This window comes from Vitis vinifera, chromosome 13 (genome assembly GCF_030704535.1).
Source record: "Vitis vinifera cultivar Pinot Noir 40024 chromosome 13, ASM3070453v1".
In the NCBI taxonomy this organism is placed as follows: Eukaryota; Viridiplantae; Streptophyta; class Magnoliopsida; order Vitales; family Vitaceae; genus Vitis; species Vitis vinifera.
Genome location: NC_081817.1, coordinates 28,831,141 through 28,975,319, shown reverse-complemented (window position 1 = coordinate 28,975,319; position 144,179 = coordinate 28,831,141). Strand labels below are relative to the sequence as shown.

The window sequence follows — 144,179 nt, the reverse complement described above, 5'->3', positions numbered from 1 at the left end:
TTTATTTAATAAAAAAAGGAGAATTAGCTTTATTGTTATTATTATTATTATTATTATTATTTATTTAATTTATTTATTTATGGAAAAATCATTTTTTTATTGGAGAGATTTTAAATAAAAAAATCAGGATATTTTTTAAACGGAGGAGTTGACACTTGAATGTTTTTTTTTTTTGGAAAATAAAAGATTAGTTTTTAGATTGGAAAATCAGAATTTTTTTTTTAATAAAAAAGGAGATTTTTATTTTTTTAATAAAATTAATTTTTTAATAAAAGATTGAAAAATTGATGCCAAAATATTTTATTGTTTTAATAAAAAATGGAGAATTAGCTTTATTGTTATTATTATTATTTAATTATTTAATTATTTATTGAAAAATCATTTTTTTTATTGGAGAGATTAAGTTTTAAATCGAAAAATCAGGATATTTTTTAAAAGCATGAGTTGACACTTGAATGTTTTTTTTTGAAAATAAAAGATTAAGTTTTTAGATTGGAAATAAGATGTATTTTTTTTTTTTTATAAAAAAAAGAGATTTTTTTTTTAATAAAATCAAATTTTTAATAAAAGATTGAAAAATTAATGCCCAAATATATATATATTTTTTGATAAAAAAAGGATAATTAGCTTTATTGTTATTATTATTATTATTATTATTATTATTATTATTATATAATTTTTTTTTATTTAGGTGAAAATTATTATTTTTTTAAATGGAGATATTAAGTTTTTAAATGACGTAATTTTCCATCAAATTCTCTTTCTTGGGCATGCCATATGAGGTCTTTTGCAACTGTTGAGGACCGAAACAATCTTCTAAATCTTGGAATAGGAGGAAAATACCACATTACTTTTGCAGGGACTCCCTTCCTCTTTTTAGTTTTTGTTCTATCTAACTTCCATCGTGAAGTTCCACAAGTTGGACATGAAGATGTATCCTTCAAATCATTCATATACAATATGCAATCATTCAGACAAGCATGTATTTTCTCATATTCCATTCCCAATGCATTCAATGTATTTTTTGCTTCATACATAGACAAGGGTAACTCATTGTTTAGAGGTAACATATCTCTAACAATTCCTAAAAGCTCTAAAAAGCTTTTATCAGACCATCCATACCGTGCTTTTAGGTTGTATAATTTCACCAATGCAGACAACTTTGTAAAGTTTCTACAACCATGATATAAAGGTTTTTGGGCATTTTCAAGCAATGTTTCATAAAATTCTGGGTCATTCTTACAATCATCATGTGCAGCTTGAACCATTTCTACTATACTATCCACATCAGTAAATTGAACTGTATGATGACATTCTACCCAACTAGTTGGTGGTCCACTTGGAGCAGCATCTCCATGCCAATACCATGTATGATAACTCTGATCAATTCCATAGAAAAATAAATGCTCTCTAATTTTTAGAGAAGTATGGAATATCATATTACCACATTGAAGGCATGGGCATTTAATGGAGTTTTTATATGCAGAATGTTTTAATGCGAATGCGATAAAGCTTTCTACCCCATCCGCATAATCCTTTGATCTTCTATCCTTTGACATCCAAGAGCGATCCATTTGATGTACAAGAGAGAAACAAAGCTCCTAGATACCACCAACCACTAAAGTTATTAATAACTATCCTATTAGTAGCCTCAAAATATATGATCCACCAATTTCAAATTTCAAACATTGTCAGAAATACTTTTACCAATCCAAAAAACAACAATGTGTAAGTCATCTAACTATAAGCAATATGACAACAAATATAATTAGCATATTAGGTTATTAAAAAATTAGACTAAAAAATGGATCTGAATTCCATCATTATGTTTGGTTTGTGCATGAATAGGAATCAAAAGTTAGATGTAACTCTCAATCTTGTGTTCTATTCTCAAGTACACCCAGTTTGAAATTTTAAATCGTTTGAAAAATACAAAAACTCATAATTTCTGTAATGCCACAAGATGAGCAAGACATATGGATGGAAATATCTTTTTAATTATGGGTTGAAAATCATTCTTTTAAATCTAAGTATCTTCTTAACATCATCTTGATTGTTGAATAGTATCAAACATAGACATATGAAAGAGTAATAATTGAGATAATACCAACTAATACAAAAATATCACTATGGAAAACAACAAAAGTTTCCAAATGTTTCAATTAATAGGAAAAAATGGGCTTACTCCATCAAAATTTGATAGAGTACTTAAAATGAGACTTAAAAGTTCACTTATTTGATGAAGCAAAAAATAAGAAAGGTAAGTAAAAGGATGATACTCAATGATAAAGCTTTCATCAATTTCATTGAATTTGCTCCTAGAGGAGACAATGATAACATGAACTAAAAAAGTGAACTAATATGGTTAAGCTTTCGATGAGTACAAGCAAGTGATTTATGCATGATTTAGGCATTCTAACATCTCCAACATCCTTAATTAGGTAGTGGTTCCTATCCCATATAGGAATACATAATCCCTATGTATCAATTACCTTGTATTGAATTTAATTTTAAAGAAATTTTGGTAGCATTTTCCTATAGTTCTCCAAGTACACAAAATGGACAAGGCACAATATGTAACCTTGTCGAAATATCCACCCAGAGAACAAGAGGAAAGACTACCAAACTTTCTAAAAATTGAATTAAGAACAAACAATTAACTTCATAGATATTATGTTTTCCTATACTATCCAATTGCACAATTCAAGCATCATTTGTAGAGAAAAGAACTTTATCACAAGCTAAACAAATTTAAAAGCTGTCAACTTGAAAATGGCCTAGATAGACCATTTTCACCATTTGACAACTTAAATGTCTTTATTATGTAATAAGAGAACCTTTTGTCTTCCAATGATACTTGAATGGGAACTCTAAGGTTTCATGCATGCATGTTGGATTAAAATTAAAGTATTATAATGATTTATTGAATTATTATAACATAGCAACATAACTCTCATTCTATCATGTTTATCTCAAATATATAACATTTAAGATGGATCCATAAGAACCTTTTCACAACTTAGACCAACATCTTCTACAAAAAGGGTTCATAGTAAATATAATCAAATTAATATGATTTGACAATTTTAAATGCACAATAAGTAATTATCTTACAAAACAAATAATAAGAGAACTAAAAGAAATCCATGGTGACATGATCATGCAAATGAATTGCACCTAGAAAACTAGTAATATGAATGCCACTACTTATAATAGAATATAAGGTTCAGGAGGAGGTGGATAAGTATGCAAAGGAAAAGTCATGACTGATAACCCATTTTTTGGTTTTAGTAGCCCATTTGGACACTCTTAGACCCTTTTAGGCACATTTGGCCCATCTAGATTCACTTAGGCCCTCTTAGACACACTAAGCCCATTTGGACACCCCTAGGCCCTTTAGGCACATTTGGTCCATCTAGGTTCAGTTAGGTTCATCTAGCCACACTTCGGATCACCTAAACCCACCTTAAGCATACTTAGGTCACCATTTAGGCATTCTTTACGTAACTTGCATGGTTGCATGTCTTGCATGACCCTCAATTTATTTATTTATTTTTATTTTTATTACTATCAATCTCTTATTTTTATTTATTTGTTATTTTTATTTATTTGTTTATTATCTTGTCTTTTCTTTATTATTATTATTATTATTATTATTATTATTTTATCATTCTCTAAAATTTTTATTCACTTATTTGATTTAGTAAATATGATGCTTTTGCAAGGAAACTTACCAATAAAGAAAAATTGATGCTGGAATATTTTATTTTTTTAATAAAAAAGAGGAGATTTAGATTTATTGTTATTGTTATTATTATTATTATTATTATTATTTAATTTATTTATTGGAAAATCATTTTTTAAAATGGAGAGATTAAGTTTTAAATAAAAAAATCAGGATATTTTTTAAACGGAAGAGTTGACACTTGAATGTTTTTTTTTTAAAATAAAAGATTTGTTATAAAATATGAGATTCTGTACCACTATGGTAACTTGTGAATGATCATCCATAAATATCTTGTGTAACTCCCTATAAAAGGGAGATGCCCCTAATGAAATTTGATATAGAGTTTTCCCGTGCATTCTATTCTCTTCCTACATTCTAATTTCTCTTTCTTATTTTCTTCTCCTTCCACTTTATAATTTTACAACACATTATCAGCACGAATAGTCTCTACAAAAGAAATAAGAAAGACGTTCTTCTCTTTAGAGAAATAGAAAGATGTTTTTCCCTTTAGAGAAATAGAAAGACTTTCTCTTTTTTTTTTTCTCACAAAAATGTATGTGATAAACGTATATCATGATTTTCTATTTTATTACCTTTTGATCTCTATTTTCATATATTTTATTTGAATACATAAATATGTATAATCCCTATAACCAGAAGTTATGGGGTAAATTATAAATTATAGGGTACATTCATAACCAGAAGTTATGAAAAATATGTACAATCCCTATAATCATAAATTATAAATTATAGGGCAAATTCATAACTAGAAGTTATGAAAAATATGTACAATCCCTATAATCATAAATTATAAATTATAGGGTAAATTCATAACCAGAAGTTATGAAAAATATGTGCAATCCCTATAACCAAAAGTTATATGAAAAATTATAAAATTACATATACATGACCAGAAGTTATGTATATGATCCTTAATTATTTATTTTTAATTATATGGTATAACTAGAAGTAATACCAAACAATATTATAGCCAGAAGCTATAAAATAAATAAATGTTCATAGCCTGAAGTTATGTACAAATCTACATAATGAAAGTTCATAGCCCGAAGCTATGCACAAATCTACCCAATGAATAGTTCATAGCCTAAAGCTATATACAAATTTATATAAAAAAAACAGTTCATAGCCTAAAGCTATGTACAAATTTAAATATTTTCTTATTCTAACAAAATAATCATGGCCTGAAGCTATGAAAGATATTAACTTTTAATTTCTTTAATTTATTTTAATTATATTGTGTAACTAGAAGTTATACATAAATAGTTCATAGCCTGAAGCTATGTACAAATTTGAATATTTTCTTATTTTGACAAAATAATCATAACTCAAAGTTATGAAAAATATTGGATTTAATTTTTATTTCGTACTCATTTATTTTTCACAATAGGAATTATGGAAAACAATTTTTATTAACAATTGTTTCATAGCTAGAAGTTATGCATACAATTTCTAATTCTCTTGTATAACCAGAAGTTATTCGAAACAAAATTATCAATGAATCTTGGAGCTATGATCAAAGAAGGAAATCAAACATCCCTGCAGGATCGCGCAAAAACACTAATTTTCCTTCGTCATCGTCTCCATGAAGGTTTAACAAAAATGAGCTTTTGATGAGAAATCACCAGTCTCGTCCAACTAGATTTGAATCATTCCCTAAAGTGAATGCAATATTGTCCTAAACTCGTGGACGGTGACGAGGACGTGGTCGTTAAAGAAATCCCAGATACCATAGTTCTTATAGTAATAATTCACCAAATTCTCAAAAAAGGAAAGTCTCATTATACCACCAGAAGTGGAATAATACTGAGGTAAAACAAGAAAATGGGAAGTGTTTACAAGATAAACCTCCTAAGAACCATGAGAATAAGTTTTATAGATGTGGTATGAAGGGGCATTGGTCGCGTACCTATCGTATGCCCAAACATTTGGTCGACCTTTACCAAACATCAATAAAATGAAAGGAAGTTGAAATGAACTTCATTGATAGTGATGGCCAAGTGAATCTAACCCATTTAGATGTTTCGGATTTCTTTGAGAATCTTAATGGGAAAATTGACCATTTAATTGGTGATGAAAATGTTTGTTATGATTAAACGTTATGTTTTTTATTTAATTCTTTGCAAATAGGTTTATTTTGTTATCATATTTGAACACATTGTTTATTGTTCATCTTTTATAGTTTATTTCAAATTCTTTTCTTTATTTATACTTGAAGATACATGGATCTCTCTCATACCTTGATCCATCACTACAATTAGTCTGATTATTGAAATACTTCCTAGTTATTTCATGTATAAATTGCTCCACACTTATAAAATCAAATGTGTGAGATACTTACAAAATATATAACTTTAAATTATCTTTTCATATTTGTCTTATTGTGTTATATATGCTCTCATTGCTTTTACACAACTTATTAAGTTAAGTTATCATCGATGACTAATATTTTTCCAGTGATCTTAACTTTTTCTCTATGATAATATTTATTCAACTCTATAAAGATGAAGTCTTTATGACAATGTCTTATGACTTATTACTTTGATGAAACTCTTGTCTCATTAATTACACAACATTGATGACAAATAATGTTAATACTATATAAGGTGATAGAAACCTAATTAAAGGCTCCAGAAGAGCTTATACCATGTCACTAGTAGTATTTGATTCCATGTGAATGACACTTTATACGATGATAGATCCAGAAGAATCTTGTAAGACCAACTTGGTTCCCCGGGGTAAAAGGTCATGTGGATGTACATTATAAAACCAGAAGTTTTTATTTAGTGACTAGTCTACCTATATACTTAAAAGGTAGAATGACATGTTGTGCAAATTATCATTTTAATGAGACAATTTTCCCACAGTTAGAGGGAGAAGAGCCAGTTCCAGAAGAACGCCGTGAAATTATTTGGAATGCATTGACTTTGACTCATCTTGATCCTCATACAAATCAATGTGAACTAGAAGTTCAAAGGATCATTCATTTACAAAATCTTGCAAATCAATTACAAAATGCATTAATTGATACAAAGAAAGTGACAAAGTCATATATCCCAGCTACAAATACTCCAACGCAGATTGATATCCCTGTAGGACAGTTAACAAATTAATCTAAGATACGTCTGAAGCGTGGTAGACTTGTCGGCTCAAAGGATGTAACTCCTCGGAAGAGGAGAACCCAAGAAAAACTTGGCACTCTAGAAGAGACCATAAAAAATAACTGATCAGTTTAAAATTGATAAATCTATAGCCCTAGAAGAGGCACAAATAATACAAGAAGCCTTTGAAGAGGCACATGTACCTGAAAATTGTGAGATCTCAGTAAGTTATGTATACACGGGAGAAAAATGGGATCAAAATAATATTATTTTCACTTTCCAAGTGGGCTCTATAAGAAATGATGAAGATCTTGAACCACGAAATGTGGAAGAATGTCGACATAGAAATGATTAACCAAAATGAAAAGAAGCTATACAGGCAAAGTTAAACTCATTAACAAAATGAGAAGTTTTTGGACCTATAGTCCAAACACCTAAAGATGTAAAGCCTGTTGGGTACAAATGAGTATTTGTACAAAAACGTAATGAGAATAATGAGATCATAAGATATAAAGTGTGATTAGTAGCACAATGTTTCTTGCAAAAACCTGGTATTGACTATGAGGAAACATTCTCTCCCGTCATGGACGCAATCACATATCATTTCTTAATTAGTTTGGTAATCTCATGCGTCTCATGAATGTTATTACAGTATATTTATATGGATCCATGGATAATGATATATACATGAAAATCCCTGAAGGATTTAAATTGCCTGAAGCAAATTGTACAAAGCCTCGTAGCATGTACTCAATCAAGTTACAACAATCCTTGTATGGATTAAAACAATCTGGACGCATGTGGTACAATCGCCTTAGCAAATACTTGCTAAAAGAAGGGTATGTGAATAACCCTATATGCCCATGCATCTTCATTAAGAAATCAGAAACCAGATTTGCAATTATTGTAGTGTATGTTGATGATTTGAATCTTGTTGGAACTCCTGAAGAACTCACAAGAATAACAAATTACTTGAAAAATGAATTTTAGAGGAAAGATCTTGGAAAAACAAAATTCTGTCTCGATTTGTAGATCAAGAATTTTCCAAATGGAGTTTTAGTACATCAATCAACATACATTAAGAGAGTTTTGAAGCGTTTTTATATGGATAAAGCGCATCCTTTAAGTTCTCCAATGGTTGTTTGATCACTTGATGTGAAAAATGACCCATTTCGTACTTGCGAAAAATGATAAATAATTACTTGGTCCTGAAGGACCATATCTTAGTGCTATTGGTGCACTTATATATCTTGCAAATTGTATACGTCCAAACATTGCTTTTTTGTCAATTTATTAGCAAAATATAGTTTCACTCCAACTTGAAGACATTGGAATGGTATCAAACATATATTGCGTTATCTTTGCGGAACTACTAGTATGGGTCTGTTTTACTCAAGAGAATCAAAGCAACAATTGCTTGGATATGTAGATGCATAATATCTTTCAGATCCATATAAAGGTAAGTCACAAACATGGTATGTGTTTAATTACAATGGTACTACTATCTCATGGAGATCTGTCAAACAAACAATGGTGGCCACATCATCAAATCATTCATAAATACTAGCAACTCATGAAGCAAGTCATGAATGTATATGGCTAAGGTCAATGATCCAACATATTCAAGAAACATGTGGACTACCTTCTATCAGAGGCAATGCAACCAAGTTACATGAAGATAATACTGTTTGTATTGCACAAATTAAAGGAGGATTCATAAAAGGTGATATAACTAAGCATATCTTCCTAAATTTTTCTATACTCATGAGCTCCAAAAGAAATGTGAGATCGATGTTCAACAGATTCAGTCATGCAATAATCTAGCTCAGCACGACGCCTTTCCTCATAGGCAGCACCGTGTTCGCGCTCAAATCCACGCCAGAAAACAAACCGTCGCCGTCGTCCGAGATCATTGAAAGCCCCGGCTTCCACTCTTCTCGGGCCCGACACACCTCTGTCTCCGGCTCGTGCTGCCGAGCTCCAGCGCCGGAGCCGATCTAGTTGAACTGCTCCACTTAGAAACCGGACCGATCTGAGTTTCTTCGCCCACCTTGGTCGCCACGACTCACGACTTTCAGGGTGAGAAAGAAAGGGAGTCAAGGGTTTGACGCAAGCTTTTGACCCTTTGACGCTTTTGACACCTTGTAAGAGAGGTACTTGTCTCTTTCTTCTTGCAGTGGTAAATTGCAATTTCTGGTCTGGCTGATTACTTTGAAGATTAAATTTTATTGTCATGGAAGAGAGTAAGAATTTTGTTGCTGATATAGTGCCTATTGTGTCAAAAATAACTGAACACAAATTAAATGGGTCTAATTATATTGAATGGAGCAAGACTATCAAAATTTATTTGAGAAGTGTTGCTAAAGATGACCACTTGACTGAGGAACCTCCTAATGATCACACTAGAAAACTTTGGATGCAAGATGATGCACGGTTATTTCTGCAGATGAAAAACTCTATTAATAGTGATATCGTTGGTCTGCTGAGTCATTGGGAATTTGTTAAAGAGCTAATGGATTATCTTGATTTTCTATACTCTGGAAAAGGAAATGTATCTCAGATGTATGATGCATGGAATGCCTTTCATTGTCCTGAGAAGGGAGCTAAATCCCTCACTGCATATTTTATGGACTTCAAGAAGGTATATGAGGAATTGAATGCACTTATGCCTTTCAGTCCGGATGTTAGAGTACAACAGGCTCAACGGGAACAGATGGTTGTTATGAGTTTCTTATCCGGTCTCCCATCTGAGTTTGAGACTGCAAAATCTCAGATTCTTTCTGGTTCTGACATTGGTTCCCTTCAGGAAGTTTTCAGTAGAGTTCTACGAACTGAGAATGTCTCATCTTCTCAGCACACCAATGTTCTTGTTGCAAAAGGAGAAAATGCAGAAAATGCAAGAAGGGTGAATAACAGGGGCGGAAACAGGGCATTTGAAAATCATGGCAATGATTCAAGTACAATTGTGTGTTTTTACTGCCATGAGGCTGGCCATACCAAGAAGAACTGCAGGAAATTGCAAAATCGAAATCGGAGAATTCAAACTGCCAATGTTGCTACATCTGATACTGCTATATTTTTAGACTCCTCAAACAAGATCGTCACAATGACAGCAGAAGAGTTTTCTAAATATTCACAGTATCAAGACGCACTGAAAGCATCTACTCCTGTTAATGCTCTGGCAGAGTCAGGTAAAACATGTCTTGTCTCCTCCTCAAACAAATGGATAATTGATTCAGGTGCCACAGATCATATGACAGGTAATCATAAAACCTTCTCTACCTTCAGAACACATTCTGCTCCTCCTGTTACTGTTGCTGATGGTTCTACCTATGAGATTAAAGGGTCTGGGACTGTGAAACCAACATCTTCTATTACGTTATCTTCTGTGTTAAACTTACCCAATTTGGCCTTTAATCTAATCTCTGTCAGTAAACTTACCAAAAATCTGAATTGTAGTGTCTCATTTTTCCCTGATCATTGTGTGTTTCAGGATCTTATGACGAAACGGACATTTGGTAAAGGACATGTATCTGATGGGCTCTATATTCTTGACGAGTGGGTACCTCAACCAGTTGCGTGTGTCAGTACTGCCTCTCCTGTTGAAGCTCATTGTCGGTTAGGACATCCTTCTCTACCGGTGTTGAAGAAATTATGTCCTCAGTTTGATACTTTACTTTCATTAGATTGTGAGTCGTGTCATTTTGCGAAGCATCATCGTAGTTCTTTAGGCCCAAGGCTTAATAAACGGGCTGAGTCTTTGTTTGAGCTAGTACATTCTGATGTTTGGGGTCCGTGACCTGTTACTTCTCAAACTGGGTTTCGATATTTTGTTACCTTTGTGGATGATTTTTCTCGAATGACTTGGATTTATTTTATGAAGAATCGTTCAGAAGTATTTTCTCATTTTTGTGCCTTCTCTGCTAAGATTAAAACCCAATATGATGTGTCTGTGAAAATATTAAGAAGCGATAATGGAAAAGAATATGTGTCTAACTCATTTCAGAATTACATGAGTCACAATGGGATTCTTCATCAAACATCTTGTGTTGATACTCCTTCTCAAAATGGGGTTGCTGAAAGAAAGAACAGGCATTTACTTGAGACAGCTCGTGCCCTCATGTTCCAGATGAAGGTTCCGAAACAGTTTTGGGCTGATGCAGTTTCCACAGCTTGCTTTCTGATCAACCGTATGCCCACTGTAGTGCTTAAAGGTGATATTCCGTACAAAGTAATACATCCATAGATATCACTTTTTCCACTGGCACCAAGAATTTTTGGATGTACATGCTATGTTAGAGATACAAGGCCTTTTGTTACTAAACTTGATCCTAAGGTGTTACAGTGTGTTTTCTTGGGGTACTCAAGACTGCAAAAGGGCTATAGATGTTTCTCGCCTGATCTTAATAAGTATCTAGTATCAACGGATGTTGTGTTTTCAGAAGACACATCATTTTTCTCTTCACCCACAAGTTCTGCAAGTGAGGAGGATGAAGAATGGCTTGTGTATCAAGTGGTTAATTCAAGACCAACTGTTGGGCAATCAAGTGTGGTCGATTCTGATGCATCTCTTGCTCATTCGGGCCCTGTTGTTAATATTTCTCCTGCTCCAGCCAAACCACCAATTGTTCAGGTGTACTCTCGGCGCCCAGTGACAACCGATACATATCCTGCACCAGCTCCTTCGTCATCTGATCCTTCCAGTGATCTCGACTTTCCTATTAGCCTTCGGAAAGGTAAACGACACTGCAAATCTATCTATTCCATTGCTAACTTTGTGTCTTATGATCACCTGTCATCTTCCTCAAGTGTCCTTGTAGCCTCTATAGATTCTATTTCAGTACTTAAAACTGTTACAGAGGCCCTGAATCATCCTGGTTGGAAGAATGCAATGCTTGAAGAAATCTGTGCATTGGAGGATAATCATACATGGAAACTTGTCGATTTGCCTCAAGGAAAGAAAGTTGTTGGCTGCAAGTGGGTCTTTGCGGTAAAAGTTAATCCTGATGGCTCTGTGGCACGATTGAAAGCCAGGCTTGTAGCTAGAGGATATGCTCAGACATATGGAGTAGACTATTCTGATACTTTCTCTCCAATTGCCAAACTCAATTCAGTTCGACTATTTATTTCTATTACTGCTTCCCAATAGTGGATGATACATCAGTTAGACATCAAGAATGCTTTTCTTCATGGTGATCTAGAGGAAGAGGTCTATCTGGAGCAACCTCCTGGGTTTGTTGCTCAGGGGGAGTATGTGAAGGTTTGTCGTCTGAAAAAAGCTCTCTATGGATTGAAGCAGAGTCCCCGTGCTTGGTTTGGAAAATTCAGTAAGGAGATTCAAGCATTTGGCATGAACAAAAGCGAGAAAGATCACTCCGTTTTCTACAAGAAATCAGCTGCTGGTATCATACTTCTTGTGGTCTATGTCGATGATATAGTTATTACAGGAAATGATCATGCAGGAATCTCTGATCTTAAGACATTCATGCATTCCAAGTTTCATACAAAGGACTTGGGTGAACTGAAGTATTTCCTGGGAATAGAAGTATCAAGGAGCAAGAAAGGGATGTTCTTATCACAAAGGAAGTATGTGCTTGATCTGCTTAAAGAGACCGGTAAGATAGAAGCAAAGCCATGTACTACCCCAATGGTTCCTAATGTACAACTTATGCCAGATGATGGAGATCCCTTCTACAACCCTGAAAGGTATCGGAGAGTGGTTGGGAAGCTGAATTATCTCATCGTGACGCGACCAGATATTGCATATGCAGTAAGTGTTGTTAGTCAGTTCACATCTGCGCCTACAATAAAGCATTGGGCGGCTTTAGAGCAGATTTTGTGCTATCTAAAGAAGGCTCTTGGTCTAGGCATACTATATAGTAGTCAGGGACACACTCGCATTGAGTGTTTTTCTGATGCGGATTGGGCAGGTTCTAAGTTTGATAGAAGATCCACTACAGGTTATTGTGTGTTCTTTGGCGGGAATCTAGTGGCTTGGAAAAGTAAGAAGCAGAGTGTTGTATCCCATTCGAGTGCAGAATCTGAGTACAGGGCCATGGCATAGGCTACTTGTGAAATCATATGGATACATCAACTCTTATGTGAAGTAGGGATGAAGTGCACAATGCCAGCAAAGCTTTGGTGTGACAATCAAGCCGCTCTTCATATTGCTGCGAACCCAGTCTATCATGAAAGAACCAAACACATTGAGGTCGATTGTCGCTTCATTCGTGAAAAGATTGAGGAAAATCTAGTCTCTACTGGCTATGTGAAGACTGGAGAGCAACTTGGGGATATTTTTACAAAAGCTCTAAATGGAACTCGAGTTGAGTACTTTTGTAACAAGCTGGGCATGATCAACATCTATGCTCCAGCTTGAGGAGGAGTGTTAGCTGTATATATCTGTACATACCATAATTTGGTTGTTTCCTTAGGGATAATACCTTCCTAATTCAGGACTCTCAATTGTATATATAAACAAGTATTATTCATCTAATAAAATACAAGGAATTGAGAAATACCTTGATTCAGTTACAATTTTAAAATCAAATGTTTTTCTCAAAAGATAACTTTGAAAATTTTATGTTAAAAAAAAATCATTTAGAGTCCTCAGGATCAAAATCTCATTTTTTAAAGTAATATGCAACCATACCTCAATCGCTTCACATCCTTCTTGGTTTTCAATAAAAATTTTGATTTTGAACAAAACACGTATCAAAGTTTGTGGTCCCAAATAAATGGGATAATTCTAGGCTAAATTCGTGTATATCAATGGGGAATTGGTGAAACCCCCACATAAGAAAATCTTTTCAAAATTTATTTTTGCTACCACATTTGCTACTTGTTGTAATCATATTTATATCTATTTTTTTTTAAGAATTGAATACAAGGTGTGTGTGATAATTGATTATTTCATATATTTTGATCATTTTTGTTATGCTAAATTAAATAACAAGCATGTTAGGATTTCTGCACTTTATTATTTATTATCTAACCCCCCATGTCCTGAGGAAGTTTATTATGAGTTATCTATGCTATCCAGGTATGCTCCCTAATACCCACTTTCTGAATTCTGTAAATATGATTGTCATTATGAATTATACCTATATTTGATAGTGTTTGGGTGTCTTGACATTCGTTACATTGTTCGATTATTTATGATGAAGTGCATGTTGGGTGATATACCATCTAAACTAACCTTTGATGTTTTGTGATAGAGCTTAAGAAGTGGTTCAGGTACGCACCCTAACTCTCCTTTATTGTGATTTGATCTTGTTTGACATGCTATTTTTTGAAATCACCTAGCCTACTTAGGTATCTATAATTAACCAATTAATTGTCACGTTTCCTTCAACTTAGTCAGTAGAGACCTTTATAGGGCTTAGAGGAGTGCTACCTTTCAAAGGTACATTCCCAATAGGTAACCTGATCCCAAAACCTAGACTAAGGTTTTTTAAAGACATGCTTTTTCCAAAACTATGGAGTCATTTTTTTAGGGTTTTATTTCTTATTTTATTTTTCCTTTAAAATAAAATAAAATAAGTGGCGACTCCAACTTTTCTAAAATTAATTTTTCACAAATAAAAAGCGAGTCTCGTTGATAATGCGGGTCCACAGCATGATTTAGTTAATAGAAAACTCTTATGAGTAAGAAAAGATCTCTTCTTTTAGATTTTTGTGCTCAATCTCTAAAGTGTATATACTATATATGCAGAGGTTTCATTCAAGCCATCATCTTAACAAAAGATTCTCCTTTTGTCTTTCAAGTTTTCTTCCCCCCCTTTTTTTTTCTTTTTTCCTAAAAGAGATCTAGCCAATGTTGTGTTTGTCAAATGCTCCAAATCGTTTTTTAACAAGATTCAGTAAACAAGTAACTCTTTATTTTGGATAAGAGTTACATGGCATGCGATTCAATCTATCGAATAAACAATTTGAAGAAAGTTTTTTGAAGAATAAAGATTTTGTTGTATAGGTTTTTGCTTTTCTTTACACTATCTTCAAGACATTTGCATTATTTTCAAACTAGCTAGCATTGTGATGATGGTTGCAGTTAATGACTGGTTGGTAAGATGGGAAATAGACCATTGGTTATGAATAACAATTATGCACATATCTACTAATCATGAAGAATGTTAGTTACGAAGTATTTCTACAATAAATGATTGTATCTAATTCATGTTTGGACAGTAATATATATTTCTACAAATCTTCTTAAGGATATCTTTGATTAATATATAAATTAATGTTTAATACAAAAGGAAATGTGGATGGGATTGTTCTTGACCAACAATGGAAAGACTTGATTAGAGAGGATAATGGGAGATCCTTTATTTCAAAAGTAGGTACGTAGATGATGGAGGGATGGAAGTGTAGTGTCCTATAAAACAATTTAATAGACGTGTTTAACGTGGGAGGAAAAAAAGTTAAATATCTCATCACATCAATTGATTACCAATGTTGGTTGGGTCTTATCTATAGAGCTACCCCTACCTCCCATATATCTCATCACATCAATTGATTACCAATGTTGGTTGGTCTTATCTATAGAGCTACCCCTACCTCCCATTAGTTTCAGTTTTTGGGATGTATCTGGTCCAACACTAACACAACTAGAGTGTATGACAATGTCTGGAGGTTAATCGTACAAGTTGTAAATCTTGATCTTTAGAAAATTCCAAATGTGGGCTTAATGAACATAAGATCTATGGACAGGGCTTGCAAACGACCATCGATTCTTTGCACAATTGTCATATTTTAATCCCTTTAATCTATAAGGAATTTGGAGAATAGCTAGCAACAATCTTTTGATTAGAAAATGTCTTGCAAGGTCTAAAATTAACACATATCCAGAATTGTTCATGGGTTACTTGCTAATTATCTGAAACCCTATTATATAGAAAGGTTAAAGGAGGGACTGGAAGTTATTCAACCATGGCTGTTTATATATCCTGCTATGAAAAGAAACTCATAGATTTCTTATCTGCATGATTGAAGTTTTTGGCAGTATCTACAACATGTCTAATAAATTTATTGTACTAATTAATGCTGAGCAACCGGACAGAAGCATCTTAGCTTGAATGAAAACTCAAGGTACCTTATTGCTAATAAACCAAGAAGACTGGTCGAGCCATCTACTTTACAAATTGGGTAAATAAAGATTAAAGAATGAGATCAAGGATAAAAATTTCTGGTAGAACTATTCCATGTCGGCTTTAAGAAGATCCAAGGGATTATGTGATATCATATACTTATACGCTAATTAATGACTCATTCAAATTAATACTTACTTGTGTCTAGATCTTGAAAACTTGGTCATTGTTAATTAGTGCTTGTGGCATGCGACTTATAAAATAATGGACCAGGATTCATCAGCAAAATCCTATAAATATACAGCCTGTGATCTGTATGATCAAGAGTTACGGACCAAAAACTATGGTATATATGATGATTGTACTAGGTCCCTTATCAATATCGATATCCATGAAAATATCTTATCCTTTGCTTCTAGCTTTCTCTATATATAGAGAGTTCCAAAAGCAAACTTATGTGTAGCAAACTCCGCAATGGCCACTCAAGGTCCTCTTCTCTTCTGTGCCCTTGTCCTAGTCCTCTCCTTTGCCCATTGCCATGGCTCGGCTATGTTCAGCAGGCATAGCTTTCCACCCGGTTTTACATTTGGAGCAGCCTCAGCAGCCTACCAGGTACAACCCCAACATTTTCTATTGATTTTGGGCTACGAGGTTTTTTCAATATATGCATGAACATTTATACTATTATCTCAGTATGAAGGAGCAGCACATCTTAGAGGCAAGAGTATCTGGGATACCTTCACTGCAAAACATCCAGGTCCTCTCTTTCTCTCTGAACCCTGGTCCATCATCAGTTTGGCCTAATCTTGGTAAAGAACGTACAAGCATTATGATAAATGATAATTTTAGCAATACAGAAATATAATACTTAAGGCTACCACAGGGTATGTCCTTCTAAGCCATGTTCGTCCAAATCCAGATTGTGTGCATTTTCCAAGTTTGTAAGTCACCAACCTACTTAAAAGCTTTAAGTTACTAGAACATATATATTTGGACTCATGTTTTTGGTTAAATATATCTAATTCCTCTAGATTTGAAATTTGATCATGCATCTTTTTATTTTGAATGAAAAGGGAAGTGTGTGAAAATAAAAAATAAAAAGAATAAAATAAGTATTTAATGAAATTTCAAACCTATAAAAATTAGATGTATTTAATTAAAAATTTAGGAGAGATAAATGAAATTAACTCGAAATACAATTTTGTCTTTTTTTTTTCTGTTTTTTTTTTACTTGGTTAAATCAAAGAAAAAAAATCTCAAATTCAACAAACCTCATTTGGATCAATATCACTTGTTAAGACTAATTGATGGATAATCCCAACTTTCTACTTGTTAAATGATCAATGATTTGTGTTCTTGAGCTATGCCTATTTTGTTATTTCCATACAAATCTCCCTAGTATTAATTTCTGAAAAGAGGATTGGTGCTGTGACAGAAAAGATCTCGGACCAGTCAACAGGAGATGTAGCCATTGATTTTTATCATAAATATAAGGTAAACCCTAATGCAAATGATCTTTTGTCACTTGTTTCTTGATCCTTGGAATAGCCATCATCCTTATGGTGACTAAATCCTTGGCTTTACAGAATTTATTTTCACTCCTCAAAAATAACTTTAGAATTTATGTTACAGGAGGACATTCAACTGCTGAAGTTCTTGGGTATGGATGCCTTTAGATTCTCCATCTCCTGGACTAGAGTACTACCAAGTAAGAAATTGGGTTATGCCCATGAAGGATATGTATATTTGATTGAATGATTGGCATTAATTGATCCATTAGCTAGGGTAACATATATGAAATTTTGTTTCAGCTGGAAGAGTTAGTGGGGGAGTGAGCACGGACGGCGTCCAATTTTACAACAACATCATTAATGAGCTTGTTGCGAATGGTCATTATCAATCTCCCTTAAAACATTCTTTGTTTTCCAAAATACTTTTTTAAAGAGATTCTTGACAATGATTAAAATTTAATTAATTTAGAAATTATTTTAGAGAAATAGTTTGAAGGACTTATAGTGCATACTTGTATATATCTTGATATCATATGTAGGGTTGAAGCCCTTTGTGACTCTATTCCATTGGGATCTTCCACAAGCCCTTGAAGATGAGTATGGTGGATTCTTAAGCCCTAAAATAGTGTAAGTCGGAACATATGATCATACCTTCATCTACACATTTTATGAAAAATGATCCTATTTAATTAAAGGAAAAGTGTCGATTTGATATAGGGACGATTATCGTAACTATGTTGATTTTTGCTTTAAACAATTTGGGGACCAAGTGAAGCATTGGATCACTTTGAATGAGCCATTCTCCTATGCCTACTATGGCTACTCAACTGGGACTATTGCACCAGGTCGATGTTCGAACTATTCAGGCACTTGTGCCTCTGAGAACTCCGCTACTGAACCTTATAAGGTGGCACACCACCTACTTCTTTCTCATGCTGCTGGTGTGAAATTGTACAAGGAGAAGTATCAGGTTTTTGCTTATTACTTATTACATGCATTTCATTTTGATTAACTAAAGATCAATTTCAAGTCAGACATTGATAGTTTTGAATGATTATATTTGAATGTTTGCAGAAATCTCAAAAGGGAACTATCGGAGTAACCCTACTAACACATTGGTTACAATACAAGTATGCAACCGTTGCAGGTGTCAAGGCCTCCCGTAGAGCCCTTGATTTCATGTTAGGATGGTGAGTCTTGTTAAGCCACTATTTTGATTCAAGACTCGGCAGGTGTTTGGTCAAACTTAATTCTTATAATTTAACAACTTAAGTTGACTTTAAATTAAATTATTCTTAACTTATTGACTTAAAATTCATTTGAAATTATCAAATTAACATATTTACATTCATTAACTAATATTTTTATATTTTCATTGATCTTAAAATATAAATTTATTGGTTAAATATTTATATTTAATATGTTGTACATGTCTAAAATAACTACAAAAAATATTTACTGAAAGATTGTTGTGAATGTCGAGTCAATTGTAAAATATACATTTATTAAATATGGGTAAATGAAATAAAAAATATATATGAAATTCAGAATAAGTTAATTATTTTGACTTAATATTTAAAGTTATTTTTAAGTTAAAGTTATGATATTAGATTATTTTTTAAAACATGTGTAATCAACTTAATGACTTAATTTTAAGTCATTAAATTAAGTCACTAAGTTAATTTACTAAATGTCCTTTTTTTTATTGTAAATATTTAGTTTAGAATATTTCCTCATTGCTTAACTTTTATATGAATTTTTTATTCTTGTGTTTTTAGGTTTTTACATCCAATCACATATGGCGAGTACCCAATGACCATGCAATCCCTTGTGGGGCGTCGACTGCCCAAATTCTCGTCAGCAGAATCCAAAATGCTTAAAGGATCATTTGATTTCGTAGGAATTAATTACTACACTTCAAATTATGCCACTACCTATGCATCAGCAGTAAACAACTTAGAGCTAAGCTGGGAAGTAGATGGCCGATTCAACCTAACCAGTAAGCTTGAAAAACTCAATCTTATGAGCTCAACTATGATTCTTGTTCTCCTTCATGCTTTGCCTTTAGGTGACTAAACCCTTTTTATTTTCTTTGTGGCTACAGCGGAGAAAGGTGGGGTTAACATTGGCCAACCGGTAATGTCTCTATCCTTAGACATCTAAGATTACGTTTGGTTCTTGAAAAAATTGAAAGAAGATGCAAAAAAAAGAAAATATAAAGGAAAAATAGAAGAAAAATAAAAAATGAATTTAAAATTAATAAATTATTTTTATATATTACTTTAAGTTCATTTAATTTATTTTAACTCTTCAGTATAAATATTAAAAATTTTGAAAATATATAAGTGTTCTAATTAATTTTAATTATATTTAATTTTCTTTGATATTTTTTAAAGCATAATCAAACATGAAAAAAAAATTATTTTTTTCTTTGTTTAATGCTTTTTGGGAACCAGACATAACCTATACGAATTCATGAATTCATTACTAAGTGATCTATGGTGTGTGATTTTGTAGACCCAATTGAGTTGGCTTTACATTTGTCCATGGGGAATCAGAAAACTTATGCTTTACATCAAGGAACATTACAACAATCCAACTATTTACATTACCGAGAATGGTAGGCTCAGTGAATTAATTATCAACTTATATTGTTTTTAAGTCATAGAATGATATTTTGGTTTCATTTTAATGTTATTCAAACTATTGTGTAATGGTCTTGTGCAGGAATGGCAACAACAAATAATGCTTCAGTGCCTATGAAAGAAGATCTCAATGATACCTTGAGGATGACATTCCACCGTGGACATTTGTACTATCTCTCAAAAGCTATCAAGTGAGTAATTAAATTTTGCTCACATATTCAATATTCATGAGTATGTGAGTGTTAGGGGTTTAGCCTAAGTACGTAGGCACAATATACAAAATTTGTGCCATTTAAGCTCACGTATGACAAGTTAAGCTTTTAGGTTAAATCCATAATCTAATAATAAGAATATGAAATATTTAACTAAGATGTTGCATTGCATTAGGTCTAGTCTTGAATTTTTTAGGGTATCTTACTATATAGTTGAAATCAAATCTTGCCTTCATCAAGGCTAGAATGTACGACATTGAGGCTTAAGTTGTAATAATACATATATTAGGTCATCTTAAGTTTGAGATATATTTTAAAATACTAGAGTATTATTACTAATATAGTACATGTATGTATGCAATTTTGACAGGGAGGGTGTCAACGTGAAGGGATACTTTGTATGGTCTTTTCTTGACGACTTCGAATGGAATGCAGGTTTCACCGTTCGCTTTGGTCTCAATTATGTGGATTATAAAAATGGTTTAAAGCGATACCCCAAACATTCTGCTTATTGGTTTAAGAAGTTCCTCCAAAAATAAAAAATGTAATCCCAACTATTAAGTGACTTTTGTCATCGTCTAGAATTCAGTATCGTTAATTAGTATTAGTGTGCTAAAAGAGGATCTTCAAGATCTTCACAATGAAAACAATACCTATGAGTATTGTAATATGAGACTTGCTTAACTTAGTATTAATAAGAAGAAAGCCTAGTGTCTTTCTCATTTCATGAAGAATCTTCTATAACCTCAATCTATAACTCTCAATGAGTACAATTTCCTATTGGCATGATTTTTTTAATGACTCAACCAACCATAATCCCCCTTTTTCATGGCTATATGCTAAAAACATAAAACATTAATGAATTTCGAGGTGTTTATTATATATGTAGAAAACAATATTTATTATGACATAAAAAGAAACAAAATTTGAAATGTTTGCAATTGTTTTTTGATGAACATGACGAGCAACAAATAAAAATGTAAATAATATTTCAAAAACTTTTACATTATACATAAGTTTTTAAACATAATTTTTTTTATATAAAAACAATCGAAACCCATTTTAATAACAATTATAAAAAATTGTTTTTTGATAAATGTTTTTGAACTGAAAAGACCCTTAAACATTTTCAAATTGCTTAATCTTTATATATAAAAGAAAAAAAAATAGTAAAATGATTTAAAAAAAGCATGTAAAAATAATCTACTAACTTCAAATTTATTTATCATTTTTTTCTTTTTTTTCTTTTTTATTTTCTTTTCCTTATCTTTTGTTTAAAAATTTTCATGAATGAAGCATAGGTTAATCCATACTAGTTATGTACATAAGATTGATTCATCTCGTAAAGAGTTTTCAAAATAAGTATATAAATGCAGTACTCTATGATTAAATTGCTCGAGTAGAACTGTGTATTTGATAGGAGAATCCAATCCATCAAGATGAAACTTTCCACACTGCCAGCTGCACCTTGTGGTTCACAAAGCTTCACATGCCCTAAAACTGTGTCTGATCTGTTGCTGTAAGCAATTGCGCAGACAAAGATATTAAAACTTGAGATTTCAATGGTCCCATTAGGGTTTATCCAAGATCCGATAAGATGTCAGTAGGCCACACAAGTGTTGACTTTCTGCATGATTTTGAAATTATTACTCAAACTTGCAAGATTTTTTTTTTTCTCCTTTTTCAACATAGATACTTTTACTATAATTATTTGAGTGGATATATCTGAAGTAAGATTTCATCCATGAAAATTTTTGGCCATTAAACAAAAGAAATTCTTCAAATTTCATCCTTTTAATAAGTTAGTTCTTCGAGGACAATTATTTTTCATACATATATCTTTTGTCCGTTTCAATAATTGAAAACCAACAACAGTGGTGAGGTACAAGCCCATTCAGCCATTCTCCATTATTAATGTCTGGTCTGCACTCTGCAGGGCCAGAAGAGCATAAATTTATTTGGATCTTTTTATCTACCACCTTTTCCTAATTCATTTCTAGATTTGTTCAGTTGCTTTTCGATTATTTCCACTTTCTTTTGGCCTTTTTCTGGATTCAAAAGATTTTGAACACGTGAAAACTGTCAAGTACTCCATTTCTTGGCGGGAGATTTTGAGAAAAATATAGTAACTTTAAACAAATACAATTGAAAGTTATCTTTCGAGCAGACAACTTCAATTAAATCTCGAAGTTTTCTTTAAAAAATGCAATTTAAAGACAATTATCAATTGATGTCATAAAAAATGGTTATTTTAAAAACCCACAACCACATCAAAATTTATATGGCAACATTTTCTATCATCAATGCTATCTACCCTAGTTAGATATTAGGTTCTTCGGTGTATCTTTTTTTAAGTATCAAACATGTACCAATAACTAGATGATATATACATTTTTAAGTCTCATTATTTATATTTTAGTCTCGTTTATTTGTATATTTATATCTTTATATCATTTATTTGTATTTTTATTTAACGGTCTTGATCTCCCCATACACATTTAATAGTTCAGATTTAAAGTTTTATAGGTAGCATTATGGTATCTTAACATTTTCTTAAGCATTATTGGTAGGCATTATTCAAAGATTGGTAGTTGATCAGTAATGTATGTGTATGGAGAGATCAAAGATTGGCTCTTTAATTTTATTCAAACTATAAAGATGTTACGTATGTTTTAAGTAACACCCATGTTTCAACCACTAATTAACTAATGATAGAAATTGATCAAGAAGTTGTAGTCTGAATAAATTAAATGCGAGTCCAAAACTTTCCAAATACAATTAATTAAATAGGACTTTCAATGATGTGACTTGCTGGGCATTATCCAAAGCAAACTAGAAATGGACATGGCATATACATAGTTATGGAAAGCTAGAATTGGGTCATTAACATCAACTTGGAGGACAAGATGTCTTGTTTCTAGTGGAACTTTAGGATCCGGCATAGTGGTGTGCCCCACTCAAGGACAATCCTTGAAAAGCTAAGCATTAACTTACACTTTGATCTTGATATTAACATCATAGTATTAGGGTTACTTTTCTTGGTCATGGTCATATGTATTGACATCATATGTATTTACTTTTCTTGGTCAAAGGATCATCAAAAAGCAAGCCAAAAGGTTAATTAGGACCCTTTCTCAAATGGGACCCCACCATTAACAGGAGTACTAAGATAAAAGCTATGAGTTTAGTGGTGTAAACCCTATATTATCCTTCTAGTTATGGTCTACGTAATTGAAGAAAAATCTGATGTGGAAAATAAAGTCTTGTTTGACATGAAAATAGTTTTAGAAAAACATGAAAATAAGTTTGATTAAAAAAAAAAATCAGAAAACTATTTTCTATTATTAAAAATAGATAAAAAGTGTTAGAAAATATATAGTTCTTCAGTTATTTTTATTTATTTTATGAGAGTTGTTTTAAAAAATAATTATATAGATATGAAAAATCATTAAAAATAAAAAATTGCCTTTAAAATATAGTTAAAAATCTATATAAAAAAAAAAGGTTAAAAGACATTTCACATTCTCAAATATACTTTTATTTTACAAAACCTAATAAAATAGTTTTCAAAAATTGTTTTCAATAATTGCTTTCGAGAATATTTATCAAACAAAGCATGACATTTCCAAATGAACAACATATTAAGATGACAATTTCATGTTATTTTGGAATTATCACAAATGTATGGTCAAATAATTATGTATAATAAATAAACGAGAAGGTAAGTAAATATTGAATCTTACAGATGGTTGATCGAGGCTAGAGTTTGGCTCTATGTCCTTAAGACAAATTTGTCTCGCACTCGTGCTTACGATTTGTTGACAATCGTCTCCCAGGATACAACCATTACTTTCTTGTGATAGTAACACTCCAAATCACAAGAAACAACAAATCACTTGATGACTTGAACTCTTTTGAATACCAAGCACTTGGAAGAAATGAGAAGAAGTGGAGAGAATTAATGATGGAATGAATGAGAAATGCCATGGGGAGGGGGGGCGCTATTTATAGATTTTCTGGTGACTCTTAGAAGAGATGTGTCTTAAATACTTGACACAAGTTGTGTCCATTAGGAAGAGTTGTGTCTAATTGAAACGGTATGTCTTGATTTCCATTCACCTATAAATATCCCAACAATCCCCCACATGAATGGAAATTGACTTTAAAAAGGCAAATGGAAAACTAAATAATCAAGAGAGTACAAAATTGGAAAGTGATTGCATCAGGATAGGTAGTTTGTGGCTTTGAACCTTCCTTAATGAAATACTATCGGATTTACTAGCTAATTAGTGAATGTGATGTCTTGAACTGTCAACTAGTAAATCCAATAGTATTTCACTATGGAAGGTTCAAAGCCACAAACTACCTATCCTAATGCAACCACTTTCCAATTTTGTACTCTCTTGATTGTTTAGTTTTCCGTTTGCCTTTTTTAAGTCAATTTCCATTCATGTGGGGGATTGTTGGGATATTTATAGGTGAATGGAAATTAAGACATACCATTTCAATTAGACACAACTCTTCCTAATGGACACAACTTGTGTCAAAGGATATGTCAAGTATTTAAGACACGTCTCTTTTAAGAGTCACCAAAAAACCTATAAATAGCCTCCCCCTATGGCATTTCTTCTTTGAATGAAATGGTGGCTTAGCCATCTTGGCTTCCACACACACTTCACATTTATGTTTAAAATCAATGCTAAAAGAAGGCAACAAATTCATGTTAATCAACCTTTTTTAAAGTTTTATTGTTAACATGTCCTAACCTATCATGCCACAAAGTAAAAGACTCAATCAAGTAAACAAAAGTACTTCCTTTATTATTATTGAAATCACGCTTAACAGTCATTACATTCATCTTAAATAGGCCATTGGTCATATACCCCTTGCCCACATACATCCCATTTTTCATGAATACAAATTTGTCAGACTTGAAAACTAACTTGAACCCATTTTTGCTAAGCATAGAACCAAAAACAAGATTCTTGAAAATATCAGGCACATGTAGCACATCTATGAGAATAAGTTCTTTTCCAGAAGTCATCTTTAGCACCACTTTTCCAATTCCCACAACCCTAGAAGTCATCTTTAGTTTATTAACTGCGTAGGCTATGTATGGACGCGTGCAATTCATGACACACATTAAACTATCTATGATACGAGAATATTCCAATTGGTCAATTGTTGGACCATTATTTTTAGCTAAATGTAGATTTAAATCTACTGGTGTCTTAATTGGATTATCATCATATTGGTTAAACCGTTTAAGAATTTTCTCAATGTAATGACATTGAGATAATATTAGTCCACTAGATGTCTTGGCTATTTTTATAACTAAGATCACATCTGTGACACCCATGTCTTTCATATCAAAATAACTGGTCAACATTTTCTTGGTAGCTTTAATGACATCATTATTGTTACCAATAATTAACATATCATCCACATATAGGCACACAATGACATACTCACTTTGTGTATTCTTTGTATATACACATTTATCACATTCATTAATTTTAAAATCATTTGACAACATTACTTTGTCAAATTTCTCATGCCATTGTTTTGGTGCTTGTTTTAACCCATATAGGGACTTTATCAGCTTACACACCTTCTTTTCTTGTCCAGGAGCAACAAACCCTTCAGGTTGTTCCATATATATTTCTTCTTCTAACTCGCCATTTAAAAAGGTTGTCTTAACATCCATTTGATGAATTTCCAAATTATGCAATGTTGCAATAGCAATTAACACTCTAATAGATGTTATTCTCGTAACTGGTGAATATGTTTCAAAGAAATCAAGGCCTTCCAGTTGCTTAAATCCTTTATCTACCAATCTAGCCTTGTACTTATCTATTGTTCCATCAGGCTTCCTCTTTTTCTTGAAGATCCATTTGCAACCCAAAGGTCTATTTCTTGGTGGTAAATCCACCAATTTCCATGTGTGGTTATGCATGATGGATTCAATTTCACTATTGATAACCTCTTTCCAAAATGGGGCTTCTGGTGTTGACATTGCTTCTTTGAATGTCTTAGGTTCATTATCTAACATGTAAGTTAGATAATCCGGGCCAAAAAAACTGTCTTCTTGGCTCTCTTACTGCGTCTTGGTTCTTCCTCATTTTGATGATTACCATTTGCAGTATCATAAGTTCTCTTATTTGAATTTACTTCTTGCTTTTCTTTACAAGGAAAAATATTCTCAAAAGATGGCGCATTCCTAGACTCAATAATTGTATCTTCATGTATATCAGGAATGCCAGACTTATGTACAAGAAAACGATATGCACTACTATTGTTTGCATATCCAATAAATATACAATCAATAGTTTTAGGCCCAATCTTAACTTGTTTAGGTTTTGGCACTCCTACTTTAGCCAAACACCCCCACACTTTCAAACATTTGTAAGAGGGTTTGTGACCCTTTCATAACTCATATGAAGTTACATCCTCATTCTTGTGTGGTATCTTGTTAAGAATGTAGTTTTCAGAAAGAATTGTTTCCCCCCATAAGTTTTGGGGTAGACTCGAACTTATCAACATAGCATTCTTAATTTCCTTTAATGTACGGTTCTTGCACTCAGCAACACCGTTCAATTAAGGTGAATAAGGAGCAATAGTTTGGTGGATTATTCCATGTTCTGAACAAAATTCTCTAAAAGGAGCTTCATACTCTCCACCTCTATCACTTCTTATTGCCTTAATCTTTCCACTAAGTTGATTTTCAACCCCATTCTTGTAATGTTGAAACACATCTAAGGCCTCCTCTTTGCTTCTTAGCAAATCCACATAATAGTATCTTGTACTGATAGAAACCATGATTTACGCAGCGGAAACAAATCATGATGAAACAAGCATGGAGGCAAGCCAAAACCAAATGTAAAAGACTGACCTTTTTCTCTACTGAAAACGCCCACAATCTCCTACAATCTTCTGTTGTTTACCTTATCAATTTCCGGACTATGATTTCTGAGTGGGCAAAAAAAAAAACAATCGCTAAGGTTTTGTCACTCTCTTTTCTGTTTCTAATATACCTCTCTTCGATGGGAAGAAGATCGCTTTCTTAGAAACTCTTAAGCGTATAATTTGCTTCCAGAAAAACCGATATAAGCGTGACTCTCTTTCCCTTAAAATGCTCATTTTAAATAAATTAGATTATCTATTTTTAATTAAATAAAATTTAATTAAAAACTAATCTATCATTTATTTAAAACACATAATTCATGTATAGTCCAAATAATTAAGGCACAACAGGGACCGCAGGAATAAAATTAACAAGGCTACTAATTATAATAAGAATTCATACAGGACCAGTATATTCTCATTATAATTAATCACAAATTATACCACTAAAAATTCATGATTGAACTCCTTATTAATCTTACAATTCCATTACATAATAATTTATGTTTCCCACGTTAAGATTACAGATGCTATTTACATCAAACAAATTACTGACAATTTATTTGAGTAACAATAGATCTTCAAGATTGTCGCTTAACTTAATTCATGTGTCGGATAAAAATCCACCTGCAGGGTTTACACTATGAAACCTTATAAGCTTACTTAAAGTGCATCATCAATCTCTATACTGAGACGTGGATTCAATCATTATTTAATACATCGCAAACATAAAGCGTCTTTGTCCAACTCATCGAGTCCTATCGCTCCAATAAATGAAACTCACTCTTTAATGAATCAAAACACAAGACATTTTATATTTGCTCATATTAATTAAATCATGATTAAAAACATAAATCTTATTTCTAATGTCCTAGAGAATATGTTTTAACAGTCAGTACAAAACATTCATTCTCTACTTGGTCCAGTTAGTTATATATAAAATATACTAACACAATTATTATTAAATTATGCCGAAAGATTAATTTATCTAATGCAAATCTCCAATTAAATACAAAGAAATAATTGTTTATAGAATGACATCATAATAACATACTATTAAATTCACGCTTATGCATGGTTAATAGTATATCTCTATCAATCTCCCACTTAGACTTATAACCATGCATCTGCTACTTTAACCCCCATTCCTTCTACATGTCTTTCAAAAGTCGTGGACGATAAGCTCTTTGTAAAAGGATCTGCTAGGTTGTTTTCCGATGCAATCTTCATCACCACCACATCACCCCTTTGAACTATGTCTCGTATCAAGTGATACTTACGCTCTATGTGTTTTGCCCTTTTATGGCTCCGTGGCTCTTTCGAGTTTGCAACCGCCCCGCTATTATCACAATAAAGTGTAATAGGCGATTGAACCGAAGGAACCACACCTAGATCCAAAAGGAAGTTTCTAAGCCACACAACTTCCTTGGCTGCCTCAGAGGCTGCCACATATTTAGCTTCCATGGTGGAGTCAGCAACACAAGTTTGCTTGATACTCCTCCAACTAATGGCTCCACTTCCTAAGACAAAAACATTTCCCGAGGTAGATTTCCGAGAGTCCTGATCAGATTGAAAATCTGAATCTGTATACCCTATGGGCACAAGATTTTCTGACTGGAAAACTAACATATAATCTCTGGTTCTTTTTAAGTACTTGATTATATGTTTAACTGCAGTCCAATGTTCTCTTCCCGGGTTAAACTGAAATCTGCTTACCATGCCAACAGCAAAACAGATATCGGGTCTAGTACACAACATCGCATACATGAGACTTCCTACTGCAGAAGCATAAGGAACTGCCTTCATGCTTTCTATCTCTTCAGGAGTCTTAGGAGACTGATCCTTAGATAGAACGATTCCATGTCTAAAAGGAAGAAAACCCTTATTTGAACCCTGCATGTTGAAACGATTGAGAATAGTATCAATATAAAGTGCCTGGGATAAGCCTATCATCATTTTCTTGCGATTTCACATAAGCTTGATCCCAAGAATATGAGCAGCTTCTCCCAAGTCCTTCATATCAAAACGCTGAGACAACCAGTCCTTGACCGAAGTCAACATACCTATACAATTTCCTATAAGTAGAATATCATCCATGTATAGTACCAAAAACACCACCTTCTTACCATTCCACTTCTTATACACGCAAGACTCATCATGACATTGATCAAAACCAAAAGTCTTGATCGTCTGGTCAAAACAAGTATTCCAAGATCTAGATGTCTGTTTAAGGCCATAAATGGACCTATTCAATTTGCATAGCAAATGTTCTTGCCCATTTGTTATGAAACCTTCTGGTTGCTTCATATAGATGCATTCATCAAGACTTCCATTTAAGAAAGCTATCTTGACATCCATTTGCCAAATTTCATAATCGAAATAAGCTGTAATGGATAAGAGAATTCTAATAGACTTAAGCATGGCTACTGGCGAAAAAGTTTCCTCATAATCGATCCCTTCTTTCTGAGTATACCATTTCGCAACAAGCCTAGCTTTATAAGTTTGCACTTTTCCGTCTATACCTCTCTTTTTCTTATAGATCTACTTACATCCAATGGGTTTCACCCCTTTAGGTGGTTCTACAAGTTCCCAGACTTGATTAGAGTACATAGACTCCATCTCAGATTTCATAGCTACAAGCCACTTATCAGCATCTTTATCTTGTAGTGCATCGTCGTAACATACTGGTTCGGTATTCACTTCTTCAGGGATTCTATCAAATGCTTCTCCCAAGAGTGTATATTGAACCGGTGGTCGTCTTGTTCTCCCACTACGACGAAGTACTACAGGTTGTTCAGCCACACCTTCATCTTGCTGTGGCTGTAAGGCCGGCAAGTTTATGACTGGTGGGACCACATCCTGTACTTCATCAATATATTCTTCAAACGGCACATGTACTGGTGCTTCAACATTTTCTTCATCACCAACAGGCAATGAAATGTCAGAAGTTTCAAATTTCGGTCCACTAACATTTCTCCCACTACGTTGAGGTAACGGAATGTCAGCTCCGACCATGAATGGTTCAGGTTCATGTTCTGATGGAAAAATTCTAGCTGGTATGGTGTCTCCTCTCAACTCATTTAAGGCTAATTGGCTTTTGGGAATATGGTTTCTAATATAGTTTTCCTCAAGATAATGTGCATTGGTGCTAACAATGATCTTTTTATATTTAGGACTATAAAATAAACCACCTTTCGTTCATCTAGGATATCCAATAAAGAAACATAATTCTGTTTTTGTTTCCAACTTATCTGTTTTCCCTTTCAACACATGTGTTGGACAACCCCACATCCGAACATGTTTCAGGTTGGGCTTACGTCCAGTCCACAATTCTGTAGGAGTCTTAGGTACTGACTTAGAAGGAACTAAATTCAGAATGTATGCTGCTGTCTCAATTGCATGTCCCCATAATGAAATTGGCAAATCTGAATAACTCATCATTGATCTAACCATTTCCATAAGTGTCCTATTTCTTCTTTCTGCTACACCATTCTGTTGTGGCATACCAGGTGCAGATAACTGTGAAGTAATCCCTTGTTCTGATAAAAAGGTAATGAATTCCCTAGAGATGTATTCTCCACCATGGTCAGACCGTAATGTCTTGATATATTTTCCATGTCGCTGCTCCATTTCTGCCTTGAATGCTTTGAATTTCTCAAAACACTCAGACTTACGGCACAATAAGTAAATATATCCATACCTTGAGTAATCATCTGTGAATGTCACAAAATACTCAAAACCACCCCTAGCTTGGACACTCATTGGACCACACAAATCAGAATGGATTAATTCAAGAACATCGTTGGCTCTATTACCCTTTAAGGGAAAAGGTCTCTTAGTCATTTTTCCTTCTAGACAGGATTCACACGTTGGTAGTGCCTCCACTTTCAATGAACTCAAAGGTCCATCTTTAACCAACAAAGAAATTCTATCTAAATTAATATGACCAAGTCTCAAATGCCAAAGATAAGTATAGCTCAATTCAATAGGACGCTTTCTTTTCAATGGTGCGACAATATCAAAGTTATTTACTTCAGAATTAGTAAGTTGCAGTTCAGGTGTAACTTTAAGAATATATAAACTATCAATTAAAGAGCCAGAACATATCATTTGTTCTCTAAATTTAATAACGACAGAATCATCATAAAATTCATTAAAACAAACAGAATATCCGTTCTTACTCAAACTAGAAATTGGAATCAAATTCCTTCTAATCGAAGGAACATACAAGACATTCTTTAAAAACAATGTTCTATTATTCTTAAAATTCAAAGCAATGTTTCCTACAGCTAAAACTGCAACTTCAGAGCCATTTCCCAGAAAAATGTTCACTTCCCCTTTACTTAGCTGGCGTGTTTCCTGAAACCCCTGCAATGAATTGCAGACATGATTAGTGGCTCCTAAGTCTACACACCATTGGTGTGTAGTCAACACCGCTAAACAAGTTTCAACAACCAGTAAATGAAAAGGAGATGTACCTTGTTTTTTCTTGGCTAGCCATGTCGGACATTGTAGCTTCCAGTGACTAGGTTGCTTGCAGTGAAAACACTTACCTTTCGGCTTTTTCACAACACCATTTACACCATTAGCAGCACCATTGTTGTTTGGCTTAACATTTTTCTTTTTCTTACCCTTTTTCTGGACAGATGAAAAAACTCGCTCAATGTTAAGCACAACAGGTGCAGCTCCTTGCTTAATAATAGTCTGAGCAGCTACCAGCTCATTCAGCAGTTTAGACAAAGTAAAATCCATTTTATTCATGTTATAGTTCAAACGAAACTGCTGAAAACTGGGAGGCAGAGTGTTCAAGACCATCTCAATCTGAGTAGCCTTGTCAACTTCAGCACCTAGAACCTCCATGTCATTCAGAAGACTCATCATCTTCAAAACATGAGTTCTTACTTGAGTTCCTTCCTCCATTTTAGAAGTCAGGATCTCCCTTAGTGTGTTCTGCCTTGCTGCACTAGTTTGGTCTCCAAACATCTCCTTGAGATTTTCTAAGATGTCATAAGCTGTATCCATTTTCTGATGCTGATGTTGCAAAACATTTGACATAGATGCCAAAATGTAACATCGCGCCATCTCATCAGCTTTAACCCATTTCTGGTGAGCCTTAATTTGATCTTGAGTGGCACCTTCACCGGGTTTTTCAAGACACACTTCACTGAGCACAAACTTATATTCTTCTGCAGTAAGCAAAATGTCCAAATTTCTTTTCCAATCAACATAGTTAGGACCCTCAAGCTTCTTTTGGGTTAGGATATTGGCTAAGGGATTGAAAGATGTCATTCTGTCACAAGATTATGCATAAAATAAAATTACAGCAATTCAATAATAATCAAAAACTGAATTTAAACCAAGATTGCATAATAACAATAATGACAGCAAAATTCATATATGCATCATAACATCCATGGACAGTAATCTCGATGGGAGAACTAAACTAAACATATGTTATGCATATAAAAGCAACATAAGATCAACATGTACCACTCGATGGGAGAAAACATGCCTCTTAAATATAAATGTGAAATTATTACTTCTAGTCTATGTCCCTAATTAATTTACTCAGATAGAGAGATAAATAAATATAGACAATACTAGAAGAGTTACAGTGATTACATCAAAACATATCATCTGCCGATGAGGAAGAAAATGTAAGTAATCACAACTAGCAACTCTTGAAATACTCACAAATTAATGGAAATAAATGAGCTGCTGGTTTACTAAAACATTCATGTTATCAAAACCAAAATTGCAGCAAGCATGTTCTGATTTGCGATAGAAAAATAACCTTACAAAAATCAGCAATAAACACCAATGTTCAGCCATGTAGCATTCTAATTATTGTCTTTTGCGCAGTCTACAATAGTACAATCTTATTGTAGAAACTCGCATGGCAAATCACCAAAATCACAAATGAAATTATGCATGACATTCGGATGAACAGCAGTGAACTTATGCACTTATATTTAAAAAATTGCAACCATTATCACTCTTGATTTGCGGTAATTAGAAGCATTCAACAATACAATATTATAATTGAAGCATTTGATGAAAACGGCAGCCATTAACATCCTTATATGCAATATAATATTATAATATAAAACACCCATCATCATGCCAATCTTTGTTGAATTCAAAAAGAACAAACCAAGAGCAATATAATATTAATAATTGTGGTAATGTTAACAAAACCCAATCTGCGTGTTAACATCAATGAACATATGCATATTCATATAACAACTGCAGCCATTATCTCTTGCATTTTCAAAATTGAGTCTCTTTAATCCAACGCATATAACTCTTTTTCCATAACAAATCAAAAACGACAGTACGAATAATACCTCCAAACGAGTTTCAGACCTGGCTCTGATACCAATTGATAGAAACCATGATTTACGCAGCGGAAACAAATCATGATGAAACAAGCATGGAGGCAAGCCAAAACCATATGTAAAAGACTAACCTTTTTCTCTACTGAAAACGCCCACAATCTCCTACAATCTTCTGTTGTTTACCTTATCAATTTCCGGACTATGATTTCTGAGTGGGCAAAAAAAAAACAATCGCTAGGGTTTTGTCACTCTCTTTTCTGTTTCTAATATACCTCTCTTCGATGGGAAGAAGACCGCTTTCTTAGAAACTCTTAAGCGTATAATTTGCTTCCAGAAAAACCGATATAAGCGTGACTCTCTTTCCCTTAAAATGCTCATTTTAAATAAATTAGATTATCTATTTTTAATTAAATAAAATTTAATTAAAAACTAATCTATCATTTATTTAAAACACATAATTCATGTATAGTCCAAACAATTAAGGCACAGCAGGGACCATAGGAATAAAATTAACAAGGCTACTAATTATAATAAGAATTCATACAAGACCAGTATATTCTCATTATAATTAATCACAAATTATACCACTAAAAATTCATGATTGAACTCCTTATTAATCTTACAATTCCATTACATAATAATTTATGTTTCCCACGTTAAGATTACAGATGCTATTTACATCAAACAAATTACTGACAATTTATTTGAGTAACAATAGATCTTCAAGATTGTCGCTTAACTTAATTCATGTGTCGGATAAAAATCCACCTGCAGGGTTTACACTATGAAACCTTATAAGCTTACTTAAAGTGCATCATCAATCTTTATACCGAGATGTGGATTCAATCATTATTTAATACATCGCAAACATAAAGCGTCTTTGTCCAACTCATCGAGTCTTATCGCTCCAATAAATGAAACTCACTCTTTAATGAATCAAAACACAAGACATTTTATATTTGCTCATATTAATTAAATCATGATTAAAAACATAAATCTTATTTCTAATGTCCTAGAGAATATGTTTTAACAGTCAGTACAAAACATCCATTCTCTACTTGGTCCAGTTAGTTATATATAAAATATACTAACACAATTATTATTAAATTATGCCGAAAGATTAATTTATCTAATGCAAATCTCCAATTAAATACAAAGAAATAATTGTTTATAGAATGACATCATAATAACATACTATTAAATTCACGCTTATGCATGGTTAATAGTATATCTCTATCAGTACAATCATCTATAAAGGCAATAAAATACATTTTTCCTCCTCTTGTTTGTACAAACTTTAAATCATAGATGTCACTATGAATTAAATCCAAAGGTTATGTGTTCCTTTCAATTGAATGAAACAGTGGCTTAACCATCTTGGCTTCCACACACACTTCACATTTATGTTTAAAATCAATACTAAAAGAAGGCAACAAATTCATGTTAATCAACCTTTTTAAAGTTTTATTGTTAACATGTCCTAACCTATCATGCCACAAAGTAAAAGACTCAATCAAGTAAACGAAAGTACTTGCTTTATTATTATTGAAATCACGCTTAACAGTCATTACATTCATCTTAAACAGGTCATTGGTCATATACCCATTTCCCACATACATCCCATTTTTCATGAATACAAATTTGTTAGACTCGAAAACTAACTTGAACCCATTTTTGCTAAGCATAGAACCAGAAACAAGATTCTTGCCAATATCAGGCACATGTAGCACATCTGTGAGAACAAGTTCTTTTCCAAAAGTCATCTTCAACACCACTTTTTCCAATTCCTACAACCCTAGATGTGGTAGAATTTCCCATGATCAAATTTCTACCATTGATTGGTACATATGTAAAGAACATGTTTCTTTCTCCACAAACATGACGGGTGGCACTTGTGTCAACCCACCATTCATTTGGATAATCTACCATGTTGGCTTCAAACAGTACCAATGCTGAAAGCATGTTTGCCAACTCCTATTCCTCAATCACATGTGATTTATTTTCCTTACTTTGTTCTTTCAAGTGACAATCCTTGGCACTATGGCCTTGCACTTGCTTATTGCAAATGTAACACTTCCTAGCAAACTTCTTGTATTTGTTCTTCCCTTGACTTGGACCTTCACCAAAGTGCTTTCTCTTTTTATTAGCCTTTGGTTCCACCAAGTTTGCCTTGGACTCCATGGGATGTTTTCCCACTTTCTTCTCAAAGACATGATTATCTTCCTCAATTTTCAGTCTCACAATCAAGTCCTCAAGCCCCATTTCCTTGTGCTTGTGTTTCAGATAATTCTTGAAGTCCTTCCAAGATGGTGGTAACTTTTCAACAATTGCTGCAACTTGAAAGGACTCACTTAATTCCATCTTCTCAGCATGTAATTCATGCAAAATTATTTGAAGCTCTTGGACTTGGCTTGTCACTGTCTTAGAGTCAACCATTTTGTAATCTAGAAATTTGCCAACTATGAATTTTTTCATGCCAACATCTTCAGCCTTGTATTTCTTCTCCAAAGACTCCCACAGCTTCTTAGTTGTCTTCACTTGACTATACACATTATACATCGTGTTGTCAAGTCCATTGAGGATGTAATTTTTGCATAGAAAATCTGAATGTTTCCATGCTTCAACTGCTGCCACAATTTGCTTGTCAGTCTCTCCCTCCTTTAAGGTAGGTGCATCTTCATGCAACACTTTGGCCAAGTTAAGTGTTGTGAGATAAAACAACATCTTTTGTTGCCACCACTTGAAGTCCAACCTAGTGAATTTCTCTAGTTTCTCACCATGGGTAGTAGCAGGTGTAACAACAGGGGTATTAATAATATTTGTAAAGTCATGTTATTAACTATATTAAAAACACAGATATACTCAAAAGATTAAAAACAAATTCGTCTTAAGGACATAGAGTCAAACTCTAGCCTCGATTAACCGTTTGTAAGATTCAATATTTACTTACCTTCTCGTTTATTTATTATACATAATTATTTGACCATATATTTGTGATAATTCCAGAATAATAATCTTAAGACGACATTCTTTTCAATCTTTTGCTTATATTTGTGTTTTTAATACAGTTAATAACATGGCCTTTACTAATATTATTGATACCCCAGTTGTTACACCTACTACTAACCATGGTGAGAAAATATTAAAAAGAATATCGTCTTAAGATTGTTATTCTAGAATGATCACAAATGTATGGTCAAATAATTATGTATAATAAATAAATGAGAAGGTAAATAAATATTGAATCTTATAAACGGTTGATTGAGGCTAGAGTTTAGCTCTATGTCCTTAAGACGAATTTGCCCCACACTGGTGCTTATGGTGTGTTGACAATCGTCTCTCCGATCACTTTCTTGTGATAGTAGCACTCCAAATCATAAGAAATAGCGAATCACTTGATGACTTGAGCTCTCTTGAATACCAAGCACTTGGAAGAAAGGAAAAGAAGTGGAGAGAATTGATGATGGAATGAATGAGAAATGCCATAGGGGAAGAGGGGGGGAGGGGGCTATTTATAGATTTTTCTAGTAACTCTTAGAAGAGATGTGTCTTAAATACTTGACATATCCTTTGACACAAGTTGTGTCCATTAGAAAGAGTTGTGTCTAATTGAAACGGTATGTCTTAATTTCCATTCACCTATAAATATCCCAATACTTCATGCCCTTCATCCTAAAATAATCCTAAACAAATTTAAGTACATGGAATATACATACTTAAGAGTGGAACTTTAGGATCCGGCATAGTGGTGTGCCCCACTCAAGGACAATCCTTGAAAAGCTAAGCATTAACTTACACTTTGATCTTGATATTAACATCATAGTATTAGGGTTACTTTTCTTGGTCATGGTCATATGTATTGACATCATATGTATTTACTTTTCTTGGTCAAAGGATCATCAAAAAGCAAGCCAAAAGGTTAATTAGGACCCTTTCTCAAATGGGACCCCACCATTAACATGAGTACCAAGATAAAAACTATGAGTTTAGTGTTGTAAACCCTATATTATCCTTCTAGTTATGGTCTACGTAATTGAAGAAAAATCTGATGTGGAAAATAAAGTCTTGTTTGACATGAAAATAGTTTTAGAAAAACATGAAAATAAGTTTGATAAAAAAGAGAGAGTAGAAAACAGTTTTCTATTCTTAAAAATAGATAAAAAAAAAGTGTTTTTATAAAATATATAGTTCTTTAGTTATTTTTATTTATTTTATGAGAGTTGTTTTAAAAAATAATTATATAGATATGAAAAATCATTAAAAATAAAGTATTAAAAATAAAAATTGCTTTTAAAATATAGTTAAAAATCTATAAAAAAAAAAAAAAAAGGTTAAAAGACATTTCACATTCTCGAATATACTTTTATTTTACAAAACGTAATAAAACAATTTTCAAAAATTATTTTCAATAACTGTTTTCGAGAATATTTATCAAACAAAGCGTAATATTTCCAAATGGACAACATATTAAGATAACAACTTCATGCCCTCCATCGTAAAATAATCCTAAACAAATTTTAAGTACATGGTTGATGAAAATCCTTCAAAAATTGAGCAAATAATGAAAAGATATTTCTCTCTTTTAGATGTATCTCAATACATAAGCAAAAGATCAATATTTCTGTCTTCTTTTGCAAAATTTGTCTATATATATATATATATATGGCTGAGACCTTCAATATGTGGATTAAATTATAATCTTCAAGATCATATTAATTCAAAAATCAAGAAATGTAATTGAGACCTTAGATAATTGCCTCGTTTTTGTCTAATTCATATAGACATAATCATTTTCTGATCATAACAGTAGCTAGATTTTGAATGAAAATTTCATTAAAAAAAAAAATCTCTTTTCACATTGAAGCTTTAACATTTTAAAATCTAATTAATTAAATAAAATTTTGGATCAAATAAAAGAATAAATTGATTATTCAAATTAATATAAGTGTCTCCATCTATTAAGATTACATAGATATGAATGTCATCATCTATTATCACGTATAGATATTTTTTACTTTTTAACTCATTGGTCCTAGTTTTTTGGCTATTAAAAGTCATGATATTTTGTCATTACTAGAATAATTAACTCTCATATAAATATAAATACCGTGATTCCTAGTGTATATTATGTCATATTATGACAATATTCAATTTGAGTTTATCAGTTCTCATAACTTTAAAATTCATCTATATTATGCCATAGTAATTAGTTCTCAATGCAATTTCTTTTATCTAGGGATCTCAAGGGGTCATGTGACATAAATATTTATATATGTTCTTTTTTCTTTTAAATATTTGTAGAATATGGGCGATTAAAAGATTTTATGTTTATTTCAAGTAACGCTAAGTTTTAATAAAAGTCTTTAAATTATCTAATATGCAATAAGACTAGGTTGATTATTAACATTTTTATAAGATCTTACTCTCAATTTAATATAATAAAATTAAATTAAAAAGATTTTATGCATTGAATTTTATCAAAGAAATACTATAACTAGTTCAACAATATTACTTTTGTTTCACAATTATAAATTGATCTCTTAATTTCCAACTAATGTGTAAGGTTATTTTATTTTCTTTCAAAAAACTAGAAACTTTTGTAACTCAAGTGCAAAAGTGGGAGAATAAATAAAGAAGGGATCAACTTCTATAACAACCTCATCAATGAGCTCCAATCAAAAGGTCATTATTCTCTCCTTTCTCTACAATATGATGATGAACTTTATTTGGTCACACTTTATTAATTAGTACCCAAAAGTCCCAAGCTTAGGGATGTAATGCTAGTGGTTGGGTAGGGTTGGATTGGGTTTGGATGTGATGGGCCAAGCATCATTTTGGACTCAACTTGGGCTACTAGCCTAAAATGCAATATGATGTTTAGTGTATTTAGTCTCTCCATCTTTAGCATTCTAAATGTATTATAACCTAAAGTTTGATAATTTTAAGTCATCGACTTAGTGGGTATTTAGTAAACAACTTAATAACTTAAAGTGACTTGATAACTTAATTTAAGTTATTAAGTTAATTAAGTATATTTGATAAAATAACTTAATGGTATGACTTAAAGTAAAAAATAATTTGAGTAATAAGTAAAAATAGTTAACTTATTTTTAAGTCCACATCTTAATTTCACTTTTTTGCTCTCATTTATCCTGGTTACATCCATGATCTCTTTTGTTACTTTATGACCTTCATTGTTTCTTGACCTCTTTTACCTTAATTATAATTTATGAAAATAAATATGTTAATTTGATAATTTAGAATAAATTTTAAGTTAATCTTATCAAATAACCTTAATACTTAAAGTAATAATTAAGTAATAAGTTTTAAGTTAACAATTTAAGTATAATTTAACTTAAAGTCAACTTAAATCCTTAAGTAACAAGTATTAAGTTTTTCCAAGAGTATTGCATGTAGAAAAACCAGGAGTATTGTATGCATGGTTACACTTATTTGCCAAATGATATTCACATTTTGATAGATCTTTAGTAACAATGAAAAACCATTGTTGATATTGGCACGATTAGAAAATAACAATATATGTAATGAATCAATAAATTAATATTATGATCATTGATAGGGTAAATTATTTAACTAGCGAAAGTTATATTTATGAATTAATTGTGTAGGCAACTCAAAGGAGGGATATTGAGATGACATTGGGGAGCCATTGGATGGTGCCTACTCCAACCAAAAATTTGATAAAAGGGCAGCTACAAGAGCCCTTGATTTCATGTTTGGATGGTCATACGTACATATTTCAACAAAAACTGCACCCCTAAACCTTGCCAAACCATAATTAATTAAGTTGTTATCAATTACAATGGGTACTAATTAATTATTCTATATATGCACATTAACAGGTTCATGAATCCATTAACTTATGGCGACTATCCCTACAACATGCATGCTTTTGTTGGACTGTCTGCCAAAGTTCACTTCTAAATAATCTATAAAGCTGAAAAGGTCTTATGATTTCCTTGGATTGAATTACTACATTGCAGCTCTAAATTTGCTCCACTTATGGTAGGTCTACAACCCTATGTGACACTATTTCACTGGAATCTTCTACAAGCACTAGAAGATGAGTATGGTGGATTTTTAAGCCCACACATTGTATAAGTAAATCAAATTCTACCTTCTTTACCATCTATACTCCTCAATGATATATATGAAAAATATAAACATTTATAGAACAGAGATGATCTTCAAGACTTTTCAGAGCTCTGCTTCAAAGAGTTTGGTGACCGGATAAAGCATTGGATCACCCTCAATGAACCATGGACCTTTAGGATGGGTGGTAATGACAAAGGAGCCATAGCACCAGGGCGGTGTTCTATGTGGGTTAATGAAGCCTGGGAAGCCAGAAACTCTGCCACCGAGCCTTATATTGTAAGCCACCATATGCTTCTGGCTCATGCAGCTGCAGTGAAAGTATACAAGGATAAATACCAGGTAAGCGAATAACTAGCTAGAGTTTCAAGCATGATCCATTGGTTTGTCAGTCTTTATTTAGTAATGTATGAGTTATGAACTAGGGTTTGATAATATTAAGTTAACGGCCAACCAAAATGCTTAAGTGGTTAGAGGACTACAAGCGAATAATATGTATAGAGTTAATTTACTAACATGTAGTCTAATACATAACAAGTAACAAAATTTAAAGTAGGAGTGCATGGAATCAATTAAGTGTTATGATTGTTTATTATTTTTTGAAAAAATTTATACAAGTCTTTAACAATGGAAGAATATTATTAATCTTATAACACTTAATTAGAAAGGTTGTGTTGATAAAATGAACAGTCATCTCAACAAGGGAAGATTAGGATAACATTGATATGCCATTGGATTGTGCCCTACTCCAACCAGACAGCTGATAAGAAGGCAGCCAAAAGAGCCATAGATTTCATGTTTGGATGGTTATTATATAAATGCATCACAAAAAAACCAGTCTTTTAGTTATAAATTGCAACACATACTAATATCATTTCATGTCTATTCATAGGTTTATGGACCCATTAAACTATGGCAACTATCCACATAGCATGCACTTACTTTTTGGAAATCGACTACCTAATTTCACCTTTGAGCAATCTATGCTAATGAAAGGATCTCTTGACTTTCTTGGATTGAATTATTACACAGCCAATTATGCAGCTGATATTCCTGTAGCTAATATCCTTAATGTGAGCTATGCTACAAATCCTCAACGTTTGATTTGTATAATGATTTCAATAAATCATCTTGATTATTTTTTACCCATATATGTATGTAATTCATTTTTATTTTTTCCCTTTGGTTTGATAGAACAACGCAAAGGAGTCCCCATCGGTCCAATGGTATGTAATCAATAAATTGATGTTTTATAGCATTTCATACTTATTTTTAAAGATTGAGAATCATTAATAACTTCATCTTCATAATCTAAACGTTGAGAAAGAATTTGCAGGTTGTTCAACTTGGCTTAGTGTCTATCCAAGAGGAATCCACAACATTTTACTCTATATTAAAAGAAAGTACAATAATCCACTTATTTACATCACTAAAAATGGTAGGGTTAATGATCTTTTAATAATTTCTTCACCCATTACACATTATTTCATAAATGTATAATTCAAAACAAATTTCTTGTTCTATTTTTAATTGATTAACTTGAAATTTTCAAACAATTTTAGGGTTTAGTGAAGTCAACAATAGTGCCTTACAAATCAAGGAGGCACTAAAGGGCCCCATGAGGATAGATTACCACTACCGGCATCTTTTGTTCCTTCAATTAGCCATCAAGTGAGTTTAATTCCCTAGACATATGAAAAAAATTTCTATTATCTAGGCCTTTTGCAATTACTACATTTTGGATGATTTCAACATGACGGTAGGTAATATATTTGCATGTATTTTATAAAGATTTGATTATGCAAATGAGAAAATAATACTAATAATAGGGTATCAAAATTTTTGGTTGTAGGGATGGTGTTAATGTTAAGGGTTACTTTACATGGTCATTGTTAGACAACTACGAATGAAATTCTGGTTACACTCAAAGATTTGGCATCATCTTCATCGATTACGATAATGGCTTGAAAAGGTACCCTAAAGATTCAGTTATGTGGTTCAAGAAATTCCTTAAAATATAAAGGGACTTCACGACATTATCTTTTTAATGTATTTATTCAATAAGATGGAGATGATCATCTCTTTTGTATCCACATTTCATAGAGAATAAAACTTTGGTTTTCTTGTAGAATTGTTTTATTTAAATCCACAATGAATCTTTCCATCTATCCCTTGTTTCATTTGTTGTCTTTTCTTTCAAAGTGAGATCATGCTAGGAGTTTAAACAACCAAAATGATAGACATATTTTCCAAATTCTTTCTTTACATTGCTTTGTTTTTTAACAAGTATTAACAAATGGCATCCAACATACTGTAGACTTGCCAACTCTGATATATTCACTAATATTCAATTTCAATACTATGTCAATATGTGAAAATAAGCTAATCAATTCTATTGTTGGGTGTCAGTCTTTTGCAACAGTATTTTTTAATAAATTTATAAGTAAGAATAATTGTATAAATTGCAATTAAACAAAAGAGAAAGAGAGCAAGAGAGATGCAATTTTCATTAATAATTGTTGAAGACAACTTGCCTATATATGTCTTATTTTCTCTAACTTCAATCATAAGCTTAAGGTTATTCCACTATTAGTAAGGCTTTCAAGCCAAAGTTTTCAAACTTTTACACTTGGAGTAGACCTCATTTAACCTTTACAAAGAAACTAGGATTAAAGATACATTAAGTATGAATAAGTAAAAGTAATTAATTATATGCTCAAAACACTTTTTAAAACTCAAATAAATGATTTAACAATAATTTCTCAAGATTCATCTCGTTCATAAATGTGGCTAAAGAGTTTTAAATAGAAGTTTCAACGTGGAAATAATAGTTAGGCACATTTTTTACTATACCAATTGATCGAGCAATCGACAACTCAGCTAGCCATTGGAAGTACAAAGTATAAAAGGTGACTTTTGAGAAAGAGATAACTTGACTGGTTGACTAGTTGCTTAATCTATAGCCATTGCCTTGTCTCTTTACCAAAACCTCCTTAATTGATGGATTGGGTAATTGACCATTTCCCATGTGCTTCTTAATTTCTAAAAACCTTCATTTTTTTAGCTATAGAAAAATACTAGAGAAAGTTGGTTAAAAAATATTAGAGAAAGTTGGCAAAAAAAAATTCCTTATGATGTTGAAAACCTTTTAAATATGAATTAACAAATTTTAATATGGTTTTATTTGCAAAGATACTTCACCCATTTTTTGAAAAGATACAAAACAATTTGATTTAACTTGGACGAGTTTTGGTGCCTTAAAATGATCACATGTATTCCTAATTTAGCACAATCCAATTTTATATGAAATTAACCCCAAAAAGAATCTTCGATCATGATGAGTTAATCTTCATCATGCAAACATTCATCTTTCTTAGCTATATCATTTAGTATTTTTGCAAATAAGATTGTGTATATTTATATATATATATATATATATATATATATATATATTCCAAAAATAATTCGATCAAACTTTTATACTGAGCTCTTGGAACTTCCTTAAAATCATAAAGAGCCCTTTTTGAAAAAAAAAAAAAAAAAGTAAAACATGACTGGAAAAATTATTATTATTATTATATATAGATAGATAGATACATTCAAAATGTACTTCAACATTCATTTGGTATAAACTAACATTTTAAAATATGCAAAGACATGTACCATTCTATTTTATTCAAGGTTAATTTAGAAGCAAGGGTTTCTTATAGATCATATCTTCTTCCATTTTCAAACCTTCAACTACTATTTCAAACAAATAAATTAGTTTTATCCACATTGGTTTAAAAATCTAACTAGTTCTTACCTCTGATCGATCATTAAGTTTAGGCACTAATTCCATTATATTGTTTCCATCAAATGATTTAACATTTTCTCCTGGCATAAATCCAAAATTCTCCATCCTAACCTCATGAAAATTTTAAATTCAAGAAGACAAAAGTATATAAATGTGTGTAAGTCAATAATGAATTCTTACTCCTCTTCTTGTATCAATAATTTGGCTTTTTTAAGAGATTTTGCTTTGTTTGCTCACTTTTTTTATGGAGTTTCTTCAACTTCATTTGGTTTTGCATTTTCTTCCACTTCATTTGGGCTATAATAGAGAAACTTTGGAGTTTTGGTCCAATTATCAAATTAAAAGATGGAAGAACTTCCTATTACCAATTAATAAATTATTAACTAAATTTTATGTGAAAATGATTATTTTGAAAAATCAATTTTGGATGCATAAAACATAGGGTTAATTTCATTCACCTCCCCTAAGGTTTTGGCTAAATATATTTAGTCCTCATAATTTTGAAATTTTATCAAATATATCCCTTATCCTTTTCGTTTTCATTTTCTATTTTGAATTTTCACTCACCTTCTCTCTCACTCAAAATAAGAAAGGTGCATGATGATAAATATTGATAAATTGTACAAGATAATCTCTAGTAGAGAAACTAAAGTTTTGTCCAAGGTTGAAGTTTAAAATCTAGAGTATAAGAAAAAAAAAACAAAAAAACAAAAACAAAAGTACTATAATTACATTATTCATCTTTAAAAATTCTGTTATAATTTTTGTGAGTGTTTAGCTAGGTTGGCAATTCTGGACAAAATTCCTAAGTGTCCCCTAACTCGGCTTTCCTATTCCTATTCGGACTACTTGACTTTGAAGACTAAGACTTTGCTAAGAGGCCAAGGTATGTAGTCGAGTGTGGAGTGATTGGGTGTGAATCAACCCGGTTTTTAATCTTTAAATGTGTTAGAAAGTTGGGAAAAATGGTTTTTGGTGCAAGGCTTTTATTACTCTGTTTCTGGATCGATCCAGGTGTAGGGGTGGATCTATCCAACTAATGTTTTTTTGATCAAATCTCAGCCATTAGATTAAGGGTTTCTTTTTACACTTTAAAACCCAATCTTCTCTCATTTTCTGAGAAGAGAGACTGCTGAAAACGTGGGGAGAGCAGCCACACTCCCAAGTGTTCTTCATTTCTCATTTTTGCTTTCCTAAGTTGGATTTTTTTATTGCAAAGAAAATCCACTTCTCTTAATGTTTTCAAAACTAGTTTTCAATGGATTTTCTTGAGCAATAAATGGGTTGACTCATTCTTTCATTCACATCTAAATCTCTCATTCTATTTGGGTTGTGCAAAAACCCATTTTCTTCTTGTGTGGATTCAAGAAGAGGCCGAGATTGAGCTTGGTGCGGACTCCAAGTGTGCTCCAAAAAGAGAAGCTGAAAATAAAGGTACTAGTCAAGTATTCCGGGAAGGATTGGTTGGCTTGAGCTAGGTAAAACCTTATACTCAGTTTTTTATTCTTCATAGTGGAGTTTTCAATCGGTGATAGGCCAGTGGTTTTTTATCTCTTCGGAGGTTTTCCACGTTAAAAATCTGGTGTTCATTGTCTCTTTCTCTCACTCTATGTTTTGTTTTATTTTTGAGGAGTGTTGAAGCATTTGCATGTGTTTTGCATTTATAAATTGTTGGGGGAGTGTTGATGCATACATTATTGCTTGTGGATGTTTTGCTTTGTTGAAAAGTTATTAGAAGAAAAAAAAATTCTTGACATTAAGATAGTCTAAGGTTAGTTAATCTTTGTTGGAAGGATTTTTTAAATTGTTCTACAACACCTATTCACCCCCCTCTAGGTGTAGTTCATTATTGAGATTCACATTTTCAATTTTGATCACATAGAAGGAAAAGGATTCTCTACCACCAATTTCTCGGGAAACTGCCATGATCTCCTAGAATAGCAGTATATGGTTCCTCTGAAAATGGTCACTAATTAGATATAGTTCCTGACCAATTCAAATAAAATTTATAACAAAATGTATGCAAATCATTTTATGATCTGAAATTCTAAGGGAAAGAATGGCTAAACAGTAACAATTATGCATAAAGACACATGCCTGAACTGAAGACATTAATTGACCCAAAATACTCATTCTTAATTATGAGAAGCACACACAACAAATTAAAATAAAGAAGAATTGTTTCTTTTTTTTTTCTTTTTTTAAAAAATAAGTTCTTATTCTTTGATGATGAGCTCATCCACTTTACAATCATTAATATATGTAAAATCAATTACAAACTACCAAGCAATTTGGTAGTACGTTGGCTCATAAATTAACAACCAATTTTCTTAATTAATTAGTGCTTCATCCTGCCCATCCATTTAAAATTTCAATCACATCATCATACTTTGAATAAAAAGAAAATCCAGCATACCTACATAGTGACCAATAAGATCAAAACTCTAGTGAGTTCTATAAAAGGGTCCCATTCAACTCCACCCACAGGTATAAATGCGTACAAATCTCTAAGATTCAACTCTCAATTGCAAACCACCCATTGCTTGATTTCTCATAGAAATTAATACCGGACCCATCTCAAATTATGGTAACATGGCCTCTTCATTTTGGCCTTTTCAACCTAGGTTTTACAGTCAACTTAAGTTTACAAGTTCTTGCGATGATGTATAGTCGCTCGCATCTCTCCCATCTTGTACCAATTTTTTATATAGTGGATTTTTCTTTTCTACTCGTGATTTTTTCCATTTAGGGTTTTTCATGTAAATATATGTATTCTTATTCTATTTTGTTTCTTATTATCTATTCTCATTATTCCGTAACAAAAATAATTTACAATGACATATAGTCTTTTATGTTAAGGAATCATGCGTCAAAATAAGCTTTTTTCTTGTAGTTAAAATTAGACAATATAATATCTTATTAATTACGTATCAAATTAGTATTTAATTAAGTTTCATTCATTCCTCTACTTTCATGGATCAAGGATCAAATAACATTATGTACTTTACCATTTAATTTAAGGAAGTTTAATTTCATGAGGATAGATTAGTGTTTCCATTATCTTATCTCAGTTCAAAGTAGCATGGATTTTAATTATTTTTTTAAAACAAATTAATTTGTTTGCTATTAGGGTTTTGCTCTCAATTTTTATTTTTCACTAAAAGGTTTAACATTTTGCTATTGGTATTCAAGTTTTTCATAATTGCAAAAAAATAGATAATATTCATTACAATTCTCTTATGGGACTTTAAACTTCAACTTCAATGTCCTCCTAACTAAATGATGTTTGCCTAATTATCATTATGGAAAAAAAATATATCCATAATATATATATATGTAACATATCAAAAATCATGGAGATGTATAAGATGTTTCTAAATATATAATTGTCTCATTTTGACTAGTCCTCTTAACAGTTCTAGCCATACTTTGATAGCAATATATAATATGCCTATGGATGAAATTTTCACAACAAAAATGTCACATAATTAATGGATTGATTTCCTCTAATTTGGATCTATACAAAGAGAGTGAAGATGAAACTTGAAACAACAACTACTCATGGCAACTTATCAGTACTGCTCATTACTCCTAGGCCTACTAATCCTGGTTAGCTCATTGGCTTGGACTGAGCCAGTGGTAGCTGACTCCTTCAATTGGAGTAGTTAGCAAAAATGTCACATTAATTGATTGATTTCCTCTAATTTGGATCTATATAAAGGGAGTGAAGATGAACCTTGAAACCACAGCTACTCATGGCAACTCATCAGTGCTCATTACCACTAGGTCTACTAATCCTGGTTAGCTCATTGGCTTGGACTGAGCCAGTGGTAGCTGCCTCCTTCAATCGAAGTAGTTTTCCGGCCGGATTCATTTTTGGAACAGGTTCGGCTTCTTATCAGGTAAGGATGTATTTTTACGGATTCATAGATTAATTTTAATTTATTATAACTTTTTTTGTTTTTTTTTTAGTATGTTCATAATAGAGATCTGACATTTTCATGGTATCAAAAAACAACTTTTATAGATAATAGTGAAGACCCATCACAACTTGCCACATTATCAAAAATCACTTTAATTTGTACCATGCAATGGTGTGATTGCTTTAGATCTAAATTCCATTTTTTTTTATTCTAAATCCATTTTTTCCATATATTTCAAATGTTCAAGTTTGAAGTTCGATATGCTATGTATTCTATATCATATCATTTTCTTATTTTTAATATAAATTAATATGTTCTGTGCATTGATTTTTCAGTATGAAGGTGCAGCAAACGAAGGTGGCAGAGGTCCTAGTATATGGGATACTTTCAGTCATAAATACCCAGGTCTCTCTTTGAGTTGAATAATTTTCCTGACTTTTTTTAACACAAAAAGTCTATGATGATTGTGTTTGGATTTAAGCTTGAAGGTTTAGGATAACATTTGAGTTTTAAAACTTAAAATTCAAAATAATAATAATAATAATAATAATTTACATTTTTTGAAAAGAAAAAGCAAGTAAGATAATGACAAAAACTTTTATTATTAAATTTAAATTATTTTATTTTTTATTTTTCTCTAAGAAAACGAGCACTTAAAATAGTTTAGGTTTTGCTATTAGGAAGTGATTGCAAATGATGACAAGAATACGAAGTTGAGATCTGATAATCTTCATCCCAAAAAGATAAAATGAAAAATTAAGTGAAGTGGACAGGATGGATCAATAGAAGAACCCACCTTTCTGGTTTAATTTTTTATTTTTTGAAATTATATTAAAAATTAATTTAATTTATAAACAAATAAATATTATAAATTATAATTATTTGCATATATATACATATTAAATTTATATATTTTTATTTAAGAATATATAAATTATAATTTTCAAAAATTATATTGAATCATTATTTGATCACAATTGAACCATCGACCCAACTAGTGAATTGTGGCTTGATAACTTTTCTAATTCAATAATTGATATGAATTTAAAAGCATTAAAAATAATTTAGATAAGATTAGAATCTAATCAATGAATAATTATATTATATATTGATATATAAATAAAAAAAAATTAATTATATTTCTTAACTTTTTTGTGATGACAATATAGATAGGATAACGGATGGTAGCAATGGCGATGTTGCAAATGATTTCTATCATTGTTATAAGGTTTGGAATTCCTCGTATTATCTCTTCCTTCTCATTTTTCTTTCATTAATATTATAAAAATTATGGTGATAGTTATTTACATATTTGAATTTAATAGGAAGATGTGCATACAATGAAAGAATTGGGAATGGATGCTTTCAGATTCTCAATATCTTGGTCTAGGGTGTTGCCTCGTAAGTTTTTTGTTTCAATATTTTTATAAATTTTTATATAATATTAAATTTTCTACTAGGATTTCTTTATAATGTATGAAAATGTTAGAAAAGTTGTGATATTTAATTATTAATTAACTTTGTTTAATTTTCTTCCCAAACAACAAAGAAGTTGATTTTAAAAGAAATAAGGAAATTAAGAAGAAATAAATAATAAAAAAAGGTCATTATGTCTTCTCCACATTGAAGTTGATTCTTTGGCTAGAGAAGTTTTCCAACCCCAATTTGAATAAGCATAATTTTGACTAGATATAAAAGAGACAAATCTATATAAATGACTCTAGATGATGATCTCACTCATGGAAGGACAAATAAGGTCATACAAGTTCACCTCTATGTTTAAAAAATTCTTTGTATCATATCTTCCTTGATTCTAATAATTCAACATGAAATAAATATTAAAAAAAAAAGTAATAAACTACTAGTAAAGTCATGTCATGTGTAAATATCATCTATTGCTTAGTTATACATTGATGGATAGTCATGCATGATGTTCTCTTTGTCAACTCCGCATTAATCATATATTAAATCTGAACTACTTCAAATCCACCATCTCTCATAATGTCACAATATATTTAATTAAATACATTAGATAAATCACCCATTATAAATAAATAAAAAATTTGATAATGAGAGATATCACACCTAATGACAATTGAAAAGATATCATATCTCAAAAGATGTATCATACGATTGCAAAATTGACTTTAATTTTTTTTTTCATATTTATATATTTGTGGAATAGAATCAACAAAGGCAGTTAATATATATTTGAAGTAAAATAAGTTTCTAGTAAAAGTGACTTCATTGTTAATTAATGAAAATTAAAAATGATAAATTAAATGATCTTCTATCAAAATGTTATTAAATAATCATTGATTTTGACATTACTCTTGTTTTTGATAGAAATGATTATTTAAAAAAACCTCCATATTATATTATCTTTAAACTTAATGTCATAAACATACAAAGCTTATATTACATTATTTATATGCTTAGCATCACAACATGTGACATTAAAGAGTGGCAATGACCTAAATTCACCTAAAATATGGTTAAATCTAAAAAGCCAAGTTCATTGTTAATATTGTTTAAGGATTATATTTAAGAAAGATTCCAATTACAATTAATATTAACTTGAATAATATGTTGTCTTATCTATTGAAAAGCATTAAGGATGGCTTATCAATGTCTCCCAAAAGAACAACCCTCAAATACCTAGTTACTTAAGTAGATCTCAAAAATGAGAAAAAAAAAAAAAAAAGGAAAGAATTATTCATCACATGATTTAGGAAAAATGACAAAGAATTGTTGAAGTTATATAGTCTTTTCAACCAATGTGACAATATAAGTAACATAGTTATAAATTGACCTCTCATTCCAAGGAGTATAGCATTCCATTTTCTTTTGTTTGGAACAAATATAAATTTTTGTAACTCAGGTGGGAAGCTAAGCAGAGGAGTAAATAAGGAAGGTATCAACTTTTACAACAATCTCATCAATGAACTACTATCAAAAGGTCATTACTCACTCTCATCTCTTTATGTTTTGATGATTAGCTAGTTACATTTGAGGCTGTGACTTGAGCTAACTCTACCCATTAACTCAAATCCTAATTACAAAACTAACTTTTAACTTCAATTTAGAAAAATAAGCTTAAGTTGAACGTGAGTTAGGTAATTTAGATTGAATAATATTAATTGGGTTAGCTAAGACTTTAAATAAATAATTTTCATGTTTGGGTTAAGTTTAGATTGACCACCAACCTATCTAACTCATTCGAGTTGCACCCACTAACATTAATGCACATAAATCTAGGACCTCAATGGATCGGGTGGGAAATTGACTTAGATGTGATCAGCCGAACCATCATTTTAGGATGGACTAATACCTAAGATTGAGCCACCATTTGGGCTTTTGGACCAAAAATGTACTCCTGTAAGTATCGTAATTGAATTAAGCTTCAATTGAGGTTGTAAAAGTCAAGCCACAAACTCAAACATTCAACCCAAGAAATGAACTATTTGGATCAAAAAACTTAAAGAACTTGTTCCATATATGTTTCACTTTCCACAGGTCTACAACCCTATGTGACAATATTTCACTTTGATCTTCCACAAGCACTAGAAGATGAGTATGGTGGCTTTTTAAGCCCACACATTATGTAAGCGAAATCAAACCCTGCTTTATTTACCATTCTATACAAAAGAATCTTTAACTATATATCTAAATGTATATACAAACACATTTTTGGGGCAAATTTTTTGTTTGTGAACACGATATATATGTAACATTACCATCTGTTCAATAGAGATGATTTTCGGGACTTTGCGGAGCTTTGTTTTAAGGAGTTTGGTGATCGAGTGAAGTATTGGATCACCCTCAACGAGCCATGGTCTTACAGCAGTGGTGGTTATGACCAAGGAGTCTCAGCACCAGGACGATGCTCTAAGTGGGTTAATGGAGCATGCACAGCTGGGAACTCTGCCATTGAGCCTTACCTGGTAGGCCACCATCTGCTTCTTTCTCATGCAGCTGCAGTAAAAGTGTACCAGGATAGATACCAGGTAAGTATGCAATAGTGTTTAGTAAATTAAATTCACGGATAGTCTAGTACATTTCGTCTGTGCATCTATAGTTAGGATTGTCAATGAATTATGAACTATAATATTAAGTTATTAATTAACCTAAAAATTTAAGTTTTTAATAAGAAACTAGTAATTCATATAAAGTTTATTAGCATTTGGACTATTACGTAACATGTAACAAAATTTAAAATAGTTTTTCCAATTGTTTGTCAAATTTTATGAGTCTTTTAGAATGGAAAAATCGTTATCATTGCTATAATCCTTAACTAGAAATGCTATGCTAATATATAAACTATGTAGGCATCTCAAAAGGGGAAGATTGGAATAACATTGGTGTCTAAGTGGATGGTACCGTACTCTAACCAGAATGCAGATAAGAAAGCAGCCATAAGAGCCCTAGATTTCATGTTTGGATGGTTAGTATATGCATGTGTGCTCAACAATTAGCCTCTTGATTATAAATTACTACACTAATATTATTACATGTTTGTCCATATATAGGTTTATGAATCCATTAACCTATGGCGATTATCCATATAGCATGCGCACGCTTGTTGGACCACGACTACCAAAGTTCACCCCTGAGCAATCTATACTAGTGAAAGGGTCCTTTGATTTTCTTGGATTGAATTACTACACTGCAAATTATGCAGCTAATGTTCCTGTTGCTAATACTGTTAACGTGAGCTACTCCACAGATTCTCTTGCTAATCTCACCGGTGAGTTTATACTAATTCCTCATATTTTGATTCATGATCACTATAAACTTATGTAATTAATATTTTCTTTGTTTTTTTTTTCCTTTGGTTTGATAGTACAACGCAATGGAATCCCCATCGGTCCAACGGTATGTGAGCAAAAGAAGTTGTTGCTAAAACACTGATAAAAAAACCATATTATGCATGAATAGATAGTTGTAGTTAGGGTTGACAAAGTTTGATATAATTTGTTAACATGATCCGAATCCAACACCTTTTTCAAGGGTTTAATCGAGTATAATAGTATTTTGGTCAAATTTATATTCACCTACATAACTCATTGAATAAATAGGTTGTTTTTGGGTTAACCTATATAACATAAATTTTACTCAAATTAATAACCTATTTAATAATCATATTGATTAATTTGTTATAATTTTAACTTATTTAAGTTATATTTGACTTGTATAAAATTTCATTTTGAATAAATAATTCAAAATTGAGTCATAAACATGTAGGTTGAAAAGTTAATTATATAGACTCACACAAAATCTAACTCAATTGGATTATTAAATAATACATAATTATTAAATGGATTAAATATGTTACATAATGTGTTATCTATTTAATAATTAGGTTGTGTTTGAGTTCATAATTTTAACTACATTATTATTTGTGTCATCTTTGGATTGACTTATTTAGTCAAGTGTTCCACTTTTAACACAATACAAACAAGACCCAATAATATGAACTGTTAGCCCTGTATAGCATAGCATGCTTCTCTTTAGGGCATAAAGATCATCAGTTCGTTCATTTTCATAAATTACGTATATGGAGAATGTATCTACAGACTGGTTCAAGTTGGCTCAGTGTCTATCCTAGTGGAATCCGGAGTCTTTTACTCTATGTGAAGAGAAAATACAACAATCCACTTATTTACATCACTGAAAATGGTAAGGCTAATGACTTTTCATTAATTTCCTTTTCGTTCACATGTTATTTTAGAAACATATAACTCAAAAGAATTCTCTTATTACATCTTTAGTCAATTAACATAAATGTTTGAAACTATTTTAGGTGTTAGTGAAGTCAATAATAATACCTTAACACTTAAAGAGGCCTTGAAGGACTCGAAGAGGATAGATTACTACTACCGCCATCTTTTATTCCTTCAATTAGCCATCAAGTGAGTTTAATTTTTTGGATGTACAATTTTTTTTTTCTAGTGTTTAGGGTTCTTGCAATTACTCAATCCTGAATGATTTCATTTTGTCTATAGTAAGTATATTTATAACAATTTTATGACTATTTGATTGCACAAAATAAAAGAAACACATGCTAATATATATATATATATATATATATATATATATATATATATATATTCCTTTTTTTGTAGGGATGGTGTTAATGTGAAGGGTTATTTTGCATGGTCATTATTGGATAACTATGAATGGAGTTTTGGCTACACTGTTAGGTTTGGCATTTTCTTTGTCGATTATGAAAATGGCTTGAAAAGATACCCCAAGCATTCAGCTATATGGTTCAAGAAATTCCTCTTATAATAGAGGAGATCCACAACAGTATCTTTTCAATATATGAATTCAATAAGATGGAGATGATCATCTCTTTGTATTCCCATTGCATAATATCTTTGGTTTTGCACTAGAAGTGCTTTAATTAAATCTATAATGCATATTCTTATGTGTTGATTTTACAGTATGTATCTCATTTTATTATTGTCTTGTCTTTCAAAGTAAGATCATGTTAAGAGTTTAAGTGACAAATGATATTTGTACTTTCAATCCTCTCATCAAATTGCGTAATACTTTCATATCCTTTCATCTAATTGTTTTCTCTGCAATGAATGGCTAATAATAGCATAAAATATACATTTTATAAAATAAAGTCATTTATATTAATGTAATTACATAGATAGTTCTTGATATATTGGTGTACAAAACAAATTTCTCTTAAATAGAGAATTTTGTATCCCCATTTCAAAATAGCCTAGATTTTTTTCACAGAACTATTGCAATTAAATGCATAACGCATCTTTTTGTGGGTTGATTTTACATTTTGTCTCTCATTTCATTATTGTCCTCCCTCTCAAAGTAAGATCGTATTAAGAGTTTAAATGACTAAAATGATATTTCTACTTTTATATCATTTCATCAAATAGTTTTCTTCATAATGAGCAAATACTAACAACATACCATATGCATTTTATACAATAAAAAAAATTATATATTATAATTATTAGAAAGAAATAATATAATTTGTAAACCCGTATTTTTCACGTACTTCTTCACTTGATAGCAAGACTCACTTTTTAGATGAAAAACTATATTTTTATAAAAACTAGAGTTATCACTTATTTTTATTTATTTTTAAAAGGGAAAATAAAATAAGAAATATATCCCTAAACAAAAGGACTCGTTTTTGGAAAAACCCATTTTGAAACTCGAGTCTAGGTCTGGATGTCAAGTTACTTATCAGGAATGTACCATAATGGTAACACCCCTTTTAAGACCTAAAAATAGGTCTCTACTTACTAGGTTGAGTGAAGTATGACAATTAATCGATAAATTAATGATAGGAAGCAGAGGTGATTATCTAAATCCTAACAATATGCCAAAGCCAAATAATCATTCTAAGACAAAAGCATAAAAGATAGTGTACATACCTGGACTGCGACTCAAAGCACTATCATAAAAACATCAAGGTTAGTTCAAATAACATAATATACAACATGCATTTTGGTCTTAGTTAGAGTCAAGTAACAATCAAAGCAACCAATAACAATATTAAACATGGAGATGTTCACACATGAAACATACAAATCTATAGAATTTGGAGATAAAAGGTGAGGAGCGTACATAAATAGCATAAATTATTTACAGTGTATTTCCATAAGACAAAGGAGATTAGAATAGGTTACGATAACAAATAACAAGATACCTAATCCTAACATGCATGGTATATGTACGACATAAAGGAAATGACAAAAGTCTAAGGAAAATATCACTTATTCACAAGAGTCATACAAACTCATTGCTAAAGTTGAACTAATGCACAATATAGCAAGAAGTACCAAAATTAGAGACTAAGACAAAACATTCAGCAAGAGGTAGAGCAGTTGTATTCATTTCAAAAATCCTAAACAAATATCTAAAATCATTACTTTATCATAAAAAATAAAAAAATCATACAACATCCTCCTTATGTCTACATTATAATACAACAACCAATGTCAGGTTATCAGATGCCAATTAATCTTGAATTAAACAACAAAGTGAGTATAATGCAAAATTTCCAACAAGCTATTAGAAAAAGAAATCTTCATAAATAAATCTAAAAATATATCAAAAAAGAATTTGATTACAACAATTTTCTGCAAGCATCTTTTATGTCTAGATTATCATCCAAGTGACCAAACAATCATTCAAGATTTAGAATAAATTCACATTACAAGAAGGTTCCAAAAGGTCCATAACATGTCAGAATACAAAAGCATGCATAAGCCGATTTTCAAAACTAGCTCAGAGGGCCCATAAAATCACACAAAAATCACATAAGTCATTAGAAAGTCTAGTTTACATGAAAAATAATAAGAAAATCAGAGAGCATACATCAATTTTTAAATAAAACAAACATACCTTCTATCCAGAATTTGACTAGTGTAGTGTGTGCATCTTAGAAAAAATATATCTTATATTAGGAAAAACATATTTCAATATTTTATGTGTCAAAATTCAATTTCAAAAAATCTAGAATCATAAAAACTTTAACTCAAAGCATTCTTTTGTTATCTTAAAAATTTGCATTCAATGAAACCTAGGGCTAACAATTTGCTCCCTTTTTATGATAAAAATACTAAGATTGCTAAAAAACTCTTTGTATATAACTTTATATTTAATTTAAGAAGATATTTAATTTAAGAATTTTGAGGTGTACTTAATCATTATAAGAAGCATCAATATCATAGGATTGCTAAAATATATTTGAATTATAAAATAGTAACCTAATAATACTTCTCCACCCTTTTGTTATCAATAAAAGTAAGTATGATAAAGAAGTCATGGTATCAACAAATTTGCATAAAACAATATATCATCATTTAGTATTTTTGCAAATAAGATTGTGTCTATCTTTTTTTAAAAAAAAATTGTTTTCCAAAAATGATTTGGTCAAACTTTTATACTAAGTTCTTGGAACTTCCTTAAAATCATAAAGAGCCTTTTTTGAAAAAATAAATAAATAAAATGAAGACATGACTTGAAAAAATATTAGCAGCATAAATGGAATCAAATTTTCCAACATACAATCTTCATTCATATATATATATAGAGAGAGAGAGAGATACATTCAAAATGTACTTCAATATTCATTTGGTATAAACTAACATTGAAAAATATACAAAGACAAGTACCATTCTATTTTATTCAACATTAATTTAGAAGCAATGGTTTCTTATCGATCGTATCTTCTTCCATTTTCAAACCTTCGACTACTATTTCTAACAAATAAACCACTTTCATCCATATTAGTTCTAAAAATCCAACTAGTTCTTATCTCTGATTGATCATTAAGTTTAGGCACTAATTCCATTATATTGTTTCCATAAAATGATGTAACATTTTCTCTTTGCATGAATCTAAAATTCTTCATTCTAACCTCATGAAAATTTTAAATTCAAGAATAAATTCTTACTCTTCTTGTATCAATAATTTGGTTTTTTAGGAGATTTTGTTTTCTTTGCTCACTGTTTTTATGTAGTTTCTTCAACTTCATTTGATTTTACATTTGCCTCCACTTCATTTGGCCTATCATAGAGAAACTTTGGAGTTTTGCTCCAGCTATCAAATTAAAACAATGAAAGAACTTCCTATTACCAATGAATAAATTGTTAACTAAATTTTATGGGGAAATAATTATTTTGAAAAATCAATTTTGGATGCATAAAACATAATACATATAAAGAATAAAGAAATGACAAAATAATAATTATATTCTTACCTTAATCCAGGATATTGATAATACTTATGATATGACCTTGAGTCACCTAGTAAATTGTTGGATCAAGGTCTTCAACTCACTACTCTCATATGGTAGATAAATGGCGTATGTTGCTATAAGTAAACAACTAAAGGCATAAGAATGAGAATGTGACTTGAGACCTTAACCTTATAAAAGAGATTTATAACTCTTGGTCTTTCCATCAACAATTATATAAGAGTTATACTCATTATTTACAAATATTATGTATAAATTAATAGATAATGATGGGTTACCAACTTAAATGTATTCAAGTAATTATTCATAAACTTTATGTACAAATTAAACCTCATAATGATGGAGTTACAAAAGTTGTATCATCATATTCATATAAATAAAAATTTTCTAATTCCCTATTTATAATTTTAGTCTTTTATACACAAAACTCTTGAATGCTCAATTAATTGATTCATCTACCTATCAATTGATACTCTTAAATAATACATATCAATTCATTATACAAATATAATTATGAATAACCACAAATTATATAAAAATGCTAACATAAATCATATTCAAATTATTAACTAAAACAATAATGAATGAAGTCTAGGAGGATTATAAATTCCTTGATCTAGGTTTGGTTCAAAATCACAAGTAAACCCTTGCATAGCTATAGAAGAGCTTAATAATTCTATATTAATAAGCCTTAAAGATACTAGACACAACAAATATTCTAATTCTTTGTTGGGAAATTAGTAACATCTTCTTGGTGTGGAGGACTAGTTTATATTAACTATTTTTCAAAATTTTAAACAAAGCAATGAACATTATGCTTGACATTGAACAAGAGATAGATAAAGATGACCTATAATCCCCTCTTAGGTTAGCCTTTTCTAAATCCCTTTATAGCCTTCAAAGGCTAAGAAACTGGAAAAAATAAACACTAGACAAGTTTCAAGACAACCTACATCAATCAAACACTAATAACATGTTAAGATATCATTTTAACCTAAAAGCTTAGAATTTATTTAGGAACTATTTTTAAATTTTTTGTTTTCTCAAAAAATAGTTTTCTAATTTTAAAAAAATATATATTTGAAATTTTTTATTGAAAATGATTTCTTTGAGAATTCATTCTAAACATGTTATTTTTTAAGTGTTTTTTGTAAAATATTTGAGAAACAATAAAAGATATAAAGAATATTTTAGGAATTTTTTAAATTATAGGTAGAAGTGCTACTTTTAGAGAGAATAAACCAAGAAAATTAGTTTTCATATTAGAATTCTCAAATATATATATATATTTCAGAACTATGCTCAAAAAAAAATTTAAGAAGGTTGCCAAAAAATTATTTTCATATGTGAATTCTCAAACAAAATTTTGTTCATAAAAGTGCTTTTTTTTTATAAGAATTATGCTTAAAAATTATTTTAAAGATATATTTTCAAAAAATATTCCTCTATTAACTTTTTCCAAAAATATTGTTAAACCAACTCTTAATTTTAACTATCAAGTCAACAATTTATGTCATCTAGACTTGGGCTAAAACTTCAACACTTATATGATAACAATTTTATACCATTAATTTTGCCCTAATTAAATGTTAAGGATGTAGTTTAAATAAATTTATTATTGATCATTCTGCTTAATAATTTAAGTTTCTAGATTGTTTGATGTTATCAAAGGTTCTATGGCAAAATCATGAATCTGAAACTCCAATTTATCAATACTCGGACTCAACAAATGTTAGCTGAGTCACCCTTCTTAATTTCCATCATCTCCCTCCTTTGACACTTTCAAATTAGGTATGCTTGACCTTAATCTGATTAATTTCAATAGAGATCTTCAAATATTTACAGCAGGATGACTAAAAGATCTTACGTATATTTGAAGAAATATCCTTACATATATTTCAATAAAAGCTGCTCCCCTCTTCATTATCTAAAATCAGAAGTACTGATCCATGTGGTCTTAAACAAATAAATCCACTCTCCAACTTGCAACTATTTATATTAATAAATCATTGATTGCTATATGCAAATGTCTATATTTTAAATTGTCTACAGCTTAGAAGCAGTAGACATAATAAATCGATGGTGTAAAATATGATTGATTGAAGGACAAGGTTTTTGTTATTATATCTGTATTAATGACATAGCACCCATCCCAAGATGAGTGCTCCCCTATTTTGACTTCCCCAAAAGCCTCCTATAGCATAGCACCCTTCCTCTATTTTCATGGATCAAGAATAAAAAATCACTAGGTATCTTACCATTTAATTTAAGGAAATTTTCATGAGGATAGATTAGTGCTTCCATTATCTTTTCTCAGTTCAAAGTAGCATGGATTTTAATTTTTTGGTTTTTTTTCATCAGGACCTTGAGATTTGTTGTAAATACACGCTATCACTATTGGTTTCAAATTTCATTAAATAACACTCCTATAAATTTATTTCACTATCAAATTTAATTTTTGAAGAGATGTTAAGTAAAAATATTTTAAATAGGAGTTGTCAATAATTCTGTAAAAACTAAATTTTATTCTTTTAAAAATAAAATTTAAGTATGAAATATATTTATAAGAGTACTAATTAATGAAATTTATTTTATGGTTTTGTTATCAATTTTTTATTTTTCTTTAAAAAGTTTTAACATTTTATTAGAAATATTCAAGTTTTTCATAATGGCAAAAAAACAAAAAAAAAAAAAGTTAATATTTAATACAATTATTCTTATGGGACTTCAAACTTCAACTTCAATGTCCTCCTACTAAAGATAATTAAGAGTCCGTTTTGTTGTAATTTTAAAAAACACTTTTACTTTAAATAGTAGTTTTGAAAAAAAAAAAATAAGTGTTTGATAAATTTTAGAAAATATTTTTAAAATTTTTTTAAAAAATATTTATAGTGTTTTATAAAAAAAATTTAATAAATGATTCTCTTAAAAATACTTTCAAAGAAAGCATTCTTATTAAAAACACTCTGAATAAAAATATTATCAAATATTAACTAAACGATATTTATCAAGTTATAATTATAAAAAAAATATTTATAATATCTAATATATCAAAAATCATGGACATATATCGATGTTTGTAAATAATCGTCTCATTTTGACTAATCCTCCTATTAGTTCTAACCATATTTTGATAATAATACATATAATATGCCTATGGATGAAATTTTCACACCAAAAAATGCCTTTTGGAGAGCTGAAAACGAAATAATCCTGTTTTTTTTTGGTGAACTTTTCATTCATTTCTCATCATAATTAGCATTTGAGAAAAGTTTTGAAGGGTTTTTTCTTTTTCATATTAATGAAAAGGTGGAAGCTAAATGATTGAAATTTGGGCTCATGAATCATTGCTTCAATTTATATAAATCTTGTGAGTGGTTAGTCAGCTTAGAAAAAATATCCTCCTTATTCTCCTGATCTACCAATTAATGACACTCCAAGACAAATTTTCTTGGGAATACTAAAATATTATTTATCATATCGTCAATAGTCATCCCATCACGTTATCTTAACTGAATGACTTAGAAATATATATATATATATATATATAAAATATAGATAATAAAACCTTATTTTATAGTAAAAAATGTCATGACGTCGGTTGATTGATTTCCTCAATTTAGATCTATATAAAGGGCGTGAAGATGAACCTTCAAACCACAGCTTCTCATGGCAGCTCATCAGTGCTCATTGCTCCTAGGCCTACTGATCTTGGTTAGCTCATTGGCTTGGACTGAACCAGTGGAAGCTGCCTCCTTCAATCGGAGTAGTTTTCCGGCCGGTTTCATTTTTGGAACAGCCTCGGCTTCTTATCAGGTAAGGAGATATTTTTGTCAAAAAATTCTCTTTAATTTGTACCATGTCACGGTGTGATTGCTTTCGACCTAAATTTCATTTCTTTCAACCTAAATTCACTTTTTTTCCATGAATTTCAAATATTCAAATTTGAATTTTTGTATACTACATATTCTATATCATATCATATTCATATTTTTGTATGTTAATGTGTTGTATGCATGGATTTTTCAGTATGAAGGTGCGGCAAAAGAAGGTGGCAGAGGTCCAAGTATATGGGATACTTTCAGTCATAAGTACCCAGGTCTCTCTTTGAGTTGATTTTCATGACTTCTTTTCACACAAAAAGTTTATAATAATTGTGTTTGTATTTAAGCTTGAGGGTTTGGGCTAACATTTGAGTTTTAAAACTAAAAATCCATAATAATAATAATAATAATAATAATAATAATATTTATAAAAATAAAAAAAGCAAGTGACTTAATGAAATAAACTTTTGTTATTAATTTTTCTATATTTTTATAAAATAAATTCTAAAAAAAAAAAAACATTTGAAATATTTGGGTTTTGCGTCTATGAGAGATTACTAAGGATCACAATAGGATGGGATGTAATTATTTGTCCCAAAAAATAATAATAATAACAATAAATGAAGAGGATAGGATAAATTGCTATAAAAACCTATCTTATTTGTTTTTTATTTTTTTAAATTGTGTTAAAAATAAATATAATATACAAACAAATAAATATTATAAATTTTATAATTATTTTTATGAAAAGTAGTTTTTTTTTTCAATTTATAAATGTTAAGAAAATGAAAATATCATACTAAAATAATTTTTTATTTAATTAGGGCTGGAAGTAGGATAAATTAATCCGTTTATTCTTATAGGGTAGGGTGGCTACCCATCATTACCATACCTAGTGTTTGCAAATCTTTTGAATTTGTGTTGGACCAGTTGGCTTGCAATCGCCGGTCCCCTTTTTTCTTCCTTTTTTTTCTCGAGAAAATTGAACTCCCTGATTCACACACCAAAAACCAATCTCAGTCATATTTGTAAATCAAACTATTATTCAATGGTAAGATATGATTAATGTTGATGGAAATTCACTTTTTTCTTGTTTTTTTCTTTTTTTTCTACTTACAGATTATTAAAAGTAATAACTGATTTTATTGGTTTTTTTAATGGGTTCTCTCAATGATGGATTCATGCTGGTGTCGCAAAAATTACATTAAAATAACATTGGTCCCATCTACCAGTCATGCAACTGGATTAATTTAGCTGTTAAGTTATTCTACACAGTAGACCTAAGGTACAGTTTGAATGGTTGGTTTTTTACTTAATAATTTTTAAGATAATAAAATGAAATAATATATTGAATAAAATTAAATGATAATTTTTTTTTATGTTAGAATATGTCTTCTAACTAGTAAATTATAAATACTAAGCTCATGCTATTTAATCAAATTAGAAATTTTAGTATATTTATATTTTTATCCTTATTATAATTTAGTCCATTAATATTAAAGATAGAAAAATGAAATATTTTTAATTTTTTTAATTATATATATATATTAAATTTTTATATATGCTCTTACTTAAGAACATATAAATTATAATTTTATAAAATCATGTTGAATCATGGTTCAATCTTGATTAAATCATCGATTCAACTAATGAATTGTGATTCAGTAACTTTTCTAATTCAATGATCGATATGATTTTGAAATCGTATAAAATAATTTAAATAAGATTAAAACCTAATCAATAAATAATTATATTATATATTGATATATGAAAATTTTTATTAAATTTTTTATGTTGGCAATACAGAAAGGATAACAGATGGTAGCAATGGTGATGTTGCAAATGATTTTTATCATCATTATAAGGTATGAAATTCCTTATATTATCTTTTCCTTTTCATTTTCTTCTCATTAATATTATAAAATTTATGGTGATATTTGTCAATAACATATTGGAATTGAATAGGAAGATGTGCATACAATGAAGGAATTGGGATTAGACGCTTTCAGATTCTCAATATCTTGGTCTAGAGTGTTGCCTCGTAAGTTTGTTGTTTCAATATTTTTATAAATTATTAAATTTTCTGTTCGGATTTCTTAATAATGTATGAAAATGTTAGAAGAATTGTGATATTTAATTATTAATTAATTTTATTTTTTTCCCACACAACAAAGAAGTCGGCTTTAAAAAGAAATAAGGAAAGAAAAGGAAAAAATCGTTGCCCCTTTTTCCACATTGAAGTTGATTCTTTGGCTAGTGAAGTTTCCAACCCCGATTTGAATAAGCATAATTTTGACTAGATGATGGAAGAGACAAATCCATAGAAATGACTCTTAGATGATCATATGTCTCATGGAATGGCAAATAAGGTCATACCAGTTCATCTGTATATTTAAAAAGTTCTTAAAAAATTCTTTGTATCTTCCTTGACCGTAACAATTCAACATGAAACAAATATTAAAAAAAAATGTAATAAACTATTAATAAAATCATGTCGTGTAAATATTGTCTACTACCTATGTGTTGGTGGATGGTTCCGCATGACGTTTCTCTTAGTCAACTCATGAGCTTTTGAATAAAATAAGTCACAACCCACTAATCATGTATTAAATCTTAACTATTTCAAATCTACGTATTAAATCTTAACTATTTCAAATCTACCATCTCTCGCAAAGTCACAATATATTTAATTAAACACATTAGATAAATCACCTCTTATAAGTATAAAAAATTTGATAGTGAGAGATATCACATCTAATGACAATTGAAAAAATAATCATATCTCAAAAGATTTTTTTTTTTTTCACATTTATATATTTGTGAAATGCAATCAACAAATTTTTTAATATGTATTTGAAGTAAAATAAGTTTTAATAAAAGAGACATCATTGTTAATTAACGAAATCTAAAAATGATAAATTAATTGATCTTATATCAAAATATAATTAAATAATAATTGATTTTGACATTACTCTTGTTTGTGATAGAAATGGTTATTTAAAAAAAAATTCAGAGTATATCATCTTTAGACTTACTGTCATAAACATACAAAGCTTTTATTATATATATATATATATATATATATATATATATTATGGACTTAACATCATAACAAGTAACATTAAAGAGTAGCAATGACCTAAATTCACCAAAAATATGGTTAAATCTAGAAAGGTTTGCTCATTGTTAATATTGTTTAAGGATAATATTTAAGAAAGATTCCAATTATAATTAGTATTAACTTGGACAATATGTTGTGGTATCCATTGAAAAGCATTAAGAATGGCATATCAATGTCTCCCAAAAGAACAACCCTTGAATGGCTATTTACTTAAGTAGATCTCAAAAACAATAATAAACAAAATTATTCATTACATGATTAGGAGAAAATGACAATAATTTTTTCTAAAAAGAATTGTTGAAGTTACTTCTTTCAACCAATGTGATAATCAAATCACATAGTTATAAATTGACCTTATATTCCAACGGGTGTAACATATATTCCATTTTCTTTTGCTTGGAACAAATATAAATTTTTGTAACTTAGGTGGGAAGCTAAGCGGAGGAGTAAACAAGGAAGGTATCAACTTCTACAACAATCTCATCAATGAACTACTATCAAAAGGTCATTACTCCCTCTTATCTCTTTATATTTTGATGATTAGCTAGTCATATTTGAGGCTGCAACTTGAGCTAACTCTACTCATTTACCCAAATACTAATTACAAATCTAAATTTTTATTTAAATTTAGAAAAATAAGCTTAAGTTGAACTTGATTTAGGTAATTTAGATTGAACATTAATTTGGTTAGCTTAAACTTTAAATAAATTATTTTCATGTTTGGTCTGACCATCAAGATAACTCGAGTTGTACCCACTAACATTAATGAACCTAAATCTAGGATGTCAACAGATCGGGTGGGAATTGGACTTCGATGTGACTGGCCCAACCATTTTAGGATGGACTAATACATAAGATAGAGCCCAACACTAGATGGGTTTGGGATAAGCCAGCAGTTGGGCCAAAAATGTACCCTTATGAGTATCGTAATTGAATTAAGCTTCAATTGAGGTTGCAAAAGTTAAACCACAAACTCAAACATTCAACCTAAGAAATGAACTATTTGGATCAAAACACTAAAAAAGCTTGTTCCGTATATGTTTCACTTGACATAGGTCTACAACCCTACGTGACAATATTTCATTGGGATCTTCCACAAGCACTGGAAGATGAGTATGGTGGCTTTTTAAGCCCACACATCATGTAAGTGAATCAAACCCTCTTTATTCATCGATCTTTACAAAACTTTTAACTATACATCTAAATATATATACAAACACATTTGTGGGGCAATTTTTTTGTTTGTGAACACGATATATATATAACATGTAACCATATGTTCAATAGAGATTATTTTCGGGACTTTGCGGAGCTTTGCTTCAAGGAGTTTGGCGATCGGGTGAAGTATTGGATCACCCTCAACGAGCCATGGACTTACAGCAATGGTGGTTATGACCAAGGAACCTTAGCACCAGGACGATGCTCTAAGTGGGTTAATGGAGCATGCACAGCTGGGAACTCTGCCATTGAGCCTTACCTGGTAGGCCACCATCTGCTTCTTTCTCATGCAGCTGCAGTAAAAGTGTACAAGGATAAATACCAGGTGAGTATGCAATAGTTTTTAGTAAAATTCACGTATAATCTAGTACATTTGGTCTGTGTATCTATACTTAGTATTGCGAACTATAAAATTCAGTTATTAACTAACCTACAAACTTGAGCTTTTAATGATAGATTAGCAATTAATTCATATAAAGTTTATTAGCATTTGGACTATTACATAACATGTAACAAAATTTAAAACAGTTTTTCCAATTGTTAATCAAATTTTGAGTCTTTAAGAATGGAAAAATCGTTATCAATGCTATAATCCTTAGCTAGAAATGTTATGCTAATACATAAACTATGTAGGCATCTCAAAAGGGGAAGATTGGAATAACATTGGTGTCTCACTGGATGGTACCCTACTCTGACCAGAAAGTGGATAAGAAAGCAGCCATAAGAGCCCTAGATTTCATGTTTGGATGGTTAGTATATACATGTATAGTCAACAATTAGCCTCTTGATTATAAATTACTACACTAATATTATTATATGTTTGTCCATATATAGGTTTATGAATCCATTAACCTATGGAGATTATCCATATAGCATGCGCACGCTTGTTGGACCACGACTACCAAAGTTCACCCCTGAGCAATCTATGCTAGTGAAAGGGTCCTTTGATTTTCTTGGATTGAATTACTACACTGCAAATTATGCAGCTAATGTTCCTGTTGCTAATACCGTTAATGTGAGCTACTCTACAGATTCTCTTGCTAATCTCACCAGTAAGTTTATACCAATTCCTCAAATTTTGATTCATGATCACTATAAACCTATGTAATTAATATTTTTTCTTTTTCTTCCTTGGTTTGATAGCACAACGCAATGGAATCCCCATCGGTCCAACGGTATGTGGGCAGAAAAAGTTGTTACTAACACTGAGAAAAAGTCATATTATGCATGAATAGATAGTTGTAGTTAGGGGTGACAAAAGTTTGATATAATTTATCCGCACGATCCGAATCCAACACTTTTTTCAAGGGTTAAATAGACTCACGAAATCTAATTCAATTGGACTATTAAATAATATCTAATTATCAAATGGATTAAATATGTTACATAATGTGTTTTATTAGGTTATGTATTTTTTTTATATTTTTAACTCAATTATTATTTATGTTGTCTTTGAATTAACTTACTTAGTCAAGTGTTCCACTTTTAACACGACACAAAACAAGACCCACCAATACGAATTATCACCCCTATATAACATAACATACTTCTCTTTAGAGCATAAAGGTCATTAATTGGTTCATTTTCATAATTATGTGTACGAAAAATGTATCTGCAGACTGGTTCAAGTTGGCTTAGTGTCTATCCTAGTGGAATTCGGAGTCTTTTACTCTATGTGAAGAGAAAATACAACAATCCACTTATTTACATCACTGAAAATGGTAAGGCTAATGACCTTTTATTAATTTCCTTTTCGGTCACATGTTATCTTAGAAACATATAACTCAAAAGAATTCTCTTATTACATCTTTAGTCAATTAACATAAATGTTTGAAACTATTTTCAGGCATTAGTGAAGTCAATAATAATACCTTAACACTTAAAGAGGCCTTGAAGGACCCGCAGAGGATAGATTACTACTACCGCCATCTTTTATTCCTTCAATTAGCCATCAAGTGAGTTTTATTATTTTGATATGCAATTTTTTTTTTCTAGTGTTTAGTTTTCTTGCAATTACTCAATTTTGAGTGATTTCATTTTGACTATAGTAAGTATATTTATAACAATTTTATGATTATTTGATTGCACAAATATATATATATATATATATATATATGCTAAATATGGTGTAGTAATTTTATTTTTTTTCTTGTTGTAGGGATGGCGTTAATGTGAAGGCTTATTTTGCATGGTCATTCTTGGATAACTATGAATGGAATTCTGGTTACACTGTTAGGTTTGGAATTGTCTTTGTTGATTATGACAATGGCTTGAAAAGATACCCAAAGCATTCGGCTATATGGTTCAAGAAATTCCTCCTCTGATAGAGGAGCTCCACAACAATATCTTTTCAACGTATAAATTAAATAAGATGGAGATGATCATCTCTTTGTATCCCCATTTCATAATATGTTTGGTCCTCGCATGTAACTACTTTAATTAAATCTATAATACATCTTTCTATGTGTTGATTTTATAATATATCTCTCATTTTATTATTGTCCTATTTTTCAAAGTAAGATCATGTTAAGAGTTTAAATAACTAAAATGATATTTGTACTTTTAATCCTCTCATCGAATTGCATGATACTTTCATATCCTTTCATCTAATCGTTTTCTCTACAATGAATAGCTAATAATAGCATACACTATACATTTTATAAAATAAAGGCATTTATATATTATTGTAATTACATGGACAGCTCTTGATATATTGGTATACAATTAAATTTCTCTTAAATAGAGAATTTTGTATCCCTATTTCAAAATAGGTTTGATTTTTACAAGAACTATTTTAATTAAATCCATAATGCATTTTCTTGTGGGTTGATTTTACATTTTGTCTCTCATCTCATTATTATCCTCCTTAGCAAAGTAAGATCATGTTAAGAGCTTAAATGACTAAAACAATATTTGTACTTTCATATCATTTCATCAAATTGATTTCTCCACGATGAGTATATAAGAACAGCATACCATATGCATTTTATACAATAAAAAACATTTATATATTACAGCTATTAGAAAGAAATAACATAATCTATTAGAAAAACCTGGCATCATTTTAATATAAATTTATAATTACTTAGATACCTCTTGATATATTGGTGAACGCACAAATTTTTCTTAAATAGAAGATTATGAAACCAATAAACCCTTATTAATTTGTAAAATAGCTCTCGATGCATTGGTGTACGCACAACTTTCACTTGAATAGAGAATACGAAACAAATTAACCTTTTAAAATAATAAGTATAATAATATATATTTGTTTTATGGTTAATGACTAAAAAGAAGCTTGACTAGGTATGGGCCTTGGATCTTGACTTGACTTGATCTAAGTTTGATCTAAGTAATATTGACTAAAATTGTTAATGCTTGATCTTGGATTAAATATGCTACAAACTTTATTTTTGGATCTTCAAACTTATTCTTCAAGTTTTTGAGGATTTGTAAAGTTTCTTAAATTCTTTGGTGGACTCTATAATTTTTTTCAAATTTTGAGAGTGTTTTTTAAAAGTTAAAGAGGTCCTAAAGGTTAGGAAATTCTCTTTGATGTTATCTTCAATGTTTTTAGAGATAATTATTATTATTTTGATAATTATCTTTGTAATTATCTAAAAATTGATATTGATAATTATTATTAACAGTACCATATTTCAACATAAGGCAAGTCCTCCTTTACATGGATCCCATATAACACATTCCATAATCTTAATTATGTGAAGAAATGGATTACACATAGTAAAAGTTAATATGTCCTCTTAATTCAATTAGAAAAAACTCTTTTCTTATATTCAAAACTCTTCTCTAAAAGTGTATTGATTTTTCACTTGCAAATTATTTTAGTGTTACTTCAAATGCATCCTAACTTTTATATATATATATATCGTGAGCTAAATTTGTTTTAGAATTTTAAGCATTAAAATCGTTCTTTATTTACTCATTGTGCACTCAAAGGTAATAGTTAAATGGTACTAATAGTCAAAGAATGACGGTGTCCATTCTTTATGTTATAGAATAGTTAAAGATAGTGCTATTTTTATGCACTCAAAGGTCAAAAGTACTATTTGCTTTAGTTAAAAATTTACTTTCACAAGGTAATTTCCGGATACTAGATTTATTATGAAAATACATAAAAACAATAAATATTTCGAGTTCATTTGATATGGTTTGACATATGAAAAGAAGAGTTTGCATTTTATAAATATTTTATAATCAGCCCATTAAAACATGTTTTTTCTAAGAAGAATTTGAGATAGTCTCCAATACCTAAAATATACATTTAAATTTATTTAGAAATAGTCTCCAATACCTAAATATACATTTAAATTTTTTTAGAAATTTTTTTGGATCCTCCTTGGATATATTCTCATTCCAATTATCTTTCCTTTGATTTCCTTCCTGGTTAATGACTTCATCAATGCCACCTCCTCACCTGCCAGTAAGTCGCTTTTCTGTCCTCCAATGTGTGCCATGTCATTTGCCAACTTTGATTTTTTCCATGACATAAACAATTCCATGATATTGAGAAAATTGGAAATAATTTCTTTAAAACAGTTAGAAATTAAATGATTTTCACTTGTTTTTCTTCTAAGAAAACGCTTTTAGATTTCTTTCCTTTTTTTTTTGTTGTTTTCCTTTTTCTTGAAAATACATTTGATAAAAATAAAAAAATAAAAAATATTTAAAAAAAATGAAATTTATATAGTCTTGTTGAATCTTGATTTTTCACTATTGCAAAAAACGATTAAATAAAATATAATTAAAAAAATTCTACATAATACATCTCATGGTATGAGATATATTATTAAAAAGGATTATTATATTATGTTATTTTATTAACTTTTCTTATAATTAATTAAATAATTTAATCTAATATAAAAGATATATTCATCTATAATAATCCATAATTTAATAAATAAACAAAATAATTATACCATACTTTAAGTTAATATTTATTAATTTTCAAATATATATATATATATAAAATAATATTTTATTCATATTAATATTTTAATATTTATACTCGTTTTATAGGTATAATGATTTTAAAGGCTGATGTGTGAAATGTATATGTTCATCCACTCTAGTTTTATTACATTGGGGTCACCACATATATAGAAAATAAAAAATAAAAAATAAAAAATAAAATCTTATTTCATGGTAAAAAATAATCCTTAATGTTGATTAATGCCCTAAATTTTGGTCTATATACAAAGGGAGTGAAGTGCTGAACCTTGAAGCCACAGCTCTTCATGGCAATTCAAGGCTCATTGTTTCTGACTCTACTAATCCTCGTTAGTGTATTGGCTTGGACTGAGCCAGTGGTTGCGACCTCCTTCAATCGGAGTAATTTTCCGGCTGATTTTGTTTTTGGAACAGCCTCATCTTCTTATCAAGTAGGAACATATTTTCATACACGAATCAACTGTAATCTAGCCCTATTTTGCATGAATTTTCGTATGAGTATATTTTCAATAGAAATGAATGTGTTTTGTTTATGGATTTTTCAGTACGAAGGTGCTGTCAAAGAAGATGGAAAAGGTCCTAGTATATCTGATACTTTCAGCCATAAATATCCAGGTCTCATTTTGGGTTAATTTTTATCATAGAAAATTTCGGTTGGTATAATTGAGTTTGAAATTTAGAGTTTGGGTTTCAGGATATTTAAAAAAAATAAAAATAATGAAGCAAATATTAAAAAGATTTTCAACTTGCGTTTGGAATTAAAAAAATGCAAGAATTTAGAGTATTCTTTTTGTGATGGCACTAGAAATGCAAGTTTTATTGTCATTTCACATGTACTTTTCTTGCTTTTACAAACCTTTTTAATTTTTCTTGGAATGTTTGACTTATGATCTATCCATTCTTCTTTCTTTTTCTCAAGAAAAATGAATTTCTATATTCATTTTCATGAAATCACCCATGGTTTTAATATCTCAGATCTCCATATATTTGTTGATGGAATTTTTTTTCCTAAAAATTAATAGCCTTTCTAAAATAATTATTTTAATTGCTTTATTTTAAAATCATATATGTCAAATGGATAAGATAATCTTAATATTTAGAGAGAAAAAAAACCTCAACTTTTTAAAATTTTGAAGTATACCTTTAATTGCCTCTATACTTTTAAAAGGAAAAGAAATCAAATATCAGTTGGGGTTGATGAAGAGTATTCTTATCCAAAAATATTTATATGTCATGTTTTAAAAAAATTGAGGTTATTCTTTGGATGATTATTTTATCCTATTTAATTAAATGACCCTTTATTTTATATGTTATCTACTACAAAATAAAAAAAGCAATCATGATGTCTTCGAAAAATATATCAGCACATGCACATTTAATTTTGGGAAAGAAATAAAAATTAGACAATTAGGTTTAAATTCTAGTTAATAAATAATAATTTGTATTGATATCTAACGAATCTTAACTATTTTATGAGATTTTTTGTGTTAACTAATAATGAAGGTAGGTTAATTGATGGCAGCAATGGCGATGTTGCAGATGATTTCTATCATTGTTATAAGGTATAGAATTCATCATTCTAAATTTTTTACTCATTTTTCTCTCTTTAAGGTTTATATGTTAATTTTATTACTTATGGTGGATTTGAATTTAATAGGAAGATGTGTATTTAATGAAGGAATTAGGGATTGATGCTTTTAGATTCTTAATATCTTGGTTTAGAGCATTACCTGGTAAGTTTATTGTTTCAGTATACTCATTAATTATTAAACTTCTTGCTAAGATATGTTAATAGGATAATAAGGTGTTATGAGAATTAGCATATTCAAACATTATAATGTTTTTTTAAAAAAATAATTCCGTTGTACTTCCCACACAAACATACAAGCAAAAAGAAAAAGAAAAAAAAACTCATTTTAATATATATATATATATATATATTAAGAAAAGAAATAAAAAGAAAAAACCATTGCCCATTTTCATCTTTTGAAGTTGATTTGAAGTTAAGTTGGGAGTTTAAAATGCAGATACAATGATTTATTGTGATGCCCCTGTTTTTTCCAAATTCAAACCTTTCATTATGTTAAACATGAAGGCACCCTTTGGAATTTTATGACACCAATTTGATATCATATTGAATTAAAATCTGAGTCATTGATATATAAGACTAAATTAAGACATAAACAAAGATACAAAACAAAAGATTAATATAAAAAATGAGATTAAGATATCTAATTAGTCTAATTTTTTATAAGAAAAAAATGAATTATATGTACCAAAAAATGAAATCACCCAAAGGTATAAAAAATAGGATTTACTTTTATTATATGGTCATAATTTATTGTGTGACTTTCTAAAATGACATAGCAATATAGTTTTCTAATACGATAGAAAAATGATGATAAGAGATTCATTCATAAACAACACTCTAACTCAAGGAGCTACAAATGAAGTTCCTCTCATGATTCATTTAATTTGTTTACTTTCAACAATAAATAATCCTTTAATGTTTTTATATACCTTTATAGCTTTTAATAATTGAATATGAAATAAAATGAAAAAGTATTAAAAGTTTCACTTATAACATAATAGCTAATCACATATAAATATTGTTTGTTAACTATGTACTCATGTTGAGTTAGGATACAATATTCCCATTTTGATCCCTTCATTTAGGTCTTGATGTCCTCATCATAACCCATGGATTCATGGATGGCTCAATCCTATATCGTTAAAGGTTGGTTTTGATATCAGTGCCTCTCACAATTTTAAAATATATCTAAGCATATTACTTAAGTCATTTGTTTTTAGTGCCAAAAACTTCTCTATGCATGAATAATCACATCCATGACAATAAAAATAGTGACATCTTAAAAAAAATTTGTGCACTTTTTTCCTTTTGTTGATCTCAATGTAGTATTTGGCTTCTTAATTATATAAGCCCCAATTTATTTTATCATATCTAAAAGTGATATTTTTCTTTTCACTTACTTCCTTGTTAATCAATGAAATCCAAAAGTAATACATCATCTTAATTAGATATGTGACTTAACTCTTATGTTAAAATTTTTATCTAAAGTAATTGATTTTGACATCTTTTTATCTTATCTTGATGCAAATGGTTACTTTTAAAAAAAAATCTATAATATGTTATTTTTAGGCTCAAGCAATGAAATTCATTAACCTAAAGTATAGTTCAATAAAAGAAGTATGCTAGCTTATATTTTTTATTGGATAAAGAAATATTTCAATTATATATTAAAGTTAATTGGGTCAATTTGTTGTCTTATCTATTCAAAGTATTAAGAATTGTATATCAATGTTGCTTCCGAAAAGGAAAATCCCTGAAAATTTGAACATTTAGTTAGAAAGCATATTAAAAGAAATTATTCATAAGGTGTTAGAAATTCAAAACAAATCATATGATTCCAAAGGAAAAAAGATAATACATAATTTTATGGAAAGATTGTCATAGTTACTCTTCCAACCAATGTTACAAGATGGAAATTAATTTTAATAAAGTCAAAAACTTTTTTTTTTTTTTTGTATTGTGGTTTAACTTAAAAATTTTATGTTGGGATACTATAAAAAGTTTAATATTAATTTTATATAATAATATTATCCCACAATGTTATAAATTGACCTCACATTCCTTGAAAGATACATAAATTTTGTACTCAAGTGGGAAGCTAAGCGGGGGAGTGAACAAGAAAGGCATCAACTTTTACTACAATCTCATCAATGAACTACTATCAAAATGTCATTATCCTTCCATCCTTTTATAATTTGATGATTAGTTGGTCAATTTAAGGCTATAGCTTGTACAAGCTCAACCCTCCCACCTGATCAATTGATATATATATTTACTAATTTAAGTCTAAGTTGATTTTAGTCGAAGTTTTAAAAAAATAGGTCTAAATTATATTTAAATTGTGTAATTCATATTGAACAACAGGTAAGGTAGGGTTTTAGAAGAAAAAACATCAAGTTTGGGTTGATCTAAGGTTGACTGCCCATCGACACAATAGGTCTAAGTTTTACCTTGGCCATAGAGTGTACCTAAATCTAGGAATGTAAATGAGTTATGTTGAATTAAGCTTAGATGGGATTAGCCTAGACATCACTCTAGGCTAGAGTAGTGTCCAAGATTACACCCAGCTCTAAGTGGGCTTGTACTGAACTTGGTTTGGCTTTTTTTTTTTTTTCCAAAATTCAACTTAGGCTATGGAGGTTGAGCTAGATACTCATGAATTCAACTAAAAAACAACATCAAAGCATAGACTGGTAAGGTTAATTGGCTACAAATTAATATGGGGAAAAACACTATAGAGCTTGTTCTAAATTTATTCCACTTATCGTAGGTCTACAACCCTATGTGACAATATTTCATTGGGATCTTTCACAAGCACTAGAAGATTACTATGGTGGATTTTTAAGCCCATACATTGTGTAAGTAAATCAAATTCTACCTTCTTTACCATTCTATACTCAATGAAATATATGAAAAATATAAACATTTCTAGGACAAGTCTTGTTAATTTGCTTATAAAAATTTTAGTATTCCTTGTATATAATACATGACATGTTACTGTATGATCGACAAAGATGATTTGCGAGACTTTTCAGAGCTTTGCTTTAAAGATTTTGGTGACCGGGTAAAGCATTGGATCACCCTCAAAAAACCATGGACCTTTAGCTTGGGTGCTTATGACCAAGGAGGCCTAGTACCGGGGCGGTGTTCTAAGTGGGTTAATGAAGCCTGTGAAGCTGGAAACTCTGCCACTGAGCCTTATATTGTAGCCCCCCATATGCTTCTGTCTCATGCAGCTGCAGTGAAAGTATATAAGGCTAAATACCGGGTAACCGAATAAATAGCAAGAGTCTCAAGCATGATCCATTGGTTTGTCAGTCTTTATTAGGAGGGAATGAATTATGAACAAGGGTTTGAAAATAATAAGTTATCGACCAACCAAAATGCTTAAGTGGTTAGAGGACTACAAGCTAATAATGAATATATATAAAGTTAATTTGCTAACATGTAGTCTAATACATAACAAGTAACAAAATGTAAAATAGGAGTGCATGGAATCAATTACGTGTTATGATTATTTATTAGGTTTTGAAAAAATTTATACAAGTCCTTAACAATGGAAGATTATTATTAATATTATAATACTTAATTAGAAAGGTTGTGTTGACAAACTGTACAGTCATCTCAACAAGGGAAGATCGGGGTAACATTGATATGCCATTGGATGGTGCCCTACTCCAACCAGACAGCTGATAAGAAGGCAGCCAAAAGAGCCTTCAATTTCATGTTTGGATGGTTAGTATATAAATGCATCACAAAAACCAGTCTTCTAGTTATAAATTGCAACACATACTAATATCATTTCATGTCTATTCATAGGTTTATGGACCCATTAACCTATGGCGACCATCCACATAGCATGCACATACTTGCTGGAAATCGACTACCTAATTTCACCTTTGAGCAATCTATGCTAGTCAAAGGATCTTTCGATTTTCTTCTGATTGAATTATTACACAACAAATTATGCAGTTGATATTCATGTAGCTAATACTGTTAATGTGAGCTACGCTACAGATTCTCTTGTTAATCTTACTAGTAAGTCCATATAAAATCCTCAAAGTTTGATTTGTATAATAATTTCAATAAATCATCTTGATTATTGTTGACCTATATATGTAATTAATTTTTATTTTTTCCCTTTGGTTTGATAGAACAACACAATGGAGTTCCCATCAGTCCAGTGGTATGTAATCAATAAATTGTTGTTTTATAGCATTTCATACTTATCTTTCTAGATTGAGAATCATTAATTACTTCATTTTCATAAACTAAACGTTGAGAAATGAATTTGCAAGTTGGTTCAACTTGGTTTAGTGTCTATCCAAGAGGAATGTGTAGTAAAGTCAACAATAGTGCCTTACAAATTAAGGAGGCACTAAAGGACCCCATGAGGATAGATCACCACTACCAACATCTTTTGTTCCTTCAATTAGCCATCAAGTGAGTTTAATTCCTTAGACATATAGAAATTTTTTCTAGTGTTTAGGCTTTTTGCAATTACTACATATTGGATGATTTCAACATGACAATAGGTAATATATTTGCATGTACTTTACAATGATTTGATTATGCAAATGAGAAAGAAAAAAAATACTAATTAGGGTATCAAAATTTTTGGTTGTAGGGATGGTGTTAATGTTAAGGGTTACTTTGGATGGTCATTGTTGGACAACTACGAATGGAATTCTAGTTACACTCTAAGGTTTGGCATCATCTTCATCGATTATGATAATGGCTTGAAAAGGTACCCTAAAGATTCAACTGTGCGGTTCAAGAAATTCCTTAAAAAATAGAGGGACTTCACAACATTATCTTTTTAATGTATGTATTCAATAAGATGGAGATGATCATCTCTTTTGTATCCACATTTCATAGAAAATAAAACTTTGATTTTCTTGTAGGATTGTTTTATTTAAATCCGCAAGGAATCTTTCTATCTATCCCTCTTTTCATTTGTTGTCTTTCCTTTCAAAGTGAGATCATGTTAGGAGTTTAAACAACCGAAATGACAGACATATTTTCCAAACTCTTTCCTTACATTGTTTTCTTTACAAGTATTAACAAATAACATCCAACATACTGTAGACCTGCCAACTCTCATATATTCACTAATATTGTAGATCTGTCAACTCTCGTATATTCAATTTCAACACTATGTCAATGTGTGAAAAGTTAATCAATCCTCTGCATAGACCCAAGAGGGGTTAAATTGGATGTCTTTTTCAATAATATTTTTTAACAAATTTAAAAGTAAGTAAGAATAATTGTATAAATTGCAATCAAACAAAAGAGAAACAAAGTAAGAGAGATGCAATTTTCATTTATAATAGTTTAAGACAACCCACTAATATATGTCTACTTTTCTCTAACTTCAATGTCAAGCTTAAGGTTATTCCACTATTAATAAGGCTTTTAAGCCAAAGTTTTCAAACTTCTACACTTGGAGTAGACCTCATTTAACCTTTACAAAGAAACTAGGATTAAAGATACATTAAGTATGAATAAGTAAAAGTAATTAATTATATCCTCAAACACTTTTTAAAACTCAAATAAATGATTTAACAATAATTTCTCAAGATTCATCTCATTCATAAATGTGCCCGAAGAGTTTTAAATAGAAGTTTCAATGTGGAAATAATAGTTAGGCACATTTTGTACTATACCAATTGATCAAGCAATCGACAACACAACTAGCCATTGGAAGTACAAAGTATAGCAAGTGACTGTTGAGAAAGAGATAACTTGATCGGTTGACTAGTTGCTCAATCTGTAGTCATTGCCTTGTCTCTTTACCAAAACCTCCCTAATTGATGAATTGGGCAATTCACCATTTCCCATATGCTTCTTGATTACTAAAAATCTTCAACTTTTAGCTATAAAAAAAAAAAAAAATTCTTATGATGTTGAAAACCTTTTAAATATGAATTAGCTAATTTTAATATGAAGTGCCTAATTTTAATATAAAGTACCTAATTTTAATATGATTTTATTTGCAAAGGTAATTCATCCGTTTTTTGAAAAGATACAAAACAATTTGATTTAACTTGGATGAGTTTTGGTGCCTTAAATGATCATATGTATTCCTAATTTAGCCCAACCTAGTTTTACGTGAAATTAACCTAAAAAAAATCTTCAACCCTTGATGAGTTAATCTTCATCATGCAAACTTTGACGTTTCTTAGCTTTACATTCTTACCTTATCCATAATATGGATAATATTTCTAATATGACTCTGAGTCACCTTGTGAATTGTTGGGTCAAGCTCTTTAACTCACTACTCTTAAATGGTGAATAAGTCACTTGTATGACATATTTAGCTTCAAAGCTTAGAATTTATTTAGGAACTTTATTTATTTTTTTTATTTTTTTGTTTTTTTTTAAAATAATTTTCTAATTTAGAAACATATTTGAAATTTTTTATTGAAAATTATTTCTTTGAGAATTCATTCTAAAAAACATGTTATTTTTAAGTGTTTTTTGTAAAATATTTGAGAAACAATAAAAGATATAAAGAATATTTTAGGAATTTTTTAATTATAGATATAAGTGTTATTTACAGAGAGAATAAATTAATTGAAAAAATTATTTTTCATACGTGAATTCTCAAACAAAATTTTGTTCATAAAACCTATTTTTTGTAAGAATTATGCTAAAAATGTCTTTAAGAAACATTTAAAAAAAATAATTTACAACCTTTTTCAAAAATGTTGTCAAACAAACCCTTAATTTTTAAGTAACAAGCCAACAATTTATATCATATAGACTTAGGTTAAAACTTCAACACTTATATGATAACAATTTTATACCATTAATTTTACCCTAATTAAATGTTAAGGTTGTAGTTTAAATAAACTTAATGTATGTTATTGATCATTCTGCCTAATAATTTAAGTTTCTAGATTGTTTGATGGTATCAAAGGTTCTATGGAAAATCATGAATCTGAAACTCCAATTTATCAAGACTTGGACTCAACAAATGTTAGCTGAGTCACCTTCTTAATTTTCATCTCCTTTGACACTTTCAAATTAAGTATGCTTGGCCTCAATCTGGTACCTTTCAGTAGTTATATTCAAATATTTACAGCAGGATGACTAAAAGATCGTCTTACTTATATTTGAAGAAACATCCATACGTATATTTGAAGAAACATCCATACGTATATTTCAATAAAAGCTGCTCCCTTCTTCATTATCTTAATCAAGAGTGATTCATGCGGTCTTAAACAAATAAATCAACTCTCCAACTTTCAATTATTCATATTAATAAATCATTGATTGTTGTATGCAAATGTTTATATTTTACATTACCTATAGCTTAGGAGCAGTAGACATAAGATACTGAAAATTAGCAATCACCTAGATGGAGTAAAATACGGTTAACTGAAGGACAAGTTTTTTGTTGTTATATCTGTATTAATGACATCACACCCACCCAAGATGAGTGCTCTCCTATTCTGACTTCTCTAGAGCCTCCTATAGCACAGTCCAGACAGCAACAAGTTCTTTGAATTAATAATTAATTAAGTTTTGTCATTCCTTCCTCTACTTTCATGGATCAAGAATAAAAATATATTACGTACCTTACCATTTAATTTAAGGAAGTTTTCATGAGGATGGGTTAGTGCTTCCATTATCTTTTCTCAGTTCCAAGTAACACGGATTTTATTTTATTTTTTCTAAAAATATTTGTTTGCCATTATGGTTTTGCTATCAATTTTTCATTTTTCTTTAAAAGGTTTAACATTTTACTAGTGATATTCGAGTTTTTCATAATGACAAAAAAAATAAAGATAATATTTAATGCAATTACATTTATGGGACGTTAAACTTCAACTTCAATATTTTTATACTAAAAACAATTAAGAGTATGTTCGATAGTAATTATAAAAAGTGCTTTTAACATTTTTAATATTTAAAAAATTTTATTTAATAAGTGTTAGAAAGACTAAAAATGTTTTCTAAAATCACTACCAAATAGGTTTTAAGAGTCCATTTGACATTGATTTTAGAAAGCGTTTTTAGTTTAAATAACATTTTTGAAAAAAAATTTAGGTGTTTGACAAATTTTAGAAAATACTTTTAAAATTCTAAAAAAATCATTTGTAATATTGAAAAATCACTTGTGACGTTATTTGGACAAACATTTGATAGGTGGTTCTCTTGAAAATACTTCTATTAAAAATATTTTGAATAAAATTATTATCAAACAAACTATAAATTATGTTTGTCAAATTATAATTATAGAAAAAAAATATCCATAATATATAATATATCAAAAATCATTGAGATATACAACATCGATGTTTGTAAATAATTGTCTCATTTTGACGCACTCCGATTAGTTCTAACCATATTTTGATAACAATATATAATATGCCTACAGATTTCACACCAAAAAAAGTGCCTTTTGGAGAGCTGAAAAACGAAATAATCCTGTTTATTGGTTGAACTTTTCCATTCTTTTCTCAGCATAATCACCGCTTCAATTTATATAAATCTTCTAAATGGTATTGTGAATAGTTGGTCAGCTTGGAAAAAGATATCCTCTTTGTTCCGCTTATCCAACAATTTAATTAATGAGACTCCAAGACGAGTTTTCTTGGAAATACTAATATTTATCATATCGTCGATAGTCATCCCATCACGTTTTCTTAACTGAATGATTCAGAGATATATATATATATATAAACCTTATTTTATAGTAAAAAATGTCATGTCATCAATTGGTTGATTTCCTCAATTTAGATCTATATGAAGGGAGTGAAGATGAACCTTCAAACCACAGCTTCTCATGGCAGCTCATCAGTGCTCATTGCTCCTAGGCCTACTGATCTTGGTTGGCTCAGTGGCTTGGACTGAGCCAGTGGTTGCTGCCTCCTTCAATCGGAGTAGTTTTCAGGCCGGTTTCATTTTTGGAACAGCCTCGGCTTCTTATCAGGTAAGGAGATATTTTTGTGAATTTATATAGATTAATTTTAATTTAATTTGTACATATTTCACATAAATTCATTAGTACCTAAATTCATTTTTTTTTTCATGAATTTCAAATATTCAAATTTGAAGTATGGTACACTACATATTCTATATCATGTCATATTCTTATTTTTGATATAAATGAATGTGTTCTGTGCATGGATTTTTCAGTACGAAGGTGCAGCAAAAGAAGGTGGCAGAGGTCCCAGTATATGGGATACTTTCAGTCATAAATACCCAGGTCTCTATTTGAGTTAATTAATTTTCATGACTTTTATTAACACATAATGATTGTGTTTGGATTTAAGCTTGAGGGTTTAGGCTAATATTTGAGTTTTAAAACTAAATCCAAAATAATGATGATGTCTTCAAAGAGATACTAAGCACATCCAGTGGGAAAGAAGAACACATTAGAACAGCTATAAATGAGGTATAACACTGCCACCCCATTTATGATTTTATGGTTTTTTTTAATGGGTTCTCTCAATGATGGATACGTGGTGGTGGCACAAAAATTATATTAAACTATAAATTTTATGGTTTCTTTTTTAAATCAGATCGAAGGCATTGGTCCCATCTACCAGCCATGCAACCGGTTTAATTTAGCTATTAAGTTACTCTACATATTAGACCTGAGGTCACCTGTTTGAATGGTTGGTTTTTTACTTTAATAATTTTTAAGATAATAAAATGACATAATATATTGAATAAAATTAAATGATAAAATTTATTTGATGTTAAAATATGTCTTCTTACTAGTAAATTATAAATACCATGTTTATGCTATTTAGTCAAATTAGAAATTTTAGTAAATTTATATTTTATCCTTATTATACTTTAATTTGTTAATATTAAAGATAGAAAGATGAAATATTTCTAATTTTTTTAATTATATACTTTTAATTAAGAACATATAAATTATAATTTTATAAAATCATGTTGAATTGTGATTCAACCTCGATTCAACTAGTGAATTGCGATTTGATAACTTTTCTAATTCAATGATCGATATGATTTTGAAATCGTAGAAAATAATTAAATTTTTTATGTTGACAAATATAGAAAGGATAACAGATGATAGCAATGATGATGTTGCAGATGATTTCTGTCATCGGTATAAGGTATGGAATTCCTCATATTATCTTTTCTTTTTCATTTTCCTCTCGTTAATGTTATAAAAATTTTGGTGATATTTATCAATAATATATTTGAATTGAATAGGAAGATGTGCATACAATGAAGGAATTGAGATTGAATGCTTTCAGATTCTCGATATCTTGGTCTAGAGTATTGCCTCGTAAGTTTGTTGTTTCAATATTTTTATAAATTATTAAATTTGTTGCTCGGATTTCTTAACAATGTATAAAATGTTAGAAGAATTATGATATTTACTAATTAATTAATTTTATTTTTTTCCCACACAACAAAGAAGTTGACTTTAAAAAAAAATAAGCCAAAAAAGAAAAGGAAAAGATTATTGTCCCTTTTCCACATTGAAGTTGATTCTTTGGCTAGTGAAGTTTCTAACCCCAATTTGAATAAGCATAATTTTGACTAGATAATAGAAAAGACAAATCCATAGAAATGACTCTCAGGTGATGACCTGTGTCGTGGAATGGCAAATAAGGTCATACCGATTCATTTCTATGTTAAAAAAATTCTTTGTATGTATCATATCTTCCTTGATTGTAACAATTCAATATGAAACAAACACTACTAGTAAATTCATGTCATGTGTAAATATTGTCTATTACCTATGTGTTGGTGGATGGTCACGCATGACACGAGCTTTTGAATAATAGGTCACAACCCACTAGTCACGGTTAAATCTTAACTATTTCAAATCTATCATCTCTCGCAACATCACAATATATTTAATTAAGCATATTAGATAAATCACCTCTTATAAGTATAAAAAAAAAATTGATAGGAAGAGATATCACACCTAATGACAATTGAAAAGATGGTCATATCTCAAAAGATGTATATTAGAGAAAACTGACTTTTGATTTTTTTTTTTTATATTTATGTATTTGTGGAATGCAATCAACAAAGGTTTTAATATATATTTGAAGTAAAATAAGTTTTAGTAAAAGTGACATCATTGTTAATTAACGAAATTTAAAAATGATAAATTAACTATATCAAAATGTAATTAAATAATCATTAATTTTGACATTACTCTTTTTTGTGATAGAAATGGTTAATTAAAGAAAAAAATCCATATTATTTTATTTTTAGACTTAATGCAATAAACATAGAAAGTTTAAATTATATTATTTATAGACTTACCATCATAACGTGTGACATTAAAAAGTTGACCTAAATTCACCTAAAATGTGGTTAAATCTAAGAAGGCAAGCTCATTGTTAATATTGTTTAATGATAATAATTCAAAAAGATTCCAATTATAATTAATATTAACTTGGACAATATTTTGTCTTATCCACTGAAAAGCATTAAGGATGACATATCAATGTCTCCCAAAAGAAACCCTTGAATGGCTATTTACTCAAGTTGATCTCAAAAATAATAATAAAAAAAATTATTCATTGCATGATTAGGAGAAAATGACAGTAAGTTTTTCAACCAATGTGATAATCAAATCACTTAGTTATAAATTGACCTTTTATTCCAATGAGTGTAACATATATTGAATTATTTTTTATTGGAACAAATATAAATTTTTGTAACTCAGGTGGGAAGCTAAGCGGAGGAGTAAACAAGGAAGGTATCAACTTTTAAAACAACCTCATCAATGAACTACTATCAAAAGGTCATTAATTACTCCCTCTCATCTCTTTACATTTTGATGATTAGTTAGTCATATTTGTGTCTGCAACTTGAGCTAACTCTATCCATTAACCCAAATACTAATTACAAATCTAACTTTTAACTTAGATTTAGAAAAATGAACTTAAGTTGAACTTGAGTTAGGTAACTTAGATTGAACATTAATTGGGTTAGCTTAGATATTAAATAAATAATTTTCATGTTTGGGTAAAGTTTAGGTTGACCACCAACCAATCTAACTCATTCGAGTTACACCCACTAAATTAATGCACCTAAATGTAGTATGTCAACCATCATTTTAGGATGGACTAATACCTAAGATAGAGCCCAACACTAGGTGGGTTTGGGATAAGCCAACGTTTGGGCTTTTCCCAAACTGTACCCTTATAAGTATCGTAATTGAATTAAGCTTCAATTGAGGTTGTAAAAGTCAAGACACAAACTCAAACATTCAATCTAAGAAATGAAATATTTGGATCAAAACACTATAAAAAAAAAAAAAAACTTGTTCCATATATGTTTCACTTTCCACAGGTCTACAACCCTACGTGACAATATTTCACTGGGATCTTCCACAAGTACTAGAAGATGAGTATGGTGGCTTTTAAGCCCACACATTATGTAAGCAAAATCAAACCCTATTTTATTTACAATATACAAAAGAGTCTTTAACTACATATCTAAGTATATATACAAACACATTTGTGGGGCAAATTTTTTGTTTGTGAACACGATATGTATGTAACATGTTACCATACGTTCAATAGAGATGATTTTCGGGACTTTGCGGAGCTTTGCTTCAAGGAGTTTGGCGATCGAGTGAAGTATTGGATCACCCTCAACGAGCCATGGACTTACAGCAATGGTGGTTATGACCAAGGAACCTTAGCACCAGGACGATGCTCTAACTGGGTTAATGGAGCATGCACAGCTGGAAACTCTGCCATTGAGCCTTACCTGGTAGGCCACCATCTGCTTCTTTCTCATGCAGCTGCAGTAAAAGTGTACAAGGATAAATACCAGGTGAGTATGCAATGGTTTTTAGTAAAATTCACGGATAGTCTAGTACATTTGGTCTGTGCATCTATACTTAGAATTATGAATGAATTATGAACTACAAGATTAAGTTATTAACTAACCTAAAAACTTAAGTTTTTAATAAGAAACTAGCAATTCATATCAAGTTTATTAGCATTTGGACTATTACATAACATGTAACAAAATTTAAAATAGTTTTTCCAATTGTTAATCAAATTTTGAGTCTTTAAGAATGGAAAAATCGTTATCAGTGCTATAATCCTTAACTAGAAATGTTATGCTAATATATAATCTATGTAGGCAACTCAAAAGGGGAAGATTGGAATAACATTGGTGTCTAACCGGATGGTACCCTACTCTGACCAAAAAGCAGATAAGAAAGCAGTCACAAGAGCCCTAGATTTCATGTTGGGATGGTTAGTATATACATTTATACACAACAATTAGCCTCTTGATTGTAAATTACTAAACTAATATTATTATATGTTTGTCCATATATAGGTTTATGAATCCATTAAACCTATGGCGATTATCCATATAGCATGTGCACACTTGTTGGACCACGACTACCAAAGTTCACCCCTGAGAAATCTATGCTAGTGAAAGGGTCCTTTGATTTTCTTGGATTGAATTACTACACTGCAAATTATGCAGCTAACGTTCCTATTGCTAATACCGTTAATGTTAGCTACTCTACAGATTCTCTTGCTAATCTCACCAGTAAGTTTATATCAATTCCTCATATTTTGATTCATGACCACTATAAACCGATGTTATTAACATTTCTTCTTCTTTTTTTCCTTGGTTTGATAGCACAACATAATGGAATCCCCATCAGTCCAACGGTATGTGGACAAAAAAAAAAAGTTTCTAAAACACTAGGAAAAAAGTCATATTATGCATGAATAGATAGTTGTAGTTAGGGGTGGCAAAAGTTTGATATAATTCATCTGCACAATCGGAATCTAACATGTTTTTCAAGGGTTAAATTGAGTATAATAGTATTTGGGTCAAATTTATGTTTACCAACATAACTCATTTAATAAATAGGCTATTTTTAGGTTGACCTATATATCGTAAATTTTATCCAAATTAATCACCTATTTAATAATCATATTGATTAATCCATTATAATTCTAATTTAAACTATATTTGACTTATATAAAATTTTATTTTGAATAAATAAGTCAAAATTAAGTCATAAACGTACAAGTTGAAAAGTTAATTATATAGACTCGCACAAAATCTAATTCAATTGGATTATTAAACAACACCTAATTATTAATGGATTAAATAGGTTACATAATATATTTTATTAGGTTGTGCATGTACTCTAGGTTTATATTTTAACTTGATTATTATTTGTGTCACCTTTGGATTGACTTATTTAGTTAAGTGTTTCGCTTTTAACACAATACAAAATAAGACTCACCAATATGAATTGTTACCCCTATATAACGTAGCATATTTCTCTTTAGAGCATAAAGATATATCTTTAATTAGTTCATTTTTATAAATTACATGTACGAAAAATGTATCTGTAGACTGGTTCAAATGGGTTTAATGTCTATCCTAGTGGAATTCGGAGTCTTTTACTCTATACGAAAAGAAAATACAACAATCCACTTATTTACATCACCGAAAATGGTAAGGCTAATGACCTTCTATTAATTTCCTTTTCGGTCACATGTTATCTTAGAAAAATATAACTCAAAAGAATTCTCTTATTACATCTTTAGTCAATTAACATAAATATTTGAAACTATTTTCAGGCATTAGTGAAGTCAATAATAATACCTTAACACTTAAAGAGGCGTTGAAGGACCCACAAAGGACAGACTTCTACTACCATCATCTTTTGTTCCTTCAATTAGCCATGATCAAGTGAGTTTAATTATTTTGATATACATTTTTTTCTAGTGTTTATGGTTCTTGCAATTACTTATTTTTTAATTATTCCATTTTGACTATAGTAAGTATATTTATAACAACCTTATGATTATTTGATGGCACAAAATAAAAGAAACATATGCTAATTATGGCATATTAATATTTTTCTTTTTCTTTTTTTGTTGTAGGGATGGCGTTAATGTGAAGGGTTATTTTGCATGGTCATTATTGGATGACTATGAATGGAATTCTGGTTACACTGTTAGATTTGGTATTGTCTTTGTTGATTATGACAATGGCTTAAAAAGATACCCCAAGCATTCGGCTCTATGGTTCAAGAAATTCCTCCTATAATAGATGATTGAGCTTCACAACAATATCATTTCAATATATAAATTCAATAAGATGGAGATGATCATCTCTTTGTATCCCCATTTCATAATATGGTTGGTTTTCATATGGAACTACTATAATTAAATCTATAATAGATCTTTTTGTGTGTTGATTTTACAATATCGCCCATTTTATTATTGTCCTATTTTTCAAAGTAAGATCATGTTAAGTGTATAAATGACTAAAATGATATTTGTACTTTCAATCCTCTCATCAAATTACAGGATACTTTCATATCCTTTCATCTAATTGTTTTCTTTGCAATGAATTGCTAATAATAGCATACAATATACATCTTATAAAATAAAGGCATTTATATATTATTGAACTTACATTGATAGCTCTTGATATATTGGCATACAAACAAATTTCTCTTAAATAAAGAATTTTGTATCTCCATTTCAAAATAGCTTTGATTTTTGCATAAAACTATTTTAATTAAATGCATAACGCATTCTTATGGGTTGATTTTACATTTTGTCTCTCATCTCATTATTGTCCTCCCTCTCAAAGTAAGATCATCTAAGAGTTTAAATGACTAAAATGATATTTGCACCTTCATATCATTTCATCAAATTGTTTTCTTCACAATGAGCGGATAATAACAACATACCTTATTCATTTTATACAATAAAAAACATTTATATATTATAGTTATTAGAAAGAAATAATATAATCATCTATTAGAAAACCTGACATCATATTGAAATAAATTTATAATTACATATATAGATAACCCTTGATATATCGGTGAACACACAAATTTCTCTTATATAGAAAACTATGAAACAAATTAAACTTTATTAATTTGCAGAATAGCTCTTGTTACATTGTTGTACACACAACTTTCACTTGAATAGAGAATATGAAACAAATTAAACTTTTTAATTTATAAAATTATAAGTATAGTAATATATATTTCTTTTACAATTAATGACTAAGAAGTTTGACTAGATTTGGCCCTTTTATCTTGACTTGACCTGAGCTTGATTTGAGTAATATTGAATAAAAGTGTGAATGCTTGATCTTGGATGAAAGATGCTACAAACTTCATTTTTGGATTTTCAAACTTATTCTTCAAGTTTTCAAAGAATTGTAAAGTTTCTTAAATTCTTGAGGCAAGACTCTATAATTTTTTTCAAATATAGAAGTTTGAAGGTCCGAGAATGTGTTTTGAAAGTTAAAGAGGTCCTAAAGGTTAAGAAATTCTCTTTGATATTATCCTTAATTTTTTAGAGATAAGTATTATTATTTTAATAGTTGTATTTATAACTATCCAAAATTTGATATTAATAATTATTATTATCGGTACTATATATTTTAATTACTTAAATTGATTTATTTATTTAATATTTCAACATAAGATGAGTCCTCCTTTACATGGATCCCATATAACACATTTCATAATCTTAATTATGTGAAAAAGTGAATGACACATAGGAAGAGTTAATGTGTCCTCTTAATTCAGTTAAAAAAACTCTTTTCTCAAACTCTTATTTAAAGTCCATTGATTTCTCACTTGTAAATTCCTTTAGTACACCTTCAAATGCATCTTAACTTTTTTTTTTTTTTTTTTTTACATTATAAGCTAAATTTTTTTAGGATTATAAATATTAAATTCATTCTTTATTTACTCATGGCAAGGGAATAGACTTCAAGTTGGTTGTATATTTGAAGAGATTGTGAATATGCATTTAGAATCTAGTAATTCAAGTGTAAGAAGGTTGAAGTCTTTGACCTTAAAAGTCTTAACAGCAATGGGACTCCCACTCGGTTAGGAGTTTGAGGAGAGTGGACATAAGTGGATTGTGAAACCACTATAAAAGAATTTGTATATCTCTTCCTTTTATCTTTTACTTAATTATTGTCTTGTTTAGCATTTCTTGTTCCTTTTACCATTAATTGGTTATTTTTTAAAAAGTTTTTAACACCCAATTCACTCTCCCTCTTTTGGGTGATTTACTTTACTTATTTAAATTGGTCATTTTCTAATTCTTTTTCCTTTTTCTTTTCTTTTCTTTTTTTTTTTTCTTTTTTTTTTTTTTTTTTTTTTTTTTTTGCTTCATTTTTGTAGATGAGATAATCAAACCTAATATAGTTTGGTTCTCACACTTGTAGCATATGAAGTCCATCTTCTCTTTACCTACATTAGAGTATTCCTTTTTTTGGAAGTCCTTCCTTAGATAGAATTTTCTTCCTTTATATTTTTCAAGTATGATGAACTTCTTAAACTTTCTTGTGATAAGTGCAAGGTCCTCATTTTCTCTACTAGTCCTTTTTTATTTATTTATAAATAGTGAAGCTTTAAGATCTAAGTTTTTCTTTCTCTTGTCTCTCTCTTATGGATGGCCCTTTATTGTGATTTCATAAGTTATCAATGACCCAATCAATTTCTCCAAAGGAAGTTTAGTAAAGTCCTTAGCTTCATGGATTAGTGTAACCTCGACCACTCATTACTGAGAAAGAGATCTCAAAATCTTCACAATCTTCTCTAATTAGTAATTGCATACAAATTTCTGAATGTTTTTTTTTTTTTTTTATAGGGAAAAGAAATGGAGCCCCTATTAATCCAATGGTATGTTGTTGGATTATGAAGTCTAAATCAATTTTGTTGCATTTCACAAGAAATATCATGATCGAGCTCCTTACTAACCTCATAAGGATCAAGCTATCCAGTCAACTTGTGATGGTTTAAAGGGTTAGTGCCCCTTTGAATTTGTTTTTTATATTTGATGAATGAAGAGTTTGTTCTTATTATATATTTAGCCCTTTTATGATTTAGAGTTTTGTTTTTAGGGAGTACGGTCACAAAGAGTAAGAGTCTTCACTATTGTAATTCTTCTCTCTCGTTTGATTAGTGGATTCTTGAGTGTTGATACACTCTCTAGAGGGATCACATTGATTGTCAAACCACATTAAAATCTATTGTCTTTTATTTATTTTTGCTTGTGTGTGTGGTTTGGCAAAAATATGTTACAAAAAAAAATTTGTTGAAAGTTTAATATGTTGGAAAACAACTTTACAAGTACATAGAGATGTAGAATTTCAAGCTTCTTTTATGCTCAAGAAGTTCACTATATCGGTTTATTTCTTTAAATAACATGTGTGGAAAAATAAATTTGCAAATTGCTTTAAGTCCTTCTATCCATCAAAGAAGATTTTGTGATATATACTTTATTTTAAAAAAAAGATGCAAAAATATAATTATCTACATCATCGAGAAAGGTAAGACTAAAGGACATAATTTAATTATTTTCATTGATCATACTTCATGTTATAGTTCCAATTCATTATGTCTTTAATCAATAAGTTAAAGTTTTTTAATTATTTTTATACACTTAAAGGTCAAAAGTACTATTTGCTTAAGTTAAAATTTTACTTACATAAAGTAATGCCCGGGTACTAGATTTATCATGAAAATACATAAAACAATAAATATTTCGAGTTCATATGATATGGTTTGAAATATGAAAGGATGATTTTGCATTTTATAAATATTTTCTAATCAGCCCATGAAAACATGTTTTTCCCAATAAGAATTTGAGATAGTCTCCAATACCTAAAATATACATTTAAATTTATTTAGAAATAATCTCAATACCTAAAATATAGATTTCAATTTATTTCGAAATTTATTTGGATCCTCCTTGGATATATTCCCATTCTAATCATCTTTCCTTTGATTTCATCAGTGCCACCCCACCTGCCAGTAAGTCGCTTTGCTGTCCTCCGATGTGTGCCATGTCATTTGCCAACTTTGATTTTTGCCATAACATAAACAATTCCATAATATTGAGAAAACTGGAAATAATTTCTTTAAAACAGTTAGAAATTAAATGATTTTCTCTTCCTTTTTTTTTTTTTCTAAGAAAACTTTTTTAGATTTCTTTCCTTTTTTTGTTCGTTTTCCTTTTTCTTGAAAATACATTTGATAAAAAAAACTATTTTTAAAAAAATGAAATTTATATAGTCTTGTTAAATTTTGATTTTTCACTATTGCAAAAAATGATTTAATAAAATTTAATTACAAAAATTCTACAAAATATATCACATGGTATGAGATATATTATTAAAAAAGGATTATTATATTATATTATTTTATTAATTTTTCTTATAATTAATTAAATAAGTTACTCTAATATAAAAAATATATTCTTCTATAATAATTCATAATTAAATAAATTAACAAAATATTTATACCATACTTTTAAGATAATATTTATATTCAAATATATATAAAATAATATTTTATTTATATTAATATTTTTATAGAGATAATGATTTTAAAGGCTGATGTGTGAAATGTATATGTTCATCCTCTTGTAGTTTTATCACATTGGGGTCACCACATATATAGAAAATAAAAATAAAAAATAAAACCTTATTTCATGGTAAAAAAATAATCCTTTGAGTTTATTAATGTCCTAAATTTTGTTCTATATACAAAGGGAGTGAAGTGCTGAACCATGAAGCCACAGCTCTTCATGGCAATTCAAGGCTCATTGTTTCTGACTCTACTAATCCTCGTTAGTGTATTGACTTGGACTGAGCCAGTGGTTGCTACCTCCTTCAATAGGAGTAATTTTCCGGCTGATTTTGTTTTCGGAACAGCCTCATCTTCTTATCAAGTAAGAACATATTTTCATACATAAATCAATTGTAATCTAGCCGTATTTTGTATGAATTTTCGTATATGTTCATTTTTTTTGTATGAGTAAATTTTCAATAGGAATGAATGTGTTTTGTTTATGGATTTTTCAGTACGAAGGTGCTGTCAAAGAAGATGGAAAAGGTCCTAGTATATCGGATACTTTCAGCCATAAATATCCAGGTCTTTCTTTGGGTTAATTTTTAACATAAAAATTTTCGGTTACTATAATTGAGTTTAAAATTTAGAGTTTAGGATTCAAAATGCAAGGCTTATTGCCATTTCACAAGTGCTTTTCTTACTTTTGCAAACCTTTTTAATTTTTCTTGGAATGTTTGGCTTATGATTTATCCATTCTTTTTCTTTTTTCTCCAGAAAAGTGAATTTCCATATTCATTTCCATGAAATCACCCATGGTTTTGATATCTCATATCTCCCTTTTTTTATGGAATTTTTTTTCCTAAAAATTAATAGATTTTCTAAAATAATTACTTTAATTGCTTTATTTTAAAATCATTTGTATCAAAGGGATAAGATAATCCTTAGAAAAAACCTGGTACTTATTAAAAAATTTGAGTATAACTTCAATTACCTCTATACTTTTAAAAGGAAAAGAAATTGAATATAAGGTGGGATTGATGGAGAGTATTTTTATCTAAAAATATTTATATTTCATGTTTTTAAAAAATGGAGGATATTCTTTGGATGATTATTTTATCCTATTTAATTAAATGATCCTTTATTTTATATGTCATCTGCTACAAAATAAAAAACAAAAATCATGGTGTCTTCCAATATTATATCATCACATGCACATTTAATATTGGGAAAGAAAAAAAAATTAGACAATTATGTTTAAATTCTAGTCGACATAAATAATAATTTTATATTGATATCTAACAATTTTAATTATTTTATGAGATTTTTTGTGTTGACTAATAATGTAGGTAGGATAATTGATGGCAGCAATGGTGATGTTGCAGATGATTTCTATCATCATTATAAGGTATAGGATTCATCATTCTAAATTTTTTACTCACTTTTCTTTTTTTAAGGTTTTAAAAATTGTATGTTTATTTTATTACTAACAGTGGATTTGAATTTAATAGGAAGATGTGCACATGATGAAGGAATTAGGGATGGATGTTTTTAGATTCTCAATATCTTGGTCTAGAGTGTTACCTCGTAAGTTTATTGTTTCAATATGCTCATTAATTATTAAACTTCCTGCCTAGATATGTTAGTAGTATAAAAAAAGTGTTAGGAGAGTTACCATATTCAAAAACTATAATGTTTTTTTAATAATTCCATTGTGCTTCCCACACAAACACACAATAAAAAAGAATTCACTTTAAATATATATATAATTAAGAAAACAAAATGAAAAAAACCATTGCCCCTTCTCTTTTGAAGTTAATTTTTTCACTTCTAAGTTTGTCATGCAAATACAATGATTTATTGTTATGCCCATTTTTTTCCAAATTCAAACCTTTCATTATGTTAAACATGAAGGCACCCCATGACACCCCATTTAAAGTAAGCATCATTTTGACCTTGTAATTTGACAAAGGAAAATTTTATGATACCAATTTCATATCATATTGAATTAAATTTGAGACCTTCATATACATGACTAAATTTAGGCATAAACGTCAAAGATACAAAACAAAATATTAATATTAAAAATGAAATTAAGATATAAAAAAATTAGACTAATTAAATAAGAAAAAAATGAAACCACCGAAAGGTATTAAAAAAAATATAGGATTTATTTTTATTATATGGTCATATTTTATTGTGTGACTTTCTAAAATGATGTAGAAATGTAGTTTTTCAATACCATAGAAAAATCATGACAAGAAATAAGTTCATAAACAAAACTCTAAATTGGTGATGATCTAACTCAAGGAGCTACAAATGAAGTCACTCTCATTCACTTGATGTGTTTACTTTCAACACTAAATAATCATTTAATGTTTTTATATACCTTTATAGATTTTAATAATTGAATATGAAATAAAATGAAAAAGTATTAAAATTTTCACTTATAACATAATTACTAATCACATATAAATACCGTCTATTAACTATGTGCTCATATTGACTTAGGATACAATGTTTACATTATGATCCTTGGATTTAGGTCTCGATGTCCTCATCATAAATCTAGGGATCATAATGGGAACATTGTACCCTAACTGAGTATGAGCATATATATATATATATATATATATATATATATGCTCATACTCAGTTAAGGTACAATGGGAAATATATGCTCATACTCAGAAGGGTACAATGTTCCCATTATGATCCCTAGATTTAGATATTGATGTCCTCATCATTACCCATGGATTCATGGATGACCCAACCTTATATTGTTCAAGGTTGGTTTTGATATCCGTGCCCTCACAATTTTAAAATATATCTATACATATTAGTTAAGTTATTTGTTTTAAGTGCCAAAAACTTCCCTATGCATGGATAATCACATCCATGACAATAAAAATAGTGACATATCTTAAAGATTTTTTATGCATTTTTTTTTCTTATGTTGATCTTAATGTAATGTTTTGCTTCTTAATTATATAAGCCTGGATTTATTTTATTATATCTAAAAATGATCTCTTTTTTTTCACTCACTTCCTTGTTAATCAATGAAATCCAAAAGTAATACATCATTTGTTAACTTAACTCTTATGTTAAAAAATTTCTCTAATGTAATTAAAAATTGAAGTAATTGATTTTACATCTTTTTCTCTTATCTTGATGCAAATGGTTACTTTAAAATAAATAAATAAATCTATAATATGTTATTTTTAGCCTCAAGCAATGAACTTCATTAGCCTAAAATATAGTTGAATAAAAGAAGTTTACTGCTAGCTTATATTTTTTTATTGGATAAAGAAATATTTCAATTATGTATTAAAGTTAATTGGGTCAATTTGTTGTCTTATCTATTCAAATCATTAAGGATTGTATATCAATGTTGCTTTTGAAAAGGAAAATCCCTGAAAATCTGAACATTTAGTTAGAAAGCATATTAAAAGAAATTATTCATAAGGTGTTAGAAATTCAAAACAAATCATATAATTCCAAAGGAAAAAAGATAATACATAATTTTATGGAAAGATTGTCTTAGTTACTCTTCCAACCAATGTTATGAGATGGAAATTAATTTTAATAAAGTCAAAAACTATTTTTTTTTTGTATTGTGCTTTAACTTAAAAATTTTATGTTGAGATACTATAAAAAGTTTTATATTAATTTTATATAATAATATTATCCCACAATGTTATAAATTGACCTCACATTCCTTGAAAGATGCATAAAATTTTGTACTCAGGTGGGAAGCTAAGTGGGGGAGTGAACAAGAAAGGCATCGACTTTTATAACAATCTCATCAATGAGCTATTATCAAAAGGTCATTATTCTTCCATCTCTTTATAATTTGATGATTAGTTGGTCAATTTAAGGCTATAGCTTGTACAAGCTCAACCCTCCCACCTGATCAATTGAAATATATTATCACTAATTCAAGTCTAACTTGATTTTATTCGAAGTTCTAGAAAAATAGGTCTGAATTATATTTAGATTGTGTAATTCAAATTGAGCACCAGGTTAGATAGAGCTTTAGGCAGATAAACAAGTTTGGGTTTATCTAAAGTTGACTGCCAACCGACACAATCGGTCTAAGTTTTACCTTTGCCATATCAATGTACCTAGCTAAATCTAGGAATGTAAACGAGTTATGTTGGAAATAGCTTAGATGTGAATAGCCTAGACATCACTCTAGGCTAGACTAATGCCCAAGATTACGCCCAGCTCTAAGTGTGCTTGTATTAATTGAACTTGGTTTGGCCCCCCCCCCCCCTTTTTTTTTTTTTGCCAAAATTCGACTTAGGCTATATATGGAGGTTGAGCTAGATACTCAAAGCATAGACTGGTAAAGTAAATTAGCTACAAATTAATATGGAGAAAAACACTAAAGAGCTTGTTCTAAATTTATTCCACTTATTGTAGGTCTACAACCCTATGTGACAATATTTCATTGGGATCTTCCACAAGCACTAGAAGATGAGTATGGTGGATTTTTAAGCCCACACATTGTGTAAGTAAATCAAATTCTACCTTCTTTACCATTCTATACTCCTCAATGATATATATGAAAAATACAAGCATTTCTAGAACAAGTCTTGTTAATTTGCTTATAAAATTTTAGTATTCCTCGTATCTAATACATGACATGTTACTGTATAATCGACAGAAATGATTTTCGAGACTTTTCAGAGCTTTGCTTCAAAGAGTTTGGTGACCGGGTAAAGCATTGGATCACCCTCAACGAACCATGGACCTTTAGCTTGGGTGCTTATGACCAAGGAGGCCTAGCACCGGGGCGGTGTTCTAAGTGGGTTAATGAAGCCTGTGAAGCCGGAAACTCTGCCACTGAGCCTTATATTGTAGCCCACCATATGCTTCTGTCTCATGCAGCTGCAGTGAAAGTATATAAGGATAAATACCAGGTAAGTGAATAACAAGCTAGAGTTTCAAGCATGATCCATTGGTTTGTCAGTCTTTATTTAGTAATGAATGAATTATGAACTATAGTTTGATAATATTAAGTTATCGACCAACCAAAATGCTTAAGTGGTATATAAAGGTAATTTACTAACATGTAGTCTAATACATAAGAGGTAAAAAAAATGTAAAATAGGAGTGCATGGAATCAATTAAGTGTTATGATTACTTATTAGGTTTTGAAAAAATTTATACAAGTCTTTAAGAATGGAAGATTATTATTAATCTTATAATACTTAACTAGAAAGGTTGAGTTGATAATACTTAAACTGTACAGTCATCTCAAAAGGGGAAGATTGGGATAACATTGGTATGCCATTGGATGGTGCCCTACTCCAACCAGACAGCTGATAAGAAGGCGTCCAAAAGAGCCTTAGATTTCATGTTTGGATGGTCAGTATATATATGCATCACAAAAAACTAGTTTTTTAGTTATAAATTACAACATATACTAATATTATTCTATGCCTATTCATAGGTTTATGGACCCGTTAACCTATGGTGACTATCCACATAGCATGCGCATACTTGCTGGAAATCGACTACCTAATTTCACCTTCGAGCAATCTATGCTAGTCAAAGGATCTCTTGATTTTCTTGGATTGAATTATTACACAGCAAATTATGCAGCTAATATTCCTGTTGCTAATATCGTTAATGTGAGCTACGCAACCGATTCTCTTGTTCATCTTACTAGTAAGTCCATATAAAATCCTCAATGTTTGATTTGTATAATGATTTCAATAAATCATCTTGATCATTGTTGACCTATATATGTTATTAACTTTTAATTTTTCCTTTTGTTTGATAGAACAACGCAATGGAGTCCCCATCGGTCCAATGGTATGTAATCAATAAATTGTTGTTTTGTAGTATTGCATACTTATTTTATATATAGAATGAGAATCATTAATAACTTCATTTTCATAAACTAAACGTTGAGAAATGAATTTGCAGGCTGGTTCAACTTGGCTTAGTGTCTATCCAAGAGGAATCCGTAATGTTTTACGCTACATTAAAAGAAAGTACAAGAATCCACTAATTTACATCACTGAAAATGGTATGGCTAATGGTCTTTTAATAATTTCTTCACCCATTAGACACTATTTCATAAATGTATAATTCAAAAAAATTCTTTTGTTCTATATTTAATTGATTAACTTGAAACTTTGAAACCATTTTCAGGGTATAGTGAAGTCAACAATGGTACCTTACCAACTAAGGAGGCACTAAAGGACCACAGGAGGATAGATTACCACTACCGTCATCTTTTGTTCCTTCTATTAGCCATCAAGTGAGTTTAATCTCTTAGAGATACGGAAATTTTTTCTAGTGTTAAGGCTTTTTGCAATTACTCCATTTTGGATGATTTAACATGACAATAGGTATATATTTGCATGTATTTTACAATGATTTGATTATGAATGAGAAAAAAATACTAATAGTAGGGTATCAAAATTTTTGGATGTAGGGATGGTGTTAATGTTAAGGGTTACTTTTCATGGTCATTGTTAGACAACTATGAATGGAATTTTGGTTACACTCTAAGGTTTGGCATTATCTTCATCGATTATGATAATGGCTTAAAAAGGTACCCCAAATATTCAGCTATGTGGTTCAAGAAATTTCTCAAAAAATAGAGGAATTTCACGACATTATCTTTTTAATGTATGTATTTAATAAGATGGAGATGACCATCTCTTTTGTATCCTCATTTCATATAGAATAACTATGGTTTTCTTGTGGAATTGTTTTTTTAAATCCTCAATGGATCTTTTGATCTATCACTCATTTCATTTGTTGTCTTTCCTTTCAAAGTGAAACCATGTTATGAGTCTAAACAACCAAAATGATAGACAGATATTCTGAATTCTTTCTTTACATTATTTTCTTTGTAGGATTAACTAATAACATTAGACATACTAGTTGTAGCCCACCTACTCTCATATATTCGCTAATATTCAATTTCAATTCTATGTCAACATGTGATAACAAGCTAATCAATCCTATGGTACAAACCGAAGAGGAGGGATTAAATTAGGTGTTAGTATGTCCAATTATTTTTAAAAAAATTAAAATCAAGTAAGAACAATTGTATAGCAATTAAAAAGAGAGAGAGAGAGAGAGTAAGAGATATTCAATTTTCATTTGTAATAGTTTGAGACAACCTACCTATATATGACTACTTTCTCTACTTTCAATCTCAAACTTGAGGTCATTTCACTATTAGTAAAGCTTTGCAAATTTTTATGCTTGGAGCATGCCCCATTTAACCTTTATAATTTCTTTCAAGTAATACCCTACACTTAACAAGTACTCGAGTAATATATTACACTACACTTAAACAAAGCCCTCTAGTGATACCTCAAACTTGACACAAACCCTTCAATGAATACTCACACTTGATACAAATCCTCTAGTGAACACTTACAAGGTTTACAAGAGAAGAATAATATAACAAACTCCTACTTAGCAAGTTTGGCTCAAAGGATAGAAAGAAACTAGGATTAAAGGTACATTAAGTAAGAATAAATAAAAGTAATTAAATATGTACTCAAACACTTTTTAAAGCTCAAATAAATAATCTAACTATAGTTTCTCAAGATTCCTATTGTTCATAAATGTACTTCAAGAGTTTTGAATAGGAGTTTCAATGTGGAAATAGTAGTTAGATACATTTTGTCCCGTGCCATCCTATACCCCAAAATTGGTCCTATTTTTTTCATCTAAAGTTTGATGCCTATTTATATATATATATATATATATTTGTGCCCTCTTACCTATATCTCATGCACTCTTATTTGTATTTTTATTATTTTACTTCTTTTATTTTATTTGTATTTTTGTTTTATTTTTCTTTATTTTACCTTATTTACTTTACTTTTGAGGAAGAAATAGAATTAGAAGGAAAACAGAAAATCAGGATTTTGAGAGAGAGAATCAAGTTATCAGTAATTAAAGAAGGCTTTCTCCGTCCGACAAGAGCCGGCCCCCCTCCTTCTCCCTGGTTCTTCTTTCTTTTTTGGATTTTTTTTATTTTCTTCCTCTGCTTCTCTCTTTGCTCTTGGCCGCCATCTCTATTACCAGTACACACTACCACCTCTCTGCTATCACCCTTCCATGGCCGTCGCTCTCACCACCGTCCGCCTTAAAACTCCACCATCTCCAACTCCTCTTCCTGACTAGCCAAAACCACAGATCAACGACCACCATGGCTGCCACCTACATCCTTCATCTCGCCTCACCACCCGCTGCCACTTCTCATCTCCATTATGCCCTCACAGTCCATGCACCGTCACCTCCCAAGTTGTTGCTTCCTCTCTCTCTCCGGCTCCATCTCCATCACCACACCGCAGCCAGCTTCATTCAGTCCACAACGGACCATTGCCGACACAGTCACCCTCTCCATCTCCCTCACAGCCTCACCCATGGCCGCCACTACCTATTATTGTTATTAGGAAGAAATAATATAACCATCTACTAGGAAAACCTAGCATTATTTTAAAATAAATTTATGATTACATAGATAGCTCTTGATACATGGGTATACCTACAAATTTCTCTTAAATAGAAAATTGTAAACAAATTAACTTTTATATATTTCTTTTACAATTAATGACTAAGAAGAAGCTTGACTAGGCATGAGTCTTGGGTTTGGTCTTGACCTGATATAAGTTTACTTTGAATAATATTGACTAAGTGTGTGAATGCTTGATCTTGGATTAAAGATACTACAAACTTGATTTTTGAATCTTCAAACCTATTCTTCAAGTTTTAGAAGATTTGTAAAGTTTCATAAATTCTTGAAGCAGACTCTTTATGATTTTTTTCAAATGTAGAAGTTTGAAAGTATGAGAGTATGTTTTGAAAGTTAAAGAAGTATAAAGATTAAGAAATTATCTTTAATATCATCCTCGATTTGTTTTAGAGAAATTTGTCCTAGGATTATAAGCATTAGATTCATTTTTTATTTACTTATTGTGAGGAAATAGACTTCAAGTTGGTTATATACTTGAAGAAATTGTGAAAGTACATTGGAACCTAGTAATCAAAGTGTAAAAGGATTGAAGATTTTAACCTTAAAAGTCTTAGTGATAGTGGAATCCCCACTCGTTAAGAGTTTAAGGAGAGCGGATATTAGCAAATTATCCACTCTTTTATTTGACATTAGCAGATTGTCAAACCATTATAAGAGAGCGTGTGTATTTCCCTTTATCTTTTATTTAATTCTTGTTTAGTATTTCTTATTCCTTTCGTCATTAATTGGTTGTTTTTGAAAAAAAAAATTAACATCCAATTCACTCTTTTTTAAATTAACCATTTTTTACAATCTTTTGACTCATTTTTGTAAAGGGGATAATCTTAGTGGACTCTCACACTTGTAGCATACCAAGTCCTTCTCTTTATCTACATTAGAGGATTTCTTCTTTTGGAAAACCTTCCTTGGATATATAGGATTTTCTTCCTCTCTTTTTTCAAACCTGATTCACTTCTTAAAGTTTCTTCTGATAACTACAAGGTACTCTTCTTCAATCATTAACCTCTTGTTCTGTATCTTCTTCTTTTTTAATCAATCGTGAGGCTTTAAGAGTTATATTTTTCTTTCTCTTGTCTTTCACTTCTTGATGACACTTCATTGTGATTTCATAAGTCATCAATGACCCAATCAATTCTTCCAAAAAAAAGTGTAGTAAAGTCTTTAACTTCTTGGATTGTAATCTTGGTGTCTCTTTGCTTAAGAAGATATCTCAAAATCTTCCTAATCTTCTCCGGTCCTTGTAGACTTTTTCCAATGCTTGAATTCCATTAATGATGTCAATAAACTTGTAAACAATTCAACAATGGATTCTCAATAATGAATAATATAGGTTTTACCATAAAATTTTGAGTTTTCTTTAATAGGTTTAAACTTCAACATCCTCCAAACAAAGACAACTAATGATGTTTGTTAAATCATAATCATGAAAAAAAAAATATTTCTTGCCACATTTTGATAACAATATAAAATATGCCTCTGGATGAAATTTTCACATCAAAAAGTACCTTTTTAGAGCTAAAAAATTAAATAATCATGTTTTTTGGTTTAGCTTTTTAATTTTTTTTTTTTTTTCTCATCATAATTTGCCTCCAACTATTAAAATGGTTAAAAAAACAACTCAACACCCCCTTGCATCTGAGAAATTTTTGAAAAGTTTTTTTTTTCTTCATATTAATGAAAAGGTAGAAACTAAATGATTGAAATTTTAGCTCATTGATCATTGTTCAATTTATATAAATCTTGTCAATAGATGGTCAACTTAGAAAAATATTTTCAATTTAATTAAGGTTTATTGGATTAAAAATGATAAAATAATTCTTAATTGGTAAATCTAACCCTCCACTTTTTTTAACCCCAAAAAAATACCCTTTTTTAACAAAAATATTCTTTTACATGTAAATAATCCAAATGTTAAATGAAATTTATATATATATATATATATATATATATATATATATATATATATATATATATATATATATTTATATATGGTTAGTTTTCATTTTCAAATATGGGAGACATTAAATTTACTAATTTAGGAATGAGACTGTGAGGCAAGTATTCTTGGAAATACTCAAATATTATTTATCGTATGGCCAATAACCATTCCCACACATCATCTTCAATAAATGATATAGAAATAAATAAATAAAAGAAATAATTTATAAATATAATAATAACCCGATCATTCAAAGGCATAAGATTTTACCCTATAAATCTATCCGGCATTTTTGCCTTTCCTCTTCTATTATTATCGCAGATAGCAAATTTATAAATTAATAAAGTAAAAAAAAAAAAAAAAAAACCTCATTTTATGGTAAAAAATGTTGCATCAAATCAACCGATTTCCTCAATTTTGATCTCTATAAAGGGAGTAAAGAAGAACCTTGAAACCACAGCCACTCATGGCAATTCAGTGCTCATTGGTCCTAGGCCTACTAATCCTAGCTAGCTCATTGGCTTGGACTGAGCCTGTGGTAGCTGCCTCCTTCAATCGGAGTAGTTTTCCGGCCGGTTTCATTTTTGGAACAGCCTCGGCTTCTCATCAGGTAAGGAGATATTTTTGTGAATTTACACAGAATAATTTTAATTTAATCTGTACATATTTCACATAAATCCATTTGTACCTAAAGTCATTTTCTTTTCATGAATTTCAAATATTCAAAATTTGAAGTTTTTGTATACTACATATTCTATATCAAGTCATATATTTATTTTTAATATAAATTAATGTGTTTTGCGTATGGATTTTTCAGTATGAAGGTGCAGCAAAAGAAGGCGGCAGAGGTCCAAGTATATGGGATACTTTCAGTCATAAATACCCAGGTCTCTCTTTGAGTTAATTAATTTTCATGACTTTTTTTAACCCATAAAAAGTTTATGATGATGGATATTTGGATTTAAGCTTGAGAGTTTGGGGTAATATTTGAGTTTTGAAATTCAAAAGTTGAAGAAATAGTATATTCTTTTGAAAAAAAGGGGAGGAGACCCTAAAATATTTTGGATTTTCTATTAGGAGTGATTATTATGATGACAACCGATTTGGACGGGGAAGGTATTGAAACCCCTTCCCAATTTAATTATTTATTTATTTTTTAAAATTGTATTAAAAATAAATATAATTTATAATTAAATAAATATTATAATTTTTATAATTTATTTTTATGAAAGTAAAATTTTTATTTTATATATGTGAAAAGAAAGTGAAAATAAAAAAATAAATTAATAGTGTTTTATTTAATTATATATGTAATTCGGATGGGATGAGATAAATCAGTAATCAAATTTGACTATATTTTTTTAAAATAAAAATAATCTCAACCTCATCTATAACCCGTTTATTATTATTTAAACTCATACTATCAGGAATGGAGGACTTTTCTCAATAGTACAGTAATTTAAAAAAGTTATGCTTAAATTATTGTAGTAGAAGAAGTTATTACAAATATGTGGTAGTTTTTGCCACATAGGAGAGAGGAGAGAGGAGAGAGGGTGAGAGAGAGGAGATAAGAGAGAGGAGAGAGGGTGAACGGATAAAAGGGAACTCGTCTCTTCAAAAGACGAGTTCCCATGGGAAAAAAAATATTTTTTTTTTAAATATATTTTTTATTTTAAAAAAAATCACAAATTAAAAAAAAAAATCCTAAAGGGAACTCGTCTCTTCAAGAGACGAGTTCCCATGTAAAAATTTTTTTTTTAAAAAAAATATATATATATTTAAAAAGGAAAAAAAAATTTCCTAAAGGGAACTCGTCTCTTGAAGAGACGAGTTCCCATGGAAAAAAAAAAATATTTTTTTTAAAATATATTTTTTGTTTAAAAAAAATCCCAAATTAAAAAAAAAAAAATTCCTAAAGGGAACTCCCTTGGGAAAAAAAATATATATTTTTTTAAATATATTTTTTATTTAAAAAAATTTTGGTAGTTTTTGCTACATAGAAGAGAGGAGAGAAGAGAGAGGGTGAGAGAGAAGAGAGAGGAGAGAGGGTGAACGGATAAAATTTTTTAAAAATTCCCCATTTACTCAAGGGAACTCGTCTCTTGAAGAGACGAGTTCTCATGGAATTTTTTTTTTTTTAAATATATTTTTTATTTAAAAAAAACTCTCAAATTAAAAAAAAAAAAAAAATTCTTAAAGGGAACTCGTCTCTTGAAGAGACGAGTTCCCATGGAAAAAAAAAATATTTTTTTAAATATATTTTTTGTTTTAAAAAAAATCCCAAATTAAAAAAACAAAAAAGAAAAAAAAAATTTCCTAAAGGGAACTCGTCTCTTCAAGAGACGAGTTCCCATGGAAAAAAATATATATTTTTTTAAAATATATTTTTTATTTAAAAAAAAATCCCAAATTAAAAAAAAATAAAAATAAAAAATAAAAAATCCTAAAAGAACTCGTCTCTTGAAGAGACGAGTTCCCATGGGAAAATAATAATTTTTTTTTTAAATATATTTTTATTTAAAAAATCCCAAATTAAAAAAAAAAAAAAAAAAAAAAAAAAAAAAAAAAAAAACAATTCCTCAAGGGAACTCGTCTCTTCAAGAGACGAGTTCCCATGTAAAAAAAAATATTTTTTTTAAAAAAAAAAAAAAAAAATTCCTATAGGGAACTCGTCTCTTGAAAGAGACGAGTTACCATGGGGAAAAAAATATTTTTTTTAAAAAAATATATTTTATATTTAAAAAAAAATCCCAAATTTAAAAAAAAAAAAAAAAAATTCCTAATGGGAACTCGTCTCTTCAAGAGCTTGGGAAAAAAAATATTTTTTTTTAAATATATTTTTTATTTAAAAAAAATCCCAAATTTAAAAAAAAAAAAAATCCTAAATTCCCATGGGAAATATTTTTTTAAAATATATTTTTTATTTAAAAAAAAAAAAAACAATTCCTTAAGGAACTCGTCTCTTGAAGAGACGAGTTCCATGTAAAAAAAAAAATTTTTTTTTTTAAATCCCAAATAAAAAAATAAAAATAAAAAAAACAATTCCTCAAGGGAACTCGTCTCTTCAAGATACGAGTTCCCATGTAAAAAAAAATATTTTTTTTTAAAAATATATATATTTAAAAAAAAAAAATTTCCTAAAGGGAACTCGTCTCTTGAAGAGACGAGTTCCCATGGGGAAAATTTTTTTTTTTTTTAATATATTTTTTATTTAAAAAAAAATCCCAATTTTAAAAAAAAAAAAAAAAAAAAATCCTAAAGGAACTCGTCTCTTCAAGAGACGAGTTCCATGGGAAAATAATAATTTTTTTTTAAAATATATTTTTTATTTAAAAAAATCCCAAATAAAAAAAAAAAAAAAAAAAAAAAAAAAAAAAACCAATTCCTCAAGGGAACTCGTCTCTTCAAGAGACGAGTTCCCATGTAAAAAAAAAAATTTTTTTTTTTTAAAATATATATTTAAAAAAAAAAAATTTCCTATAGGGAACTCGTCTCTTGAAAGAGACGAGTTACCATGGGGAAAAAAATATTTTTTTTTTTAAATATATTTTATATTTAAAAAAAATCCCAAATTAAAAAAAAAAATTCCTAAATTCCCATGGGAAATATTTTTTTAAAATATATTTTTTATTTAAAAAAATCCCAAATTAAAAAAAAAAAAAAAAAAACAATTCCTAAAGGAACTCGTCTCTTGAAGAGACGAGTTCCTTGTTAAAAAAACATGGGAACTCGTCTCTTTTGTTTTTTTTTTTTTTTTTAATTTGGGATTTTTTTAAATAAAAAATATATTTTAAAAAATATATATTTTTTTTCCCAAGGGAACTCGTCTCTTATTTTTTTAAACAAAAAATATATTTAAAAAAATATATATTTTAAAAAATATTTTTTTTTTTCCATGGGAACTCGTCTCTTCCCTTTAAGAAATTTTTTTTTCCTTTTTAAATATATATATATTTTTTAAAAAAAAAAAAATTTTTACATGGGAACTCGTCTCTTGAAGAGACGAGTTCCCTTTAGGATTTTTTTTTTTTTTTAATTTGTGATTTTTTTTAAAATAAAAAATATATTTTAAAAAAAAATATTTTTTTCCCATGGGAACTCGTCTTTTGAAGAGACGAGTTCCCTTTAGTTCCAAATTGTTTTTTTTTTCATGGAACTCGTCTCTTCAAGAGACGAGTTCCCTTTTATCCGTTCACCCTCTCTCCTCTCTCCTATCTCCTCTCTCTTACCCTCTCTCCTCTCTCCTATGTGGCAAAAACTACCACATATTTGTAATAACTTCTTCTACTACAATAATTTAAGCATAACTTTTTTAAATTACTGTACTATTGAGAAAAGTCCCAGGAATGGACTGGAAGGGTACCTATAAACCAGCCCTGTTCCCTAGGGTTTGCACATTTACATTGATAATGCAAAATCCCATTGCATCGTTTATGGTGTTTTTTTGTTGACAAATATTTTGAATTTTTCTTGGATTGTTTGGATTGCCATCACTCCTTTTTCTTTCTTTTCTCAAGAAAAGTGAACTTCGAGATTTATTTCAGAAAACCAGCCATGGGTTGATATCACACCCACAACAATCTCCATGCGTATTTGTAAATCAAACAATTATTTAATGATAAGATGTGATTAATGTTGATGGAAATTTCTTTACTTATATACTAAAAGCAATAGCTAAATCTTTCAATATAACTTTTTAAATTGCTTGACTTTCTACTCCAAAATCCAAAATTATCATGACATCTTCAGAGAGGTACCAATTTATGATTTTATTTTTTTTAATGGTTAAATGATATTGCAATGTCTTCTTAATAGTAAATGATAAATATTATATTTATACTATTTAATAAAATTAGTAATTGTACTATATTTTTATTTTTATTTTTAATATTATATTGATATATGAAAATTTTTAATTAATTTTATTAATTTTCGTGTGTTGATAGGATAATGGATGGTAGCAATGGAGATGTTGCGGAGGATTTTTATCATCGTTATAAGGTATGTAATTCATCATATTGTCTTTTCCTTCTTATTTTCTCTCATTAATGTTATAAAAATTATTGTGATATTTATTAATAACATATTTGAATTTAATAGGAAGATGTGCATACAATGAAGGAATTGGGAATGGATATTTTTAGATTCTCAATATCTTGGTTTAGAGTTTTACCTCATGAGTTAATGTTTCAATATTTTCAAAAATTAACTTTTATAAATTATTAAATTTCCTGCTAGGAATTCTTAATATACAATATATCAAAATGTTAGAAGAATCGTGATATTTAATTAATAATTAATTTTGTTTTCTTTCCTCAAAGCAAGGAAGTTAACTTTAAAAAGAAATAAGGAAAGAAAAAGAGAAGGACCATTGTGCCTTTTCCACATTGAAGTTGATTCTTTGACCAATGGAGTTTCCAATTATAAAGACACCCTAATTAAAATAAGCATAATTTTGACCAAATAATAAAAGAGACAAATCCATGGACTTAAATGATGATCTAACTCATGGAATGACAAATAAGGTCATAAAGGTTCACTTTATGTTTGAAAATTCATTTGTTTCATTCATATTGGAAAATGGAGATATTTGATTAAAAGACATCAAATATTTTTTAAATTTGATGAATAACCCCTTTGTTTATTTTATAATATAAAAAAATGACTCATTTAGGACATTATTACCCTTCTATTCTTTATGCAATTGTTTTTTTTTAGTTGGGGGTGGGGCTGTGGTTTGAGTTGTTTTTGTTGAGATTTTTTGTATGTTTTTTGTTGAGAGTTTCTGCATGTTTTTTGTCAGGGTTTTTTGTTGTTGTTCTCTTATGGGGTTTTTGTTGAAATCATAGAAAATCTATGATTTCTTATTATGAATTATCTTGAAAGTAGGTATAAAACCATTAGAATTTAAATAAACCTAATAAAAATAAATAGACTAATTTACCCTTACTTCTAAAAAAGAAAGAAAATAATTCTAATATAATAACTAAATAAATAAAAGATATAGTACCTAAATATATAATAACTAAATAAATATATAGTAACTAAATATATAATTTTAATGTAGTAACTAAATATATTAATAATTTCTGTAATTTTTGAGGTTTTGGTAAAGGTGTGAAATTTTGATTGATGTTTTCTTTTGAGATTTTGATTAGTGTTTTCTATTGAGATTTTAGTTTAGGTATTTTACAGTGCAATTTGTTTGTTAGATTTTTTTGTAGTTTCATCTAAATTTCTAAAATGTGAAGATGAGATCATAGAGTTCATCAAGTTTTTTTTTTTTTTTTGTAAATAAAATGAAAACTTAATATTAATTAAGTTCTTTTAAATAAAACTTAACAGCAGTATCATTCAAGTTATTATAATCAAATTCTTTGTTGATGAAACAAAAACTTAACCCTAATTAAATTATTTATAAAGGAAACTCAATCATAGTATAATTCAAGTTACCATTATCATTAAGAACTTAACTTTAGTTAAGTTCTTATAAATCAAATTTAATTTCAATGCAGTTCAAGTGAACATCCTTAATGAGAAAATAACCTTTATTAAATTTGTAATAAATAAAATATAATCTAGATAAATATCACTAATGAAAATGATAATGAGTTGTTTGAGAAATAAAATAATTACAAAAGAGAGAGAAAAGTCAACCAAAGAGATAAAAGTATTATAGCATGAAATAAATAAAATAAGTAGAAAACTATGTTTTGGAAGAAAAAAAAACAATAAGGAGGGGTAAAAGTGTCTAAAAATGGTTATTTCTTAACAAAATTAAAGGAGAAGATCATTTTTACAATTTGATAGTTATTTTGAGTCATATATTTAAATAACCCTTGAAAACAATTCAATATGAAACAAACTTTTGCAAAAGAAAATAAGTAGTAAACTATTAATAAATTAATATCATGTGTAAATATTATCTATTAATCATGTGTTGGTAGATGGTCATGTATGACATTCTCTTTGACTATTCATGTGCTCTTGGATAGTAAGTCACAACCAACTAATCATAAACTAAATATTATATATTTAAAATTAACTGTCTCTCGCAACCAGTGTTTTTAAAGGCGTTGGTGGGGCGCGCCTTGAGGCGAGGCGCAGTGAAAACGCGTTGAGGCGTTAAAAATAAAGCGAAACACCTGAAAGGCGTACGCTTTTCTGGTGAGGCGTGATTGAGGCGCGCTTTGATCGCGCCTTTCACGCTTTTCCAGTGAGGCGTATGCTTCGTCGGATCCGATGTGGCAATGAACAGAGATTTAAAAAAAAACCCTAAGTAATCCTTAAAACCCCAGTCCCGACTGAAAACAAACCCAAATCGAAACCCTACCTCTTCCAGTCAAGCGGCGACGGAGTGCTCACCCTCGGCGGCGACCAATCGCAGCGATCTTCTTGATTACTACTCAAAAAGTGCTATTTGATAGCCTTTAATTAATCCTTTTTAACACTTTTGAGTAGTAGTTTAGGCCTTTTAACTCAATTGGCATGTTAAGGATCCTTTAAAGCAATTTTGATCACTTTGTGCAAGTTTTGGTGTTTTTGATAGTATTTTGATCACCAAAGCAAGTCAAGAATGAGGAGAGCTATGAGGAATCTTGGGCAAAGCTTAGAATTCAATCGCCAAGAGTGAATCCGGATTGCAAGGAGAAAAAGCAAAGAGAATCTGTCATGAAGCCTATTCTTGATGACAGTCGTAGCAGCCACTTTTGGAGCACTTTCTGAAGTCCAAATGATACATGCTATATATCATTTCAAAGCTTAGGAAGTCAACAATCCAATGCTTCAAACGGTGTGCAATTTGGAGTTGAAACAAAGAAGTTGCAGCCATTACAAGCCAGTCACTCTAAAGTGTTGCGGAATCAGCCATGTGTTGCGAGAATTTCGCAACACTTTTGTACAGTAAGGTGTTTCTCCTTCTGACGATGCACGAACCATGCCGCGAGAAGGGAGCTGGAAACCTCAAGATGGAAGCCAACTTTGCAGCCTGGTGAAGATAGCTTGGTCTTGCGAAATAATTTCGCAGCCCTCTTGGGTGTCTGCGAAATTTCGCAGGCACCACTTTTCTCCTGCGAAATGGCTCCTGAAGCCTCCCGAAGCTTGCTACCGACATTGGGAGATATTTTCCATTAGATTTTTGTTGTCTAAATTCCAAAATACTCCTTGTAAACCACCAATTACATGATTCCTTAGTTTTTAAGTTAGTAAAAAGACCAAATATCTATGTAATAATTAGTTTTATATTGGTTTGATATAAATACCTCTCGGGAGCATGTTCTCAGAGAGGGGTTCCTTATGTAACCATTTGGTAAGTAAGTAAAGTCTTTTCTTTCTACTGCCTTACCTTCTCACTTTGTATTTTCATTTTATTTCTAAGTTATGAATTCTCTGAGGAGTTTTCCCCAGAGAATGAGTAACTAAACCTCCAATTCCTTGGAGCTAAGGTTGCCGGGGAAGGTGATTCGTGCCCAATTGGTGTCTCAACTGATTCGTGTCCAGCTGGTGCTCCTTGATTGAGGGATTAATCAACAAAATTTATAACCTATAACACCATATACTAGGGTAGCAAAGACAAAGCTACTATAGCATAGTGGCTCTAGGATCGTTCACTGGGATGGGTTTTCACTTCACAAATGATATCAATTCAAAGCTGAATTGGTGCCTTTTCATTTCAAAGTTAGCTTTAAAAGAAAACATAAAGATGTTTGAATGAAAAAGGTTGGTTTTAAGCTAACCAAAAATAGTAACTGATTTTAACTACAAAGAAAAGTGTTTCTTGGAGTTCAGATCACTAGGCTCGTTCCTCATACAAAATGGGAGTTCCGGTCACTTGTTTCTTTTCCTCGCATTAGAGAATTAACATATAGTTCCTTCTCCAACCGGTGTTGTACAGATGCTTCCCATCAATGGGTTCAAACACTAAATCCCTCTCACTGATGCACCTTGCAATGGTTCATGCCTCTCACGAGCACTTACCATTCAAGATGATCTTTAACCTTGGACTTCCCTTCAAAAGCTCGCAAGAGATAACTAATGGATGTCTCCTTGGAGTCCAAAAGCTTACCAAGTGTTGGCAATTCCAGAAAATCCTACCTTCAAGTCACCTCCCAAAGGCTCGCAAGGGGTAAACTAGTGCATCTCCATGGTTGGAAATCACTTGCCTTACCAAGTGTTGGCCCAGGTGACTCTAAGGTGTTTTAAGTTAACTAAAAAACATAGAAATCACTAACGGGTTACACTTTCTCTTCATTAAAAACTAAAACAACAAAACTTCCAAATTATGTATGTGGAAACTTACCCGGCTTTCCTTACTCCAAGAGACAAAAAGCTTAGCCTCTCATCCTCTGAGGAAAAATCCTCAAAGTTTGGTTGGCTAGAAAATGAAAATGAAAGAGAAGACAAGAATATATATGAAAAACAAAGCAAGTGCTCTGTTCTCTGATTCTATATATGATATATCTATATTACATACTTCTCCGAGCGTCCTTTTTTACAGTGGATGCAAGAGAGTTTATATAGGAAGGTAATTTACCCTTCCTTGGATACTTCCTAGCTAAGGAATTACATGAGTGGTTGAATACAAGGAGAAAATGGAAATTTAGACACAAAAATCTGAAGAAAAATATCTAAAAGAGTCGGTGCAAAAATATCGGGAAGCTTCAGGAACCATTTCGCAGGAGAAAATGGTGTCTGCGAGATTTCGCAGACACTCAAGAGGGCTGCGAAATCACTTCGCAGCAACAAGCTATCCTCGTAGGGCTGCGAAGTTGGCTTCCACCTTGAGGTTCTCAACTTCCAGCTTGCGGCATGTATCGGGTAGCTTCAGGAGGAATTCCATAGCACTGTACAAAAAGGCTGCGAAATTCTCGCAACAAAAGGCTGATTTCGCAACACTTTGGAGGATCTGCTTGCAATGGCTGTAACTCCTTCGTTTCAACTCCGAATCGCGCACCGTTTGAAGCATTGGATTCTTGACTTCCTGAGCTTTGAAATGGTATATAGAATGTAGAAAATGGACTTCGGGAAGTGCTCCAAAAGTGCGCATGAAGACTGCAGCTGGTTGTCCTCTGTTTTCTTCACTCTGTTTTTCCTTTCTCCTTGCTTCTCTCCTTGCATACTGTGAACGACTTTGGCAAAGGGCTATGGAGCTCCAAAGCTTGGTTCTTCATGAATTTGAGCTCTTCATTGCTTTGCCATGGATTCCAAATAACTCTCCTCAATCTTGGATTGTTTTGGTGATCAAATTACTAACAAAAACACCAAAACTTACACAATTTGATTAGAAATGATTGCAAGGGTCCTTAACATGTTAATTGGGTTAAAAGGCAATAACTACTACTCAAAAGTGTTTAAAAGAGTTAAATACAAGCTATCAAATAGCACTTTTTGAGTAGTAATCACTCCCCCCAACCGACATATTGCTAGTCCCTTAGCAATGAAGGAGAGAAAAATAAAATAAAAGTACCATAATTTACAACATCATGCTGATCAAAAAAACAATTCTCAAGTGGCATGATGATCTAACTCTCACATGGAACATTAAAGAAATAAAACTCAAACTTCAACAAGAGTTATCAAATAACTTGTCTAATCACAATTCTTAAAGAGAAGGCATTATGCAAATTTAAGCTTTAAAATCATTTCCACTTCCAAAGGATCAAACCTTACTCTTCCACAAAAATCTAAGTGTTATTTATTAGCTTCCGAATATAGTATGTTGAACTAATCTCTCCCCCCAACCTAGTTCTTTTTCAAAGCTTAGCAAACTAATCAACCTCCAATAGGCTAAGAACGCACCTCTTTTTTTCACAATTTTTTTTCATTGTAGGAGTACAAGGCTTATGGGTATTCTTTTTTTAAATTGTCCATGTAACGGGGGTCCATCGATGACTCCCAACCAATCAAGGTTTAGGGCATCAAGCTTTAAGGATTTTTCAACCACTAACTCCTCGGATTTTACCCCGGACTTTTGAGAATGAATTTTAATACCCAAGCACCTACAGTATGTTAAACTCCACCTATTCACCCTTGTAACGAGCATTGAGGTCGGTGACTCCCAACCAATGAAGGCTTAGGGCACCAGGTTTTAAAGATTTTCACCATATACCCCTCAGACCTTGCTCGGGTTTCAAGGCAAGCAAACATTTTTTCTTTCTTTCTTTTTTCTCTTCAAAGACTCATTGGCCTTTTATAAGGTGTCTCAACACTATTAAATGAGGTCAAAGGTACCAAGTCTAAAATTTTCCTAAGTCAAGAGGGAAATAGTTTTTCATCTTATACTCGGAACCTATTGTGCACAGTGTGTGGATAGCTTAAAGTGGAAGAACTAAGGTTGAATTCAAAAGAAGTTCAACAATTCATCAACTTTAGTAAGCATAATACAAACTCTAAGTCAAGTAAAAAGACAAAAATTCAATTTCTCCAATTTTAGTTTGAAAATTTTTCCTTAATAACCATGGAGAGTAGAATAAAAACTTTAAAAAATTTTAAAATTAAGCAAAAAGCAACTAAATTACCAAAATAACTTAGCATTGTTAACAATACTTACTTCCTCAACTCTCTCCCCAACCAAGCTGAACATTGTCCTCAATGTGATAAAAGCGATTAAAAAATAGGGAGGAAGTGGTACCTCTTGAGTGACATGGAGTCTGAGTCGTATAGGAGAAACCACATGTTTCAAAGAAAACATAAGAGTTAGTGAGTAGAGAAAATAGAAAAATGCTAAGTTTTAAACAAGAATTGATGTCTATGTATGATGTATCATCAGTAATACATCCAATCCTAGAATATAAGACATTAAAACATGGAATTATGTATACTAATATAATATGTAAAGACAAAAAAATAAAAAGATGATCAAGTAATGGTAAGGTCTTGTGGAGCTGATGTGTCTGTGATGGCCTCTTGAGTGGGTTGGATCAGGACTTTGGCCTCTGTTCAAGTAGTCTCCTTAAGTGGCATAGTCTCCTCAATTGGAGCTCTCAGCTGGAGCTATGAGATTTGATGGTTTAAGGAGGTCAGAAATGGAGTGAGAGGCTTGGTGTGTGTGATCCCAGGGTGTGCGGGGCTCTCCTCTTCAGATGCATGGTTGCAGGGCTCTATTGGCATTTTAGCAACTTTCCTTGGCTTTGCAAAATGTTTTTGCAAATCACCCTCCATTTCGCAAGTCAATTTTGTAATTTGAAGGCCATTTCTAAGCTTGGAGGTGATTTCGCAACCATTTCGAAGCTTGGAGATCATTTCGCAGAAAAGTGGCATGTTCACAGACCATTTTTGAAGCTTGGAGCATTTTCGCAGCGAGGGGTGGATTTCGTAGAGCAGGGGAATTCTCGCAGCCCATTTCTCAGCTTAAAAGTGATTTCGAAGCTCAAAGGTGATTTTGCAGCCATATCGCAGCTTCGAAATGAGGGGAACTGTGCTGCAAATGGTACTCGTGTGCCAAAAATTGGTTTCGCAGCTGTGAAACACCCTTCCAAATGGCGTCTCGGTTGCGAAATTCCCGTTCAGCTTTGCGCACTTGCCTTCAAACAACCATAACTTCTTCATTTCAAATCCAAATCGAGTACCGTTTGAAGCTATGGACTCCTGACTTTCCAAGCTTTCCAACGAGATATTGCATGCATAATTTGAACTTCAGGAAGTGATCAAAATGTGTCCAACAATTGCCGAAATGGGGTGCGGCTATGAAATTGGGATTTTTCACATTTTGGGATTTCGCAGCCATTTCGCAGCTGCGAAATGAGGGTCACTGTGCTGCGAAATGGCACTCGTGTGCCAAAAGTGCTTTCGCAGCCGTGAAATCCTTTGCGGAATGGGACTTTTGTTGCGAAATCAGCCTTTTTCACTTCGCAATGCGTTTCGCAGCTGCGAAACAGATGCTCCTGTGCTGCGAAGTGGCACTCGTGTGCCAAAATTGCTTTCGCAGCCGCGAAATCCTCTGCGGAATGGAGCTTTCCCTGCGAAATGGAGGATTTCATGCTTTGGTGGTTCGCAGCCGCTTTCGCAGCTGCGAAATGGGGGCCACTGTGCTGCGAAGTGGCACTCGTGTGCCAAAAGTGGTTTCGCAGCTGCGAAAATTTTCGCAGAGAGGGCAATTGGGCTGCGAACTGGTTTTGCAGCAAAATTTCAATTTCGCAGACGCTGCGAAATCTCGCAGACCCCTGTTTTTCCCCTGTTTCTCCCCTGTTTTCGCTTCGTTTGACTCCGATTTTGCTCCGATTTTGCTCCGATTTTTTTTCTTCAATTTCTTTGCAATTCCTCTTGATTTTGATCATCCAAAAACCTATATTACATAAAAAAAAACTAGAATTAAAGCATTGAAATCAAAATTAAAGCATTGAAATCAAAATTAAAACAAGTAAAAAAAAACAAAACAAAAAGATATGGACTAGCTAGTCTTTTAAAAAGACTAAGTCCATCAAAAAATTTGATCCTGATTTAGCTTGCCCGGATCCCATATGAAGTTTGCATCTCTGGCTTGAGACTTGCTTTGTAAGATCTTGCCATACAAAGCTTGGGGAAAAGGTGGAGGCATGTGTTTCTTCATCAATTCTTCCTTAATGACTATCCTCTGTGGTTCTTCATCTATATCAAAATCACAGTCATCTTTCTCTATGCTTTTCCCATTTTTCTTTCCTTTGATTTCCTCCCTCTTTTCTTTCTCTGTTTCACTCTCTACCTTATGCTCTAGCTTGCATGTGGGCAGATCAACCTCTTTACCACTCCTCAGAGTGATCACTTCTTTGACTTCCTTCTTTTGTGAAGGTTTTCCCTCCTTAGCCTTCATTTCATGGATACTCATAGAATTTTGATAAGGTTGAGAAGGAGAGTTTTCTTTCTCTTGCACTATGTTGAGGTTGGCTAACCTTGAGATTGAATCTTGGAGAATATCTAACTTTTGGGCCATATCATTTTGCATTTCATCCATTCTTTTGTTCAACATACTCTCCATTCTGTCCATTCTTTGATCCACTCTGTCCATTCTTTGATCCACTCGAGCATTGGTGGCTTCTTGCTTTCCCACAAAATCTCCTACTACCTTGCTGAGATTAGCTATTATTTGTTCAATACTTGAAGATTGCTGAGATGGTGGATCCGGCTGTTGGTATTGAGTTGCTCTGGCCTTCCATGAGAAATTTGGATGATTCCTCCAATTGGAATTATAGGTGTTGCAATCACCAAACATTTCCCTCTCGGATGGAATGGTAGGACACTCATCCACCAAGTGCTCATATGATCGACAAATGGCACAAGGCATAGCTTGCAATGGTGTTTGAGAGATGGCTTGCACTGGTTGCATATTTGTCATTTCTAGCTCTTCCAATCTCCTTTCCATAGCTGCAATTTCTGCCTTCATGTTCATACCATCATTCAAAATATACATCTCACCCTTAGCTTTAGGTTGAGATGTCATTCTTCCCATATCTCTAGCATTTGGTTCACCCCATTCTCTTGAGACTTTAGCCACATAACTCATGAAGTTCATGGCTTCCTCTGCTATCTCGTATTCAATATGGCATGCACAACTAGCAATTTGTGAATTAAAAACAGAGAACACAAAAGAAAACAAAAGAAAAACAATTCAAAGAAAGAAAATTAAGGTAAACTAAAAACTAAATAAAAGGTATACTAAAATATGAACAATAAAGAAATAAAAAGAGTTAGTTAAAGGAAAAGAAAAGTCACCAAACTTGTGATGAAGATCACAAGTACTCTAAAAAGGTGATATCACTGTAAAGTGGCACCATCCCCGGCAACGGCGCCATTTGATTCGTCCCTAGCAGTGGCAGTGGCAATGACACCATTTGATTCGAGGTTCGATCCCCGGCAACGGCGCCATTTGATTCGTCCCTAGCAGCGGCAGTGGCAATGGCACCATCTGATTTGGGGTTCGATCCCCGGCAACGGCGCCATTTGATTCGTGCCCAATTGGTGTCTCAACTGATTCGTGTCCAGCTGGTGCTCCTTGATTGAGGGATTAATCAACAAAATTTATAACCTATAACACCATATACTAGGGTAGCAAAGACAAAGCTACTATAGCATAGTGGCTCTAGGATCGTTCACTGGGATGGGTTTTCACTTCACAAATGATATCAATTCAAAGCTGAATTGGTGCCTTTTCATTTCAAAGTTAGCTTTAAAAGAAAACATAAAGATGTTTGAATGAAAAAGGTTGGTTTTAAGCTAACCAAAAATAGTAACTGATTTTAACTACAAAGAAAAGTGTTTCTTGGAGTTCAGATCACTAGGCTCGTTCCTCATACAAAATGGGAGTTCCGGTCACTTGTTTCTTTTCCTCGCATTAGAGAATTAACATATAGTTCCTTCTCCAACCGGTGTTGTACAGATGCTTCCCATCAATGGGTTCAAACACTAAATCCCTCTCACTGATGCACCTTGCAATGGTTCATGCCTCTCACGAGCACTTACCATTCAAGATGATCTTTAACCTTGGACTTCCCTTCAAAAGCTCGCAAGAGATAACTAATGGATGTCTCCTTGGAGTCCAAAAGCTTACCAAGTGTTGGCAATTCCAGAAAATCCTACCTTCAAGTCACCTCCCAAAGGCTCGCAAGGGGTAAACTAGTGCATCTCCATGGTTGGAAATCACTTGCCTTACCAAGTGTTGGCCCAGGTGACTCTAAGGTGTTTTAAGTTAACTAAAAAACATAGAAATCACTAACGGGTTACACTTTCTCTTCATTAAAAACTAAAACAACAAAACTTCCAAATTATGTATGTGGAAACTTACCCGGCTTTCCTTACTCCAAGAGACAAAAAGCTTAGCCTCTCATCCTCTGAGGAAAAATCCTCAAAGTTTGGTTGGCTAGAAAATGAAAATGAAAGAGAAGACAAGAATATATATGAAAAACAAAGCAAGTGCTCTGTTCTCTGATTCTATATATGATATATCTATATTACATACTTCTCCGAGCGTCCTTTTTTACAGTGGATGCAAGAGAGTTTATATAGGAAGGTAATTTACCCTTCCTTGGATACTTCCTAGCTAAGGAATTACATGAGTGGTTGAATACAAGGAGAAAATGGAAATTTAGACACAAAAATCTGAAGAAAAATATCTAAAAGAGTCGGTGCAAAAATATCGGGAAGCTTCAGGAACCATTTCGCAGGAGAAAATGGTGTCTGCGAGATTTCGCAGACACTCAAGAGGGCTGCGAAATCACTTCGCAGCAACAAGCTATCCTCGTAGGGCTGCGAAGTTGGCTTCCACCTTGAGGTTCTCAACTTCCAGCTTGCGGCATGTATCGGGTAGCTTCAGGAGGAATTCCATAGCACTGTACAAAAAGGCTGCGAAATTCTCGCAACAAAAGGCTGATTTCGCAACACTTTGGAGGATCTGCTTGCAATGGCTGTAACTCCTTCGTTTCAACTCCGAATCGCGCACCGTTTGAAGCATTGGATTCTTGACTTCCTGAGCTTTGAAATGGTATATAGAATGTAGAAAATGGACTTCGGGAAGTGCTCCAAAAGTGCGCATGAAGACTGCAGCTGGTTGTCCTCTGTTTTCTTCACTCTGTTTTTCCTTTCTCCTTGCTTCTCTCCTTGCATACTGTGAACGACTTTGGCAAAGGGCTATGGAGCTCCAAAGCTTGGTTCTTCATGAATTTGAGCTCTTCATTGCTTTGCCATGGATTCCAAATAACTCTCCTCAATCTTGGATTGTTTTGGTGATCAAATTACTAACAAAAACACCAAAACTTACACAATTTGATTAGAAATGATTGCAAGGGTCCTTAACATGTTAATTGGGTTAAAAGGCAATAACTACTACTCAAAAGTGTTTAAAAGAGTTAAATACAAGCTATCAAATAGCACTTTTTGAGTAGTAATCAGAAGGTTCCAAGTGCAAGAATGCAAAGCTCTGTGGTTTTAGCTAGTAATGAAGAGGAAGTGAAATCCTTTAGTGATTTCAATGTTTTTAGTTAACTTAAAACTCTTTGGAGTCACCTAGGCCAACACTTGGTAAGGCAAGTGATTTCCAACCATGGAAATGCACTAGTTTACCCCTTGCGAGCCTCTGGTAGGTGACTTCAAGGTAGGATTTTCTGAAATTACCAACACTTGGTAAGCTTTTGGACTCCTAGGAGACATCCATTAGTTATCTCTTGCGAGTTTGTGAAGGGGAATCCAAGGTTAAAGATCACCTTGAATGGTAAGTGCTCGTGAGAGGCATGAACCATTGCAAGTTGCATCAGTGAGAGAATTAAAGTGAAATCTAATTGAAGGAGTCTCTGTACATCACCGGTTAGAGAATTGACTTTAAGTTGAATCTCTAATGCGAGGAAATGAACCATCTGACCGGAGCTATGTCTTTTGCATGAGGAACCACCCCAGTGAACCTAAATCTCCAAGGAATGCTTTTCTTCCTAAATTATTCCAAACTTCTGTTAAGTTAGTTAGTTTAAGTCTCAACCTTTACAAATCAAAGTTTGTGTTTTATTCCTTAAGCTAACCGTGAAATGAAACAAAACCAATTCACTTGGAATTGGTATCCTTGATTGCTTGCAAATCATTCCCAGTGAACAATCCTTAGAGCCACTATACTATAGTAGCTTTGTATTTGCTACCCTAGTGTATGGTGTTATAGGTATAAATTTTGTTGATCACTTCCTCAATCAAGGAGCACCAGCTGAACACAAATCAGCTGAGACACCAATTGGGCATGAGTCCCGGAGGCAATCCCTCTCATCTCCAGGTATGTTGTGAACTCCCTCTTCCATGCTTTCTCCCTCTTCGTTTCTCTCTCTGCAGTCCACACGGGCGTCGGCTCTTCATCCAAATTTTTTTTTTTTTTTTATCAAATCAGATGTGTTGTATGTATATCTATTTAAGTTTTAAACCCTCTTTTCTCTCTCACAGCATTTAAATTCTCTCACTCACAGCCCACACTTCCGGTCCACGATTTTCTCTCTCTCCCAGTAGGTTTTTCATCTTTTTTTTTTTTTTTTTTTTTTTTTAAATTATCAAATCAGATATGCCTTTTGTTAATAAGATTTTTTTTTGAAGTTTTTTATATGTTTGCTTATAGTATCAATAAACAAATATAATTAAAGTTATATAAAAGATAATTATTTGTGAATTTTGAATTTTTTATTTCTGATTTAATTTTAATTCTCACCTCAATTTTCTTTATTTCATTATTAAATTCCAATTAAAATTTATGTGTATAATTTTTAAACTCCTTTAAAAAAAATTGGTTTTTTTTTAAATTTAAACCAATTAAATTTTGTATTTCATTTTTAAATTCATTTCAATTATGCTTTGTTATTATTTTTTAGTCAATTATATTGTTATATGGAAATTTGAATATTATTATTGTTGATTTTTTTTTAGAATGAGTTCCTCCGATTCGAAAAATTCAAGAAAAGATTTTGTGTGGAAGTATGTGATTGAAGTTTCTGGAGAGCAATATTTAAGATGTAAATTTTGCAATCAAAGATGTACGGGAGGGGTGAATAGATTAAAGCATCACTTAGCCGGAACTCATCATGGTAGGAAACCATGTAGCAAAGTTAGTGAAGATGCTAGATTGGAATGCAAAGAGGCATTGGCCAATTTTAAGGATCAAAAAACAAAGAGAAATGAATTGCTCCAAGAAATTGGTATGAGTCCAACTTCAATGCATGAGAGTGCCTTGTCTAAAACAATAGGGACATTAGGGAGTGGGAGTGGGAGTGTAAGTGGGAGTGGGGAACCTATTCCTAGGGGACCCATGGATAAATTTACTACTTCACAACCTAGACAAAGTACTTTGAATTCAAAGTGGAAGCAAGAAGAAAGGAAGGAAGTGTGTAGAAAATTTGGTAGATTTATCTATTCAAAAGGTCTCCCATTCAACACTGTGAATGATCCTTATTGGTTTCCTATGATAGATGCTGTTGCAAACTTTGGGCCCGGGTTTAAGCCTCCATCTATGCACGAATTGAGGACATGGATTCTTAAAGAAGAGGTGAATGACCTAAGTATCATTATGGAAGATCACAAAAAAGCTTGGAAACAATATGGATGTTCAATTATGTCAGATGGTTGGACAGATGGAAAAAGTAGGTGTCTTATCAATTTTTTGGTGAATAGTCCTGCTGGCACTTGGTTTATGAAATCAATTGATGCTTCTGATACAATAAAAAATGGGGAAAATATGTTCAAATATCTTGATGAGGTGGTTGAAGAAATTGGAGAGGAGAATGTTGTGCAAGTCATCACTGATAATGCCTCTAATTATGTGAATGCTGGAATGAGGCTTATGGAAAAAAGGAGTAGATTGTGGTGGACTCCTTGTGCTGCTCATTGCATTGATTTGATGTTGGAGGATATTGGAAAGCTAAATGTTCATGCTACTACACTTTCTCGAGCTAGGCAAGTTGTGAAGTTTATATATAGGCATACTTGGGTTCTTAGCTTGATGAGAACATTTACAAAAAATCATGAACTTATTCGTCCAGCAATTACACGGTTTGCTACTGCATTTCTTACTCTCCAAAGTCTTTATAAGCAAAAGCAAGCTCTTATAGCAATGTTCTCTTCATAAAAATGGTGTTCAAGCACATGGGCTAAAAAGGTAGAAGGTGTGAAAACTCGAAGTACAGTGTTGTTTGATCCAAATTTTTGGCCTCATGTTGCTTTTTGCATAAAGACCACTGTTCCATTAGTTAGTGTCTTGAGAGAGGTTGATTCAGAGGAAAGACCAGCCATGGGTTATATTTATGAGTTGATGGATTCAGCTAAGGAGAAGATTGCATTTAATTGTCGGGGCATGGAGAGAAAATATGGCCCAATTTGGAGAAAAATTGATGCAAGATGGACTCCGCAACTTCATCGACATTTACATGCAGCAGGCTATTATCTTAATCCTCAATTGCGGTATGAAGATAAGTTCTCTAATGTTGATGAGGTGAGGAAGGGATTATTTGAATGCATGGATAGGATGTTGGATTATCAAGAACGTTTAAAAGCTGACATTCAGTTGGACTCATATGACCAAGCAATGGGTGAATTTGGGAGTCGTATTGCAATTGATTCTCGAACATTAAGAAGTCCTACAAGTTGGTGGATGCGTTTTGGGGGTTCAACACCGGAGTTGCAAAAGTTTGCTATTCGAGTCCTTAGCCTTACTTGTAGTGCTTCGGGATGTGAAAGAAATTGGAGCACATTTGAATCGGTAATACTTCTATTTTTGTAAATTTTTATACATATATTTCTATTTCAATGTTAGAAAACTTTATTTCATTTTAACACATAAAATTGTTTCTTTTATTATTTGTAGATCCATACAAAAAAAGAAATAGACTTGAACATCAAAGGTTGAATGCTCTAGTGTATGTAAGGTACAACACTAGATTGAGAGAGCGAAGTCTACAAAGGAAACAAAATGTTGATCCAATCTTGGTAGAGGAGATTGATTCCGATGATGAATGGATTGCGGAGAAAGAAGATCCCCTCCTCCCCCTTGATCTTTGTTGGCTTCAAGATAATGAATTATTCAATGTTGATGTCATTAGAGTTGTGTCATCCAACTCCCAAGAGACGCAAGCATCATCGGATCATATGGTTTCTTCACATTCCTACAAAAGGAAACATAATGAAGTACCAAGTAAGTACTCAAAAATTGAAATCATAAATTTGATTAAATTTAATAAAAAAACTTTTAATATTTACACATAATTAATACTTTATGTTAGGTACAAGTGGAGGCAAAGGCAAAGAGAAGGAATTGAATTTGTCACCAATTGATGAAGATGAAGATTTAGATGAAATGGGGATACATGATAGTGGACATTTTCCTACTATTGATACATTGGATGAGGATGATGATGACCTTGGAGAGGAGGATTTAAGTTGAAATAATTTACTCTAGTTGTTATTTCATGACTTAGTTATGGATTTTTTGTAAAATTTTAGAACTATTATTATGGTTGACTCTATTTTCTATTTCATGACTTAGTTTTGGCTTTTTGTTAAAGTTTGAAACTATTAGTATAGTTGAATCTATAATCTATTTTATGAATTTTTTATGGTTTTTTGTGAAAGTAGGGAACTAGTATGTTTTTTTTTATGATTCTAATGAATTGTTTTCATGTTTTTATTTATGCTATTTTATTTTATATATTTTAAAATATTAATTAATTATATAATGTAAGGCTCAAAAAGCTTACGCCTCAACGCCTCGAGACTTACGCCTCGCCTCACGAACACAAAAACGCCTCGCCTTACGCTTTCGCCTTTAAAAACTTTGCTCGCAACTTCATAATATATGTGATTAAATACATTAGATAAGCCACCTCCTATAAATATCAAAATTAAACTTGATAATGAAAGATATCACACCTAATGACAATTGAAATGATACCACATCTTAAAAGATATGTCTTGTGATTGCAAAATCAACTTCTTATTTTTTATCATGTCTATGAATAGAATCAACAAAGATTGTAATATATATTTGAAGTAAAATAAGTATTAGTAAACGTAACTTCATTATTAATTATTGAAACTTAAAAAGGATAAATTAACTCTTATATCAAAATGTAACTAAAAAATCATTGATTTGGGCATTACTCTTGTTTGCAATACAAATGTTTATTTTTGAAAATCCATATTATATTATCTTTAGACTTAATATCATAAACATACAAAGTTTATATTATATTATTTATACATTTAACATCATAACATAAGACATTAAAGGGTAGCAATGACCTAAATTCACCTAAAATATGGTCAAATCTAAATGGGTAAGCTCATTGTTAATGTTTTCTAAGGGTAATACTTAAGAAAGATTCCGATTATAATTAATATTAACTTGGACAATATATTGTCTTATCCATGAAAAAAAGCATTAAGGATGGCAAATCAATGACTCCCAAAAGAACAACCCTTGAATGATTACCCTTGAATGGTTATTTACTTTCAAAAAGTTAGAATGGCCCATACTGTAAAAGGGAGAATGACAATTTTTTTTTTCTTTGAAGAATTGTTGAAGTTACTTTTTCCAATCAATGTGATAATATAAGTTACATAGTTATAAATTGACCTCTTATTCCAAGGAATTTAGCATGTCATTTTCCTTTGCTTGGAATGAATATAAATTTTTGTAACTCAGGTGGGAAGCTAAGCGGAGGAGTGAATAAGGAAGGTATCAACTTTTACAACAGCCTCATCAATGAACTACTATCAAAAGGTCGTTACTTCCTCTCATTTCTTTATATTTTGAAGTAAATTACCTAGTCATATTTGAGGTTGCAATTTAAGCTAAGTCTACTCATAACCCAAGTACTTACAAATCTAATTTTTTACTTGAATTTGGAAAAGCAAATTTATGTTAAACTTGAGTTAGGTAACTCAAATTCAACATTAATTAGGTTAGCTTAGACTTTAAACAACTAAGCTTTATGTTTGGGTTAAGTTTAGATTGACTGACAAAGTTTAGATTGTCTGACAATCTAGGATGTTCATCAGTAGTTCGGATCAAAATCGGACTTGGATGTGAACAACCCAACCATGGGTTTGGGCTAAGCCAACATTTAGGCTTTTGAGCCAAAAGTACCGTACAAGTATAAGTATCCAAATTGAATTAAGCTTTGATTTAGATTGTAAAAGTTAAGCCACAAACTCAAACATTCAACCGAAGAAAAGGACTATTTGGATCAAAGCACTAAAAAAGCTTCTTCCATGTACATTTTACTTACCACAGGTCTACAACCCTACGTGACACTATTTCACTGGGATCTTCCACAAGCACTAGAAGATGAGTATGGTGGCTTTTTAAGCCCACACATTATGTAAGTAAATTCAACCCTACCTTATTTACCATTCTATACAAAATAATTCTCAACTACATATATTTGTAAAATTCAATATTTCGTAAACATATATACTTAAAATAGTACAATATGATCAATAGAAACGATTTTCGGGACTTTGCGGAGCTTTGCTTCAAGGAGTTTGGTGATCGAGTGAAGTATTGGATCACCCTTAACGAGCCATGGAGTTACAGCAACGGTGGTTATGTCGAAGGAAATTTTGCACCAGGACGATGTTCTAAGTGGGTTAATGGAGCGTGCAGAGCTGGAAACTCTGCCACTGAGCCTTATACAGTAGGCCACCAGCTGCTTCTTTCTCATGCAGCTGCAGTAAAAGTGTATAAGAATAAATACCAGGTGAGTATGCAATAGTATTCTAGTGAATTTCATGTATGATCTAGTTTATTTTGTCTATCCATCTATAGTTAGTATTATGAATAAATTATGAACTGTAATATTAAGTTATTAACTAACCTAAAAACTGAAGTTTTCAATAACGAATTAATAAACTTTTGGACTATTACATAACATGTAACAAAATTGAAAATAGGATTTTCAAATTGGTAACAAATTTTATGTGTCTTGAAGAAAGAAAAATTCATTATCAATGTTATAATACTTAACTAGAAATGTTATGCTAATAAACTACGCAGGCATCACAAAAGGGGAAGATTGGAATAACATTGGTGAGCCACTGGATGGTGCCCTACTCTAACCAGAAAGTTGATAAGAAAGAAGCCAGAAGAGCCCTAGATTTCATGTTGGGATGGTTAGTATATACATGTATACTCAACAATTAGCCTCTTAATTATAAATTACAACACATATTAATATCATTACATGCTTGTCCATGCATAGGTTTATGAACCCATTAAGCTATGGTGATTATCCACATAGCATGCGCAAGCTTGTTGGACGGCGGCTACCAAAGTTCACCCCTAGGCAATCTTTGCTAATTAAAGGGTCCTTTGATTTTCTTGGATTGAATTACTATACTGCAAATTATGCAGCTCATGTTCCTGTTGCTAATACTGTTAATGTGAGCTACTCTACAGATTCTCTTGTTAAACTCACCAATAAGTTTATACAAGTTCCTCAAATTTTGATTCTTGATCACTATAAGCCTATGCAATTAATATTTCTTTTTTTTTTCCTTTGATTTGGTAGCACATCGCAATGGAATCCCCATCGGTCCAACGGTATGTGAGCAAAAATTGTTGTTAAAATACTAAAAAAAAGTCACATTATACATGAATAGATAACTATAGCTAGGGACAACAAAGTTTAATATGATTCGTCAACATAACTTAAACTCAATACATTTTTTGTAGGTTTTAATCAAGTATGTTTAGGTCAAATTCATATCTACTTGTGCAACCTATTTAATAAATAGGTTATTTTTTTATCAACCTGCATAATATGAATTTGACCTTAATTGATCTATTTAATAATGTATGAATTAATCTAATTATAATTCTAATATAAAAACCATATTTGACTTATGTAAAATTTAATTTTGATTAAATAGATCAAAATTGAGTTATAAGCATGTCAAGTTGGCAAGTTAATTATATCAAAATCTAACTCAATTTGATTATTAAATAACATTTGTTTATTAAATGGGTTGAATAGGTTACACGTTGTGTAACCTGATTAATAATTAGGTCATATTTAGGTTTATAATTTGATTAATATTTGTGTCATATTTGAAGTGATCTATTTAATCAAGTGTCTAACCTTTGACACAATATGAACACAACCTACAATATGAATTATCAACCCTAGTTTTAGCATAGCATATTTCTTTTTAGAGCATGAAGATCATTAATTAGTTCATTTTCATAAATAACATGCATGGAAAATGAATTTACAGACGGGTTCAGGTTGGCTTAGTGCCTATCCTAGTGGAATTCGAAGTCTTTTACTCATGTCAAGAGAAAATACAACGATCCACTTATTTACATCACTGAAAATGGTAAGACTAATGATCTTTAATTAATTTCCTCTCTGATCACATATTATATTATAAACATACATGTAACTCAAAAGAATTATCTTGTTACATCTTTGGGCGATTAACATAAAAGTTTGAAACTATATTCAAGTGTCAGTGAAGCCAATAATAGTACCTTAACACTTAAGGAGGCCTTGAAGGACCTCAAAAGGATAGATTACTACTACCGCCATCTTTTGTTCCTTCAATTAGCTATCAAGTGAGTTTAATTATTTAGATGTTCAAATTATGTTGTTGTGCTTATTGTTCCTATAATTACTCAATTTTGGATTATTGTTATTACATTTATAACTATTTTGTGATTATTCGATTGCATAAAATAAAAAAATAAAAAAATAAAAATAAATAAAAAATAAAAAATAAAACCTATGCTAAATTAAATGATGGGTTATCAATATGTTTTTTGTTGTAGGGATGGCGTTAATGTGAAGGGTTATTTTGCATGGTCATTATTGGACAACTACGAATGGAATTCTGGTTACACTGTTAGGTTTGGCATTGTCTTTGTTGATTATGATCATGGATTAAAAAGATATCCCAAGCATTCAGCTAGATGGTTCAAGAAATTCCTCCAAAAATAGAGGAAATCCACAACAATATCTTTTCAATAAGATGGATTTTGTCATCTCTTTGTATCCCTATTTGATCATATCTTTGTATCCCTCTATTTGACAATAAGCTTCGTTTTCGCATGGAACTATTTTGATTAAATCTATAATGCATCTTCTTGTGGGTTGATTTTATATTATATCCCTCATTTCATTGTTATCCTCCATTTCAAAGTAAGATCATGTTAAAGTTCACACAACCTAAACAATATACATACTTTTCAAATCCTTTCATCAAATTGTTTTCTCTATAATAAATAGATAATTATTGCATACAATATACATTTATAAAATCAAAAACATCTACATATTATTGTTATTAGAAAGAAATAATATGACCATCTATTTGGAAAACCTAGCATTATAATAAGTTGGACTTTGGTTTGTCTTGACTTAGATCTCGGCTTGGATTTTGACTTGACATGACATAGGCTTGATTTGAGTAACTTTGACTAAGAGTATGAAGGATTGATTTTGGATTAAAGATGCTTTAAACTTGATTTTAGGATCTTTAAATTTTTGAATGCTTGTAAAACTTCTTAAATTATCAAGGCAAACTCTCAGTAACTCTTTTCAAATATATAAGTCTCAAAGTTTGCCTCTGTGTTTTGAAAGTTAAAGAGGTGCTAGAGGTTGAGAAATTCTCTTTGATATTATCTTCAATTTTTAGAAACAATTTTTTTATATAATTGTCTTTATAATTATCCAAAACTAAAATTAATAATAATTATTATTATTATTTAATTATCTATATTTATTTATTTACAATTCTCCTTTCTATGGATCTCATATGACACACATTCACAATATTAATTATTTTAAGAAATGGATGATACATAGCAAAAGTTAATATGTCGTTAAGTGTCATATTTTAGATAAGTGGTATTATTTTATTTGAAACAATTAATTTTTTTCAAAAACACATGGCAAATTTCCTTTTGGTCACTAAACATGAAAGTCAATTCAGGGTCAATCATTATTAACACATGTACTGAATAGACAACAATCGGATCAAAATAGAATAAGCTTTTGAGTATTTGTGGATCATTTCCTATGATTTTATTGCAACCCAAGCACAATCATAAGCCAGGTCAAGCCCTTTTAGCTTTAGGTTAAGGCCAAGCTTGGGCCACCACCCTTAACCTGGCTGAAATGGCTCAATCATGCCCTAGTATTCAGTAATCAGTTGTTTTATTCGTAAACATATGTACCTACCAATTGTATTAGTAATGCTTTCCCCACTTTGAAAAGATTCAAATATCTTAACATATTTTCAAGAACCTTTTTACAGGATTTATTGAGCTAGTCTCGAGCTTAAAGAATCAGTCCAAGAAAGGTTATCATAAACCCTAGGCAATTATCCTACATTTATCGAATAGGTTTTCAGAATATTGCTTTTCATTATGTAAAAGATCACTAAGTGTTGATTAATTTATTGAAAATAAATCATTTTAGAAGATTAATGGAGCTAGGGTTGAGATGGAAAGAAGCAAGGCAAGCCAAGAAAATTTTGGTAGTCAAGGATTTAGGCTGTTAAATGAAGGGTTTTGGTTGATGTTGCCTGTCATACAAGTGGTACATCATATGGTCTTGTTGTTTTTACATTTTTGAAGGCACGGAAAATTTCAAGATATGGGGATATACCTTCCTCACTTTTTAAAATGTAAAGTGCATAAATTTTCTCTAAATTATATGGTGGTAACTTCCATCACATTTATAATCATATATTGATATTATTACATGAAATCTTGAAGTATTTTTCCGGAATTTCGCAATAATCTCTTTTTCGTGAATGGATTCAATAAAAGAAAGAAATAAGAAAGATGATTATCATTTTCCATTCCCTTCATAATAACTTTCACTTATCAAAGAATTCTTTGTTAAATCTATAATGTATCTTCCATTTGATGTGTTGTAATTTTAGTATCATATTTCACGAATTCTCTTTCCTTGTAATGTAAACTAGTTTAAACTATTCCAAAATAATAATATAAGTTTCTCATTAGTTCTTCAATTGCTAATTGCATTCATTAAGGATTGTAATTGTCTTTTAATTTTCATGAAATTAAAGCGATTTATATGTGCTATATACTTAGTCAAAGAAGAAAAGAAATCGACAATCTATTTAAAAAAACATAACGTCATTCTAAAATAAATATATGGTGAGACAACCCTTGATATAGTGCACCAAAATGAAGTGAATCTTGATCATATTTTTTATGATTTCATGTGATTTCCATGATATTCAAGTGTAGTAGAAAAGAAAAAATCATTGACTTCGATACCAATCCACATTACAACTTAGGTGTTGATTAATATTATTTTCAAAACATTTTATGTCACCTCTTTCACACCATAACCAACTTTAAGAAAAAGAAAAAAAAGGAGCTTTTAATGCATCTAATAATAAAATTTTTGCTTCTAAACAAAAGTTAAAGATTAGATTAGTATTACATAATAACTCCGATTTACTCAAAGAATTATTTTAGTTAAATCTATAATGCATCTTTTAATTTTTCTCTCATTTCATCCATTGACTTCCTTTTCAAAGTGAGATCATGTAAATAGGCTAAATAACCCATGTTATTTCTTCACATTGTTTTCTTTACAACAATGACTAATGGCATATCATCTATCTTTAATAGAACCAAAGGTATTTATGTAGTGCTCTTATTCAAAAGAAGCAATTTAAGTATCTAATCGATCACTTGATTTTTTGTCATTTATCGCATCAAAACAAAATTTATAACCTAATTCAACCATGTTAAAGTAACTCTTGTCCGATCAAAAAGGGTTTTTAGCAAAATATATGGTAGTATAGTGGTCTTAGATGTTATCCACTGGGATGAATTATTTCCAGTAATTAAGGCATGAATGGGAGGAAAATAAATGATTGTGATTAAGTGAAATTGAATTGACAATTCATGATAAAAATTCAAAATAACAATGATTTCAAATTGAAAAAAACAATAAAATGAAATTAATAAGGAAAAAAACTCTCAGAGTTAGGATTTTCTAGAAAACAATCTCTATAATAAATAGATGTTGAGATTTATTTTTCATCAAGTTAGATTGAAAACCTAAATTTTCATCTAAACTGATTTTAAATTTAACTTTAAGTCTAGACTTAATTTCTCTTCAAATTGAGTTATTTAATCCAAAAGATCAATTTAAACTATATATTCAATTCATCTTAAATCATCTCTAATGATTTATACATTAATGCAACTATTTGATCTCATTAAATATAGCTTTATAATTTTAATGAATTTGCTTAGTTTGCAATGTAATAGTCATTTAAGATAATTTGAAGAGAAAAATCCTCAAATTTCAATTAATCAATCAATTGGATCAAATTACCTTTACAATTAAAGTTCTTTATCTAATTCACTATAAATCTTGCCTCTAAACCCTCCTTTCTCTGAGAAAAACGAGATTTAGTCACTCATGCTTGAAGATTTGGTCTCACGAGGCATGTTTGGCTAGTAAGAAAATGAGGGAAAATGAAAGAAAAAAAAAATCTATTAAAAGAGAGAATCTAGAAAATTCTACAATCAAAAGTATTCAAAAGCTCTTTACATAATAAATTCAAGTTTCTATTTATAGGCTAAGGTCAAGTGAACACTTGGCAACCTTTCATTGGTCTTCTAGAACATTCCAAATTCACAAATATAGAGTTTATCATCGAACTCATGATTTCACATGAGCTTCAGCCACTTTGCACAAAGACTCATTTTCGCACGACCATGTAAAATTTAGTGGAACAACAAGAGCATCAAAAAGCTTTCTGGACCATTTCGTATGAGTATGCAAAATTTTCGCATATTCATGCGAAATCAACTTACATATCTTCCTTAGCCTACAGTCGATTTTCTTTCTCTAGTCCATTTCGCACAATCATGTGAAATTTTTGCATGATCATGCGAATCTGCAACATTTGGTTTTTGAGCTCTCTTTGTCATTTCTTTCATTTCCTTCTTTTGATTCCACCTTAACTACCTCTAATTAACCCAAATCTCGATCCAAATCAATTGCATTTCTTCTTCCATTATGTATTTGAATCATCATCAACATTATTTGTTCTCTTCAATTCAATTCATCTCTTTCATCACCAATTTATCAAAACATACTCTGAAATAACCTCAAAACTTCATAAAACTTGTTTGCAACTCTTGCAAGGGTAACAACATGTTAATTGAGCATTTTAGGCATAATTACTACTCAAAATATGTGAAACTCATCAAAATTACTATATGAAATATGCTCTTTTGAATAGTAATCACTAATCACAAGCAAGTTTGTAATTGGGTAGCTCTTGATATATAGGGCCAAATAAAATGAATATATACCTATTAAATTATATGATACCAATGTTAATTTGGGGTTCTCGAGTTCAATTAGGAACATTATTAATATTTTATATTTTAAATTTAATTTTTAATCATTTTTAAGTTTTTAGTCCTTTTTAATCCTATTAAATTAAAAAATATATATTTTCCTTTGCAGAAGTTGATCCAAACAAGGCTAAAGTGCAATTAAGTTCTTATATGATTGTAACAACATTGAAAATACGGCCCAAGCATGGTCACTAAAATAAAAAATAGGAGGCCCAAAAACATCACAGTATAGAGAAAAAGGTTTGATTTCCAATAAGCACGTAAATGGGCTTGGTCAACCAGGCCCAGGCTCTCTTAGTTTGGGTCTGGCCCGGCCTTGAGCTGCCCTTAGCTTCGCCCAGGATAGCCTTTGGGCTGCTTGATTTAATTTCTAACCTAAGCCTAGTTATAGACCCAAGCTTTTAACAAACGATACTATTGCACTTACACAAAGGAAAGAAAAAAAAAATTTAAGAAATTTCATATTTAATTTTTTTGAAGAAAATTTTAAAAAAATATATTTTAAAATTAATTAAAAAATTTTATATTTTAAAATTACTTTATTTGTACATAAAAAAAATTAAATAAATTTAAAATAATATATAAAAATAATTAGTGATTTAAAAAAAAATTATTGTCCCTCACTTTTTCTTTTCTTTTATTCTTCTACTCTATTTTCTTTCCCTCTTATAATCCCTCACACTTTTCAAGAACAAATGTATCCGAGATATTTTCAAAAACCATTTGAGAGGATGTAGCTGGCAAGGCTCAGACTTAAAAGGTCAACCCAAGTGGAGACGCCAAAAAAATTGCTCAAAGCAAGTATTATTGCTTTAATTTGTTGAGAAAAATCATCTTGGAAGATTGGTGAGGCCAAAAATTTGGTGGTCAATTATTTGGGGTGTTAAAGGGCTTTGATTAATGTTACCTGTCATACAAGTACTACACCATGTGCTCTTGTAGTCTTGAAGGAATAGAACAAATCCAAGCTATGAGAACATCCAGGAAGACATAGTCAGAATAGTACAATATCCACTTTTACATCTCAAAAATTAGGAGGAAAACTATACATAAAAAGGAGCAAACTATTTCAGTTTAATAAGACTTTTTACTTTTTACTTTTATTTTTATTTTTATTTTTTCAATTTTATCATTTTTTTTGGTACTTCCCATCACATTTATGGTTATATAATGATATTATTAATGCATGAAAAATGAAATATTAGGATATTTATAGCCTTAAAAAATGGCCCAAGAGTTTAGAGTTGGATTTTTTATGATTCACTCATTGATTCAACTCTCCTTTTGTAGGTCACATGGCCTTTAGGCCTTGAGAATTGTTCTTATTTTCATAGCATTGTCCCCTAATTATTACTCAATGTATGCCATAAAAAAATACAATTTTTCAAATCATTTACTGATGGGTAATGAGGAAAATAAAGGAATTGATGCAAATCCCAAGAAAAAAAAAGGTTCATTTTTCTGACCCATGTCAGAATTGACGAGAAAATTCAAACTCAGATCATGGGTTGCTGAAAAACCAGCTGAGAAAAATGCTAATTTGAGAGAAACATGTCTACAGAAAGCTAAGGTAAAGTTAAATGGACAGCTCAAGGCAAGTTGGTCCTGGTACCACATGGCCAGGGGGGGCCAGACTGAAATACAAGATGATGGTACATACTGAGATAAAAGCAAAGGGTTCAAGCCACAAATTTCAAATTGAATGCCCACTGATTCAGGTGATCCTATTTGTATTTTTCTTTAAGTCCATGTCTGTTAGTCAATTTCCAAGTCCATTCTTTGAAATAAAGGACATTCATACATCTAACTTCTAGTACTGGAGACTCAAACCCTTAGGGATCAATTTGAGAAATGAAACATTGTTGCCATAATTTGGCTACAAGTACATTAAGTTATGACAAAAAAAAAAAAAAGAAGGGAAATTCGATTAGCTAATACCATTAGTACTCTTAGAATTTACGTATGAGTTTTTGAAAAAGAATTTTTCCTAATCTTAAGTGATGAACTAATTTTAGACAATCTCAACATTAGTACTATTCTAAAGCTTCTAACATAAGTAAGAAGCCTATTTAGAAATTTGTGTGATCACTAGCCTATTATCACGGACAATATTTGAATAATGGTTTGAACATGAGCTTTGAAAACACATTATTAAGCCATCAAAGAGACTTAAAAAGAATTCCACATTGGAGAATGATGAGAAAAAAAAAAAAACATAAAAATGTTGAATATTTTTTGGCTCAACGACTGGCTGAAATTATGCAAAAAAACTATCCCCACACATCCTTCAATCATGAAGTGAGCCCAAAAAAAGTGAAGGGAGACCCCATCTAGAGGTCAAGGGTGTGTGGCTTCAATTCAAGTAAAACCCTAAAAAGAGATTGAGAATTGGACATTTTTAAGGGTGGGAAGAAAAGGAAATGAAAGATCAATGTATAGAGGACATAAATGCACATGGGGGAAGGGGACAATACTCACATGTAGGAAACATGGGCCTTTTATGCCTTGCTTCCTGAATTCAAAGCACATCTCCATTTGCTTACTTCTCACATTACTCATCCACAGTCCTCTCTCTCCTTCATCTTATCCTCTTAGTCAAATTATTTGGACAATATCATTACATTATAGGGTCCATCCTTAGGGTACCCATATGGTTAAAGGCCAAACTGACCCTTTATTATAGAGGAAATGAGAAGGGTTTTAGTACCATTAGGATGTTTTATATTTTCTTACTTATCATATATATTACTCACCCACATCTCCCTCTCCCTCATCTTATCCTCTTAGTCAAATTACATAGGACAATGCCATTACATTTAAGGGTCCATACCCTTAGGGTACCCACTTGGTTGAAGACTAAATGGCCCTTTATTATAGAGGAAATGATAAGGGTTTTAGCAGCATTTTATGTATAGGATGTTATGCATACAATATTGTCTTTGCACTAAAAAAAAAAAGAAAAAAAAGACTCCAACTGTGTGGTCACATTACATGTTCTTGCTATAGATATTGACACAACCATGTCTCCTTCATGATTGTTACTTAATCATTGAACAACCTCTGCTATGTATGCTGGAATTTTTAGTTCACTGCATGTTTACCTAATAGGGCGCAGATGGGGTTCACGATGTTTGCTTTATTAATCAATCCATAATGTCGGGTCACTTTCGTTATAAAGTGTGATTATCAAGCTTTAATTAAAATGCGTTCATCATGGATGACTTTACAAGCTCAAACTCAATTCAACATTAGCAAAATAAACCCTAGAACTCACATTTTAAAAGACTCATTATGGATGGTACGTACTCAGCCATGTGCATGTGTTATAACAGCTCAATGGTTGACAAAACCCTACATTTCAATCACCCTACATTACCCGAAACCAATGGCATAAATTTGAGAGTTATGAAGAGTGATTACCAATTTTTAGTTAAAATGCATTCATGGATGAACAGTTGATAATACCCTAAACTTGGCCATGTGCATGTCATAAAGGTTGAATGGTTGATAAAACCCTAATTAAGTTTTCTATATTCATACTGCATGATCCAAAACCAATATCATAATGTATGCTACCAGAATTAATTAATGGGGAAACATGTTTAACGGTCTCCTTATAGATATAAATCGCAAACACCAAACTTTAATCCATATGCATTCGTCGATGAAATTTACAAACTCGACCTTAATTCACAACTAAACTAACCTAGGAACCACATTTTTAACTATCAAGTTGTGCAGTGATGCTCTTGGCCATGTGCATATGTTACAACAATTGAATAGTTGATAGAATCCTATGTCCCAATCATTGTACATAATATGAAACCATCTGTTGTCAAAAACAATTGTTTGGGAAACATGGTCTAACGGTCAAAAATTACAAGATCCAAGGCCTTGTAATTCATAGCATTATTCTATGGTACAAAACAACAGGAGGATTCTTATTAATTGTTAATTCTATTGTCTATACCACCAAAAATCAAGTGTTCTAGACCTAGTGTTTTGGATAGAATCACTTGGAAATTGGACACAAAATTATTTACTCTTGTTATGGTGAAGTTCTAGGGTCATATTCTTAAGCCATTGAACCATTTTTTCCCTATAGAGGCACCCCACATTCTTCTCACACTCATACATGAAACAAGTATTATTGGACAATCATTGGTCCTCTTTGTGAATTATTTGCCCTAGCTAGTTTCAATTATTTTCATTTTGAGCATTTATTATTGTTCTTCAACTATCCAGCATGTTGTCCAGCTGTAAAATTAATTTTAGAGGCATTTCAAAAATATTCATTTACTTTGGAAAATGTTGAGGGATTGACAAACCCTCCATAACCTCATTTCACCTGCCTCTTTGTTCATTAGGTTTAAGGATAATATTTTATATTTTCTTTATTTTTATTTTTTTAGAAAAAGGACATTTTTTATTTTTTATTTTTTATTTTTTATTTTTCTTTGTATTTTTCATTGTCTACCCAAAAAAATAGTGGACCCATTGATACCTTTACCCCAATCAAACATAGACCAAAATTTAGGCAATACACCAAAAATTTGGAGAACATTATTAGCTACACACCATTCAATTAAACTATTCCATGGTTGTTCAACTCCTCACTGTCATGACCATAACCCTTCAACCTCCATATATATCATTTATACCTAAGTCTAAAAACAAATAAATAAAATAAAACCACTTATTTCAAGCTTAAAATTTATTAAATAATATTTTTTTAAATCTAAAACTATCTCTTTCATTGCCTACCCAAAGAAAATAGAATCATATTAGTTAATGCTTACGGTTACATAGAGAATATTTTTGCTTGATTAATCAATATTATTAATTTTTTTAGTGGGATTTTTTTTAGTATAATAACATATATTTCCAATTTTTTGACTATATAGTATAGTAAATTTTAAAATAAATAAATAAATAAAAATACTTGTGACCAATATGTGACCTGCTGACCTTGAGGGGTTTACACCTAACTTCACTTAAGAAACGATATGATGATTTAGTTGAAAAGAGATGGAGCTAGTGGCATTTATCTCCCACACCCACCCCCATATTCATAAAATCTTCATGATTAATAATCCACTAAACCACTAATATTATTGAAGTTGTTAAAATACATATTATTAATTCAAAAGGATAGCACTTCACTTGGTGTCCAAATATTTTGAGCCCACGTACAAGTCATTATGGAAGATTGATAGATTAGTTCACAATTGACTTGGTGGGTGTGCTTTCTAAAGTTTGTGTGATGATATTTGTTGGAATTTGTTGAACCACCCAAAATTAAAAATAATAAATTGATTTGTTTATGTTTATTTACAACTTTTATGGTGTTACTTAAATTTAATAATTTTATTAAGTTGAATTATAAGATCAGCACAATAAAATGATTTGTCATAGGTTAATAGTGACGGGAAAGAGAATATTGTTTGATGTTACATTTTCTAAGTATGCTTTTCTAAAATGATCATTTACATTTCATTTAGATCTCAGAAGATTAAGAAGGTAACATAAAACGAAAGATAGAAAAAAAAAAAAAAAAAAGGATAATTTGTGTTAGTGAGTTATATTCATGTTGTTTTAAAGTTTAAATATTCTACTATATAGAAAAACTTAAGTTCGATATGATTAATAATCTCATGGTAAAAATAAACACAAATATTACATAATTATTAAGCAAATAACATATCGTATAACTCATTTAATAATTAAGTCTTCATCATATTTAATAATCAGCACTACAAGGAAAAAGATATATGGTGACATTTATAATAAGTCACTATAAACATAGGGTGTCACTATAACATAGCGTCACCTTATCCACTGACACCATAGAGGGTATCAATTGGTGACGTATTTGGAAGCGACACCAAAGCAGATAAATGGTGACACATTCAGAAGAGACACCATATATTTTTAGTGATGCTTAATTTGATATAGAGTTGTATGAGATATATAAGGTGTCATATTAAATGCATCATCTTTGAGTTATGGTGTCACATTAAATGTATCACCTTTAATTTATGGTGTCACATCATTGTAAATGATTATGGAAGATATGGTTGTTTTTTGTTGATTAGTTTGTAGATTTTTGTAATGCTTATTAATAAATAAGACTAACCTGTGTAAATTGTCCATAAATATAATAATCATATTGCATTTAACTTATATTTTCATAATGCTTATGAATTAATTTGTAACATATTACATCATCCAATAATATTTGTATATCAAATGTTCACAAAATGATAGTACATCAAACACATCAAACCCACCAAAACTAAAAAAGAAAAGTGAATACACATTAAAACATGATTTAGAAATGTTAAGCTTCCCAACATTCATGTATATTTGCATTTCATATGCATAAAACCGGCTAACCATAAAATGACACAAGAGTTGCATCCAAAAACCCAAAATTCTCAATTCCAAATAAAGTAACATTTATGTCCTATAATGTATGACATAAGAGTCATATCTAAAAACCTAAATCTTGTTGCCTCTTTCTCCTTTCTTTTTATTCTTCATATTGTCCTCCCAAGAGTGTATACCCGCATTTCATAGTTTAATGAGTTTTAGAGTACTTATTGAAAATAAAAATGTGATGTTATAAACAATAAACAAATCTAAGTACTAATGTTTTCTTTTTCTTTTTCCTTTTTCTCATTTTGGTATAAAAATAATTCGTAAAGAATAAGTAATGTTATACAATATCAATGGAAAATTCAATCATATAACAACTAAGGGACTTACCATGAATGATCACGATACATCAATATGATTCATGATTAGTTATAACACAAAAGTAATCTATTTTTCTCTAATTTCATCAAATTCTACTTGAGAATATGTTTTATTTGTCATCAAACTGAAATCAAATGAGAATAACATTAATATCACAATAATTGAAAGTATGAAATTATGTACAATTCATTAAACGAGTAAAATCTTTGATGCAATAACTGTAAAATCAACAATTATTTTTTTAATGAATCTCATAACAAAGTAGTCATATTTGAACTCAGTATTATTTTTTTACTATTAAATTATTTTTAAACAAAATAACAATTATTAATATATTGGTTCATTTTTAAATACTTTCATAAGAATATATTTTAACTACAAGTTATTTTAATTTATCAAAAGATTTTTAGGAAATGAGCTATTATCCATTTATTATTTTCTTAATTTTCAAAAAATATTTTCAGTCATTTCATACACGTTTTCAACTACTAAAATTATTGTTTTTATAGAATAAACAAAGAAGCATACACTTCTCCTCCACTCACTAAGTCAACTATTACAATCACCATAATATTTTATTCACCTACCAATATCTCATTCCATTTAGATAACTCTCTCAACAAAATCATTTCTACAATACTTTTTACTCTCCTATGATATTGAATATTTTATTCCATTTAGGTGACTCTCAACACAAAGAAAAGTAGGAATGTCTTCTTAGGTTAACCAAACAAATACTTTTTTTTTTTACTTTACAATATGTATAAAAAAAAACAATTATTTATTACAAGAAATGTGGTAGAAAGGTCATTTCATTTTTAAAGAATTTTTTAGAATTTCTTAAACATTTACAAAAAATAGAATCTAACAATTTTATTTCTAAAAAAATTGATCAATTCAAAAAAGAAAGAAGAATGTTATTTTTTAAGAAAAGTTAATAAACCACTTTATTCTTGAATTATCTAAACAAAACTTACTAAAAAATATTTTATCCCAAATTTATTTTCAAAACTTTATTATTGAAAACTATCTCATATATAAATTATTTTATTATATAGAGAAATTCTTATTTTATTCTTTTTTTAGAGAAAAATTCACTTGTTTATTAAATATCAAAGAAGTCTATTTTTATGTCTATTATATATATATATATATATATATATATATATATATATATATATATATAATTCTCTTATTTTCATACAAGAAATTTCCATTTATGCCTAAAATACTTTTAGAAAAATCATTGCCAACAAAATTTTATTTTTAAAATTATTTTCAACATTCTTATTTAAAAAAATTATCATTGGATTATTTTCAAAAATGACAGTCCTAAAAAAATTAACCATTTATAACCCAATTTAAACTCAAAAATTATCCCCAATATTATTTTATATTCCTAAATTATTTTCAAACAAAATAACAATTATTAATATTTTGATTCATTTTTAAATACTTTCACAAAAATATATTTTAACCACATATTATTTTAATTTATCAAAATATTTTTAGGAAATGAGTTATTTTCCATTTATTACTATCCTATTTTTCAAAACATATTTTCAGGCATTTCATTCACATTTTAAAATTTCAAATACTAAAATTATTGTTTTTATAAAACAACAAAGCATGTAAATTTCAACTACTAAAATTATTGTTTTTATAGAATAAACAAAGCAACATACACTTATCTTCCATTTATTAATTCAACTATTACAATCACCCCAATATTTTGTTCACCTACCAATAATTCATTCCATGTAGGTGACTCTAAAAAAAAAAAGTCATATTTATAATACCTTTTACGACTCTGATACCCAATATTCTATTCTATTTAGGTGACTCAATACAAAGAAAGTGAGAATGTTTTCTTAGGTTAACCGAAGAAAACCCTAAATAACTTAAGTGCTTTTGGATTAATTGAGTATCATCTTGTAGTAGATATCAATCTCTATTGTTAGACTTCACCAAAAAGCTCCTAGCACGGTGGAAAAAAGTATCAAATATAGTCAAGTCTTCAATAAAATACTATTTCATGCGAAAAATTACTACAAACTAGTGTATCTCTCATTCTCAATTAGACAAAATTTTTAAAAATAATTCATTTTTCTTGTTTTCATTTGTTTTGGGGCTTATTAGCAATGAAACAAAAAATATGTTAGAATGTTAAACCTAGTTTTTACTTCCCTGGAACTCGATAAAAAACACCATTTACAAAACCCACATCATAGATATACTAAATCAAGAGATATAAAACAATTATACTAACAAAGTTTTTTGCATTAATAAAAAAAATTGAAGATGGTAGATAAGAGATTTTGACTTACCCGAGATTTTACGAAGCAAAGAATATCAATTATGGGTGTGTCGACCATGGGTGTGAGAAGAAGGAGAAGAAAACGATGGTTAGGGTTAAGCAATAAGATCTTTTATATTAGTTAATGTATATATGGAAACAATGGACTTTTCATAAATTGTTCCTACTCACTATTTTTAAAAAGGGCCCATTAAGTTATAAAATTTAAAACTTTTTATTTCATATGGTGTCACTTCCAAAAAATGACACCGTAAATCTGAAATTAGCATCATCTAACTATCCTAATTGAAGATTTTTTATATGATGTCACCTTTAGAAATTTTAAGTTCAATGGTGTCATTATTTTAAATGCGACACTATAAATAGTGACATCATATATTATTTTTGTAGTAGTGCAGGTTGAGTTGGGTTTTATATAAATTTATATAATTAATGTTTCAATCGATCAAATATATTTACAATTCAATTGACATATTTATTTAAAAACAAATTTAAAATGAGTCAAATGTAAGTTAAACTGTTTAAAATTTTAATTAGGTTAATTGGTGGTATTATTAAATGGATCAATTCTAGTCAAATTTGTATTATATAAATTAACCCAAAAACTACATATTTATTAAACAGATTATGCAGGTCGATACTAATTTGATTTGAATTCAATTATATTTAACTCAAACTCTCAAAAAGCATATTGAGTTCGAATCATGTTGATGAATTATAGCAAACTTTGTCTCTTCTAATTAAAAGGGATGAAATAATCCCCAATTTGAAAATCAAACGCTCCGTATTTCTTCAAACCATAAAAAATATTCATTTTTAACATAATCAATTTTTACTTTTTTTTTCTTGTAAAAATAACTTTTATTTAAAAAAAAACAGAAAAGATTAATTTAATTAAACTTGATTCACAATTTTCAATGGTGAGGATAAGAGACCTTTGTAAAATGTAACATGGACACGCATCCAAAGGATGCATAATGTCGGATATATTAATTTAAATAATAAAAACTACCAAAAAAATAAAATTAAAATTAAATGCTATGCACAAACTTCCATGATGCCCTGATCTTACCTCACAACTTGTAATATTGTAATAAAATACAAAATCATTAAAAATTATTTTTTTGGATTAAAAAATCTCTATGGAAGGTGCAAATCATTATTAATTAGTGAAAGGAAAGGTCATGATCTAGAAATGGAGCATGCATCTTCTAATATTATATGTGGGTTGAAGTGATGAAACTCATGTGAGTTTGAGAGGTGATTAATTAAATTAATTAAATTGGATTTTGACCAAACTTTTTGGTTTGAAAAATGAGAGTCAACAATTGAGGTTTGATGTATAAAAAAGAGTAATAATAATTTTTATTATTTATCAAATAAATGTGTGACATGTGATGTCAGACTGTACACCTATGAGCCCATCATATTTTAATATGGTCTAGATATATACCTCATGTGATGTCTTGCATTTTTCTATTCTTTTTCTTAATAAAAAATTGATGTAAAATAACATTTTGTTATTAAGTAAAAATTTTAAAATTTAGGTCCATATATTTTTTTTAGACTAAATGAATCTATATAATCTTAATCGATAATAATTAATAATGAAATCGATGATGAATGATGATGAAGTATAATATTTTTTTTAACGAATTTGATTCTACATATTTATATTTTGTTTAGTCGTTATTAACGTCTTATGATACTCGTATTTTTATTAACGATGAAAGGTTTGAACATCGAAATGATAAAAGCATATAAGGAAGAAAAAATTAAATTAAATTCTTTTATTTTATTTTATTTTAATTATTTTTCTTAGTACCTTTAGAAGCTCAAAAAGAAACCTTAAATTTTATCAAATTTATACTTTTTTTTATTACATCATATTATAGGTCCCTTCTTCCTTAAGCTCATAAACAAGTTAGGGTTTAGTTGAGGGATATTTATTAAACTTTCTTTCCAAATAAATTATTAATTCATGTTTGAATTTTAATAGTCCATACTTTTTAAATATTTTAGTTAACTCCTTTAATACTTTCTTCTTCGACTTTTTTTCTCAAAATTTTATTAAAAAATGACATGGAGAAAAATTCTAACATATGAGATATTAAAGTTTAATATTAGCTATCAAGTTCTAAAAAAGCAAACGCTTTCATTAAGAATTCACTGTCGGTTGAATTTTCAATCACTATTTTGAAAAATGTACCATTCTCAAAATTTTATTAAAAAATGACATGGAGAAAAATTCTAAAATATGAGATATTAAAGTTTAATATTAGCTATCAAGTTCTAAAAAGTCAACCGCTTTCATCAAGAATTCGATGTCGATTGAATTTTCAATCACTATTTTGAAAAATATACCAAAAAAGAATTTTATAAATGGAAATAAAAATATTAGAGTCAATAGATAGATAACAAAACAGACTATGAAGAATGAGACTAAGGTACAAATAAATGTGATCACGATATAAAATAACATATATAAAACTATGGAATCAAAATACACACATAACACTATTTGATTTATTGCCATTTTTCCTATATATCTAGTCAATGCTATATCAAAACCGATTTTATTAATAATTAAGAATTACTATTTTGATTTACTTCAATTACTCTTTT

The 144,179-nt window shown here is 30.4% G+C and overlaps 7 protein-coding genes and 4 pseudogenes across 8 annotated transcripts; 9 read left to right on the top strand and 2 right to left on the bottom strand.

The window, feature by feature from the left end:
• The first annotated feature begins 16,100 nt into the window (after window positions 1–16,100).
• LOC109121430 (beta-glucosidase 13) lies at window positions 16,101–21,047 on the top strand. Its single transcript, XM_010661015.3, has 13 exons — window positions 16,101–16,547; window positions 16,629–16,692; window positions 17,371–17,429; window positions 17,568–17,643; window positions 17,747–17,824; window positions 17,986–18,073; window positions 18,164–18,416; window positions 18,521–18,636; window positions 19,225–19,445; window positions 19,551–19,582; window positions 19,964–20,066; window positions 20,174–20,282; window positions 20,674–21,047. Exons 1-13 carry the CDS (start codon window positions 16,410–16,412, stop codon window positions 20,840–20,842), a joined length of 1,506 nt encoding a protein of 501 aa, XP_010659317.1. The 5' UTR covers window positions 16,101–16,409; the 3' UTR covers window positions 20,843–21,047.
• Window positions 21,048–31,545: 10,498 nt separating this feature from the next.
• Window positions 31,546–32,495, bottom strand: LOC104881327 (retrovirus-related Pol polyprotein from transposon TNT 1-94). Its single transcript, XM_019224628.2, has 2 exons — window positions 31,685–32,495; window positions 31,546–31,574 (listed from the first exon to the last, which is right to left on the bottom strand). Exons 1-2 carry the CDS (start codon window positions 32,493–32,495, stop codon window positions 31,546–31,548), a joined length of 840 nt encoding a protein of 279 aa, XP_019080173.2.
• A 3,023-nt stretch (window positions 32,496–35,518) lies between these two features.
• LOC132254937 (uncharacterized) lies at window positions 35,519–36,268 on the bottom strand. Its single transcript, XM_059742018.1, has one exon. The coding sequence runs from the start codon at window positions 36,266–36,268 to the stop codon at window positions 35,519–35,521; it is 750 nt and encodes a 249-aa protein (XP_059598001.1).
• A 558-nt stretch (window positions 36,269–36,826) lies between these two features.
• On the top strand, window positions 36,827–42,678 carry LOC100254440 (beta-glucosidase 12-like; annotated as a pseudogene).
• A 5,530-nt stretch (window positions 42,679–48,208) lies between these two features.
• Window positions 48,209–54,821, top strand: LOC100259574 (beta-glucosidase 12). 2 transcript variants are annotated; one of them, XM_002277162.4, is made up of 13 exons: window positions 48,209–48,355; window positions 48,712–48,781; window positions 49,546–49,604; window positions 49,702–49,777; window positions 51,258–51,335; window positions 51,893–51,980; window positions 52,128–52,383; window positions 52,705–52,820; window positions 52,906–53,123; window positions 53,220–53,251; window positions 53,953–54,055; window positions 54,180–54,288; window positions 54,502–54,821. In XM_002277162.4, the coding sequence occupies exons 1-13, from the start codon at window positions 48,209–48,211 to the stop codon at window positions 54,665–54,667; spliced, it is 1,518 nt and encodes a 505-aa protein (XP_002277198.3). In that variant the 3' UTR covers window positions 54,668–54,821. The 2 variants fall into 2 exon arrangements, with proteins under 2 accessions (XP_002277198.3, XP_059597593.1); XM_059741610.1 differs by lacking the exons at window positions 53,953–54,055; window positions 54,180–54,288 and having other exon boundaries at window positions 54,502–54,620.
• A 6,966-nt stretch (window positions 54,822–61,787) lies between these two features.
• Window positions 61,788–68,605, top strand: LOC100254458 (beta-glucosidase 12-like). Its single transcript, XM_002277372.4, has 13 exons — window positions 61,788–61,934; window positions 62,148–62,217; window positions 63,749–63,807; window positions 63,908–63,983; window positions 65,490–65,567; window positions 66,119–66,206; window positions 66,351–66,606; window positions 66,915–67,030; window positions 67,116–67,333; window positions 67,425–67,456; window positions 67,900–68,002; window positions 68,128–68,236; window positions 68,440–68,605. Exons 1-13 carry the CDS (start codon window positions 61,788–61,790, stop codon window positions 68,603–68,605), a joined length of 1,518 nt encoding a protein of 505 aa, XP_002277408.1.
• A 2,934-nt stretch (window positions 68,606–71,539) lies between these two features.
• Window positions 71,540–76,895, top strand: LOC100249328 (beta-glucosidase 12-like; annotated as a pseudogene).
• Window positions 76,896–81,637: 4,742 nt separating this feature from the next.
• LOC100244171 (beta-glucosidase 12-like) lies at window positions 81,638–87,894 on the top strand (annotated as a pseudogene).
• Window positions 87,895–92,417: 4,523 nt separating this feature from the next.
• On the top strand, window positions 92,418–98,799 carry LOC100249344 (beta-glucosidase 12). Its single transcript, XM_002277696.1, has 13 exons — window positions 92,418–92,561; window positions 92,695–92,764; window positions 93,529–93,587; window positions 93,691–93,766; window positions 95,928–96,005; window positions 96,605–96,692; window positions 96,849–97,104; window positions 97,437–97,552; window positions 97,638–97,855; window positions 97,971–98,002; window positions 98,117–98,219; window positions 98,345–98,453; window positions 98,631–98,799. The coding sequence occupies exons 1-13, from the start codon at window positions 92,418–92,420 to the stop codon at window positions 98,797–98,799; spliced, it is 1,518 nt and encodes a 505-aa protein (XP_002277732.1).
• Window positions 98,800–103,102: 4,303 nt separating this feature from the next.
• On the top strand, window positions 103,103–128,054 carry LOC100259586 (beta-glucosidase 12-like; annotated as a pseudogene).
• On the top strand, window positions 120,629–123,619 carry LOC104881306 (uncharacterized). The gene is made up of 3 exons (XM_059742145.1): window positions 120,629–122,818; window positions 122,924–123,250; window positions 123,339–123,619. The coding sequence occupies exon 1, from the start codon at window positions 120,995–120,997 to the stop codon at window positions 122,186–122,188; it is 1,194 nt and encodes a 397-aa protein (XP_059598128.1). The 5' UTR covers window positions 120,629–120,994; the 3' UTR covers window positions 122,189–122,818; window positions 122,924–123,250; window positions 123,339–123,619.
• Window positions 128,055–144,179: the final 16,125 nt, after the last annotated feature.

Excerpts from the sequence above, each read along its gene's own strand:
- LOC104881306 (XM_059742145.1), top strand. The coding sequence starts at position 120,995 with ATGAGTTCCTCCGATTCGAAAAATTCAAGAAAAGATTTTGTGTGGAAG.
- LOC100254458 (XM_002277372.4), top strand. The coding sequence starts at position 61,788 with ATGGCAGCTCATCAGTGCTCATTGCTCCTAGGCCTACTGATCTTGGTT. Across the intron at positions 68,003-68,127 it reads TATTTACATCACTGAAAATG|GCATTAGTGAAGTCAATAAT; the intron begins GTAAGGCTAATG and ends AACTATTTTCAG. Across the intron at positions 68,237-68,439 it reads TTCCTTCAATTAGCCATCAA|GGATGGCGTTAATGTGAAGG; the intron begins GTGAGTTTTATT and ends TTCTTGTTGTAG.
- LOC132254937 (XM_059742018.1), bottom strand. The coding sequence starts at position 36,268 with ATGTTGTTTTATCTCACAACACTTAACTTGGCCAAAGTGTTGCATGAA.
- LOC100249344 (XM_002277696.1), top strand. The coding sequence starts at position 92,418 with ATGGCAATTCAAGGCTCATTGTTTCTGACTCTACTAATCCTCGTTAGT. Across the intron at positions 97,105-97,436 it reads TATATAAGGATAAATACCAG|TCATCTCAAAAGGGGAAGAT; the intron begins GTAAGTGAATAA and ends TAAACTGTACAG. Across the intron at positions 98,003-98,116 it reads GAGTCCCCATCGGTCCAATG|GCTGGTTCAACTTGGCTTAG; the intron begins GTATGTAATCAA and ends ATGAATTTGCAG.
- LOC104881327 (XM_019224628.2), bottom strand. The coding sequence starts at position 32,495 with ATGACATCTTTCAATCCCTTAGCCAATATCCTAACCCAAAAGAAGCTT. Across the intron at positions 31,575-31,684 it reads GCTAGCCAAGAAAAAACAAG|GGGTTTCAGGAAACACGCCA; the intron begins GTACATCTCCTT and ends AATTCATTGCAG.
- LOC100259574 (XM_002277162.4), top strand. The coding sequence starts at position 48,209 with ATGGCAACTCATCAGTGCTCATTACCACTAGGTCTACTAATCCTGGTT. Across the intron at positions 49,778-51,257 it reads TTGGTCTAGGGTGTTGCCTC|GTGGGAAGCTAAGCAGAGGA; the intron begins GTAAGTTTTTTG and ends TTTGTAACTCAG. Across the intron at positions 54,056-54,179 it reads TATTTACATCACTGAAAATG|GTGTTAGTGAAGTCAATAAT; the intron begins GTAAGGCTAATG and ends AAACTATTTTAG.
- LOC109121430 (XM_010661015.3), top strand. The coding sequence starts at position 16,410 with ATGGCCACTCAAGGTCCTCTTCTCTTCTGTGCCCTTGTCCTAGTCCTC. Across the intron at positions 17,825-17,985 it reads TAATGAGCTTGTTGCGAATG|GGTTGAAGCCCTTTGTGACT; the intron begins GTCATTATCAAT and ends TATCATATGTAG. Across the intron at positions 18,637-19,224 it reads CTTGATTTCATGTTAGGATG|GTTTTTACATCCAATCACAT; the intron begins GTGAGTCTTGTT and ends TTGTGTTTTTAG.